The 144179-nt window shown below is 39.6% G+C and overlaps 1 protein-coding gene and 1 pseudogene across 2 annotated transcripts; one reads left to right on the top strand and one right to left on the bottom strand.

The window, feature by feature from the left end:
- Positions 1-636: 636 nt before the first annotated feature.
- Positions 637-94791, bottom strand: LGR5 (leucine rich repeat containing G protein-coupled receptor 5). 2 transcript variants are annotated; one of them, XM_039344472.1, is made up of 18 exons: positions 93908-94791; positions 63528-63599; positions 54637-54708; positions 53252-53323; positions 32602-32817; positions 29290-29361; positions 28109-28177; positions 21240-21311; positions 20213-20284; positions 20049-20117; positions 19262-19333; positions 15392-15457; positions 14946-15017; positions 12982-13053; positions 9811-9936; positions 6244-6389; positions 5744-5827; positions 637-3462 (listed from the first exon to the last, which is right to left on the bottom strand). In XM_039344472.1, exons 1-18 carry the CDS (start codon positions 94111-94113, stop codon positions 2372-2374), a joined length of 2721 nt encoding a protein of 906 aa, XP_039200406.1. In that variant the 5' UTR covers positions 94114-94791; the 3' UTR covers positions 637-2371. The 2 variants fall into 2 exon arrangements, with proteins under 2 accessions (XP_039200406.1, XP_039200407.1); XM_039344473.1 differs by lacking the exons at positions 63528-63599; positions 93908-94791 and adding an exon at positions 56975-58196.
- Positions 94792-119412: 24621 nt separating this feature from the next.
- LOC120308413 lies at positions 119413-120088 on the top strand (annotated as a pseudogene).
- The last annotated feature ends 24091 nt before the right edge of the window (positions 120089-144179 follow it).

Raw genomic sequence — 144179 nt, forward strand, 5'->3', positions numbered from 1 at the left:
GTATATCTGATGAGATTATGGACACTTGAAGATTCTTTTCATTTTCAGGAAGTTTAAAATTGTTGTGCAGTCTTGGCATTGAAGTAAAAATGTGAGGGAACAAATAAGATATGTTTTCTTGCTTCTGAGAGCTTCTAGTCATGTACTTGTTAGAAAACATTCTCCCCATAGAGGTGAACAATATACTAGTGTAATGTATACAGTATGTTGGTGGTGTCTTTAAGGATTTTTTAATATATATATGTGGTAGTGTTTACTTAATCAGCACATTAGTGAAGACCAACAACTATCACTAAACTGAAACAAGCTCAACTAAAGATCAATCAGAACTCAGATCATCTGCTTATAAAGATAGGAGAATCAGTCCCTGCTCAGTTGCCCGCTAGACCACTTGGCCTCTGAAGATGCCAGGCACAATTGCCAGCAGGAAATCTGTCTGGACTACAGTCATAATCCTGAACCTCAACACTGCCCAACAGATATTGGCTGTAAAAATCTACATGTTTATACTAAGAGAAAGTTTGTATTATTTCTTTTGATGGAAAAAGAAACCTTACAAACTTCATTTTGCAATTAAATTACAAGAAGGATAGAGAATATTCTGGAATTGCTGTGAAATATGTCTGAGAATTAAAGGACTAAATGATCCTTCTGGAGTTATTGCAAATTTTATTACAAATTACATGTTTCAAACATCAGTAGAAAAAAAACAACAGTATTTACAATCAGTAGAAATTTACATATTTAAAGATCACAAATTTAAACAGATATGAGCTAGAAATAGAAATCTAGTAATTAAAGCAACATGAAACGACATGCCTTATTTTCGTATTTGAGTATGATTTCACTATAAAGATAAATCTATATTTACATATTGTTTTAAGATCTTCTCTGAAATGAATTTTAATATTTCCAAATTATATTTGAATTATTTTTAAGCAATTTAATAATATTATGCATTGCATCCTGATTTATGTTATCTGCTGTTTATTTTTAATATTAAAGTAATTCTTAAATGTTTTTATTTCACTTTTTAAATTTGTATAGAAATGTAAATGCAGTCATAAGAGAAAATTTACATATTACCAAACCACTGTGAAAAAATTAAATAAAGTAGTAAGATATGTTTTCAAGAATTGGCAGATGATCTCTAATTTGACATGGTTTGAAGAATAGACTTCCATCTCCAGGCTTCACTGTTTCAAAATATAAGATTTAAAAAATATATATTTTGTGCATAATTTCTTCATGTTATTTCCATGAATGCATGTCAACTGGATAAAATTCAGACAGCACAGACCTTCAATGTAAGTTATTCTATTCATATCATTCCTATGATTCTTCTAAACAAGTCCACTAAGTTAATCCTAAGATACAACTGAATCTCAGATGCCAACAAGTTATGCAAAGATCAGAAGCCATTTCTATTTGGTATTTTCTGTTTTCAGGATTCCTTTATACATGTAACATTTTTGGCTTTCAGACATATTGCAAAAAGTATATTGAGAGCAGCTCAGCTATATAAAGGTAGTCCTTAACGTATGACCACAATTAAGCCCAAAATTTCCTTGGCTAAGCAAGAGTTATTGAGTTGTGCCCCATTTTATGACTTTTGCCATAGGTGCTGAGTGAATCATGTGGTCATTAAATGAATCTGGCTTCCCCCAGAGACTTTGCTTGTTGGAAATTGGCTGGAAACGTTACAAATGGTTATCACATGACTCCAGGACACTACAACTATCATAAACACATGCCAGTTGCCAAGCAACTGAACATGACCATGGTGATGCTGCAACAATTGTTAAGTGTGAAAACCAATCATATCACTTTTTTTCACTGTTGTTGTAACTTTGAACAGTCACTAAAGGAATGGCTGTAAATTGAGGACTACCCATATTACACTGGTCTAAAACTGTTTTTTTATGCTGTTGTAACTTTGAATGGTCGCTAAATAAAGCAGTTGGTTATAGAGGGTTACCTATATGTAGGATTTTTTTGCCATATTATTCCCTCTCTAGTTTGAGTAGTTGAGTGGAAGTTTCATTACAACAAAAATATCCCCAGAAGGAAACTTTATTTACTTTCCTTAGAATTTGCTTTCCTCCTCCTCTCCTTGCTCCCTTTGCAAAATTCAGTCCATTGCATAAATGCTACCAGCCTTTGGAATTTTTCAGGATACTAAAAGATAACCAGCCTGTGCGTTTTAGAAAAAAACATAATATTGGGTACGTACTGAAATTTCACAATTTCTGTTTTATTTCCTATAAAATAAGAATAGTTGGTTGCTTCTCTCTATATAAGCAATACATGCACATTCATCTATTTTTTTATTTTTTATTTTGTAAACCTCACCAATACCTTTGAAATGAAGTTAGTGGCATGGGACAAATGTGATAGATGAAAGGTTGCAGCTTTCACTTAATTGGCAGGATGATGGCACTACTGGATTGCTGGGAACAACATCATATGATATTCTGGCACTTGCAAAGGTTACTAGAGCTTGGGTTGAATTACATGACTGTTTCTCTGCATCTTCTGAATTGACAGAGAGCAAACTAGCATGTTTTGATGTTTTCCATCCAAATGACTGCTTTTGAAAGCTTCTCAGATCTTCCCTGAAATGAGGATTAAAAAGTATGTAGAGAAGTGGGTTTAAACATGCAGGAAGGGGAACAATCACTAAAAGTATTGGTTTGATGACTTCTGGGCCAATAAAATGCAGGTTTAATAATGATGAAAATGATAAGATGGCCACAGGACAATAGAGAATGCAGTTAATAAAAAGTAATAAGGCTATGTGTTTGATCATGGAACAATCCAAAATACTGTCCATTTCTCCCTTGTCCAGACTACAGTAGAGTTTTGTGTATGCTACTGTCATTATAAGAAAACAAAAAGAGTTTATTAAGACCATTGCAACTGTATAACCGACACCTGATGGTCTTCCAAAAGGTAGTGGTATGCATAAGGGAGAACCTCCATATTCACTGTCACTGAGCACTGGAATCACAGCAATTATTAAAGCCAGTACAAAACAAAAGATGATGGCTATTTTTATGTTAGTTAGAGTGTGTTTGGTTTCAAATTTTGTTCTATATTTCACAGAGAACACACGCTCAACAGTTGCTAAGGTGAGCAAGAAAATAGAACCCTCTGAAGCAAAGACAGAGATAATTCCAATGATATGACAAACAATTCCATCTTCCCACCAAGTTCCATATTGAGCAAAGACTCCAGAGGTTAATGCATCCACACTAGCAAGCACACAGCTAGACACAACCATGAGAGTATTTACAATAGCTATTAGTCCAATTATAAACTTTATGGAGGAGATGAACAATGGAACTTGGAAGATTGTTGCAATAACCAATATATTACAAATAAATGCTAAAAGTATTAAGGTCCAAACTCCAACTCTGATCAGCCAACTATCAAAGAGGCAAACACAGGGCTTGAAAGGTCCTACAAAGAAAATACAGAAAAAGTAAAGTCATGGTAAGCTTAGCTATGTCCAGTTTTTATTACTTTTTGTGGCAACTGCACTGACAAATACATTATAGTGAAGGTAACCAATGAGACAGAAACAACATTGGTCATACTTGTCAATGATCTTTTGTAAGAGTGGGATGAGGTAGTGTATCCATCCTTATTCTCCTTGACCTGTCAGAGGCCTTTGGATATCTTTTGGGTCGGCTGTGAGATCTGGAGCTGGGCAGCACAGTCTTTCACTGGTTTGTCCCCTTTCCCCAAGGCTGGTCCAAATGGTACTAATAGGGAGTGAGAGGCTGTTCTTTTGTGTTGTACCTTTTAACATCTATATGAAGCTTCTGGGTGAAATCATTCACTATCATGGGATGAGGTACCATCAGTATGCTGATGATACTCAACTTTATATCTCCATCCCTGGTGACCCAATAATATGTCATTGCTCTTCTATGGTACCTGGAGACTGTGAGGGTCTGGATGGGGGACAATAGGCTTTGGATGAACCCTGATATGACTGAGTGGCTTTGGGTGAATGTGGTTTCAGGATCTGGAATTTTAACATCTTTAGTTCTGGATTGGTGGCACTGCCCCAGGCAGACCCTGAGTGCAATTTGTGGGTTTTCTTGGACGCTTGATTCTTACTCAATGAGCTGGTGGCAGTTGTGGCTAGGAGCTTTTGCACAACTTCGTGTTGTGCGCCAGTTGCACCCTTTTCTGGATTGTGAGTTCCTATGCTCAGTCATTCAGGACCTGGTCATCTCATGTCTCGACTACTGCAATATGGTCTATATGGCGCTACCCTTGAAGACTATTTAGAAGCTTCAGCTGACACAGTATGCAGCTATGTGCATAGTTCTTGGGGCCCACAATGTGGCCCATGTAACACCATTGTTGTGCAAGGTGCACTGGTTGCTAGTTTGCTTCTGGGTCAAATTCAAGGTGTTGGTCATTATCTTTGAAGCCCTTTATGGCAACAGTCCAGGTTACTGAGGAACCATTTTACTCCAATGGGATTGGCCTGCCGCACCCACACCAGCAGAAGGCGAATGGTGCAGACCCCATCAGTCAAGGAATTGAATGGTGGGATCCAGGAGAAGAATCTTTTCTACTGTGGCTCCTGCCCTCTGAAATATTATTCCCCTCAAGGTGACATACCACACTTACCTTCCACAGGGGCATTAAAATCTGGCTCTGCCATTTGACCTGGGGACCCAATGGGAGCATCTTTATCTCCACCTCATTTACACCTTGCTTCTTTATTTGCTTCTTTGTTAATTTTATTAATATTTATTATCGTAATATTTTAATATTTTCTCTTGTTTTTTCAAGCATCCTAAAGTCACCTCTAGGTGACAAACAGTTTCAAGCTTTATGCTCCCCATAAGTTTTTTGGCTGAATTACATATTAAAACCATATATCACGAAACAAAACCAAATAAATTACAATTAAAAGTAAAATAAATTAGATGAAGAATCATTAAATATTTAATAATATTCTAAATCCAGTACAGCTGGTTTGCTGAGGAACCATCTATTTCCCCATTTTTTGAGAATCTAAATTGAAGTTAAGTTCTTAGACGTAAAACTTTTATCTCTTTTTTATCTAGCTGGAAGACGATTTGCTATTTTCTTCCTTTTGAGAATGTTTCTTGAACAGGAATAGCATAGGTGATACTTTTATTTTATTCCTTACAATGTACTAAAGGCAAACTAAACTTATCTTTAGGTGGCTTTCAAGTAGATACTAGGAAAAGGTTAGGTAATAGTTCTCCAGGAATTCAGTTGTCCCGAAATATCAAGCACTGTACTTTGGACATTCTGATTGTAATTCCCTGGTGGTGAAATTTCCAGATAGTAAAAGTTGCAGTACTGGACTAGGTTTTCAATGGTACATGAAGAGTTTTTAAATTATTTTCAGCTATTTAATTCTCTGGAACTTCTGTTTCTATATTGTATTTTTAAGTACAGTTTTTTTTTTTAATTTTGGCTTTTAAATTCATTTTAATTTATGCTTTATGTCCTTATGTTTTGGTTTGTTTTATATATAGCCTAGACAAATAATACTTCCCAAGGAAGTAATCAATTTTTTAAAAAATAAATGAATAAGAAATGAGTATATGTCCTGTACTACAGAGGCATACCCAGGTACTCCATGTAGCTTCTAAAAGGTTTTTCTCCTTAGAAAGTATAATAAAATTTCACAGGAATTTTTTTTTCATAAATACACACAATTCTACTGAAATAATTTTATTATTACCTGGAGAAGGAGAACACTGAACTAAATGATGAGTTTTCAGATCATCATTGAAGTCAAGAGAAAAATCCTCAAAATCATATTCATCTATAGGAAGGAAAATCACAGTATTTAATTACTAATATTGATAATAATATTTAATATGTAGTTATAGTGAGAATTAAGAGCTTTTAAATCTTAATTAAACATCAAATTTGTCTTCTTCATAAGTACTTAGAATTATAGAACTTCAAGAGTCATTTAAGATAACTCTTTTATTATCAAGGCATGTATACATTGCAGGAAATGTAAATTTTTTACCACCTCAAGTTTTTTGCAACCTGATTACAATAAAAATTTAAAATATAGATTTACAGGGATTAATGACATGTTATATTGATATTCAGGCATTAAAATGGTAAAATTAGAAAAGACATATATTTATTTGATCATCAATTATGATAGCCTAATTCTAAACAAATCCTTTTAAAAAATATGTTTTAGTGCATGTTTACAGTGCTTACCGTTTGTATGGAACCTGCTACTATCTTTCTTTTGAAATTCATCAGCACTGCCATTCTCAGCTTTGTTCAATTGATTTTGGATTTTATAGTAGTTGTCATGTGCTCTAAAGGCACAGCATTGATAAGGATAAGGCATTTCTATCACTCTAAAGAATAACAGACATATCTGGTTACACACATTATTTTGATGTAGACCAAACTGTTTACATATATAAGCCTATCTCAGTACACACTAATCATTTTTGTTAAACTGGTATGTAATATTACAATGAATCAATATCAACTCAGGATTCTTGTTCCGGTGGATAGTGTCGATGATGGCGGCTACCTTTTAGCCGTCCTCCTGGGTGAGCGTGAGAACTGCGGAGTGCAGCAGATACCAGCTGTCCCGCGGCTCGAAATCCCCCTCCCGGGCGAAGGGGGGGGGAAAAGAATCACCCGAATAGAGGTAGAGCCTCTCAAACCCCCCAGGAATTTTTTTCTTGGGGGGTGAAAAGAGAGCTCCCTTGGAGTTTGGGTTGTCTCCGCCTCCCAGCTGTCTTTGTTCCTTTGGGAACAAAGCAAAACGCTGCTATCACTTCCGTGCTTAAAGAAACTTGGTGAGTTATTTTTAAAACGGACAGAGCTGGGTAAAGGATTGAACTTATTGGTTTTTATTTGATTTTTAGTTTAGGTTGATTTTCTTTTTCTCTTTTTTTTGTTTGGGTGGAGAGTGAAAGTAAAATGGTGATTTGAAAGTTTTTTTTTTTTCCGGAAGAAAGTGAGTCAAACGGAACGTTATGGACTATATAGCTTTCTTTTAAACTTTTTTCCTTTTTTTAAAAGCTGCATTTGAGATTTTCTAAACTCTCCTTTGTTTTTTTATTCTTTTTGATGATATTTTTTACTGCTTTTCTTTTTTTAAGAAGGAAGAAAGAAGAAACAAGATCTTTTTAAAAAAAAAAAATGGCTTCAAAGAGACAAGTAGCTTCTACAGTTCCAAAGGTGGCTTCTTCTCCTGCGATTCTACCAGCACAACAACCTAAAGCTACACCACCACCTTCTCCTCCTTTGCCAACAATAACGGTACAAGATATGAAAGATATAATGGGAAATGCTGTATCTCAAATCAGAGGGGAAATGAAGGAGCTTTTAGAGCAGAATAAAATCCAATCAGAGGGGAAATGAAGGAGTTTTTGGAGCAGAACAATACTATTCTGAGGCAAGACATAGTTATGGCATTAACAGGACTTGCTTCTGTGGTTGAGAAGCTAGCAATGTTGGAAGAAGGAATCTTTGCCTACTTTGCAAGAGTGGCTTTTTAAAGTTTCTTATTTGGCGGAAATGGCAAAGATTTCGGCTTTTCTGAAGGATCAATCGCAAGAACAGTATGTTGTGGTATGGAAAAAATGGATAGATTTTATACAATATAAGTTAGATATAAAAATATTATCTACTTTTTTAACAATTTATATTTAAAATGGAATATTTTGGTTTTTTTTTCTTCCTTTTTTTGTTCTTCTTTTTTCCCTTTTTTCATTCTTTTCTTTTTTAAACATTTATCTTTTGTATTCATGTTTCTTTTATATATATACTATTGTTAATTATTTTATAATTTTTCTAATTAATCTATTTAGATTTTTAACTAATGTTAGATTTATTTATGGTTTATATCTTTTTTTAAGATTTTTTGATGAAATTCTAATTAAGCCTATATCCAGCTCTGGGAAGGTCGGGGGAGGGAATGGGAGGGTTGGGGAGGTTGGGGGGAAGTTTGTTTTGTTTTTGTAAAATGTCAAAATTTAATAAAAAAAATTAAATATCAACTCAGGATTCTTGACAGATATATTAAATTTAGTTAACCCATTCTTCCAAAACCATCTATGCTTCAGAACATTGTGTATATGTTGTCATTATTCTTTTCATTTTTGGTGCTAGTGTTGTGAGTGTTCTTTTTCTCACACAGGATGAAGATGTCCCGGGTTTGAGAGAATCACAAGGTTTAATGCTATACAGAGATTGTTTAAAAGAAAAAAGTAAAGTGGGAGATTGGTCCAATGAGAAATAACTGCATTGCATTATCATTTGCTGACTGTTAAGAACAGCATATTTTCTGATGGTCACACAATATTGTGATGTTTGGCATCCATCACCCAATATTTATGAACATATTTCCTTTGATGATGATTGATGTTATGGCAGATTTACAAAGCACCTTTCCATGCCAGCTAAATATCCACCATTGTTTCTGGATGAAGGTATACCATAATGCTTTGAGATCCTCTGTCTTTATATACAGTATTCTTAGATTCCAGCTGCCTGCCCAAAATAACAGAGCATGAACAATCTTTGTCACTTTTGATTTAGTTATGACAGTTTTCTTTTTCATTAAGTGAACATGACAAAGTATTTTACTTCTAAGAGTGATGTAACTATATAAGAAAGTCAGTTTGATCTAGGCTAAAAACTAGGAGACTGAGAATTCTAGTCCTGCCTGCTGGATGTTTTTGGGTCAGTCACTCTCCCTTAGCCATGATGTCCAATTTCTGTTACAACCAATGGATCAACACTATGTTGATCTGAAAAAGTGGACCCTGCACTTTCAGGAAAATGATAGGAAGAAAGTAAAATAAAAATGAGCTAACTATATAAACCCTTTTCCCCTTCTTTTTCCCAAATTGCTATATTTCTTCCACTCTAAAATATTTATAGTTTATGAAACAACATTTAAGTAAGAGAAAGCATTCCAGTATACAATATAATATATACAAAGTATTTGCAAGTATAAATATATTCAAAAGTACTGCTGAAAAACAGGTGTATTTTAGAATGAGCAGTTATCAGGATGTTCAAAAACAATTACATTTTTTCAAGATAAACAAGAATATTTTAATGCTATAATTTTCACCATGTATAGCAGACATGTCAAACACAAGGCCCGGGGGCCAGATGCAGCCCGCAAAATGGTTTCATGTGCCCTGCAAAGCCATCCTGGAAACAGTGAGGGAACAGTCCCCGCTGCCTTGGCCCTGGCCGGCTGGGAGCCAATGTACAATTTTGTGGTGGCCATCTATGCTGAAACACATTCAGTCTTAGCTCCACAAGGCCATCTAGAAACAGTGAGGAACCAGCCCCTGCTGTGTCGGCCCAGGCCCCTGGGTGCATGCCGGGGAGGTGTCACCCTTTGTGAGGAATAAAGAAATGGACCATGCCTTGGCACTTGCCCCGGTCCCATCCTCTTCTGCCAGAGACCCTGAGATCTGTCCCACTCCTGCCCAGACCCTCACAGGCCCCCTTGACATGAACAATGTAAACCTGGCCATGCCCACCCAGTAGGCCACACCCACTCCATCCACGCCCACCCAGTAGGCCACACCCACCATAGCTGCACCCACCTGGCCCCCCGAGGGCAACCGCAATGCTGATGCGGCCTTCAATGAAATTGAGTTTGACACCCCTGATGTATAGCTTAGTTTGACTGTTGTGTTTCAAAGACTTTGAATAAGAAGTAGCACACATTATACAGTCACACTCCTTCAACTGTACATGAGAACAACTGTGCCCTATTAATTTTAATGAGGTACTCACTTGAGTTCTGGAAAGTTTTCAGATGATATTAAACTTTGGAGTGGATAATTTCTTGTTAATTTTAAATGAGTTAAGCCACGTAGACCAGTTATAGGAAAAGAAGACAAAAGGTTGGATGACAGATCCCTGCAGAATAACAAAGTAACAACCAAAAAAAATCAGCTTACAATGCTGCAACAGGATTTTTCCCCATACGTGAATTCTTTTTATCTTCTTAAACCAACAGGAATATTGTTCTAGACAAATATATATTCCACTTTCAGAAAACTCTCTCTCTCTCTCTCTCTCTCCCCCCCCTCCCTCTCTTCCCACCCTCCTAATTTTTTGTAAGAGCCTTAAGACCTGACTCTGCCACATGTGTTGGACATCCAATGGGAAAGCTTCATACTGGAGGTGGTTGATTAATTTAAATTCAACCCCCTTCCCTCTCCCTTGTGTTCAGCTCTCTTCTTTGCCAGCTTGTGTCCATAATTTTATCAGTTAATGTTTTTATCTGCTGTGTTCTTACGATGGATGATATTAATGTTTTTCAGAGTTGTTGGGTACAGGATGGGTGGCAAATACATTTTATAAATAAAAAAAGTTCTATAAATGTATAAATCTAAAAATGCAGTGCAAAACAGATAAGCACTTTCAAATATGAAGATTAGGTAGCATCTAACGAGGGGTGTGTTTTTTTTCCAATTCAGAGATTTAAATTACAACAATCAAAATGAATTTCCCACTTCTATCAATGTCCTCAGAAACCTGAAAGAACTGTGAGTACAGAATTGATCTTCAGCTCCTCAGTTTCCAGTGTTCATTTTGATTCAGACTTCATTCAGACTTGAACACTGGGCGCTATCTAACAAAATGAAATTCAATGGTGAAAAAAGCAAGGCTCTACATTTAGGCAAGAAAAACCAAATGCACAGCTATAGTATAGGGGGTACCTTGCTCAATAGTAGTAACTGTGGGAGGGACCTCAGAGTCCTAGTGGACAATCACCTAAATATGAGCCAGCAGAGTGCTGCAGCTGCCAAAAAGGCCAACACAGTGCCAGGCTGCATTAACAGAGGAATAGAATCAAGATCACGTGAAGTGTTAATACCACTTTACAATGCCTTGGTAAAGCCACACTTGGAATACTGCATCCAGTTTTGGTCACCACAACGTAAAAAATATGTTGAAACTCTAGAAAGAGTGCAGAGAAGACCAAGAAAGATGATTAGGGGACTGGAGGCTAAAACATATAAAAATAATGGAACACTGATATAAAGAATGCTTGCTGGGATTGGGTATGTCTAGTTTAATGAAAAGAAAGACTGGGATGACATGATAACAATGTTCCAATGTCTCAGGGGTTGCCACAAAGGAGTCAGGCTATTCTCCAAAGCACCTGAGGGCAGGACAAGAAGCAATGGATGGAAACTAATCAAGGAGAGAAGCAACCTAGAACTAAGAAGAAATTTCCTGACAGTTAAAACAATTAACCAGTGGAACAACTTGCTTCCAAAAGTAGTGAATGCTCCAACTCTGGAAGTTTTCAAGAAGAAATTGGACAACCATTTGTCTGAAATGGTATAGGGTTTTCTGCCTGAGCAGGGGGTTAGACTAGAAGACCTCCAAGGTCCCTTCCAACTCTGTTATTCTATTCTATACTAAGAAGGAGCCACAAGTTCAGAGGGGTGCACAAGCTGTGAGCAAGTTCCATTATGGACAGTTCCATTCAGAATTAAAGATGGAGTGTATCTCTAGAATTAATCATCTTGTTAGGATTCAACCTGAATCTATTTTTCTTTATACAGACCTAAAAACCTCCAAACACCATGTAATACAACTTCCTATGCAAAATTCTGATTTGCATGGAGAAGGAAACTGAGGGACCTTGACGATTTGCTGAGAAAACCTTCCCATCAACCAATTTCTTTTTTATTTTTTAAAGGCTCAGAAAGGAATAGCAACCCTGTGAAAGATACTGTACACAGCTGCTATAGCTACCAGTAACCTCTGTTGCTTAATTTTATTCCTCTCTAGCAAGCTTCCACATTTGTTGGACAGAAGAAAAAATAGCAAGATTTTTTTTCCCATTCCAGTAAGCCTCCATTCTTGCAAGATAGATGCAAACTATCCTAGAGATTCTTTACCTTTCTTCCTTCTCTCCTCTCCCTAACTTTGCCCTTACTGTAATGCTTGCTTTACAGCTCACAGTTCCACCTTCATGTCAGGGCAATAATTGGGCTGGGTTTTGCACAACAAGAACAATGTAGGACTGGTGATTCTTAAAGCTGTGTACTTTCCTCCAGACTTGAGAAGAGTTTTAAATCTTAAGAAACATAAAGTTTCAATGTGTTTGTTTTTTGGATTTATGTCACACTTTTCTTCCACATTAGTGATACATAACATTCCTTCCTCCAGACTTTTCTCTCCAACAACTACAGGAGTATGATTGGGCAGAGAGAGTGAATGACTGTTCCCCAAATCACCTAGTGAGCTTAATGGCTGAGGATGGACTAAAAATGTATTCTTCCTGGTTCTTGTTCAATATTTTAACCAGTACATGTTTGAGCACTCACAGGAAGAAAATGTTTATGCCTTCCACTTATACTATTAAATAGTCGATTATAAGATATAAAATATCTCTACCATTAGCAGGGAGACTCCAACAAAAGACGAAGAGAATTTTTGGAAACAACCTCTTGTTTGACTATAAAAGATTTCATTTAATTTAAAGCATTTCAGTTTTGCCCTATTACAGAGGTCCCCAACCCCCAGGCCGTGGACGGGCACCAGACCACGGCATGCCAGAAACTGGTCCATGCAAACAACAAAGCCCCCTCCACGGGATGCAGGCAGTACATGAAACCACGCAGAAAAACCTCTCTCCACAGAACCAGTCCTAAGATCCCTCCCATTTAGTATTCATAAGAAGGGTATCAGTTTAATTACAACTCAAAATGACAATTAAACATAAAAATAGCAAGTTGATGCTGACACTTTCTGATTTAGGATTCTGCTGCAAACTGCAGTGTAGAACTATAAAATTATTGTTCAGTTAGAAAGAAAGAACTGATTACTTTTTATATTGTTCTTCTATTTTACAGTTATTCAGATTTTTCTACTTTACCTCAATCCATATTATTATGATCATAGAATCAAACATTAAAATAAGAAAAATAATCAGTTACTTACATTTTAATAAGGGATAGTAAAGAAGAAAATGCATTGGCATGAATAATAGTGATTTTATTCCAAGCTAAATCCCTACAAGAAATAAAATGTCATATGCTTAGTAATGCATAATGTTGAATCTTTTTATTAAAATATTAACAGGAAGATATTGCTTCCAATAATTGATTTTAAACTTTCAGAGAAAAATGTGCCTAAATTAATGATGAAATGGATTGAAAGTCACAAAAGTTGATGAGAACAGATTTTTAAAGGCACTGATTTACAAAGATATCACTATTCCAGAATAGGGAAACAGCGAACACGTCTGAATCCATGCAAATTAATTAATTAATTAATTAATTAATTAATATTTCTATGCTGCCCATTTTCTTGTGATGCTGCAGCTCTTCAAAATTTGTGGGATTATGTTTCCCCATTTGCTTCATTTCATTTTTCTATTCCTGGGTTTCAACCACTAAAGCAGGTCATTCTAATAGAAATATAGCTTGACTGCAAATGAAATGAAAATATGGATGAACAATGTTCATGCATGCAAGCAGTTTGTTTTCATTTTGCTTTGAGTGAATATAAGAGTGTGTTTATTGCTCCAGGACTTGTAGCAACATGGAGCATGGCAGTAATCTTTGTGCGTTGTTCTCAGGTTTGCTACATTAATGGCAGCAGAGACAGTGTCAGATCTACCTTTGACTCTCAGTCTTAAACTACTTCTGAAGCACTGAAAGCAGAAAGGGTAACAGTATGAAAGTCCCCTTAATCTTTAAATGACATAAAGCCATTTTCCCCTGAGTAAGAATTTATTAATGTCAAATTTAATATTTTCAACCAAATTTTAAGCTGGTCAATCAAATGTATGCATTCTTTCCCCATTTTATTCCCTCCCTACCAAATCAAGAATTGATGGGCAATCTCTGCCATAACTGCAATATGATGCTGTTGTTCCTATAAATAATGAAGAGCAGGGGTGCTAAACTGCTGGCCCGCAGGCCGGCTTCATCATACCAAACCACACCCACCCCATTGCTGGCAATGCAAAAGAGTTGTGATACGTTGTGACGTGTCACGTGATGACCCGTGATGTAAGTATCATTTTCCTTTCATTTCTCACACATCCATGCTCACAGAACATTTCTCATCTACTAAATCACCTTTCTCTCTGAACTGAAAATGTCTTGGGAGTCAGAATCAAAATTATGATCTACAATTATGGTTCACAGCTAGTGTTATCTTTACTAAACTGTGCAACAGAATCAGTGACAGGCAGAGGTGCATGCCTGCATGTGTCTATATTTCAATAAGCCAGGTCCACTGATACTATCCACAGTTTCTGTTTCTCATTTTGGTCCATCTGTTTCTCTGTCTATCCCTACCAATTTTGTCCAATCTGTTCCTATTTGCAACATTTTCTTTCACATTTTTTTGGCCCTACCTCTATTATACACCTCCTTATTTGCAGCAAGTACATTATTATAGGCATACAGTGGACATAAAAAGTCTACACACCCTGTTAAAATGCCAGGGTTCAGAGATGTAAAAAAAATCACTTCAGAATATTTCCCCCCTTTAATATAACATATAAGCTGTATAATTCAATTGAAAAACAAACTGAAATAATTTACAGAGAAAAATAATAATAAAAAACTTACAATAAAAAAATCTAGTCATTCTTCTGCAATTTTGTAATCTATTCATTAGAGTAGTAATAAAAAGTTTTATGCATGAATAATTCAAATTGTTTATTCTTCAGTGGTGCCTATAAGTGAAATTACTTCAAGGATGCTTTTTTTCTTGATGCATGGCTGTGTGAATTCATTACTGCAAACTGTCAATGTCAGAATCTTTGTTTCCTTTTTGCAAATCAAATGCAGCAATTTGAACAATCAAAGAGAAAAAAAACACAAAATTTTTAAGCTTCCATGCCTCTCAATATCAAGTACTATAAAGAACTATTTTATGGTGATACTCACAGGGAACGGAGGGCGACCAGCTGTTGAAATGTACCCACGTGGATTTCGTATATTTCATTGTGATGTAAAGTACTGAAATGGCAAAAAATGAAGCTATAGACAAAAGCTTTAGGAAAATTTCTATTAATGCCCAAAATTCAAGAGTAACTTTCAGGACTACTGAACATTTTAGCATATTGCAATCTTGTTTTTAAAAATTTGCCTCAAGTAAGGTAAAAAGAATAACTCCAATATTAAACTCTGGCACTTTCTCAAACACTTTTCTGCTATAAAGCTCAAAACATTGTTGTTGTTTTTTCTCCACAGAGCTTATACTCAACTATACATGCCCAAGCAGTGAACAGTTTGGTAGGCTATTTTAATTTTAAAAACATCAAATTCTGAATATAAGCAAACATTCACAGATAAATTCTTTGTGCACAGATACAGCATTTAAGAAATCTTACATTTTCTGAAGTTTTTCACAAGCTGTGAAACAGGGCAATTCTTCCAGATGATTATATGAAAGATCTCTGAAAAACAAATGTAGAAATTCAAAAAGGCATATGGTTCAGCTAAAAATTAAAAACTTATTTTATAACTTCTTTTGCAGAAAGATTGTTATTAGAAGAATACTAGATCTAGTTTTCTTATAAAACATATTTTTAAACTTGGTTTATATAATCTACTTCTTTTGTTTTAGGACAATCCCATATTTTTAGCAGCAACCAAAGTGAAATTTAATAACCTTCCCAGACTACACTTTAAATTAAGCAGTCTTGCATCTGACCTTTAGAATGGCTATATCTTGAGTAGTGAAAAGTTCTTTGAGAACTAGAAGTCACTTTGAAAATCAATCATTACAAGGGGGAAAAGCCCTTCAAATGTTCTGAACCAAAACCTAACAGATTACAGAATAACTGAAACATCTGGACTCATTTATAGTATAATATAACTAATCAAATACAAGCCATGGTGATTTTCAGAAATTGTAAAAAGAAAAAAGAAAAAGGGGAAATGGATTTGTATCCTGTATTCCTTTGTGTAATAGGGTAACGTTCTATCATCTTTATAAGACTTTCGTCTCTGTAAACAACAAGAGTCCATTGTTTCCTTTTAAAGCCATAAATAGTAAGATTTTATTCCTATACTCATTTTTAAAAGATAAATATGGTTGTTCATACTTCAAATTCTTTAGATAAATATTGTTAAACAGCAGTTATTTTTTTACAAATGAAAACATTTTACATTTCCTTTCCAACAAGTTCAAATAAAAGACTATTGAAAGAGAGACTTACTTAATGAGTTGAAAGTGAGGATAAAATACCAAACCAAAAGAGAGACTTATTTAGTGAGTTGAAAGTGAGGATAAAAAACCAAACCAAAACCAAAAAAACCATACTTATAGAACACTGCAAACTTTCATACAGGTAAATATTTCAGAAGCATGAAGCCATAAAGAAACATCTGGAGAATGCAATCCAAGGTCAGTTACAAAAATGACCAAATGCAGTAAAACTGAAAAGTGCATTAAAGAAAGGAACTCCTATTACTATATCTCTATATCTTGGTAGGAAAGACTTGAAGGATGTGGTTCAGAGCCTGGACCAATCTGAGATGATGCATCTTAGTTCACAGAGAAAGCCAATCCACATCTATTAATTGAGACTTGGATATCTTGTTGACTAAGGGACAGGTGAATAGGAAGGAATAACTCCAATCAATATATTAGACAGTAAATGTGTAACATGTGCAAATGGCTGATATTTCCCTTTCTCTCTCTCTCTCTCTCTCTCTCCCTTTCTCTCTCTCTCTCATGTCTGTCTGTCTGTCTATCTATCTATCAAATCAGTTTAGATTAATGGTATTAGATATTCGCAAAGAGGCATTTCAATAATACAGAGATATCTGGCTAACAATAATTAATGTGGTCCCAGTAAATTAAGTATTTTTTTTTCTCAGAATTGTAGCTACTTTGTAACATACTTTGGATGTATATTATAATTAATGTAGCTAGAATGTTCACTGAGCAGACAAGTACCAGATACATCCATCATGATGTAATGGTATACGGAAAATATAGTTAGTTGATTCACAAAGAATGAGGAAGAATTATTTTTGATAGTGATTAAGCTACTTCCATAGAGTTCTTGAAAGTTACAACAATACACTGGTTAATCATTATAAGAAAAAAGCTTTCTCAGAGCAACTATTCAATGTTCAAACTGAATAAATGTAAGAGAGGAAAAAAGTTACAGAACATTATATTGCAAATGTGGATTGCTTAATAGCGTATTGTGTACTTTATTTCAATGTAAACATGTATTAACATGTAAAGAAAACATATTTCAGTAAAGCATCCTGTCCTGTAGAAAGATTTTAGAGTCTGGATTTGATATAAGATAAAGAAAATAGGATATTCCTGTCATCCAGGGTGCTTTCCAAAAACTGATGACTTTTAAAAATAATTTGAAACATAGGAAGAAATGTAAATAACTGGTAAAATTATTGTGCACATTCTTAAAAATTTCCCCTTAAAACACTTATAAATCAGCTTGCTAGTTCTGATTTGAACTCTTTACAGTATTGTTTGTTTTTCTTGATCTACTAGAATTATCCAATTCTAGTATTATTTTCTTCTACCCTATAACATTAACTTGATTTTTAAAAGCATCTTTTAAAAAGCATCCTAAAATAACACCGTCCAAATGGGTAAAGTTCCCTGGGAATTTCTAAGAGTTTTGATGTGTCACATCTTGTCAGGCTTATTAGGTAGATCACATAGAAGACAGGACAAGCTAAGCTAATTCTGCTTCAATGCAAAGATACATTAACATAATCTTGCAAGTCTGGAAATATAATTTTCCTGCTGTCTGAGAAACCTGAGTGAGTCCTTGTCCACTCTCCAGCTGTAGGCTATGCTATCTCTTATCTGACTGTTCCCTAGGGCAGCACCTCTTTCCCCCATTTTATAAGGTTTTTCCCAATACCAATACACATCTGGACAGTACAAAGTTAGGGAGGATTGTTTCTAGATTCTTTATTTAAATTAATATAGTAAATGTATGGCTAATTTCAACCCAGATTTCCCTTTCTAAGAAGTCATTATACTATTGATGATTTATCATTTAGAGCAAGGGTGTCAAACTCAATTTCATTGAGGGCCGCATCAGCATTGTGGTTGCCCTCAGGGGGCTGAGTGGGTGTAGCCAGGGTGGGTGCGGCCTACTGGGTGGGTGTGGATGGAGTGGGTGTGGCCTACTGGGTGGGCATGGCCAGCTCTACATCGTTTGCATCAAGGGTGCCTGTGGGGGCCTGAGCAGGAGTGAGACAGATATGAGGGTCTCTGGCAGAAGGGGGTGGAACCAGGGCAAGTGCCAAGGCATGGTCCACTGGAAGAGCCTCACTGTTCCTCTCAGGCCATGCGGGGGAGGGGGGGCTAGATGGTGGTGCGGGCTGCCCGGAGCCCTGGGCAGCAGAGGTCAAACGCCCAGCCTAGCCCTCAAGCACCCGCGGCACCAAGCCTACCCCCACTTCCCAAGGAGGCGCCCAGCTGCACTTACCTCCTCCTCAAGGTTGCTGCTGTGCTTGCTCTCCTTAGCCAGGTTGCTCATGATGGGTACAAGGGCAAAGTCAGAGGGAGGCCCATTCCCTCTCCATGGGAGGAGATCCGGCTTTGTATCCAAAGCTTCCTTAGCAATAGGATGGGAGACCCCCAGCATAGGCCAGGAGGAGGGGGCAAGGGGATGGTGAAAGGGCAGCAGGGTAGGACTAAGGTAGGACTTCCCTCAGACCCTCCCTCTCCTTTCCTTTTTTCCTAAGTACAGAGTGGTGGGAAGATATTTGAGATGAGGGAGGAAGAAAGACAGGCAAGAAACGCAGCTGGGGAGGTGTCACCCTTTGTGAAGAATGAAGAAATGCACCATCGCCTGGAAGTGGCCAGCGCGATGGTGCATTTCTTCATTCCTCACAAAGGTGACACCTCCCCAGCATGCACCCAAGGGGCGGGGGCGATGTGGCAGGAGCTGGTTCATTGTTGTTTCCAGACAGCCTTGTGGAGCTAAGACTGAATGTGTTTCAGCATAGATGGCCACCATAAAATTGTACATTGGCTCCCGGCCAGCCTGGGCCAGGGCCAAGGCAATGGGGGCCGTTCCCTCACTGTTTCCAGAATAGTTTCGTGGGCCACATGAAACCACTTCGTGGGCTGCATCCGGCCCCCGGGCCTTGTGTTTGACATGTCTGATTTAGAGAGTTGTAAACCTCCCTGTAACCAATATTGTATGTATTCTCTGAATCAGTGGTATGATTTAACATCCTTTCTCCACTATACTTACAGTACTTGGAGATTAGGGAGATGCTCACATATTGATTCTGGAAGAGTTGTGATCTGAGCTCCTGTAAGAATCCTATTAGGATAAGAAATTTCAAATAGTTAATAATTACAGTAGAAACTAATTTAGTCCATAGCAGATTAATCTGAAGTGATATTAATCTGAGTGATATTTCTATTCAGTGCTATTGGTCTAATTCATAAGAATTAAGAAGTGTTAATTCTCTCACTGTTGAAGAACAGCATATCTGAATCTGTAATCAATATTATGTGCATACATTTAAGAGGATTAGTACAAGGATAAGGCTGAGACATCACTGGAGAAGGGCCTAATGCTGGTAAAGATTGAGGGCAATAGAAGAAGGGGACGGCTGGATGGAGTCACTGAAGCAGTAGGTGTGAACTTAAATGGACTCCAGAAGATGATAGAGGACAGGAAGACCTGGAGGAACATTGTCCATGGGGTTGCGATGGGTCGGACACGACTTCGCAATTAACAACAACAACAAAGGCTGAGAGATAAAAGAAAATCATATCAGGAACCTATAGATTCACCTGGTTCTCCACTATGCAATCAGTGAGTCAGTCAGCCAACCAAAAAGCCTAACAGCTCAATATATAGATTAGATCATGCTAATTCAAATCCATCACAAATTTAGGATCAATGATTTTGTACACTTGGTTACAAATAAATTACTGATTGAAGGACAATTCCTTTAAAGAAACTGGACATCTAAAATAACTGCTACCATATATTTTCAAAAATAACAAACTATAGATCCAATACTTACAAGCTTTCCAGGTTTGTGGTCCCAGTCAAATCAGGAAATTCTGTCATCTCTGAAGCACCATTTAATGTTCTATAATTACAAACACAATGTATTAATGTTGTGGTTTAAGGAGTGAAAGAATTTTTGTTTGGAGCTCATGTGCTTTTAAAGGTATAAATACATACAGGGTTCTGAGTTCAGGTAAATGGTGAAAAGCAGACTTTCCCACAATCTGGATAGGATTATCATAAAAATGGCTGTGAAGAAAATGAATTTAACACTGTAAGATTTAATTCTTGAAATTCTGATGCAATTTACTGGATATTCTCATAAAAGGATTTATGACCTTGCCTGCAATCTTTTTACTGAATGCTTATCTCCAGAACTATTTGCTTCCCAAATTATATATACTAAATCATTTTTTAAAATAAAACTGAGCAAACATCTTTCTTAATCTTCAGGTCCAAAATCTTAATCTAGGTTAAGTTTTATTTTTTCCAATCTATTGTCAGGCATCCTTTAAGGATTTCTCTTGCCTCCAGGGGAATAGAAAATAGAGGCAAGAAGTATAAATGTCTATGAAACAGATAACATTTTTACCCAGAACTTGAATGACTTTATATAGTAGTTTCATATAAATGTAAAAAGCGTAAGTGGCTTCTGCAGCATTAGTTATCCACAAAGGTGACTATGTTGCACACTAATTTGAGTGAATCCAAATAATCAGTTCTTTCTGTAATATACTAACATAAGAAAACAGCCAGTAAAAAATGCAATCTGGGGACCAAAAAGTTTATGCACATTCTAACTTAGTAAAATAAAATATGTTACAGTTATATCAGCAATTTTTATAAGCATTTGTACTCAAAATTAAGTTCAGTGTAAAAGGATATTACATAGAACAGAAAGCTTATGCTCATTAGGTTTCACTGGAACAAATGTAATTGTTACCTAAGCTGGCAATGTGATAAGACTAGTACAGAATGGCTTATCAAATTAAGGAATATGGAAACTACAAAATGGCAGATGGCACCAATGAATAGATTCAGATTAAAGATTCAATACAGTATATATAAAAGAAGCTAGAATTTAATAATATTTGAGAAACATCATATCATATAAAATACTAAAAAATTTAATCTATAATGAAATAAAGTAATTAACAGAAAAAGAAATAAAAGTTTCTAGAAAAAGTAAACTTTTATAACTTACATTGCTGTAAGTGATGGGTTGCCCATAAATGCCTGTTCAGGTATTGACCTAATGTTGTTATTATGAAATCCGCTAGATAGGAAATAACAAAAATAGAGTACATGCCCACAATATATAGAAACAAAAAAATGTTAGAGTTACCCAAAGACAAAATTACCCAAAGTAAATAAATTAGGTTATAGAAAGGAAGCAGCTACCACAATACAGGAGATTTTTAGTTCTCAATAAGTTCCTCAAAGGTACTATAGGGATAAAGTAAAATCTCCTTTGAATCAAATTTGGTTCCTGGAGAGTTCATGGATATACTCATGCACCTTTTTTGGGAAATGGAATTGGTTTACCAACACATCTTAGTAAATAGTTTTTGTTTTCATTTTACTTTCAATATACTCTGGTATACTTTAAACTCTGGTATTCCAGGATATATTTCCTCCAAGTTCTAAACAGGCCCAACTCTGCTTAGCTTCCCAGTCCAATCAGATGCTGCCAACTGACAAGATCAGTAAATGAATGCTTAAATCAGCGGTTCTCAACCTGTGGGTCACGACCCCTTTGGGGGTTGAATGACCCTTTCACAGGGGTCACCTAAGACCATCGGAAAACACATATTTCCGATGGTCTTAGGAACTGAGACACTGCTCCTCTATCTGTCTCTGCACGGTTTCGAGCTGGGGGCCGTTGCAGTGCCAGATTCGTTTCCGTCGAGCATCTCCTAATGGAAGCTGCGCTGCTTCATGGCCCTTTCCGCAGAGGAGGCTGAACTAAGCTCTACCAGCGCTGTCACCCTCTCTCTCTCTCTCTCTCTCTCTCCCTCTCCCCGCCTGGGCGCTTCTCCAACCAGGCTGGGTGGAGCTGGCAGAGTGGCTTTCCTGCCCCCCCTCCCTGGCCAGCTGGAGCCGGGCAGGCCGGCAACCTTCAGAAGTGAGGCGAGGACAGACGAGGAGCGCTAAGCCCCGGGCGCAACGGGTGAGTGGGCGGCGTCAGTGCGTGCTTGAAGAGCCCTTAGGGTTGGGGGTCACCACAACATGAGGAACTGTATTAAAGGGTTGCGGCATTAGGAAGGTTGAGAACCATTGGCTTAGATTAATAAAAGTAATTTTTAGCAATAGTATCATTTTTTCAAATGTTTCATATCTTTAATAATATGCAAAAATTAATTTACTTACAACATCATTACTTCTCACCCAATAACCACATTCAAACCAAATAATAACACTTCCTAGTACATTTATTTTAATTAAGAACATTACTGTATATGAACAGATGTACAAGTCTCAAGGCATATGGTTTTTCATAACATTCCTATGAGAGTTTTGTTAAATGATAATGTAAATATTGTCATTTAAGAAGTAAGCAAATTATTTTCAAATTAACTGAAGTATATTATTTACTTGCATAACTATCTAGAACTAGAACAAAAGAAGCACTAAAGTTTTAACAAAAATAGCAATGATTGCATGGGAAACATTTGTTTTTCCATTGAGGTACAAACGAAGTCACTCAAGTTTAAACTGAACTATTGCATGGTTCACTAAACTTTTTTCATTGTTTGGGCTGCTATTAGTGACTATATAATTGATTGCCTAAGAAATATATATCTGTAGGAAAACAAAGTGAAAATGAACAATGAAACAGTACAAGGCTGTCAGCATTTGCAGAAACCTATATATATTTTAAAAATGCTATTATTATCAGTTTCAAATTCATTTCCTATTGACTTTGACAGTATTAAAAAAAAATCAACTTTTACCCAAGGTATCTTTTTCACCTTGCTTTTTCTTTCTAACCTCACAAACATGCATTTCTTTCTCTATATGTATTTGTGTGGAAGTGTATAGCTATTTAAACTTTTTTCCCCTTAACAGATTCTGTGTGAATGAAAAAACTTGGACAATGTTATTTCAACAATCTCAAACTAAGACCCTTGCATAGCAGAGACTTTGTAAGCATTACCAGTCACACACAACTACCGTCTTTCCCCGAAAGTAAATCTAGCCCTGAAAGTAAGCCCCAGCTGATTTTTGGGGGGTGGGCCTAATATAAGCTCTCCCCCAAAAGTAAGCCCTACTTAAGGGCCTGCACAGACGGCCTGGGCAGGAGGCAGCAAATGGCTGTTTTCTGCACAACGCAGCCATTTGCTGCCGGCTACGGCCATTTGCTGCCTCATGCATCGCACCCAATGCTGTTGCCATGAGGCCTGGTGGATCCTCTCCCCTTATGAGCCACATGCCATTATAATGGTTCCCTACCGCTGCCCGGCTTGCTCTGTGGCCTCATGGCAGCAGCATTGGGCACGACGCACGAGGTGGTAAATGGCCGGTTTTGGCGCCCAACTTCACGAGATTTTTTTTTCCGCAAGGTTGAAATTGATTGATTGATTCACCTTTTTTTCCCCCAAGAAAACTTTATTTGTTTTTCTGCATGCGGCGGCAGCAGATCACAAAGGAGAAATGGCACGGGGCTGGGAGTCAGGTAAGGAAAGAAAGGGAATTCCTGGGGGGAGTGAGGATTTCTTTCCTTACTTGCCCAACTTGTTCTGAGGCCGCTTTCTGCTGAGCTGCTTTGCTCTTGCCAATGGCCCGACCGCCCACTTCATCATCATCCCTCCTCGAGCCTCTGCTGGCCACCACCTCAACATCCTGCCCGCCACCGCCCAGATGCCCTTGCCTCCCCCAAGCATTTTTTTTCCTAACCTGTGTTTCAGCTGCATTCCATTTCTCCATTGCTTTTCAGCCTTCGCCATGTGTTTGTGGGAGTACCGGTAAAAAAAAAAAGTTCAACCAGATTTTCTAACTTCTTGAGATCTCGTGAGAAGTTAGAAAGTCTGATTGTACTTTTTTTTTTGTCCTACAAACATACGGCAAAGGCTGAGAAACGAATAGAGAAACAGAATGCAGCTGAAAGGCAGATTAGTAAAAAAATGCTTGGGGGAGGCGAGGGCATCTGGCCAGGGCGGGTGTGGCAACCTTACTCTCCACGGTTTTGGCAGGTGTCTGGTAGGGGGAGGGAAGCAACTGGTCCGCCACCACACTCTCGACACTGCGTTGCTTCTCCAACCCATGCACAGGTTCCACCCCACCCCCTGTGCACTCGTGGCCTACTGATGCCAGTACCGGCAAAAAGCAAGCTTTCCCTGAAAGTAATACACTGTGCTTACTTCAGAACTCAAAAGAAAGTAATACAGTGTCTTCCTTTTGGAGAAACATGGTAGGCTAATGGAAATACTATGTTTACTCTTCCCCTCCTCTCTATAGAAAAAAGGAACCCTGCTCTATTGCCCACCACATTTAGCAGGACATCTTGGTGTATATTGAAAGTAATGACATGGGGAAGAAGAGGTAGGGGAACCAATTTTGGCCATCCCAGTTTCGGATATTAGAAAGCAGATTCAGTTGGCAAAATATAATTTATGTTTCAAACTACAAACCAATACAGAGACACAAATATGTTTAACAATGTAAATTTCTCTAGAAATGTTTTTACTATTCAATCTACTTATATTATTTAATGCACTTATTTCAAGACTTTAATATTTAACAATAATCTAATTTAATATTTGTAAAGATATTGCATTACAATTCCAAAATTGTACTAGGACATTAACCAAATATTCCACCATTACAGATAGCCTCAATGTATCAGAGTATGCTGCTTTTTTATAATTTATCCCTGCATTTTCATTTTAGACAACTAGAATTACCAATTTAAAAAAACAATATCTACAAAAGCTGAAATGAAATGTATATTCTGAAAAATAGGCAGTGATTTTTGCTGTAGAACTGTGATAATAAATATGTCAGGACTTAATAATAATAATAATAGTAATAGTAGTAATAATAATAATAATCCTTCAAGCTGACAACATCAAGCACACTGAAGTCAAGAAAAAGATTAGAGGTGAATACATCAAGAGAGTGAAGAAGATCTTAAAATCCAAACTCAATGGAGGAAATACCATAAAGGCAATCAACACCTGGGCAATCCCAGTCATTAGGTACACAGCTGGAATAGTGGACTGGACTCAAGCAGAACTAAAAGCAATGGATAGGCAGACCAGAAAAATAATGACAATGAATCATGCCCTTCATCCACGCAGTGACATTGATAGACTTTATCTACCAAGGCAAATAGGTGGGCGTGGAATGCTACAAGTACATCAGATGGTTGAAGAAAAAAAAATGGCTTTGGAAGAATATCTGAAGAACAATGATGAAGATGCACTGAAATTAGTATATCAGGAAGGCTTACTAACTACTGGAGAGACCAAACTGGCTTCAAGAAAGACCAAATGAAGAACAGAATAGAGGCATGGGAAGACAAAGCACTACATGGCCGATACATGAAAAAAATAGCTGGGAAAGCAGATAACAATAAAACCTGGCAATGGCTAAGAGCAGGAAAATTGAAGAAAGAGACCGAGGGACTAATTCTGGCTGCACAAGACCAAGCCTTAAGGACAAATGCATACAAAGTCAAAATTGAGAAGACAGCAACAGACAGTAAGTGCCGCCTATGCAAAGAAGCTGAAGAAACAGTGGACCACTTGGTAAGCTGTTGCAAGAAGATTGCACAAACTGATTACAAGCAGCGGCATGACAAAGTAGCAACAATGGTGCATTGGAAGATCTGCAAAAAATATCATTTGCCTGTAAGCAAAAACTGGTGGGATCATAAAATAGAGAAAGTCATAGAAAATGATAAAATTAAACTGCTCTGGGACTTCAGAATTCAAACAGACAAGCACCTGCAACATAACACCCCAGACTTAACAATTGTCGATAAGAAAGACAAAAAAGTCTGGATAGTGGACGTGGCAGTGCCTGGAGATAGCAGAATAGAAGAGAAAGAACTGGAGAAGATAACAAAATACAAAGACCTACAAATAGAAATAGAAAGACTGTGGCAAAAGCAAGCAAGGGTAGTACCAATAGTCATAGGCTCCTTGGGTGCAATCCCAAAACAACTGGAGCACCACTTGAACACCATTGGCATTGACAAATTCGCTATTAGTCAATTGCAAAAGGCGGCCTTATTAGGAACTGCTTCCATCCTGCGACGATATCTGTAATACCATCAAACATCCACATCTGCCTATCCCAGGTCCTGGGTAAGGACTCGATAGGTAGACAAAATGCCAAATCCAGTCTGAACATCTGGCTGACTGTGCGATGATCGATAATAATAATAATAATAATAATATATAAGCAGTTCCTAACATCTGCTTCCATCCTGCGACGATACCTGTAATACCAGGGTCCTGGGTAAGGACTCGATAGGTAGACAAAATGCCAAATCCAGTCTGAACATCTGGCTGACTGTGCGATAATAATAATAATAATAATAATAATATAGGAAGAAGAAGAAGAAGAGAAGAGAAGAAAGAAGAAGAAGAAGAAGAAGAAGAAGAAGAAGAAGAAGAAGAAGAAGAAGAAAGTTGGAAGGGGCCTTGGAGGCCATCTAGTCCAACCCCCTGCTCAGGCAGGAAACCCTATATCATTTCAGACAAATGGCTGTCCAGTCTCTTCTTAAAAACTCCAGTGTTGGAGCATTCACCGCTTCTGGAGGCAGGTTGGTCCACTGGTTAATTGTTCTGTCAGGAAGTTTCTCCTTAGTTCTAGGTTGCTTCTCTCCTTGATTAGTTTCCACCCGTTGCTTCTTGTCCTGCCTTCGGGTGCCTTGGAAAATAGATTGACTCCCTCTTCTTTGTGGCAGCCCCTGAGATATTGGAACACTGCTATCATGTCCCCCCTCGTCCTTCTCTTCATTAAACTAGACATACCCAATTCCAGCAGCCGTTCCTTATATGCTTTAGCCCCCAGTCCCCTAATCATCTTTGTTGCTCTTCTCTGTACTCTTTCTAGAGTCTCAACATCTTTTTTACATTGTGGTGACTAAAACTGGATGCAGTATTCCAAGTGTGGCTTTACCAAGGCATTGTAAAGTGGTATTAACACTTCACGTGATCTTGATTCTATCCCTCTGTTAATGCAGCCTAGCACTGTGTTGGCCTTTTTGGCAGCTGCAGCACATTGCTGGCTCATATTTAGGTGATTGTCCACTAGGACTCCAAGGTCCCTCTCTTTACTACTATTGAGCAAGGTACCCCCTATACTATAGCTGTGCATTTGGTTTTTCTTGCCTAAATGTAGAACAGCGGTTCTCCACCATTTTTCCCCCTTTTCCTTAGCTGTGCTACTCCCTTTTATTCTATTGGCTTTTGAAAGCCAATAGAATAGACTCTCTTGAATAGAGTCTAATTCTATTGGCTTTCAAAAGCCAATAGGAATTGTCCAGGCTGTCTCTGCCCTGCTAAGCCTGCCAAAAGTCCCATTCTGCAAACAGTGCTGCAAGTTGTCTGCAGCGAAGGCGAGCTGTCTGGAAGTTTCCACCCCTCCCTGCTGAGCAACTACTAAAAATGTAAGTAAAAGAGGGCCAGGGGTGGGAGGTGGGAGGCCAGCGGGCGCAGGGAGGGTTGCTGACGTGCGTGGGGCCCGGCGGGTGCCTTACCTCCCTTGGGCTGGCCAGCTGGTTGCCCAGCCAGTGGTCACCCTGCGCCGTCACTGCCCCTTGCCAGCTACACCTTGGCTGGCGCAGGTGGCGGCACCATGCCTGCGCAGCGCTCCCAGGCAGGGAAAGTCCTTGACTTATGACCGATTGGGTAGTCCTTGACTTACGACCGGTTGGGTAGTCCTTGACTTACGACCGGTTGGGGGTCGTAAGTCGAGGTTGAGAACCACTGATGTAGAGCCTTGCTTTTTTCACCATTGAATTTCATTTTGTTAGATAGCGCCCAGTGTTCAAGTCTGAATCAAGTCTGAATCAAAATGAACACTGGAAACCGAGGAGCTGAAGATCAATTCTGTACTCACAGTTCTTTCAGGTTTCTGAGGACATTGATAGAAGTGGGAAATTCATTTAGATTGTTGTAATTTAAATCTCTGAATTGGAAAAAAAAACACCCCTCGTTAGATGCTACCTAATCTTCATATTTGAAAGTGCTTATCTGTTTTGCACTGCATTTTTAGATTTATACATTTATAGAACTTTTTTTATTTATAAAATGTATTTGCCACCCATCTTGTACCCAACAACTCTGAAAAACATTAATATCATCCATCGTAAGAACACAGCAGATAAAAACATTAACTGATAAAATTATGGACACAAGCTGGCAAAGAAGGGAGCTGGACACAAGGGAAAGGGAAGGGGGTTGAATTTAAATTAATCAACCACCTCCAGTATGAAGCTTTCCCACTGGATGTCCAAGACATCTGGCAGAGTCAGGTCTTAAGGCTCTTACAAAATATTAGGAGGGTGGGAACCAGTCTCATCTCAGGGGATAAGATGTTCCAGACTGGCTGACAGGATTCACGGTATGCCTCCTCTGCCATCATGGGTGGGATGGGCCAGTCTCATTGGTTCCTCAAGTAGATTGGACCCATGCCCATCAATGATTTTTTATAAATATGATTGATATTTGCATTTATTTAATATTTTGTTATATTCTCCTTGATTAATCTGCCCTCCTCAACTTTAGATCCCTATTTTTGATTAAGTTGATCAGAGTAAGTTATGCTCTATCATCCTTAAAGTTCATGTCAGTTTACTAAATTAATCTTAAAGGAAAAATAAGGAAAATGTTTTTACTAGTCTTTGCAATTTTTACTACATAAGTAAAACCTGTTTTTGCAAATATGAAGAAAACTATAGTTTAATCTGGGCCAAATTTTTTGAAGATTGATCAAAAATTTAATTAGTCAACAGAGAGATATTGATTATTCTCTTAGTACATATCCATTAGCTTTTTCAAATGCCCATTGTCTATAAAATAAAAAAGCTAATATATAGCAAAGCAACCCTATCAATTAAAGGAAAATAAAATGAGGAAAACTGGCTTCCATTTAAGTGTGGATTGGACTGCATCCTTAAGAATTTAACAATAGAGTCAACATTAGGAACTTCTTTAAATTTTTATTTAGGCTTAAAAAAAAATGATTTGCAGAATGTCAATGGAAACACTGGAAAAGGCATGTAAAAAAGGTCAACTCACAAAGTCTCTAGGCTATGGAGGCCATCGAAGCATTTCTTTCCCAAGAAGTTGATTCTATTGTTATGGAGATGCCTGAAGCAGACCATTCAGAATATGAGGAAAAAATTATGTATAGAAAACTACAACAAAGGAAAACATTTTAATGGTTACCCCTGCTCTCCCATCATTTGTGAGTTATTTTTACAAACATCTGGATAGTACAGAATAGATTCTACCAATTGCTCATCTATTTGCATTTTCATTTGGCTTCTAATCTGCTTATTTCTATTTTCATGACTTTTCTTCTTACATTGCTCATGTTCTTTTCTTACCTACACCTCAACATATGATTAAGTGCTTTCTTGCTCTTTTCAAAGTTAATTTAGGTGCTCTTCAGTCAAGATCAAATCTCATTCTGTGTACAAATGCTTACATTAGTTATCTATAGTAAAATTTCAGTAATCTTTATCTCCCTGTCTATGCACTTTATTTAATGTTCTTTTACATATAAGTTTGTCAAGGTAAAATATTTTCTAGCTCATTATCTGCTCATACTACATGCCCAAAATTTGTGAGTTTTGCTGATCACCACTTCAAGAAAACAGTTTTTATTAGTTCCTCTTGTAGATACTCTTATTACTCTACTCCAAATCTGTAATGTGATGATAGCACTGTTTTGCAGCTTTAGCATAGCCATGCTGTCATCTTTAAATGTACTTATGAAAACGTCATCCTCATCCTTACAGTGCTTTTCAACCTTGAAGTTTTATCAGCACCCATAACTGCCTAAATATTATAGTCACACGTCCAAATAGTAGTAGCAACACAAAAATGGCTTGCCATTGCTTTCCTTGGCTTTGGTTTTAGAATATTTTCCAAGGTATGGTTGTTTCTCTCAAACTTGTAAAGCATCATTAGCATTAATTTCCCCTATCGATTACTCTTACTCTTTTGACTGTACTAGCAAGGATGATTCTACCACAAGCTCAAATTTCTTCCAGTGCCATTCTCACGGTAATAAGAACTACTGAGCATTCCCCCAAATCAAAGTGGCTATCCCACAGAAACTTGTTATCCATCCCCAAATTACTTATTTCAGAAATACGATGTGTTATGGTCCCTTGAAACATACTAAAAGCCAATGAAACAAAGACCACCAGGACACTTCCCTCCAGTTAGGTACCTTCGAAATGGCCTATCATATAGAAGGTTGACAGCAAAGGAGACCAGACATTATCATTGATTATTTTGCATGTTATTCTTGTTAACTGACTGAAGAACAAATAGCTAAATATCTGGCTATGGGGGATCACCAAGTGCCTGAATGTGAACCATCTGGAAATACTGTTATTAAATAACAAATATTTCTTTATACATTTACTTTTAAAAATATTTCTTATATCCTACATGTCAAATGAGAACGTTTTAAGGAAAGTATCACATAAGGGATCCTATTACTTATAAGAATCTATTTTTGTATTTTTGAACCAATGTGAGATATGAAATCAGAATCATGTCTTCTCACACATACCACTCTGTGTCCCTTTATATTAACCTTAACAAGATAGAGTGGCTGTCAATATTTGGATCCTCCAAATATAAAAGGTTCTTCCATCTTTAGTTCCAGATGTGGTTGTACACAAGCTGGGAGTCCTTTTAAACTCTCGGCTCCTGCTTGAAGAACAAGTGTCAGTGTTGGCTAGAAGGGCCTTTGCACTCGTTCAGGTGGTGTGTCAGTTGCATCCATTCTTTGATCAGGAGGTCTTATCCATAGTAATTCATACCCTTATAACCTCTAGTTTAGACCACTACAACACATTTTACATGAGGAAGCCTCTGAAGAGCATTTGAAAACTTCAGCTGGTGTAGAATGCAGCTGCATGGATAGTCAATGTGCTAGATATACAGCACAAGTAACTCTACTTCTGTGTGAGCTGCATTGGCTATTGATATGTTTCTGGGTGCAATTCAAGATGTTGGTTGCCACCTTTTAAAGCCCTACATGGCTTATGTTACCTGAGGGGTTACCTGGGGATCACATTTTTTTCCATAACTCTCTACACATCCAAATCGATCTAGCAGAATAGGTATGCTGCAGATCTCATCAGTTAAAGAGTGTCAGCTGGTGGGGACTAGAAGACAGGCTTTTCTGCAGTGACTCCTACTCTGTAGAACATCCTCCCATCGGAGATTAGAATTGCCCCGATCTTGTTAGTCTTTTGTATGGCTCTAAAAAGCTGGCTGTGTTCCCAAGCCTGGGGTACTGAATGTATGAAGTGCTCCATATTGCTAACTGGCCAAGTATCTAAGCTGCTATGTATATTTATTTTGAATGTTTTGCACTGTTTTAAAATGTTTTTATTGTTTTAATTGTAATATAGTTTTTGAATTGTAAGTCATTGAGATGAGCAGCTATAGAAATTGAATGAATGAATGAATGAATTTTGATTTCTGTACAAGACTATGTACCACAGATCCAATTAGGCAGCATGATGAAATAATACATAACACTGGTGTGTAGAGATTACACAAGTAACTTAAACATAAAAGTCTTCAAGTCAATACCACACATGATTCTTATAATAATCCTCATGTTTCTCCAATACTTTAAGTTTCTACTTAGTTTTACAATTTATATATATCTTCCCTTTCTGCCAGTAAAGTAGAACTGCTGTAAAACTGTAATTGTTTATGCAACAGAAAGATAAATCATCAAATACATGGAGCGAAATCAAGGTTACTATACTTAATATATTTTCATTTTGACTAATTCATTTTAACTTTTCTCCCATTCTCACTATTTTTTAATATGCAGACAGGACAGTTCACTAAAAAAATGTTAATATCCCTGCCCCAAGCCAATGCAGCAACCCAACCTAACTACAATGGGGAGTGGGAGGCTAGGGACCACATCAGTTTCAATACATTTAACAGTTGGGATTCTTCCAATCTGAACATTTACGTAACTTTTTGGTAGGGTACAATTATTTTGAAATAAGGTAGAAAAAAGGCAAAATACTGTACCCCAAAATACTTACTTTCTAATGCAACGAATCTCAGGATTAAACTGCAATAAAGCTTTTTTATAAACATATTGCCAAAATAAAATATACAAAAATAAAATACAAAGATAAATCTCAGTATTTTCAGCTTCAGGATTTTTTTACCTCATGTTAGCATTCAATTGTCTCCATTAACCAGGTTTTGGACTTAAATATTTGCTGCTCTACTAAAAGAACTAGGTTTATATTAAACACATACTTTCATGAAGTCAGTAGCTGAAGTTCTTGAAAATTAATTAAATTTTATGTCTAAAGTCAAATACAAACTTACAGCACTACTAAGTTGGAGAGATTTCGAAAAGCATAATCTGGAATGTAGTAGATTTTGTTGAGTGCAAGAGTCATTGCCTGTAGTGCTGGCAAACCTCTGAAAGCTTGCACTGGAATTTCAGTCAAAGAGTTATCATCTAGCCACAGGTATCTGAGTGACACCAAGCCACTGAAACAGTTGGGAGGTATGAAGCTAATATGGTTAGCATCAAGCCGTCTAAGAAAAAACATAAACATAAAATATCATTAAAAAAATAAATGGACTTAGAAAGACAAAAGTAGTATTTTCTGCATTTTATAAAAATACTTTAATTATAATCAGTTCTACTGAATCTGTATGATTTTTTTAATTTCAATTTCTGTTTCTGTAACTTCTTTTTAATTCTGTGGTCATTCTCACTCTATTGTATAGATCTGGTATATTTATTGTATTAGGTCATGATTTGTTTAACCATGATTAATTCATAAACTATAACTTGTTGGATTCACATAATATTCTAATCCATAAATCAAACCAAAGGCTGGCTTCACATGACATGATAAACCACAAACATATTTTGGTTTAATATGGTGCATAATTGTGGATAGCATAGCTTTTTTATATTATATGTTATCATAATTGATGCTTGTTTCCTAATACATCATACAACATGAAACCATCTGAGGATATCAATTATGCCATTAGAAGAAGTTAATATCATGTTGCTTCAGAATTCTACAAGATTTAAATAAACGTATAGCACAAAGACTTGAGTATACATATTCTTTTGCACAATTCAGTCATCAAAGGAGCTGTAACTTCTCAGTACTGTAAGAAGCAGATGACACAAACACTTTAGCACAGGGGTGTCAAACTCAATTTCATTGAGGGCCGCATCAGCATTGCGGTTTCCCTTGGGGGGCCAGGTGAGTGCGGCCTACTGGGTGGGCATGGAGTGGGTGTGGCCTACTGGGTGGGTAAGGCCAGCTCTACATCGTTCGCGTCAAGGGTGCCTGTGGGGCAGGAATGGGACAGATCTGAGGGTCTCTGGCGAAGGGGGTGGGACCAGGGCAAACGCCAAGGCATGGTTCATTTCTTCATTCCTCACAAAGGGTGACACCTCCCCAGCATGCACCCAGGGGGCGGGGCCAATGTGTCAGGGGCTGGTTCCTTGCTGTTTCTAGATGGCCTTGTGGAGCTAAGATTGAATGCGTTTCAGCATAGATGGCCACCACAAAATTGTACATTGGCTCCCGGTCAGCCTGAGCCAAGACAGCGAAAGCCGTTCCCTCACTGTTTTCTGGATGGCTTCGCGGGCCACATGAAACCACTTTGCGGGCTGCATCTGGCCCCCGGGCCTTGTGTTTGACATGTCTGCTTTAGCAGAACGGAAACCTAGAATTTAGCATGGATGTGTACAGGTCCCATGGCTTTTTCATTAAATTTTAGCATCTTTTGCTACCAATATTTACAAAAAATTCCTGCACTATTATACGGGATAAAGACATGATCAGGAATTCCAATTCTATACTGGCATTATAGCCCATTTAGATCAAGTGAATATAATGGTCAGACAATTTCATGAAAAGTAAAGGTGATGCTCAACCAAAAGCCCATTTTATGAACAATATTTGTTATGCATTGTTAGCAATAATCATTGTAGTTTGAATTAAAGGGTAAACAAAACCGAAATTGAACCAATTAAAAATCGAGAAACTAAACTTCATATTTCTTTCCTTCAAAATAAAAAATAAAGGAAGAAAATCAAAGAAAAGTAACAATAAAAAGAGTGAAGATGTTTTGAAGACAGTGACTGATTGACAATATAGCCACAATATTAGTTTAGATATAACAATTCTGAAACTTTGTATATTAATTTTATTAACTTAAGCTGTGCAGAGAAAAGGATAATTTACAAATATGTTTAAATGTTCATTTCACTGAATTAAAAAGAAAACAAATACATGGAAGCATTTTATGAGGAATTCTGCAGAAAGGAAACCATCTGAGAGAAAATGGACTTTGAGACAAGCATGTTGATTTCTTTACTTAAAGCAGATTCTTTATTCGTAAGCACATAAATGCTAGGTCTTTTGCTACATGGTTTTTTTTAGCGTTGCACAAGGCAAATAACAATGTGCTAGAATGGCAAATAACTGAGACAAGGTCAGTTGGAACAAATTCATAAAGTTCAGTGTCAAAGCATTTTTAAGTAATTTTTCAATATAATAACTGACATGACAAGCCACAGGGACACAGCTCCAAAATAATTCACATTTTGTCAACAAATTGGAAAAGCTGGAAATGTTTAGAAATATCCAGCCTGAAACTTTCCTTTCAAATAAAGGAATATATTTTGTGCTGTGCTTTCAAATAAAATATACTTAAAAAGAAAATGTGGAGTTCTTTGTGTTTAGTCAGAAATAAATTTCTTGTCTGTGTGATGTTTCTGTGTAAACCAAGGATTTTAGAGTTGCATTAGTTTGACAGTTACACTGATTAAAGCTTTTTTTGATTTTGTTTTGTTTTCTTTTTTAATCAGTTCACATGTTTTTCTTCCTCCAGCAAGATTAAAAACTGCCTTGTACAGTATTTGACCTAGATCTTGCCATTCTTTTCTTTTATAATTTCAGGATTGTTGCTGATAAAAGATACAATGAACATGGACATAGTTCACACAATATATTTGGGGGAAATAATAATGGCATAATCTATAGCATGGATTGAATTATGAAAAATCAATTTTATAATCTAAGATTAGATAATAAACTAAGGAATGTCTGCATCTTGCATGAACTTGTTCCAGCATATCCCTAGGCTAGATTACAGGGTTTTCCAGAAATGATGCCTCTGGTAAGTTCCTCAGGTGAATAGTGGATATAAGCAGCAGAGCAATTTGTGGTTAGCATCTTCAAGTTATATTATAATTTCTACCATGTAATTATTTGTTTTTAAATTGTGGCCATGAAGTTCTGACTCTAAAAACAGCCCAAGTTGACTAAACCTATGGCTACCTGAAGAGGATCTGCTATTGCTTCCTATGCAACTGTCCTTTTCACTGATATTTTTTCTTTGGTGGTTGTAATACTGTCACACAATTTATGTCAGTCCAATAGGTAAACTACAACAGGAAATCACCTCTGCAGAAGACCATGTGATGGAATGTCGCGAATAGATGGATTCCCAGATGAGAGGAGGTAGAAGGGGTAAGAGGCAACTTAGTCCAAATATTATGTGTGAGACAAAGAGGATGAAGACAGCCCTTCCCTAATAGTTTACCAAGTATATTATACATGCATATAGTAGAATTCTCAGTTTGGCAAGATCTATAGCTGTGAAACAATAAAATATTCAGCTTGGAAGAATTGTTATATATCATTCTTGGTTTTGGCCCCATACAGGACTACTTTATTGATACTGGCGATCAGTGTTTTTTTTCTAAAAAAAAAAAAGTTCCAGAACTCACACATGTCATACAACCCGCCTTGCCTACCCTACAAGGTTCCATCCAAAAAAGGTGCCGGAACTCTGTTCTGGGCGTTCTATGAGAAAAAAAGCCCTGCTGGCTATAATGACAGACTCTTGCAAATCTGATTTTGTTATATCTTCCCCTCCCTCTTTTTTATTTATTTGTATCCTATCTGTATTATTTTTACAAATAACTCAAGGCAGCAAACATAACCAAAACACCTTCCTCCTTATGTTTTCCCCACAACAACAGCCCTTTGAGGTGAGTTGAGCTGAGAGAAAGTGTTTGGCCCATAGTCACCCAGCTGGTTTTCATGGGTAAGGTGGGACTAGAATTCAGTCTCCAACTTTCTAGCCTGATGTCTTAACCACTAGAATAAGGGAAGCATTTGTCTAAGTCACTATGGATATTATCATGTTTCTTAGGGCTTAAAAAGTTTTTCAGTACCTTTTATCAAGTTAATGGTCCTTAAATATTTCTATCATCTTCCCTATTTTCTACACTTTCCTACTAGCCATCCATTTAACTAACTGTAAGCATTACTCCGAGTTGCTCTCCAGAGTTTCATTGATTAACAACTGAGTCTGCCTCCTCAGAAAGATATATAATGGGCATCCAGCTACACTGGAAAACAGTATGCCTTAGCTGCCAAAGTTGCTGAAAGTATTCCCTTCTTATAGCTCTACAATTTAAAACTGGACTTGGACTAGATAACCATTCAAGCAGATAGCTTTCCGATACAAAGTAGAATGATAGAGAACATATCACATAAAAACCCATATATTTCTACCTTTCAAGCACTGTTTTTTAGTTTAATTGCAAGAGCACTGTTATGTCCCGAGCCTTGAAAACGGCTTGGGCGTTTGCAGGCAGTCCCGAGCAGGTGCAAGGCTGCCCGGGACCAGACAGGCTGTCGCCAGCGCCGTGCGCATGTGCGGGTGCTGGCGCGGGAAAAGTAACACATTTACCTGGGAGTTGCCTATATAAGAGGCTGCGAGCGTTTGGGAAGCTTAAGGAAAGCCATCTACTTGTAAGCTGAACGCAGAATAAAGAAAACTGAGAACTCCAACTGCTTCTCGTGTCTGCTTCGCGCCAAGGACTCAACACTGGCGACGAAGGTGGGATTGCCTTACACCACCTGGAAAGGAAGAAGTGTAAGCTTACCCAAGTGAGTCCTGAGCAGCGGAACGGCGTCGACTCGGCAGCTACCCGCCAATCCAGTGCGCATTCGGGGGTAGGCTGGCTGATAGACCCGTCTCCAGAAGATGGCAAAGGTTGGAAGGCTTTCGGAGTTCGACATCTCACATCCAGAGCGGTGGGACTCCTACGTAGCCAGGATGGAAAACTACCTCAAGGCGAACCAAGTGAGGGAAGATAGCTTGAAGGCTGCCACCCTGCTTTGTGTCTGCGGCCAAGACGCCTTCGAAATCGCAGAGAACCTTGCAGCACCTGTTCCATTAGAGTCTGTCAGCTACGCAGATCTAAAGAAGCTATTGAAGGAGCACTTCCACCCCAAGATGTCCGTCATCGCATGGCGCCACACCTTCGAGCAGAGGGATCAACGGCCCAGTGAGTCGGCCAAAGATTCATCGCCGCATTACGGAAGGCCGCCAAGCACTGCGAGTTCAAAGACCTCGAAGAATGACTGAGGGACCGATTCATGTGCGGGTTAAGGCATCGAGATCTACAACAGAGACTTTTCGCTAAAGAAGAATTGTCCTACCAAGATGCCTTAAGGGAAGTCACCGCAGAAGAAGCAGCAGGCGGCGCTGTCAAGAACATGCGGCCGATCAGAAACAGTCCAGAGGTTGCATCCGTGCACCAGGAAGACATCCAAAGAAACTCCGAGGAGGATCCGGACGAGGAAGTCGACCGTCTCCACCCCACGAAGGAAGAAAACCAGAAGGGAAGCTCTTCAGCTCCGCTCAAGTGCATCGGCTGTGGAGGTCGCCACAGGAGAACCGACTGCAAGTTCCGCTCCGCTACCTGCCGGGCATGCGGCAAACAAGGACACATTGCAGCTGTGTGTCGGGGCCGACGAAAGGTACAACCTCAGGAAGAACTGCGCCTGAAAGGTACCAGATTCCCCAGCCAGAATAGGGTAGGGTTTTGCACTTCGCGAAGAAGCATCCTTAGGACAGGCACACACAAGCCCATTAAGAAAAAGCTGTCACTCAAGGTGAAGCTACAAGGGGTTCCATTGTCTATGGAACTGGACACAGGGTCTGCCCTTTCAATCATCTCCTTGCATACATTTAGGAAGATTTGTTCCGGTAGTGGAACTCAGGCCAAGTTAAGGCCTTCTGACATTGTGTTAACAGATTTTTAAAATTCAAGAGTGTGTGTTAAGGGGGAGGCCACCCTTAACGTGCAATACAAGAGTTTTGAAGGTCCACTAGACGTATTAGTAGTAGGGGGTGAACGAACGAGTCTCATAGGACTCGATTGGTTTGAGGCCCTGGGGATACACGTCACAGGACTCAACAGCTTACAAACACTCGACCTACAGGAAGTCTGCAAAGAATTTGCAGATGTTTTCAGCCCCCAGCTGGGCACATTCAAAGGACCCCCTGTGTCCTTAAAGCTAGACCCCACTGTCACTCCCATTAGAATTAAAGCAAGAAGGGTCCCTTTTGCTTTAAAGAGTAAAATTGGCACTGAGTTAGACAAACTGATCCAACAGGGAATCCTAGAACCTGTTGATTCCAGCCCTTGGGAGACCCCCATTGTCACGCCTCTAAAGGCAAATGGGGACATTCGCATTTGTGCTGACTACAAATGCACTCTTAATAAGGCATTGCAGCAACATGCCTATCCTGTTCCTGTGGTCAGTCATATTCTGGCCTCCCTCAAGGGGGGGCGCGTTTTTGCAAAGCTTGACCTAGCTCAAGCGTATCAACAGCTGCCTGTTGATGATGATGCTGCTATAGCTCCGACTATTGTGACCCACAGGGGAGCCTTTAAGGTAAAAAGGCTGCAGTTTGGAGTGAATGTCGCTCCTGGGATTTTCCAAAGCGTAATGGAAAACACACTACGGGGCATACCGGGGGTTTGCCCCTACTTTGATGATGTCTTAATTGCAGGAGACTCCACACACATTCTAGCTGAAAGCTAAGGGCTGTTCTGTTAAGGTTCAGGAAAACAGGCCTCAAGCTCAAAAAAGACAAATGCAAAATTGGGGTGCCTTCTACTGAATTTCTGGGATTCAAAATTGATGCTGCTGGAATTCACCCTGCTGAATCCAAACTAACTGCCATTTTAGAAGCACCTAGGCCAAAGTCCAAGGCCGAACTTCAGGCCTTCCTGGGTCTCCTGAATTTCTACAATTCTTTTCTTCCACATAAAGCTAGTGTAGCTGAGCCTCTTCACAGGCTACTAGACAAGCAAGCAGTGTGGCGGTGGTCACAGACGCATGAGGCCTGCTTTAACGAAGTCAAGGCCTTGCTCACTTCTAACAGTGTACTTGCACATTTCAACGAGTCTCTTCCTGTGTGCATCGCGTGTGATGCGTCCCCTTACGGGGTTGGGGCTGTCCTGAGCCACCTCAGGTCTGATGGAACTCAGGTTCCTGTTGCATATTATTCAAGAACATTGTCTTCTGCCGAGCGCAACTACGCTCAGATAGACAGGGAGGCTCTGGCTGTTGTTGCGGGAATTAAAAAATTCCATGATTTTCTATATGGCAGGCATTTCACGGTCTTCACTGACCATAAGCCTCTGCTGGGACTGTTTACCACACGTAAGCAGACTCCCCAAATCATTTCCCCTAGAATGCTTAGGTGGTCTATTTTTTTGTCTGCATATGATTTTTCTTTACTCCACAAGCCTGGGAAAGATATGGGCCATGCTGATGGCCTCAGTAGACTGCCTCTGCCAACAGTGGAAGCTGACCCTGCGCCAGCTGTCAACATTCTATCAATCCAAGCCTTGCCCGAGCTCCCTCTTAGTGCCAGGGATGTTGCCGCTGAAACAGGTACAGATCACACACTTTCACGGTCCGTTCCTGGGTTTTGTCTGGTTGGCCTGAGGACTGCCCTAGTCCTGAGTTTCAGAGTTTCTGGTCCAAAAGGAACGAGCTGTCCCTTTCTCAGGGTTGTTTGCTTTGGGGAAACAGAGTTGTCATTCCCACCTCAATGAGGACTAGGGTCTTGGAATCCCTCCACGAGGGTCATCCTGGCATTGTTCGTATGAAGGCTCTTGCACGCAGCCACTTATGGTGGCCTGGTTTAGATAAAAATATTGAGGCTAAGGTGCATGCATGCCACCTGTGCCAACGATCTCGCCCAGAGATGCCCCAAGCTCCCGTGCACAGATGGGAGGAAACACAGTCCCCATGGTCTAGGGTGCACATTGACTACGCTGGGCCCTTTCAGGACCAGTTCTTCTTGGTCCTTGTTGACAGCCACTCGAAATGGCTTGAGGTTGTACTTGTCTCATCCACCACCACTGCAAAGACTATTCAGGTACTAAGGGGGATTTTTGCTGCACACGGGCTGCCAGATGTCATTGTGTCCGACAACGGCCCTCAATTCACTTCCTCCGAATTCCAAGCTTTTTTACAGGCTAACATGATTCGTCATGCCACGTCTGCGCCTTTCCACCCGTCCACCAACGGTATGGCTGAACGCATGGTGCGCATCACAAAGGACGCCTTGAAAAGACTCACCTACGGGGACTGGCATCACAGGTTGGCTGACTTTCTCCTTTCTTATCGCACCACACCGTCCACTTCTACAGGGAGAAGTCCAGCTGAACTTCGTTGGGGGCGTCAATTTACTACTAAACTTGACCGGTTGCATCCGGACAGATTGCCTTCATCTACCTCACATCCTAGGGCACCTAGACAACTACTTGAGGGTGCCCCGGTCTGGACTCGCAATTACGGGCCTGGTCATACATGGGTCCCCGCTTCTGTCTCCAGGGTCACGGGTCCTCTATCCTACGAGGTAGCTCTGGACAACGGTCGTGTCCTGCGCAGGCACATCGACCAACTCCGCCCTAGGCGGCATCTTCCAGCTGAGACTCCTGGGTCTTTTCCAGGGGGGGAGGGGGACCCTTTGGAGCAAAGGGAAGGGCACGAGCTGCTGCCCATCTCCACTGATGGAGCCACAAACGGCCCATTCCAGGGTTCCGCGAGAGCTCCGAACAAGAATTCTATGAGCCTACCCAACTACCAGGCATCCACGCCTACTCCAGCCAGGGAGTCACCCCGGGGGCATACTCACTTTCCACACATATCACACAGCACTCCAGTCACGGAGGATACCCGGGGGCATCCCAACAAATCATTCCCCGCAAGAGAGCTGGCACACAATCCCCAAGGTTGGCCTGACCTTACCCCAAATCCTACAGGGGGTCAAACATACAGGGAGGTGGTCGAGGAACCAAGTCCCGACTACAACACCTCTAGCCCAAATCAGGGAATAACTGAGTTTTGGGAAGGTACAGAAACCCAAACAAGCCCGGACACAGAATGGGGTTCAGGGAATGGACAACCTCCTGACAGGTCTTGGACGGACCTAGGAGGTTCAACAGAGACGCCCAGCAGTGGCTATCACTTCAGGGGGCCCGAGGGTCTACAGCTAGGCAGGTCAACCAGGTCACAAAGTGACAGAAGCCCTGGCCTGACGAGCCCGGTGGGCGAGCAAGCAGGCCAGGCATCAGGGCACAGCCCTTGGAAGGCACCAAGACAAAATAAGGAGAACAGGCTCACATCTCCCTCCAGTCAGGGAACTCCTGCTAGTAAACCAGAGCTGAGAAGGTCACAGAGAGCAAAGAAATCTCCTAAGTACCTAGAGGATTATATAACATTGCTGGCAAGGCAAAAGCCAGCAAACAGTGGAAGCACTGGGGAGCGGAACGCTGTATAGAACAAATGATTATATGTTGGTAGTAGTTTCAGCCCGGGGGAAAGGGGTGTTATGTCCCGAGCCTTGCAAACGGCTCGGGCGTTTGCAGGCAGTCCCGGGCAGGTGCAAGGCTGCCCCGGGACCAGACAGGCTGTCGCCAGCGCCGTGCGCATGCGCGGGTGCTGGCGCGGGAAAAGTAACACATTTACCTGGGAGTTGCCTATATAAGAGGCTGCGAGCGTTTGGGAAGCTTAAGGAAAGCCATCTACTTGTAAGCTGAACGCAGAATAAAGAAAACTGAGAACTCCAACTGCTTCTCGTGTCTGCTTCGCGCCAAGGACTCAACAAGCACTCTCCCTCTGATCTAGAGAAGGGTCTGGGTAAACAACTAATCTGTTCAAGGCAGAGCACTGAAAACTTGATGTTTTGCTTCAAGTATCAGCGATAACACAATCTGTTCTGAAACTTAAAGTTGAACCCTGAAAGGGACCGTTTTTGAGGCAATTATCTTCTATCTATACAAGAAATTATTTATTGAGAGGTCCTTGGTTATCACTTATTTATGATTTTTTAATTATCTTTTTATACTACTACTAACAGGAAGGCTTTAATGCTATTTTTGATTGACTTTGGACAATTAATTCATAGAAGAATCAGGAAAGTAATTTCCCATCAAGATCCTCTACAGCACTCGATCGCGTCATGTGATGTATTGTGATGGTTTTTGCCCTTGCTGAGGTGGGTATGGCCTGTGCATGGTCCGCCAGTTTGACACCCCTGCTCTACAGGAATAGGGACATAACTAGCATCCCACAGTAACAACCATGACCAAGCTTATGCTTTCAGTAATATTTGTAGAGCAAGTCTAAGAAAATTTTTCTTTTTTGGTGCTTTTAAGCCAGTTTTGACATTTTACAACAACCTGGACAAGTCCCTGCAGTTGTCTCAGCAAGATTTCAGAAGTGGTTTCCCATTGCCTGCTTCTTAGAGATGAGAGTGTATGACTGGCCCAAGGTTACTCAGTTGTATTTGTTGCGAAGGCAGGACCAGAACAATCTTCCAGTTTTTAGCCTGATGCCTTAATGCTATATCAAACTGGTTCCTGTTCTAAGAACATTTACGCAAAAGCTCCCCTGTATTCAAATGTGCTCACTCTCCTAAATTAGCCAATATTATCTGAATTAGGAACTTACTTCAGAATTCCTTACACATGACATGAAGTATTTATAGATTTTAAATTGTTTGTCTACAAATCTAAAAAGTCATGAAAAAGTTTAGATCTGTATACAATTGTTTTAAATTTTCATGATGTTCATCTTTTAAATTTAAAAAACCAGTTTATGACAAATATATACTATACTTCAATAAAAATTTAATAAAGTTAACGTTTTGTTCAAATCCAGCAGAATACCAAGCTAAGAAGTTATAGTAGAATGTATTATAGAATACATAACTTATTAAAGAGTTTATAAAGTACTCTTAAAATCTACTGGCACAAATGTTTTCTCTCTATCTGATCTTTTATTTTATTCTTAAGAGCCATTGTTCTATTTGTAGATAGTAAAATATTTAATTAGTGATTGTGCTTCCTATCATAATGTAAATAAAGCATGCCAATCTCTAACGCATGCAACAGAACCTTAAGTTTTCTTTCAGTTATTTTAGCTGAGTTGATCAAAGTTTTGGCACTTTCAAAACTAAATCCATTAACTCATGAACAATACATTATATGCAATTTATAATACATGGCTAACATGCAGATAGTTTAAAAGCTGTGTTATGCTCCAAAGACAAGCAATTCAAGAATCCAAAAATATTTTATTTTGTTCTATTACATGAAATTGTTTATGAAGTCACTTAAAATGCCCATATCATTCAAGAAAAAGTCATGCAATTTAAGGAATGTAATCCAGCATAATATTAATAACATATTGTGCATGTTTTGACCATATATTCTATAGCTTACTAAAATATATCCCTGAACAGTTAGTACAAGGTCAGTATTTTAATTCTAGATATGAATGTCGTATCTAAGTTTAAAATACTGATATAATGTACTACAGCAGGAGTGTCAAACTGCCGGCCCGTGGGCCGAACGCATCATCCGGAAGCTGCACCCACCCCATTGCCGGCAATGGCAAAACTATCCCAATATGTTGCGCGATGTCATGTGATGTCGCGAGTTTGACATGTCTGTACTACAGCATTGCAATGCTTGTATGGGCCACAATCATGAAAGTGAGACACTATAAAACAGTGAATAATATGTAATAATGATAGCATGTGATCTCAAAAGAAGAGTTGTTCTTAGCTGATATCGAAGACTTTTGTATTGTCCAAAATAATGTAGTATACAGATAGTCCTCAATGACAGGCCTCTTAATGATAGTTCAAAGTTATGACCAACATTCAAAAACTACATACTACTCTATTTCAAAGTTATGTCAGTTTTAGTAGCCTTGTGATCATTCACCCTTACAGCAGACCATAGGGGGGGATGCTGCAGTGCTTTCCTGCCTCTTCTCTCCCTCTCACCCTGACGGGACTACAGTGCTTGGGCCTGTTCTCCATGCCTCCTGGAAGCAGCTGTCATTTTCAGGGCCCCAACCATTCCTTGTGCACATGGTGACTGCTGTCAGAGCTTTCTGTGCCAATCAGCCGGTCGCTGACTGACCATTGGAAAGCTGCAAACCACTCCTGCCTCTGGCTGGGTTTTGGGAAGCTGCGCCCTGGCATAAAATGTGGTAGCTTAAGGATAAGCTTCCCAAAACCTTTCTCTTACTTAACCTCCCCTCCCTCCCCCAGAAAGCAACAAAACAAAATTTAAAAAAACTGCAAGAGACAGACTTGTTGCTCTTCCCCTCTCCCCCACCCCAATTAGCTGCTAAAACTAAATTTTTCACCTTTGCTCTCCAATCTCTATCCCTTCTAAAACTTTGGCTTCAAACTGAAGAGTAGAAGGAAATAAGATCTTTCTGCAGCTTTTCCTTTGAACTGGGAAAAAAAAACTTCATATCCAAAAATTAGCTGACTGCTATACTGTAGAAACTTGTGCAACAAAATGGAGGATGCTGGGTCTTTGTAAGCATTAGCTGTCTAACTTCCTATAGAACTCATTTAGGACTTAAAAGCTAGACTGTAGACTGCCTTCTACAGACCATTAGATAGACAGCTAAAGCTTGTAAAGGCCCATTTTGTTGCATAAGTTTGTACTGTACAGTAGCTTGGAAATGAAGGATTTTTTTCCCAGTTCAAGGGGAACAGCTGCAGAAAGATTTTCTTTCCTTCTTGCTTCCATTCCTCTACTCGACAACCTGGAGTCAAGATGGCTTTGGGGGGAGGGAGGAAGGGGTTAAGCAAGTTTTGGGAAGTTCTTCCTGAAGCTATCGTCTCAGTCATTAAATTTTCTATCTATGTCTGATAAATATTTCTTCCACTTATGAGTAAAAAGTTTTATGCATTTAACTAGACACAAATAAGCAAAACACATCCTTTCATTTTACAGATGGAAAATTTATTTTAAGTACAATATATTTGAGTTTCTTCTGTTTTGGCTGTAGCAACAGAATAAAACCAGTTTATTTATTCCCTCATTTGCAAGCAGAGGCAAGATGTGTCATAACATAAGTTAAACATAAGTTTACAGCTTTCCCTATGGAATCTGGTGGTATGCCCTAAATGCTATGGCAGTGACCATAATACAAAAGTACCATAATAACTATGGCTTTTTTTTGACAGTATGTTAATACAGTCTGAAGAAGGCTTTTAGATGAAGATGGAGCAGAGCTATGCATGCAGAATTTTATTGTTGCAGTACAGCCCGGGCAGAAGAAAATAATACTGAAAACAATACTAAACATTAAAATTATTTTTATTTTCATTAAGAAATAACATTAAATATACATTGATATCTTCATGTTCTGCTGAGTTGTAAGATACCTGTAATGTAGTAATATGACACAAATATGAAATGGAAGTAAGCTGCAGTATCCTCAGTAAGGTTAAAAAAAAAAAGTCAAGATGGCAGTTGTGACAGTGTGACAGAAACTACTCTACTCCTGTTGTACATGTATAAATGTTGCACACCAAGACTAAAGGTGCTGTTACAACTGGTATGTTGATTTTTTGACATGTTTCTTTTGTTTATAAGAACACACATTTATTATTGTTGGAAAAAATTACCAAAGTTATGGTCTTAAAACACACAAATTACCTCAAAAGCAAAGAAAGTATGCTTGTTGCTTTAGAATATTTTTTAAAGCCATGTTTCATTTCAGTTAAAAGACAATAAGCAGACTAGTAAACATATGATAACCAGTTACAATTCTTTGTAGACTGTGTTGCAGACTGAATGAAAATAAACAGCTTGACAACCATTGCATATACCTCATTAAGCAAAATTCTTCTGAGAGAGCATCAGGTGGCTTGGGCTTTTACATGCAAACTGCCCTTATTTTTACTAGATGCAGAAGCTATGCAGCTACCACCAACAATCTATTAGGACGTGTTACTTGATGACTGCATATTTCCACAAAGATAGCATTACAGCAGTCTGAAGATGGAAAATTCATGGTATAAAAACAATTTGTTTCATGCTATACAACAATTAATTTGGAAGTAAATAGTTTCAGGAAAAAAAGCAGATATATTTACACTAGAAATAATGATGTTCAATCTGTAGAAGAGCAGTAAGATTAGCTAGATATCAGTAAATTCATTTATCACTAAAGTAGAAAAACTGGCTAACAATATTCATATCAAATTAATACCAATTATGAAGCTTGTTATTTCTTAAATATTTTTTTTATTTTGTAAACTGATCTAATTACTTTTTATACAGCTGTTTTTTCCCATAGTTTCAAAGTTGAAAATTGAAAAAGAGGAACAAAAGTTAGAATTACTTTTTAAATAGAAAACCAAGACTAGAAGCAGACTATGGAAAGAAAATTACTAGCTATACAGAATAAGAAATAGAATCTCAACAGGCCTTTTTCAGACTCATTTACACCAAAATAAATTGTTCTAATTCTTTTTGTTGAAGAGGTGCATTTGCCCACTATCTTCTTTCAAATGGATAGTAGCTATTTTGCACATGAATATATTACTTTGTCTACAGCCTGACCACTCTCATTCTCTTTTTATTTTAATTCTGTCACCAAACACCAGTGCTTAACTAGGGTCCCCAACTCCTCTGTTTTCTTACTTACTTATTTTCCTTTCCTACCTTTTGGAAAGATATTTAAACCAAGAATAAAGGACAGTGAGATAGTTATTTAGAAATGGAATTGAAGTTTTATGTATCTCTGCCTCAATAAAGGACCCATTGTTTATATGAGCTGTAATGTATTGAAGTGAATTACTTGGAAATGTTGAAAAAACGGTCATGAGACTCTATCAGTTAAGAGCCAGACTTTCTGTCTAAATGCTAATTACTTGTGTTAAAAGTGAGAACTAATAGTTGAATCCTATTGGCCGCCGCTTAGTTGCTGAGTGTATAAATAGGGGTGGAGCGGCAGTTATTCAGGCTTCTGTTTAAACCTTAAATAAAGAGTTATTTGTTCACCTGCTGCCTTGTCGATACCTCACCAAGCACCAAACTTAACAGTGGCGATGAAGGTGGGATGTGCTGCCAAATTCGAAGAACTGAGTCAGTAAGGGGGTAAGCCAAGCGACGATGCCTTGGTTGGGGCCGTGTCCCCCCCATTCCTGTCAGTATGAAAATGCTGAAGGAAGAGCGCTCCCAAGGAACTGTTCCAAGGAGATTAAAAGAAGCCTTGGCAGCACAAGGCATTGCAAGGCCGAAAACAACAAAAACAACTCACCATGGCCAAACTTGGGAAACTCTCAGAATTCGACGTCACACATCCAGAGAGGTGGAGCTCGTACATTGTGAGAGTCAAGAACTACTTAAGAGTCAACCAAGTTCATGAGGACGGCTTGAAGGCTGCAACGCTGTTGTGCGTTTGTGGCCAGGCGACATTCAAGATTGCTGAAAACGTAATAGCTCCGGCGCTGCTTGAATCTGTTGCTTATTCTGAACTTAAGAAAATGCTCAAAGAACACTTTGAGCTGAAGCTGTTGGTCATTGCCTGGAGGCACGCCTTTGAACGAAGAGACCAACAACCAGACGAATCGGCTGCCGAATTCATAGATGTCCTTCATCAAGCGGCCCGACCCTGCGAGTTCAAAGATCTTGAAGAGAGGCTGCGAGACCGCTTAGTGTGTGGGTTAAGAAACAGGGATCTCCAACAGAAATTGTTTGCTAAAGAGACTATTTCATTTCAAGATGCCCTAAAAGAGATCACACCCAAAGAAGCCTCCAGGGGGGCCGTCAAGGCTTTACGGCTCTCCAGGAGCACTCCCTGCATAAAGGCTGTCCACCAGGAGGGCGCTGAGAGGATCGAAGACTCCGAATCCAATCAAGAGATTGATTGGTTACAGCAGCCACCAGAAAGGCCACAACGCCCGGTTGACAAGGCAGTTCCCTTCTCTCGATGTGCAGGGTGTGGAGGCTGACACAAACGCGTGGATTGCAGGTTCTGCACAGCAATGTGCTGGGCGTGTGGCAAATAAGGCCATATCACCGTAGTCTGTCAGGGTCGTCGGAGAGAGAGTCCACCAGAAGAGTTTCCCCGGAAAGGTACCAGGGCCCTGGGGCAACACAGGGTGGGCTATTGGGCCACTAGGAGGAGCGTACTTAGAATAGGTGCCCTTTGCCCCCTTAAGGAAAAACTGCGGCTCAAAGTCAAGTTGCAGGGGGTTCCATGCAACATGGAACTAGATACGGGGTCCGCATTATCCATAATTTCCCAGGGGACTTTCAAACACAATTGTAGTCACAGCGGCAAAAGAGTTAAGCTCAAGCCATCGAACCTCGTCTTAACAGATTTCCAAAACTCCCGAATAACAGTCAAGGGGGAAGCTACACTCAGGGTGCAATTCAAGGGATTTGAGGCCCCCATGGAAGTTGTAGTAGTTGAGGGCAACTGCACAAGCCTAATTGGGCTTGATTGGTTTGATGCATTGGGAATCAATATAACTTTAATAAACAGCACCCAAGCAGTGGACTTAGCAACAGTTTGCCAGGAGTTTGCTGACATTTTCAGCCCTCACCTAGGGAAATATAAGGGTCCTCCCATAGCTCTTCAGCTTGATCCTGTCATAACTCCAATAAGAATCAAGCCATGTAGAGTGCCTTTCGCCCTCAAGCAGAAGATCGACGCAGAACTGGACAAGCTGGTGCAGCAAGACATCCTGCAGCCAGTTGATAGCAATCAATGGGAAAACCCCATAGGTACGCCACTTAAGGCCAATGGAGAAGTGAGAATATGTGCAGATTACAAGTGCACTATCAATAGAGCACTCCAACAACATGCATATCCAGTGCCTGTAGTTAGCCACATTTTGGCATCACTACAGGGAGGTCGCATCTTTGCCAAGTTAGATTTGGCTCAAGCCTATTAGCAACTGCCAGTGGATGATGCCACGGCAGAAGCTCAAACCACAGTTACTCACAGGGGAGGTTTCAAAGTTAAGCACCTACAATTCGGGGTCAGTGTTGCCCCAGGCCTCTTCCAGGGAGTGATGGAGTGCACACTCAAGGGTATTCCAGGCATGTGCCCATATGTCGATGATATCCTCATAGCTGGGGAATCAGTTGAAAAATTGGCAGAACAGCTCAAGGCCGTCCTTCAGCACTTCCGCGAAGCGAGGCTGAAGCTGAAGCAGGAGAAATGTTAAGATTGAGGTAGCTTCAACTGAGTTCTTCGGTTTCTGTATAGATGCCCAAGGCATTCATCCTGCTGAATCCAAGCTCAAAGCAATTCAGCAGGCCCCCAGTCCAAAATCAAAGGGGGAGCTCCAAGCGTTTCTAGAACTGCTCAATTTTTATCATGCCTTCCTACCTCAAAAGGCCGCAGTGGCAGAGCTATTACACCAGCTCTTGGACAAACATGCACAGTGGAAGTGGACCAATGTCCACGATAGGAGCTTCTCAGCAGTCAAATCACAGCTGTCTTCAAACTCTGTTTTGATGCATTTTAACGAAAAGCTGCCTGTCTGCATCGCTTGTGATGCGTCACCATATGGGGTTGGGGCTGTGTTGAGTCATTTAATGGCTGATGGAAGGCTTCTGTTTAAACCTTAAATAAAGAGTTGTTTGTTCACCTGCTACCTCATTGATTCCTCATCGAGCACCAAACTTAACATGAGCTATCATTACTATAGTCCATTTTTTTCTAGTGGCAAATGTTAGACTTTGAAGTTTTCTGTCATAAATAATCAGAATTTCCACTTCATAATTAATAGAATTAAGTACTTTTAAATTAAGTACTTTTATCTTGCCCAATCTTTTCAGATTCAGGTAGTATCTTCCTTTAAAAATTAAATTGGATAATAAATGCTTGACATCACACATAAATGTTCATAACTGTGATTTTTAGCTATCCACAGGTTATTTTAAATGTAAAAATGTTATTTTTAAACTCAGAAACAAAATATTAAAATACTAAAATAATTACACATACTATTCTCAGTTTGATGATTTAAAACTATAAAAGCAGGAGTTTTCCAGAAAATGATCTGCTGAGCACTGGGGTGATCTTTTTCTCCTGCCAACAAACAGCTGACTTTACTGCCAAAACCAGTCCTTTGGCAGCAGGCTCCCCAGATTTGAATGGGAGCAACTAGGATTGACCTAAGATGATCTTCAGATAATCGTGTACTTGCCAGGGAAGAGAAATCTAGATGATTACAATTCTTGGTATGAGCAGTTGGAAGACTGAGTCTCTGTTTTTTCCTGTCACTTTTTTTTAATGTGCACATCAGTTTTAAACATCAGCTTTTGAACTTTTTTTTTTTTTGCTTTTGACTTACATCTTTAATTCATTGTCTGGTTGAATGCCGATTTATTTTATACCCCTTTGCTGGACATAAAATATATTTTTTTCTTTTTTTTTACTGCTTTGCTTTGGAATTATGAAACACTTTTGCTGCATAGACACCAATGGTGCAAAAACTTTCTCCTTGGTAATGAAAGTGATTTGATTTGATTTACATTTGAATCAGATTTATACTGCAAGAATTTTGTATTTTACTAGCTTTTAAAAGAATTTTGCCATTTTATTTTTCTTTTGCATACATCTCTGGTCTTTTTTTCTTTTTCTTTCTAAAGAGATTGGAATTTTCCCTTTCTTTTCTATTTACTCCCCATCATGGTAAATATTATTTTAATTTTTACTGTGGTCATTTTGTTATGGAACATCTACGTTTGTCCTTGAGAGGAATTGCCTATGTTTTGTTGTGAAAGTCAGACTATAAATTTGGATTATATTAAAAATGAAAATAATAAATTAAAGATATTTAACATTATACATACTCTTTACAATGTCCACAAAAAGAGACATAAAAGAAAAGCTAGAGCCAGATCAATTTAATGTGAAAGCCTCCTTCAAAAAAATACTTTTCAAATTATAAGCGCTGAATGAAAATTTTGATAAAAGTTTTGATGATTTAAGAACAGTTATAAACCAACCTAAGGATGACATTCAGATACAAGTAACAGCAGCTAAATCAGACTTGCAGTTGGGTGGATTGGAAGTCAATTTGTTGCTGATAGTATTGAAGGAGAAGAAGATTTGTTTGAGAACTTCAGGCTTGTTGGAGAACGCTGAAAGGGGCATGAATTAAAAAACTTAAGAGATGGCAGCATGGATGAGTGATGAGCAGGAGAAAACTGATGGAGATTGTGGAATAGACTTATTATATTCAGTCAGAAGACAACTGTTAAGAGAGGTGGTTCAACTTGTACGAAAACCTTCTGAAACAAGTCCTGCAGGGATATTCACAACAGAGATCTATGACTTTGAGAAATTAGATGCAATTGTTTGGAAAAATCCCAGTTATAATTTTAAAGAAAAGTTTTATTAATTGAAGATATTTGATCCTGGACAGATCAGAGATAATGACTGCAATAGTTTATGGTAGATTAGAAGCCACTGTGGACTTTCTCTGTGTGAAATACAATAGTAGATTGTTAATAGAGGGCTTTGAAGTTTTGTTTTGTGGTTGGGTTTTAATTTATTTTTTTTTTTTACAATAGGTAGATGGTAAGTCAAATTAGCTGGGCAAATAGAACTGTAGAAGTTAATAGATTGTAGAGCTGTTTTGCAAGGGGAAAAATTATTATTGTTGAAATATATTTATTGGTGTTCAACTTGGGCACTTTATGTGTATGTCTTTTCATGCATATTTTTTCTCTTGTTTTGTTTTTGTTTCCCTTTTTTCTATTGAAGTTTATATTTTAACTTTGTAAATAAAAATAAAATTTATTAAAAGTGTACATATATAGGCATTTATAGTGGCAATAGGGGTCACACTACACACACACACACACACACACACACACAGAGTAGTGGTCATTATATTTAAATGAAAGGATTTACCATATTGAAAAAATTATATCTGTAACAGGTCAAAATATTGAGGAAAATAAATCCTTATTTATTTATTTATTTATTTTACATTATTTAAGTAATAAGCATAGTTCTGGGAGAAAAATATACCCCTTATAGTTCAGATGAAATTTATATTTTTACAACTTCAGATGAAATTTTTATTGTTGAATTATTAGCGCTCTAGGTCCAATGTTATAGTTTTGTAATTTCTTGAGTCTGCAATTGCAACTGTAAGACTTACAGTAGGTTCTCAAAGAAGAAATCCAATAATACCTCCAACTTTCTATCCTACCCAGTCTTCCTTGTGGTAGAAATGCCATGATTAGGGAAGTCAAAGAAGAGATATAACAGGATTCTTCTGCAACTGGTATCTAAACAATTCTCCTACCCTGCCCCATACCTCTCCAGCTCTCTGATCTTTCCTAGATTCAGATGATATTTATTCAGCCTGCAGTAAAATGGTCTCTTTCTAGGTATTGCATTGGGACACAACACCCAAATGTATAAAGTGAGGCAGCGGAATAAAGTTATGGAGTCAGTGTGGTTCCTAAACTGAAGCAGCAAAGCTCTGTACGTGATAAATCTATTGCTGGACTAAACATAGAACAGATACCTTTCCTTTTGTTGTAATGAGAGGGAATAAAATGAAAGCTAAACAAAAAGCCAGGAAGAAGGTAGAGCATCACAAATATTTCTTTGTGTTTATATATTTCCTGCTATTGTAGACAGAAAATAGTCAGAACTGCAAGGATCCAAATGTAATTTTCTGCCACCTGAGCACTCTTCAAATATGTCAGCACAAATGAAGGCTCCAGTTCTGAAGATAGCTTGAATAATATTATATTTTGAGATTAATTCTAAAAAATATAAGCTGGCATAACAAATATGTGTATACTTACAGAGACTGGAGAGAGTGTAGGTTCTGAAGTGCTTCAGAAGGAACTTGACTTAACAGGTTGTTCTGAAGCATTCTACATTAGCACATAAAATAGGAGAACAAAAAAAAGAGTTAATTTTGCTGTCTTATGCTAATTAGAACTACAAATATAAATTACATTAATCTTTCCACAGAAAGATCTTGTTAATTACTGCTATCCAAAACCTGAATTTTAGGTACAATAACTATTTTTTGATATTACATAAGTGTCAATGTTGTGTAAACTTTATTTAAGAATTAGAATATTAGAAACCTAGGTTTTAAGTTTCCACTGTCATAAAACTATTTAAAAAATTGCATCTGCTTTATCCTTCAGTTTAACTTATCCTACAAAGCTGTAAGAGTTTAATTAGGTACCTTTCCATTAGCTCGCTATGCTGAGTATACAACAAGACTGTAATTACTCAACTGGTTTCTCAGTGAAGTATTTACCTAAGCTAGAAGGCTGATGATCAGACGAAGTGATCCATAAAAATATTATCTTGCTGACCAGGAAAACTTGAAGTAGGCTATAATGGCATTTTGCCCAGCTAGAAAACAGAACTTAGTTTTTTTTAAATCAAATTTTTATTTTACTCAAAAGATTAAAATAAACAACCTAAAAGAAAAAAAGTAAAAACTAGACAAAAACACTGCATCTTTATTGTTATCCACCCAGAAAATTGAATATTGGTCCCTTAAAAGATCTGCCATGATAGATTTGTGAGATAGATCTGAATGCTGCATTTGATATAGCATTTACCAAGTATCAAATTCATTATATAATGCAATTTATGGGATAATCTTCAGTAATGCAAGATGCTTGTAATTGTTAGGTCTGCATGATTTTTCTTCCCCTATTGTGTTAGTTTAGGTTCATATATAAACTAAATTATGACAATCCTAGGAAAGTGAAAAACATTCTATAGCTTTAAGCAAAAATAATTTTTCTAGATTGATTGCATCTATAATGAGAAAAAAGATACATCTAAATATTAATAGTTACTATGTTTATAGTAATTAATGTGTTCATTTTCTATTTTTCTCAGCAAAAATGAAACTAGAAATAAAAATGTTTTCATCAGTAGAATTATCAATAGAATTTTCTTTGGGAACGAAAACATATCCTTTGTTAGAAGTTAAAGAAGCATATAAAATCAGATTTTCTCTGACATTGTGCAAAGTTGCTAATGTCATGAGTAAATTGGTTTTGGAAAATTCTTTAAGAAAGTGAAGACATCTTTTATTATAAAGAATTATATCAAAATAAATATTTTAGCTTTAAATACAATGTGCTTTAATTAGCACAAATTCCCAAATTTTAAAACATAGCCTAAAATGTATAAAACAATACTATAATTTACTTACAATACTTTAAGTCTAAACTGTCCAGCAAATGCTCCTCTGGGGATATATGTCAAGCTATTTCCTGCCAAACGCCTACAGGGTTAAAAGATAAAAGATAAACAGATTTCATCTCATGTGGAATTAATTTGAATGTTAAAATGTTCAAGACAGCAGTGTTGGAACCACCAGAGAGCCAGAAGTAGTTGTTTAAGAGCTCTGTTTTGTCATAATTAATGTTCTGTGCAAAACATCCTGTAACTATACAGTCCATTTGCAAGCAGCTGGGCAAATGTAGTTTGCCTCAATAAATCTAGTTTATGTTACGTGTGTAATTGTTCAATTATTTGCTTCAGTAGCAAATAATTCAACATTCTAGGCTGTGGATGGTCCACTAGATGTATATCATTATGATAACTTTATAGTTTTTCCACAAGACAGGAACATAGTCACAGGAAGCACTTTTTCTGAAGTAGGAACTTCACCAGCTTTGAATTTACATTAGCAAATGAGCTGCAATCAATATATAAACATCTCCTATCTAATAGGCAGAAAGAGATAAAATTAAAAATAATCTGATTTTAAAACCTCACAATCAGCTCTTGTGTTGTCTTTTTTATGTAAACAACATTGCTTTGGATTTAGATTGCCATTCATCTTACAGTTGTTCCTTCATAATTCCCTAGTTGTTTCCTTTGCTAGAAAATAGAACTCTGGTTTGCAACCTGCCCCCTTGGCCTTTCTTGTTATTTTCAAATGCCTATTCCTACAGTTGATGTAACATTAATCTAGTTATCTCATTGGCTTATCTATGTCAAAAGGAGAGCTTTTATATTCTTCATGTCTACTCTTCAGAGCTTTATGCACCCAGCAACAACATTTTGGATGCATTGGAATTTATGCTAGAATGTTTCCAAATTTCTTGGAATAAACTTGATCTCTACCTAGCCCTTGAATGGTTAAGTATGATTTCACAATCCAGAGGTTGCCATAGTTGTTATAAGAATAATGGCAAGAGTCTCTAACCTAAAGAGTTTTGAGATGCATTCATTTAAAGACCACATTATCAGGAGCGATGGGACAGGATCCCAGCATTTATTAATTTTGTATAGCTGTCAAATAATATGTATTGTTCACATAATTTTCAAATATTATGAGAAACATAATGGTTGACTTTCATTCAAGTTAAAATGCATTTTGATTGGGCTCACAAGTTTCATTAAAGTCATAATTAACTTTAAACATGCTTTGTTGATTAAGTTATAAATGGCTGGGTTCTTAACAATTCAAAAAGTCATAAGCAATTCTTTAGAAAACAATGAATTATGCAAAACCAAATCACACTGAACTACATCTTTAAATTTCTCTATTGATTATTCAGTACCATATTATACACACATAATTTTTCTTTATTAGATTTATATCCATTTTTTTGCTTCAGAGCTCAATACAGATTACATGGACATCTCCCTTCATTTGGTTCCAACCTCTTTGTGATATATTGAGATTTTATACTGAACATCCATGCTTTAATTTTTATGTCCCTATGCAACCTTGAATGGATTATTTACAATATAGTCCTATTTATTTGTTGAATTCATTATTATATAGCAAGTATTCAGAATGACTGTTACATTCCCTTGAATAAAATTTTATTAACTTTTTAATGTTTTAAACATTGTCATAGTGCCCTTATTTGCATTATCAAGTCTGACTTATATTTAGAATGTGCTATTGCCTGCTTGGCTTGGGTCAGACATGTCTTATAAATATGAGTGCACTTTAACATATAATGAAATATTCTGTACTATATACATTCTTTGTAAACCAGAACAAAAATAGCACAGAGAAATATACAGTATTTTGAGAATGTATTAACAAAATCTGGCATCTGCATTAAAACCACAGTTATATATAAAAATAGACTCACATCATATGCTGCATATTAATTTAATCATGTTTAAATGAGAATAATTGTTTTTAATTCATGGTAAAGTCTCCCAAGGTCAAAACTGAACTAGCACCTGTTTGATCAAATGACATTAATTAATTTTAAAAGCTGAGCTCCTTTTTTCTCCCCTATCTTTGCATTGCATCAAAAGAAAGCTTGCCTTTTTTTTTTCTTTTGCACTGCTGGAGTTTATAATAATTCATTATTCTGATGCTGGGAATTCTTACCTGTCCAGGCTATTGAGATCAAGCAAGCCATTCATTTTAAAGCAGTCACTGAAAACACTATAGTAGCCTGGAGCTTTTTATCCTCATTAATCTTTGTCAAAAAGAAGGGAGAAACAGATAGAATGCTTCTTATTTTCATCTCTGCTCTTTTACTCTGAGTTGCTATACACCAAACAGGACTTACAAAGATCTGCAAAACTCCCAAACAGCCTGGATCAATCCCAGATATATTTTCATGTTGAATTCCTGGAATCTGTCTGCATAGTTTAGAGCTTTTTTTCTTCTCCCACACTCTGGCCAAGCAGAATATCATGGTTACAGATATGGGACAGCACTTGCAATTACGACCATGTTGTATGTTATAATTACAGACTGGGATACCTTTAAATGCAATATAGGGAAGATGGCAAGCAAGCTGGAACCAGATTTTTTTCCACAATGATACATTTCTTCCATTTTCAAAGTGGCAGTTTATGAAATCACAATTAAATAAAAAGAGTAATATTTATTTTTTTAATTTTCAGTTTTTATAAACCAGCATTTTTCTTTATTTGAAAATTGTAATCGTCTATTTTACTTAATCTAGTACTTCGCTACAAAATGTTATATAATATAAAGTTTTTTCTCAGTGATGGTCAAAGAAATGTTAAAAAGAACACTTTTTTTAATGGCATGAAACTTAGTTATATCAACTACATTTTAAGGAACATTTGTCACTTACTCTGCACAATGGTTGTTATCTGAAACCAGCTGCCAAATAATTCTTTTGGAGGAAAGAAAGAACAAATCTCTCCTCAGGTGAATTTATCTTTGTATTATTCTAATAGCACTTGTTGTAGTTACTGAATAATAGCAGTACACAAAAAACTGTTTGGAGATTTGCCCATTTTGCTTTTCTTTGAGATGGTAATTTTTCAGCCTTAAAAAGAAATCAGATATGTTTCTCTCAACAGTGCCATGACTAGCTCCAATAACATTGCTGGCTTCCTCCTTCAGAACTGTAGAAACAATTGTGCTTGCAAGTTCTTCAGTACATGGTATTCACATGCAGTTATAGGAGTGACTGGCGAGACTTTGCAGAATAATAGAATATACTAAGCTGAGATCCCTCAGGTTGCAACAAATGGCCAGATTTCACATAGGAATGTTCCTAAGGGTTCATAGAAGACAGTGGAGGTGTTGATGTATTTTAAAGATAAAAATGGGATTATAATGGGATTGTGTGCCTATCTAATACCAGCTGCTCAAGTCTCCATTTGCAGAAAGATCCAAAACAAAGCACTTAAAATGAGGGAAGATAATTCTAATAGCACTGTGGGAAGTCAGCCCCCCAGAGAAGGAAATATTAAAAGGGCAAAAAAATATATTTCCTCCAAGGATCTTAAAGAGGCAGGAAAGCATGCCCAGTTTTTCTTAATAGCCCCAGGTCTCCCTTCCCCAAGCAGAAACCAGCTCTATAGAGATGCAGATGTAAATCTAGGGAGCTAGGAGATTAAGAAGACAAAGACCTAAAATCTACATACCCCATCCAAATCTAAGAGTCATCATCCCAAAGGAAGCAGGATATGACCTTTGGACATAATAAGATTGACCCATCACCATCAGAATACCAGAAAGGCACATTCAGACTCAGGTCAAAGTTAATGCCCCAGGAAGAACTCCAAACAAAAGGCTCCAGAGGGTTATAAAAGCCCACTTCCTACATGTGCTCAGCCCTTTTTTTCACTTCTCTTGCTGCCAGAACCATCTTCCTGTCTGGCTTGCCTCTCCAATAAATTACAACCTTCTTCCCAAAGCAGTTGCCATGTTTATTAACCAGGATGAAGATTTTCTATCCAACAATATGGCACTCCAGATGGGACTTCAAGCTAACCTCTCCAATGGACTGAGACTGGTAAGCCGCATCTTGCCAGAAGCAGGCCCCTTGGGTCTGTGCATTGGTTTCCCAGGCCCTGCCCATGTGGAGCCAAGGTAGTAAAGGGAGTTTTGAGTTTGAGTTCAAGGGCTGCTTTGGAAAGAAGATGAAGGTGAGTACCAGAGGAGTGAGGGAAATGTATGTATGTCTGTGTGTGTAAGTGAAAAGACCTTTTTTCCCCCAATCACACTTGGATTTTGCTCCCTCTGGTCTTTCCTAACTGCAGAAATGATCTGTTCAAGGGCAGACCCTGGAAAGCATGGGGGTTTGGCCAGAGCACAGGACCTTTTGTTAGGGAAACGGGAGAAGGCTGTGTGAAAATGGAATGGAATGAGTGAGAGAATTGGATTTGGGCAACCAGCTGGCAAGGCTCTGTAAGCAAAGCCTAGTTCAGGAAAGTGCCTGGAAAGTGCCTGTAATCCCTATAAGACAGCAGGGAGGAGTGCCTGTATTCCCTGCATAGGCACTGGGGAGAAGACTAACAAAGAGTCTAGAAACGTTCCCAAAACAAGGAGGTGAGGGTACTCCATCTGGAACCGGAGTCCTCCTGACATCTATTTTTTGTCCAAAAACCTGGAGTTCCCAGGGAAGGAGGTGAGGGCACTTCGACAGGGAACTGAAGTCCTCCTAGAGGCTTTATTTTTTCCAAAAATCCCAGAAGTCTTTTTTCCCTTTGTACCTGACTGAGCCAAAATGAGCCCCACATCTGAGAGGGAACATAGGAAGCAGCAGCTCAAAGGTGACAATTAGGACTCCCCTAGGAGGTTTGCTCGAGGCAAAGAGCAAGAGAAATATATAAGAAATGGGCTTTGCTCAGGGCTTTGCTGCGAAACCAATTTGGCTAAATAAAGGTACTTAAAGGGAAAATAAGAAATAGTGATTCTCTCTCTCTTTCTCTCTCTATGCAACCACATGGTATGTTTAAAATGTGTGCCTTCCCTAATTTGAGTTACTGAGATTTATGGTGGGAATGACCAGGATGTGTAAAACTAAGGCTTCTGTTTCCTTTTCTGTTCTCTTGTCTTTGTGTATATGTGTTTGTCAAAGTCTTTGTGTGTGAGGTAAATGTGACTGTTTATTGTTTCTAATCCAAAGATAAAATAATTTTAAAATTCTGCTAGAAATTCTGCTTAAAATAAGCCACCAAAAAGGAAATACCCTCACTCTGTTTGTCTGACCAACAAACAGTGAAGAAAAATGTGTTTGTTTGTTTGTTTGTTTGTTTTCCCTTTCCTCTCTCTGTACTCTTAAGAACAGCTCAAAGTTACCAGGAGGAAATGTTTTAAATTCATCTGCTGGAAAAGTTTTACTGTATGTGTTATAAATGGGTTTTATCTGCCTATCCTTTTCCTGAAACATATAAGCATTTTTCAATCTCTAAAATAATGTGGTCTATTTTAGAATAAATGTTAAGGGTAGAGTCTTCTGCCCTTGGAAAATTGCACACCTTGGAGCTTTCAGTATTCTCAAGTTGCCCAGCTTTTTTTTTTTAAGTTGCAAGTCCTTAAGTCTTTAACATGTTGCAAATGTTCAAGTTCAAAAGTGAGACCTTTCATTTTGTTGTTCTCTTATCAGAATCCAGCTTTTCTTTTGTCCTCATCTGGGATGTCCTCATTTTGTCTGCCTATCTGTTTCTTTAACAACTGCAGTATTAATGCCTTTTCAAACTCTGCCTGTAAGCTACCCCCCCCCTCATGTACTACTCCTTTTCTTATCTCTGTTTACCATGCCTTTTCTCTTCTTCTCCTGGGAGAGTCCACCCAGAAAGGGGGGAGGAGATCTTGCTCTCATCTCTTTCAGCCCTGCATAGATGACCCCCCAACCTTTGGAAGCAGAGCGCACTGACCCAGATGTTGCCTCCATCTATTTGAGCCATGGAATTGAGTTTTGAATCCAGCCATCCACTAAAAAGCCACCATGCAACCTGAGTGGAACAGATCTTCCCAAGTCCTACCATTCCTCCAGATGCATGTGAATGCTGCAAAGGAAGGAAGGAGTCTTGGAGCCATTGGTCCCCACATGAAGCCTCAGAAGAAAATTAGGAAGACTAGGGGGGGGGAGGGTGGAAACTCATTGTAAAGTTTTCTTTTTTGCCACATTTGTATTGTAATAAGCCAGTTGAATGGATTTATGGAGTGATGGCATTTGGGAATAGTTGGCACAGCAAGTCCTGAACACCTTGAATGTCTGTCTGGTGGGAGGGAAAATTTATCCAGAATGTTTATATTGCCTGTTTGTATTAGTAGCTGCATACACACACACACACACACACACACACACCATTCATAATCTCTTTCACCTACCTTCAGTGAAGCTCCAGCCTGATTCTTGCCCTGTGTCATTAAAACTTTGTAGGAACAACTTCCAGCAAGTTCCAAGGGGGAGGGAACCAGGCTCCCTCAGGCAATTTGCAATTCATATGCCCTCACTGAGGAAGTAGTAGGACAGAGATCTCCAAACCTAAGCCCTGAATATCTTGCACTGGTGGACTCAGATTGGAAGTCCTAGAGCTCACTATGTGCAATTTAAGAAAATGTAATAGCCTGGCTTGCATACTGGCTAACCTCAATTGGACATTACAAACCTGGATGCACTGAACTAAGAGCTAAGGCAGGAAACAACCCTTGAAAATGGGCAGCCAGTGATTATGTTCTGAGGCAAACCATGGCTGTGAAGAATTTTGGGAGGAATGTGCAAACTTGACTGGAAACCTAAAGTGACATCCAACATTTGAAAATAATTGGCACAGAATATTGGAAACTATACATTTCTCTTCCACCTAACAAAATTTTTGCCCTGACTTTTAAAACTTTATGGGTTGGAAGCTCCCCGTTTGGAGCAACTGCAGGGATCTTTTTTTGCTTGCCTCTATTAGTGTCTTCTTTTTTTTATTTTGGCTTAACAGTTTAAAAGTCTCCCTGATCAGATCAATTTTAATTATATGCCAATAAAAGTGTGTCACCCACACTATTATGGCACAAAGGGGAGATTATGGGAAGTCAGCCCACCGGAGAAGGAAATATTAAAAGGGCAGAAAAATATATTTCCTCCAAGGATCTTAAAGAGGCAGGAAAGCATGCCCAGTTTTTCTTAATAGCCCCAGGTCTCCCTTCCCCAAGCAGAAACCAGTTCTATAGAGATGCAGATGTAAGTCCAGGGAGCTAGGAGATTAAGAAGACAAAGACCTAAAATCTACATACCTCATCCAAACTCTAAGAGTCATCAGCCCCAGGGAAACAGGATATGATCTTTGGACATAATAAGATTGACCCATCACCATCAGAATACCAGAAAGGCACATTCAGACTCAGGTCAAAATTCATGCCACAGGAACAACTCCAAACAAAAGGCTCCAGAGGGTTATAAAAGTCCACTTCCTACATGTGCTCAGCCCTTTTGTTTACTTCTCTTGCTGCCAGAACCATCTTCCTGTCTGGCTTGCCTCTCCAATAAACTACAACCTTCTTCCCAAAGCAGTTGCCATGTTTATTCCCAGCTCGGATGAACCAGGATGAAGACTTTTCTTTTAACAGCACTTTTCTCTTAAGTGAATAAAAATTAATTCTGGCATTTTAAAAGGGAAACAAGAATATGATACATTTTTTCTTATAAACAAGATTATATATTTAAATTATAGATATTTTTTGTGACTCATCAGTAATTAGGGATCACAGACTACAGAATTGTGAAGAAACATGAGCTCAGGTCCAAACACTTTGGTTATTTATGTATTTATATTTGTTTATTTACAGCTCAAGACCAAGTCACAAAATTTAAAATACATAACACCCTTAATGCATACATATCTAATAAAACACAAACACATGCACACACACACACACACACACACACACACACACACACACACACACACATTAAGGGGAGAAACCTTGTAAAATAAAAAATTCATTGAAAACCACCAAACAGTTTATACAAACTAAGGCTATAAATAAAATTTCAGCAATACACACTGGATCTTCATATGGAAGTTTGGCATACTGACCAGCTGTCCCCTAATAGGAACAGTATCTATATGGGCTACGAAGACATTTTTCTATGTAAGGCATACAGAATTTTACAGAAGTAATTAGTGAATGTCCAAGGATAGAGAAAAAATTGTAAAAGAGATGAGAAAATTTGGCTCTGTCTACTGAATTTATCCAGAATACTTGTGATATCATTTTCAAATTTATAATTTTATGTTTGATTACTATAACCAAATTTTATGTTTGTTGAGTGTTTTCCAACATTCCATTTGTGATGCTGTGTTTGATTAACTTGGTTTTTGAGCATTTTTTTCATTTAAGTAAGCAAATAACTGAATAAGAAACCTAAGCTACACAGGGTGCTGTGATGCACAGTTAGCCTTGAGGGATGTTAAAAGCTAAAGTGTAAGGAAACAGTAAATTAAAAGTGATTACAAGATAACTTAGTAGTCTGAAATATGAATGCAAGCGTCCTTGACAGTCAATAGGTTTTGGTTTTGATTATAACTTTACTTGCCATTTTAATAAACATGAGCCAGCATTTTAATATCCTGCTGCTTAAGTATATCCAAATAGCAATTTGGTTTTTTAAACAACTGTTAACAAAATTAATTTGTGGAGCTCTGTCTTCACTTTAAAAAGTTGCAGCCTCATGGTAACATTTTACCCAGCGTAGATAGGATTGGTAAATGCATTTTAAATAAATGTTCCCTTATGTGTCAAAACTCACAGCTTTTTCATGTCATGTTAACTGATATTCAAAGTAAGTAGTAGAGAAAATCCCAGAAATATATTTAATTTTCAGCTATGCCAGTCAAGGATACAGTGGTACATACAGCTCTTCCAGGAAGCGGAGTTTATGCAGAGAGTTCAAGGACAGTTTAGAGATATTATTCATACTGAGGTCACTGTAAAGGAAAAATAAAAAAGACTGAAATATAACTGCAATGTTTAGCTGATAAATAATACATCTTAAAGGAATATGTAAATAACAATGAATAGAATATTTCTTGTCCCAGAGCTGATAATATTCAGTTGTTTATCCTAGATAAACACAATGATTTCTCTGGAATATCATGCAAGCAAGTAGCTTAAATGTAATATTTTAAATGTAAAATATAACATGCTGGAGCATTCCTTTTTAACGTTTTTGTTATTATTATTATAAATATGTGTTATATTATTATAAATATATTTTGTTATATCATTATAGCAGGAATCATGGCAGGAAAAAGAAGACAAAAAAATTAAAATGCTAGCACAGGTAATTTTGGGAGGGTAAGATGTCTTAGATTGATACTACTGCTACATTCATGTTGGAAGCACTTCAAGGTGCTTCCAGATAAAAAGAATTAGCCGGTGATGTCACTGTTACCCAGGAGACGCCCAAGAGACTCCTTTCACGTCCCTGGTATATTCCCACCAAAGTGGTACCTTTCAATCTACTTGCATTTGCATGCTTTCAAACTGCTAGGTTGGCAGGAGCTGGGACAAATTGACAGAAGCTCATTCCATCATGCAGCTCCTGTTCTCGGTTTTTGAACTGCTGAGTTGTTAACCTCTCAATGGTCTTCTGATTCTAACCAGGTGAGCCACTGCAGCCACCTATTTTAGACTGACTACCATAGAAGACAGATTTTGCATCATATTAAAGTATTTATTATATCTATATTTTAAGATAAAGTGAATTTCACCTAAGCAACCTGTACTGTACCTACATATTTTGCTTTGTCTTACTATTCCAATCTGTAAAAATAGTTCTTTGAGATATACCACACTTCCTAGTGGGATTCTGCACAGTACATGTCATAGAAAACCAATAACTTTTTCTAGGTGACTCAGGTTTACTTGTATGTAATATTTTGTTTAATTGGTTTGTTAAGAATTTACTGCTTTTCCTACTCTATTTTAGGAAACAATTAAGTAGGTGTTGCCCATTTAGAGCAAGAATCCATGGGCACACAACTCAGGAAGCTTCTTGGATGAAAGGTGAAATTTTTTCAAAGGAAAAAAAACAAAATCCATTTGGCTTTTGGAAAAACCACCTTTGGGACAACCATGACCTGGATAATTGAGAATCTCCATAGACATGATGGGCACACAATGCTGCAAAATTCGGCCTTGTGCCTTTCATTTTGTTTGAGGAGAACTCTTCTAATATTTTTTCCCTGATCAGTGCAACTGAGTGATACAATGCAAAATAAAATACTGTTAAAAGTGTTTGTGTGGGTCCGGTTGTGTGTATGTATATGTGTATATACATGTACAATACACATGCATTTTTAACTACAAACCTGCATTCAGATATTACCAGCATTAAAGAATGGATACCATAGCATTTATTGAGGGTCCTAGCCCACCAAAAGACCCAATTGATCCATCATTTTATCTTACCTCTTCTCTTCTTGGTAAAGTAAATGTTAAATTTATTGGTACAAATAAGCAATATCTTCAGCAAGGTTTGTTATTGCAGCCCCTATGTTATTCCTTCCATCACCATTACTGCATCAACTTAATCATGAGAGCATATCTGGAGCAATTCTTGTAAAAGTTTTTATTTTCAATTTTACAATACATTACAATCTTAAAAATACTTCAGATAAAAAATAAAACAAATTGATACACACCACTTTCGGTATTGCCCACCCATTTCCCCCCAAACCGCATCCACCCTCTAACCAACTTACTTCTTTCCTCTTCTTCCTCACTCATCCCCTCTCTTCCTTCTCCTCAACCTTCCTACTTACTTCTTGCCTTCTTCTTCTCACTCCGGATGCGGTCCAGGGGAAATGCCCGAGCAATTCCTCTCTCCACATTCAAACATTAATATTATATACGGTAAAACTATTTCTACTTTATCTGAACTACTTAAACTTCGACTCATCCACCCCCCACCCCCCTCCCCCCTTAGAACCCCCTGAATTGCATGTCCAGGAATCCCCCAAATAGGTATTTTATAATTTAACTTATAATAATATTTTTTCCAAACTCAAAGTAAAGCATATCTTAAAATATGTGACTTAAAGACCCAATCTACTTTCTTATCAAAAATTAAATATGCGTGCCAACCATATAATAAATCCCACCCTTCAAGAACAAGAATGTCTCTATTTGTTAAATTAAGCCAGTCAAAGTGGCCGCATCATAGTATAATTTCAAATTTGGTGCTTTAAGTCCACCTCTTTCTCGAGCATCTTGTAAAATCTTAAACTTTACCCTTGATTTCTTCCCACCCCAAATAAATTTATTAATACTCTTCTGTCACTCATCTAAGTTAGCATCCTTCTTTAAAATGGGTATCATCTGAAACAAAAAAAGAAACTTTGGTAGAACATTCATCTTCACTACTGAAATTCTCCCCAGTAACGATAGTTGTAACTTTTGCCAATCATTTAAATCTTTTTGAACTTTAACCCATAAGCGTTCATAATTATTCTTATACAATTTTCTATTAGATGTTGTAATATAGACTCCTAAATACTTAACCTTATTAACTATTTCATAACCTGTTGTTTCAGCTATAAAATCTTTTCCCTTCCTAGACATATTTTTCAATAATATTTTAGTTTTATTCTTATTTACCTTAAAACCAGAGACCTGTCCATACTGTGCTAAAATTTCAACCAAATCTTTGACCGAATCTGTTGGATGGGATAACATCACAACCAAATCATCAGCAAAAGCTCTCAGCCTATAATCAATCTTACTTATTTTTATTCCTTTTAATCTAGATGAATCTCGAATTTTAATAAGTAAAATCTCCATTGTTAATACAAATAACAAGGGGGATAAAGGACAACCCTGTCTTGTACCTTTTCCTATTTTAAATACGTCTTTTAATCCCCCATTAATTATAATTTGTGCCGATTGTTGTTGATAAATGGCCTTGAGAGCAGACAAAAATTTATCTCCAAAATTCATTTCCTCTACAACTTTCAATAGAAATTTCCAATCTAATTGATCAAAAGCTTTCTCAGCATCTATAAATATTAAAGCAGCAGGGATTTGGTTGTTCTTTTCCAAATACTCTATTAAATTAACAATTTGTCTTACATTGTTTTTCATATATCTCCCCATTATAAATCCAGATTGGTCAGTATGAATCAGTTGTTTCAAAACCTGCATTAATCTATTTGCCAATATTTTTGCAAAAATCTTATAATCTGTATTTAAAAGAGATATAGGCCTATAATTTCTAGGTTGGGACAGGCTGTTCTCCAAGATGGAGGTAACTCTACTCCGGATAAAATATCATTAAAAAGTTCCTTTAATGGTTCTATCTTTTCTTCAGATAGCATCTTGTAATAAATCGCTGTTAGCCCATCAGTACCTGGAGTCTTACGAACCTTCAATTGTTTAATTGCAAAAATAATCTCTTCAGAGGTAATTAAACCATTAATCCCATCATGTTGGTCACTCGTAAGTCTGGGAAAATGTGCTCCCTGTAGATATTTTTCTATATCTGAAGTTTGTATACTTTCACTAGCATATAACTTTGAATAAAAATCTAAAAAAGACTTTTTAATCAAATTTTGTTGGTAGACTTCTTTACCTTTATAACTTATTTTATCTATAATCCTCGATTTCTGTTTCTTACGTAATTGATAAGCCAACCATCTACCAGGTTTATTTGCATTACAAAATGTATTATGTTTCACATACCTCAAATTAGTTGCCATTTGATCTGCTAATAACATATTAAATTGCTCCTTCAACAAAGTAATAGAAACTTTTAAATTATTGTCCATTGGATTTAATATTAAAATCTTTTCCTTACATTTAATCTCATCTTCAAGATCTTTACGTTTCTGAGTCTGTTTACATCTATGAGCATTGTTCATAGAAATCAAAATCCCTCTCATATATGCTTTACAAGAATCTCATACCATTGGCATCGAAGTACCCTTGTTCATATTCCAAGCAAAAAATTCCTTTAAATAACCTTTACATCGCTGTATATTCTCTTCATATCTAAATAAATTCTCATTCAGCCTCCAAGACCTTCTAGTCCTTTCTTCCGATGAAATTTCCAACATACAGGACTGTGATCTGAAATTATTCTAGGAAATATCTTGATATTCTTCACCCTAGAAAGGAAATCATTAGTAACAAAAAAAAATCAATTCTGGAATAAGATTGGTGCCTATCTGAAAAAAAAGTAAAGTCTTTTTCCTCAATATTCCGTTCTCTACAAATATCTCTAAGTTCCAAATCATCCTTTTAAGTCAAAAAAAGCTTTAGGAAGTCTTGCATGATTAGAAACTTTAAGGGAACCCTTTTTATCTTTACTTGAATCTAAAACACCTTTCCAATCTCCCATCATGATAACTGACTTATAATCCAAAGAAGTTACTTTCTGGTGAATCAACTTATAAAAGTTGATTGTTGTTGATTGGGAGCATATAAACTGACAAGAAGAGTTCTCTTATCATTTATTAGTAAATCAATAATGACATATCTTCCTTGTGAGTCAGAATCAATTAATTTCGGTGAAAGCTCCTTTCTCACATAGATAACTACTCCTCCTTTTTTCTGCAAAGCAGGAGCTATAAAATATATCCCCAGCCGGGGATTAAACAAATATTTTTGATCTTTAGAAATAATATGAGTCTCTTGTAAACAAATAATATCATTTCTGTGTTGTTTCAAATAATGAAAGATTTTCTTTCTCTTCTGTGGTGAGTTGGGCCCATTAACATTCCAAATTAGAAGCTTTGCCATTCTTGGCAGGATGAAGCCTTTGGAACAAAACCTCTAGATTTGCAGTCGATGACCTCTTTGGTCTTGCTCCTCCCACTGGCTCCGAAATAGACTGTGGTAAACCTCCATCATCTGCCTTTTGTTGTTGTTGCTGTTGTTGTTGTTGTTGTCTTTCTCTACGTTTATAAGCAGCACGTGTAATTCTCTGTTCCCTTGGATCTTCTGTTATTTGCAAATTCTGTTGCATAGCTTCCACCAACAATTCTTCTCCCAAAGATGGCATTGAACCTACAGCCAACTGGGCTTCTGCCTTACTCTCATCTTTCTTTGATCTTGGAGATGGTGGTGGACTTGCTTTTAAAATAGAAACATAAAAATCTCTTGCTTTTGAAACTGTATTAAGACGATATCGTGAACCAACATAAGTCACCACTATCCCCACAGGTATATCCCATCTAAATTGAATTGTCGCTTCTTAAGTTCTTCAGCCAAAAAAGCAGTCTTTTCTTTTTCTGAGAATTTTAGAAGGTATTTCCTTTAAAACTATCACATCCTGAGCTGCAATCTGAAATCTTTGTTTATAGAAGGCCTGTATAATTTCATTACGAAGTGATTTTCTCACAAAATAAACCACCACATCTCTTGGTAATTTCCTCTGTTTTGCAACCCACGAATTAACTCTAAAAATCTTTTCTATATCTTTCAACATTTCTTCAGGATCAATTTCCAAAATAGAAGCCAGTTCTGCTGCGATTTCTTCTCTCAAATTCTCCTGAATATTTTCCTTCAGGCCTCTTATTCTCAAAGCATACTCCATTTCTCTATATTGTGACATTATAATTTCATTCTGTGTAACATCCACATTTTCTTCTATTTTTTTCAACTCTATTTTGTAATATTTCAACATTACCGACCACTTCATCCACCCGGTCGTCTATCTTTTCCACAAGGCCAGCAAGCCGTTGGAGTGCCAAAACAATATCTTTCCTGAGCTCATTACTTTCTTGAGCCAGGAGCTCTGCTGTTTTTTCTAGTGATTTTTCCAGTGTCTTATCTAAAGCATCTTCTAAATCCTGAATTGTAAGTGCCTGAGGCAAAGGCGAAGGTGGAGAGGGTTTAGGTTTGGGTTGTTGTACAGTCTGAGTTACTGGAGAGGCAGCTGAAATTTTAGAAAGAGAAGAAAGTCCAGGACGTTTTGAAGCCATTTTTTTTAAAAAGGGAGGGGTTTCCCCCCTTTCCTTTCTTGAAAAAGTAGTAAAATAAGAACAAAGGAGAAGAAAAAACAATTCCCTTTTAAGTAAAACAATTTTCTTTTAAGTAAACCAAGTCTATTACATTGTTAAAACTTTGTTGCCAGTTAAAAAAATAGTAAGTAAAAAATAGAAAGTGAAAGTTCTCAGACAAAGAAAGTAACGAAGAAGCAGGATTCCTCCGCCATATTTCTTCACTCCAATTAAAATAGTAACAGGAGAAGATGTTAATTCAAACTGAGTTAAGTTTAAAATAAAATCATCCAATTCTTATCTTCCTGACCGCTCTGTCTGCTTTTAAGTTGACTTACTGTTCCCAATCAGTTAGCAGCAGTGGAGGCAGCGTTTAGCTTCGTTCTCTTCGGAGAACAAAGGCATCCAAGGAAACGGAGCACACCCAGACTCCGAAGGAGCTCTCACAACTCATCTCCCAAATAAAAAACTCTGGGAGATTGGTGAGGCTCAACTTCTATCCAGGAGAAGGCTCACCTTCCTCCCTTCGCCTGAGAGGAAGGTTTCAAGCTGCAAAACAGCTGATCATCGCTGTTTTTGCCGGCTTTTACGATTTCCCGGGACGGGCAGCTGTCAAACAGCGGCCATCGGCATGGCGCAGCCACCGGAAGCCTGGAGCAATTCTTTACAGGAACAATAATTATATTGTGTGCTGATGGAAATTATGGATATGATAAGTGGCTTTGCAGCTTTTTAAAAAACTTTTTCCCCTTTTTTGATGCTACTGGTTTCATTGAAATAATTTCATTATTTTAGTGAATGAAGAAAGGAAATTCTAGTAGAATTTAGCAGCTGGGTTAATTATTTACATACCAATCATTTGTTTGTTTATTATACGACTTATCCCTGTCCCAATTTGGAGGGACTTCAGATGGTTTACAGAAATCAAAACATACTAAAAATAATAAGACTTAACAATAATAAATTACAATGCTTACAGTCCTGATATGGCAGCAGTTATGCTCCATTCACTGTTGGTAGTGAGATATTCTGACCAGGAAACAATTTTCTATTCTTTAATTAAATCTTGTCTAAACTGTAGTGTGCTGTCCATAAAAGCATCTGGATTTTCCTTTCATACAAAATGCAACAGCTGGGCTACAGACTGGTTTAGGGTGTCATGATCATACGATATTGAAAGAACTATATGGTTACTGATAATTTTCTAAGCTTATTTCAAGATTCTGATCATTTTTAGAGCTCTTGACTTGTCTATTTGAGGGTGACTTGTCTATCTGCTGTTAACAACATATGCACAAAAGACATTTTGGTTTACAGCCTATTTGTCAAAATGTCAAAAGATAATATTTTAATTTCACACTTGAAAAATCATTTTAATATTTAAATATATATTACCATATTGTTTATCAAATTATTGTTTTTCTAATTCTGTATAACTTAAAATAAATATATCAGATATTTTAAATATAATATATACTTTTTAAAAAAAACACAGGGTTTATGATAGTATCTTTGGGCTGGGAAGGAAATAACCTAAAATGTACTGCTTAACAAGAACTTTCATGTTACAGAAAAACAAAATGGACACCTAAGAGAAAGTTGAATATATAACAACAACAACAACAACACCAATAAAGTTGGAAGGGAATTTGGAGGTCATCTAGTCCAACCCCCTGCTCAGGCAGGAAATCCTATATCATTTCAGACAAATGGCTGTCGAGTCTCTTCTTAAAAACTTCCAGTGTTCGAGCATTCACCCACTTCTGGAGGCAGGTTGTTCCACTGGTTAATTGTTCTAACAGTCAGGAAGTTTCTCCTTCTAGGTTGATTCTCTCCTTGATTAGTTTCCATCCGTTGCTTCTTGTCCTGCCTTCAGGCGCCTTGGAAAATAGCTTGACTCCCTCTTCTTTGTGCCAGCCCCTGAGATATTGGAACACTTCTACCATGTCCCCCCTCGTCCTTCTCTTCATTAAACTAGACATACACAATTCCAGTAGCCTTTCCTTATATGCTTTAGCCTCCAGTCCCTTAATCATCTTTGTTGCTCTTCTCTGTATTCTTTCTAGAGCAGCGGTTCTCAACCTGTGGGTCATGACCCCATTTGGGGTCGAACGACCATTTCACGGGGGTCGCCAAACAACGCAGTCCGCCATTTTATTCCCCTTTTCCTTAGCTGTGCTACTCCCTTTTATTCTATTGGCTTTTGAAAGCCAATAGAATAGACTCTCTTGAATAGAGTCTAATTCTATTGGCTTTCGAAAGCCAATAGGAATTGTCCAGGCTGTCTCTGCCCTGCTGAGCCCGCCAAAAGTCCCATTCTGCAAACGGTGCTGCAAGTTGTCTGCAGCGAAGGCGAGCTGTCTGGAAGTTTCCACCCCTCCCTGCTGAGCAATTATTAAAAATGTAAGTAAAAGAGAGCCAGGGGTGGGAGATGGGAGGCTGGCGGGCGCAGGGAGGGTTGCTGGCGCACGTGGGGCCCGGCGGGTGCCTTACCTCTCTTGGGCTGGGCCAGCTGGTGGCCCAGCCAATGGTCGCCCTGTGCCGTCGCTGCCCCTTGCCAGCTACGCCTCGGCCGGCGCAGGGGGCAGCACCACGCATGCGTGGCGCTCCTGGGCAGGGAAAGTCCTTGACTTACGACCAGTTGGGTAGTCCTTGACTTACGACCAGTTGAGTAGTCCTCGACTTAGGACCGGTTGGGGGTCGCGGCATTAAAAAGATTGAGAACCACTGACCTAGAGTCTCAACATCTTTTTTACATCATGGTGACCAAAACTGGATGCAGTATTCCAAGTGTGGCCTTACCAAGGCATTGTAAAGTAGTATTAATACTTCACGTGATCTTGATTCTATCCCTGTTAATGCAGCCTAGCACCGTGTTGGCCTTTTTGGCAGCTGCAGCACACTGCTGGCTCATATTTAAGTGATTGTCCATTAGGACTCCGAGGTCCCTCTCACAGTTACTACTATTGAGCAAGGTACCCCCTGTACTATACCTGTACATTTGGTTTTTCTTGCCTAAATGTAGAACCTTACTTTTTTCACCATTGAATTTCATTTTGTTAGATAGCGCCCAGTGTTCAAGTCTGTCCAGATCCTCCTGCATCCTAAGCCTGTCTTCTGGAGTGTTGACTGTTCCTGCCAGCTTGGTGTCATCTGCAAATTTGATGATTTCCTCTTCTATCCCCTCATCCAAATCGTTGATGAAGATGTTGAAGAGCACTGGGCCCAGAACAGACCCCTGGGGCACCCCACGACACACTTCCCTCCATGTAGATGCGGTTCCATTGAGGACCACATGCTGAATACGTCCGGTCAGCCAGCTATGGATCTATCTGGTGGTGATGCTGTCTAACTCACATTTTTCTATCTTATCAAGTAGTAGGTTGTGATCTCCTTTATCAAATGCCTTACTGAAGTCCAAGTAAATTATATCCACAGCATTATATCCACTAATTTTGTCACTTGGTCAAAGAAAGCAATAAGATTTGTCTGGCATGAATCTGTTTTTGACAAACCCATGTTGGCTTTTAGTAATGACTTTGTTTGCCTCTAGGTCAGTGGTTCTCAACCTTTTTAATGCCGCGACCCCCAACCGGTCGTAAGTCGAGAACTACTCAACTGGTCGTAAGTCGAGGACTACCCAACCGGTCATAGTCGAGGACTTTCCTTGCCCAGGAGTGCCGTGCATGCGTGGTGCTGCCCCCTGCGCTGGCCGAGGCATAGCTGGCAAGAGGCAGTGACAGCACAGGGCGACCATCGGCTGGGCCACCACCTGGCCCAGCCCAAGGGAGGTAAGGCACCCGCCGGGCCCCACGTGTGCCAGCAACACTCCCTGCGCCCGCCAGCCTCCCATCTCCCACCCCCGGCCCTCTTTTACTTACATTTTTAATAGTTGCTCAGCAGGGAGGGGTGGAAACTTCCAGACAGTTCACCTTCGCTGCAGACAACTTGCAGCACCGTTTGCAGAATGGGACTTTTGGCAGGCTCAGCAGGGCAGAGACAGCCTGGACAATTCCTATTGGCTTTTGAAAGCCAATAGAATTAGACTCTATTCAAGAGAGTCTATTCTATTGGCTTTCAAAAGCCAATAGCATAAAAGGGAGTAGCACAGCTAAGGAAAAGGGGGAAAAAATGGCGGACTGCGTTGTTTGGCGACCCCCGTGAAATGGTCGTTCGACCCCAAATGGGGTCACAACCCACAGGTTGAGAGCCGCTGCTCTAGGTGTTCGCTGATTCGTTGTTTGATTATCTTTTCCAGAATCTTCCCAGGTATTGAGGTCAGGCTGATAGGTCTGTAATTTCCTGGGTCCATTTTTTCCCTTTTTTGAAGATGGGAACTACATCAGCTCTTTTCCAGTCCTCCAGTAGTTCCTCAGTGCTCCAGGATCTTTGAAAAATATAGTTCAATAGTTCTGAGATCACATCTGCCAGTTCCTTGAGAACCCTGGCGTGTAATCCATCTGGTCCTGGTGATTTGAACTCATCTAGGTTGGACAGGTGCTCGCTTGCCGTTTTCTTGCCTATCTTAACTTGCGTTTCTATTGTTTTTTATGGCACTATTTTTGGTAGGTTGGTCTGTTTTTTCCCTTTATGTAAAGACAGATGCAAAAAACAAGTTAAATAGTTCTGCTTTCTTCCTGTTGCTTGTCACCTTCTTGCCACTTTCCCCCACTAATGAACCAATCATTTCGTTCACTTTTTCTTGTTTTTTTACATGTTGAAAGAAGCTTTTTTGTTATTTTTGACTTTGGTCGCAAGTCTTCGTTCATTTTGAGTCTTAGCTTTCCTCACTTCATCTTTGGAGGCTCGGGCTATTTGCTGATATTCTGACTTAGTTATGTGCCCCTCTTTCCACTTTCTATACTTGTCCTTTTCATCTTTCAATTTGTCAGAGAGTTCTTTATGCAGCCATGCTGGTTTCTTTTGAGAGCTGTTATTTTTCCTCTTTGTTGGTATTGTGCTGGACTGGGCTTTTATTATCTCACTTTTCAAAATTTCCCAAGCTTCTTGAATTGTTTTCCCCTTGAGGATTCTCATCCATGGAATCCTTCCCAAGCCCTCTCTAAGTTTATTGAAATTAGCTCTCTTAAAGTCCAAGACTCTAGTTTGACTGTGATCTATTGCTTGTGCTTCCATAATGTTGAATTCCAATATTGCATGATCACTTCCTCCCAAGGTTCCTGTGGCTTCAACATCTTCTATCATTTCATCTCTGTTAGTGAGAATTAGATCCAAAATGGCTAATCCCCTAGTTCCCTTCTCTACTTTTTGGGAAACAAAATTGTCTGCTAGGTTTGCAAGGAATCTGTTTGATCTTCCACTTGGTGCAGAATTTGTTTCCCAGTTGATGTCAGGGTAGTTAAAGTCTCCCATTACTATTTTTTTTTATTGAAAATTTTTAGATTTTACAACAATACAATTCCCTTCCCCGAACCCCCCCCAGCCCTCCCTTACCCTCCCCCGACCTTCCCAGAGCTGAATACAGGCTTAATTAAAAAATTTTCAAAAAGTCTTAAAACAGATATAAACCATAAACAAGTGTAAATACATTAATTAAACAAATTGTAAAATAGTTAACAATAATATATGTATAAAAAGACAAAAATACAAAGAAATACAAGAAAATAGGAAGAAAGAAAAAGAAAAGAAATAAAAAGAAAAAGAGAGAGAAAAAAGTCTATAAAGTCTATAAAATATCTTAAGTTTTAAATATAAGTTATTGAAAAGCTAAATAATATTTTTTTATATCCAACTTATATTGTATAAAGTCTCTCCATTTTTTCCATACCAAAAAATACTTCTCTTGCGGTTGGTCTTTCAAGAAAGCCGAAATCTTTGCCATTTCCGCCAAATAAGAAATTTTAAAAAACCACTCTTGCAAGGTAGGCAAAGATTCCTTCTTCCAACATTGCCCTACTAACAACCTTGCTGCTGTAATTAAATTTAACATCAATGTAGTCTCTTTAGTATTACAAGTCTCCCATTACTATTGTGATGTGCTTCCTACATACCTTAGTTAGCTGACTAGCAAAAAGTTCATCTATTTCTTCTGTTTGGTTGGGTGGCCTGTAGTATACACCTATGGTAATGTGATTCCCCCCCCCTTTTATACTGACCCAAATGCATTCAAGACAGTTTTCATCATTGTTGTGCTCTATTTCTGTAGAGATGTAGTTATTTCTTACATATAGAGCAACTCCGCTCCTCTTTTATTTGGTCTGTTTCTTTTAAATAATTTAAATCCCTCTAGCTGTCTGTTCCATTCGTGGTTTTCATCCCACCATGTTTCCGTAATGGCAACAATATCATATCTGCCCTCATTAACATGAATTTCTAGTTCACCCTGTTTGCTGTTCATACTCTGTGCATTGGTGTATAGACATTTGAGTCCTTTATGACTGACCCTGTGTTTAGTTTCTATGTAACCTGTGTGGTGCCTGAGTTCCCCTATTGTCTTACTACCTATTTGGTTAGTGCACTTTGTGTGACACTCGCTATTAGAAGCTTGATTTTGCTTGACAGCAAGGTTGATATTCTTGTCCACACACACATTCATGTTACATGCACTGATAGCCCTATAATTTTTAGATTGTCGGGGACAGGGATGTTCTGTATCAATTAACTCACTGACCCCACTGTTTAGTTTAAATATTCCTCCAGAAAAATCTGTGAATTTATAGCCAAGTAACTCAGCCCCTTTCTTTGATGGATGCAAACCATCTCTTTTGTACATTTTTTCATTGGACCAGCTACAGACATTGTGACTAATATATCCAAACCCTTCCCCTTTACACCACTCCTTTAGCCACATATTGAATTGTGCTATACACTGGCCTCTATATAAAATGAAGTAACTGTTCTAGTGGTAGCATTGAATCAGTTAGGAAATTATTAGGACACTTTATTTTTGGTGATGAAATTCTAAAGGTTAGTCTCCAAATGAAATGATAAAGGAGAATGATTTGGGCTTCAAGGATTGGCAAGTTTGGATTTTATCAGTCATGATATCCTATTAGATTGAACATTACATTCCGGAATTTCATATAATTGTATTGTGCCTCCGCATGTTTCATCATCTATAAGAAAGCACTAGCAACATTAGTTGGATCCAACATTAGGATAACATTGTTATATACTGACAATAGGAGTTCTATTGCTCATTGTCATCAGAATTAAATATGATCTGTGGCTGCTGGATCAGTACATAGAGGAAATATAGTGTTGAATGAGGGCAATAAACAGAAAAAATCTAGACGAAATGGAAGTCCTTGGGATATAAAACATAGTTTTAGAAATGGGCAACCTATTCTGAAAAATGCTGCATGTTTCCTTAAAATATGAGATTCATCACTCAAAACCAAGGTGGCTTCAGAAGCACAAACTGCCTTTGTTCAGATACTAAATACATTGGTTATATATTAATTAACAAAACCAATACATAGACTATGGCACTTCTTGGATTGGTATGCCTAATATGACCAGGAATAGAAAGAAATCAAAGGACTTAATATAGGGAGCAATAAATTATCAAGAAAACTTAACAAAAGAAAATTCAGGTGTCAGACTTACATTGTATTTGATCAATGGTCTGCGGGACATAAATCATGAATGGTGACATGATTTAGTTTTGAGAAAAATATGTAAATTAATTTTACATTCAGTGTATCTGATTTTTCAAATAAAGACTATATGATTGTTTAGTTGTAGTCCTACAGGTTGTAGGGTCTGGAAAGATATGGTCGTAAGTGTATGTGCTGCCATTATTTCTGGAGGCAATTTAAGAACCCTTTATGTCACTACTCAGCCCTTCCAGAAATGAATTTTATACCTGTCTCCATTTTCCACAAAAGTTAGCACACGTAGTCCTCAATTTACGACCACAACTGAGCCCAAAATTTATGTAGTTAAATGGTAGTTAAATGAATTTTGCCACATTTTACAACCTTTCTTGTCATAGTTGTTAAGTGAATCACTGCAGTTGTTCAGTTAGTAACATGGTTGTTAAGTGAATCTGACTTCCCCATTGACTTTGCTTGTCAGAAAGTCACAAAAGCTGATTACATGACTCTGGGACATTGAAACCATCATAAATATTAGCCAGTTACTAAGCATCTGAATTTCGATCACATGATCATAGGGATGCTGCAATGGTCGTAAGTGTGAAAAATGGTAATAAATCACTTTTTAGTGTTGTTGTAACTTTAAATGGTCACTAAATGAACTGTTGTAAGTAGAAGACTACCTGTAATTATAGCGTAGTCCAAGCAGTTTTCAACTACAAGCTGATAGATTCAAAGTCTAGTTTATAACCAGACATAAAAAAGTAATAGTGCCAAACCACTGTTGCTGCACAGGTGAAAACTAGGAAAAACATTTTAGCAAACCAGAAACATAGAAATGAGAAGAAGGAAGAAAAGAAGTTTAAAGAAAAGTTAGATTTAGCAGATCACCATCACCTCATTTTCCCTTCAAATGCTCATTATTCTATGAACTGAAAAGTGCAACAATTCCACTTTTAAGGACAGCTTTTGTAAAAGTATAAAAGAACATTGCCCAAACAATTTCAGGATGTTAACTTGTGAAAAATGTTATACACTTGATTATCCATAAAGAGAAATAAATGAAGTTTTCTGAAAAGGCAGAGGAACATGTAGTCAGTGAGTCAAATCTACGATGCAGAATGAAGAGAATAGGACAATATAAAAAAAGTTCTACTTAATTAACTAGATCTAGTACTGTAGAAAAGTGTATGAAAAAAGAATGTATATATTGTTGCCAATTTACATAGCAAATATTTTATATGAATAGCTGAACTGGAAGAAATGACAGGCAGAATTAAAATTGAAAGTCAAACACTAACAATTTAAGATATTACCATAAAATCATTTTATATCTGTAAATAAAAAATGATTTTAAATAATTCAATATAATAGTAGAAAGAAAATGTGAAAAATCTAGATTAATATTTAAGATTTAGAAAATAATTTACAGTTGATGGCTAACAATGAAGGTAGTAGCAATCTTTTCTTAGCTGTAGAATAGATGAAGATAGCGAATGTGCAGGATAAATAAAGAAGGGAGTAATTTAGCAAAGGACCCATTGTAGTATAGGGGTTAAGGTGCTCTACTAGAAGCATGGAAATTCTAGTCCTGCTTTAAGCCAGTCCCTCTCTTCAAAACCCTCTAGGAAGATCTCATCCATATCCCAGCTTACCTTTGCTATTTATTAATCCAATTATTTCTCATTGCAATTATTGAAAATGCTTGGAAACTCAAAATAATAAGTATAACATAGAATTTTATAACATAGAAGATTATTAATCTTCTGGGATTCGAAAAGATATAGAATAGATACTCCAACTCAAGCTGAGAAATTTTTTAACAATCACAGAGCCTTTTTAGAAAAAGGCGATGCCGAATCCAAGAAAACAGAAGAGACAATGGGTGCAGGATTACTTCTCCTAGAAGACTGAGATCTAGATATAATTGAAACTATGGAAGAGATTGGAATTTTTTCAATAAACATAAATGGTCTTAACTCCCCATCAAAAAGGAGTAAAATATTTAATAGACTACAAAAATTGAAAATGGACATAATCTGTCTTCAGGAGACACAAGAAGGGAGAATACTAATGGTGGAAATTACATGGGATCAAAAACAAATTTTGATGGTCGCAATATATGCTCCCAATGAGAAACAAGATCAGTTCTTTCAGCAATTATATGATAAATTAGTAGAGTTAAATTATCAAAATCTTTGCATATTTGGTGACTTTAATGTAATAGTTGACGCAATACGGGATTATAAAAGCTATAAATAAGGGAAAAAGGGGGAAATACCCTACCTAAGTCTTTTTTAAAGATGAAAGATGAATTGTGTATACAAGACATATGGAGAGAAATGAATCCAGAGAAAAGACAATATACATTTTATTCAAATAGGCATAAATCCTGGTCAAGAATTGACATGATATGGACCTCATATGGTTTAAAGACTATGATACAAGAGGTGGAAATTGAACCCAATGTTTGGGCTGATCATAATTCAATTAAAATGACTTTGAAAGGAACTAGGAAAAAATTAAGATGATCATTGAATAAATCAATATTAAAAGAAAAAGAATTTTTACAATGGGCAACGAAAGAAATGGAAATCTTTTTTCAAATAAATAAAAAAGAAGAAACTTCGATTCAAAATCTTTGGGACACTGCGAAAGTGTATTTTAGAGGCTTGGCTATAACTTACCTTGTTAAAAAGAATAAAGAAAAGAGACAAACACAACTTAACTTGAAAGGACAATTTAGGAATTTAGAACCTGAGCTACAAAATGATCCACAAAAGAAGAAGCTTAAGACACAAATGGAATTAATAAAACACAAACTAAATTTATTGGAGATGGAAACAAGGGCACAATAGATAAAATATTCAAAACAGAATTTCTTTGAAAATGCCAATAAACCAGGAAGATGGCTTGCATATAGACTGAAAAAAGAAAGAGAAAAAAAATCAATAAGTAATTTGAAAGACTCAAAAGGCAAAATACATTGTCATAATGACGCATTGAAAAAAATTGCTAAAACTTACTATGAGACACTTTATAAGGCAGAGGTGGTTTCCAAGGAGGCAATACAGGAATACCTAAGAAAAGCTAACCTTCCAAAGATAGCAGAGAACATGCAACATATGTTGAACGAGAAAATAACAATGATGGAAATTACTGAGGCTATAAAAAGACAAAAAAAAAAGATAAAACTCCAGGACCTGATGGTTTACCAGCGGAATTTTATGTAGCTTTACAAGATATAATAAGTCCGATACTGAAAGATCTTTGTAATGAAACTTTTTTGGGGATGAAAATACCAAAATCCTGGACAGAAGCTAACATTTCTCTGATTCCCAAAGATGATACTGATCTCACACAAATTAAAAACTATAGGCCAATATTACTATTAAATGTGGACTACAAAATATTTACAGCAATAATAGCGGAAAGAATGAAGAAATTTTTGAATGAATTTATTCATTCAGATCAAAATGGCTTTTTGCCTAAAAGACAGATAAAGAATAACTTAAGAATTATTTTAAATGTGTTAAGAGTACTATGAAAAACATCCGGGGAAACAAATGGCATTGATATTTTTGGATGCACAAAAAGCTTTTGATAATCTTAACTGGCAATTTATGTTTCATCAATTGCGAGTGATGGACTTCGGTGAAAATTTTACAAATGCAATTCAAGCAATTTACAAGGAACAATCAGCAAAGATACTTATAAATGGAGACTATACAGATAATTTTGAGATTAGGAAGAGTACAAGACAGGGATGTTCACTGTCTCCCTTGTTATTTCTTCTTACACTGGAAGTGTTGGCCAGGAATATTAGACAAGATGGGGAGATCAAAGGACTGGAGATAAAAGATCAGAAATATAAATTACAAGCTTTTGCAGATGATTTGGTTTTTATTTTGGAGGAGCCTTTGGAAACAGCCACTAAATTATTGCAGAAAATAGAGGAAATTGGAGAAGTGGCTGGGTTGAAAATAAATAGGGAAAAGACTAAAGTACTTACAAGAAATTTAACAGAAAAACAGAAAACTTAATTTGTGGAAAAAACAAATCTCCAGATAGTTAAAAAAGTTAAATACTTAGGTATTTATTAAACATCAAAATGTATAACAATAAAAGAAGATAACTATGGAAGATTATTGAATCAAATAAAAATGGATTTGGAAAAGTGGAAAAACTTTCAATTATCATTACTAGGAAGGATAGTGACTATTAAGATGAATATCCTACCCAAATTGTTATTTTTATTTCAGACGGTTCCTGTTAAACTAAGCCAGAATTTTTTTGATGACTTAAATGCAACAATGAGATTTATATGGCAAGGGAAAAAAGCAAGAATTAAAATTAAACTGCTACAAGAATCAAAAGACAGAGGGGGCTTTGGGCTCCCAGACTGGAGACTTTATTACCAAGCCACTATTTTGTTGTGGCTTAAAAAATGGATCACACTGAGAAATAAATGACTTCTTTACTTAGAGGGACATGATTTGCAACTGGGTTGGCATGCTTTCTTTTGGTACGAGAAAAACAAAGTACATAAATACTTCCAAACTCATGCCATAAGGAATGTATTACTTTCAGAGTGGGAGATACTTAAAAAGAAAATGTATATGAAAATACCTGAGTGGCTTTCCACAATGGAAGCATTTGCGTATCCAAATTTAATTAACTATGACAAACTTGTGGCCTATAAAGACATTTTAGATAAAGAAGGAAAACTTAAAGATAGGCAAGAACTTCAACAAACTGGCATTGATTTAACATGGTGGTCATACTTGCAAATTCAAACAAGATATGAAAAAGATGTAAAAGTAATGGGATTTTACAAAGAACAGATATCACTAGATAAAATACTTTTGAAAACAGATGAAAATCTGATTAAGAAACTTTATAAATTCCTGCTAAACTGGAAGATGGAAGAAGAACAAGTGAAAGAAACAATGTGTCATGGTTCCGACTAATGAAACACTTCAAAGAACTTCCAGGCATTGATTTTCCTAAAAGTCATTTATTGTTACAAAATGTCGGCACAGGCATAACGGAGGTTTATGCCAGAATCTGAATTCCTCTTGCTGGCATCTACTTTTCTTGCTAAAACCCTCCCTTATCTTGCAGTCACAAGTCACATCTTCCAATTAGCCCAGAGGGCAGAGATTCACTTCCGTTCCTTTTCTCTGGCTTTTGTTATTTCCCCTCCCTTTTCTCTGTCATCTGAATTAACTCTAAAAATAGTTAGACAGTTCTGCATATTTTGTCAAAGCAAGAATATTCAATATTAGCAGCGTTGACACAATGATAGTGTGGGCAAAGAATTTTGGTTATTCTATAGATTTAGAAGATTGGCAAAAACTATGGGACTGAAATATTAAATTTACTAAAGCCGCTGCATATAAGGAAAACTTATATAAAATGTTTTATAGATGGCACATGACATCAGTTAAATTAGAGAAAATGTTTAAAAATGTATTAAATATGTGTTGGAAATGTAAACAACAACCAGGCACTTATTACCATCTCTGGTGGATATGTCCTAATGTTAAAAAAATTTGGTTTAAGATCCATATGTGGCTAGAAGAGATGATTAAAATACAGATAGAATTTAAACCAGAACTCTGTTTGTTAGGAATATTAGGTTTGAATTATGGAAAAAAGAATGAGTATTTAATATTGCATGTGCTGATAGCCACAAGAATAATATTTGCCCAATTTTGGAAAAATGAAAATTTACCATCTGACCAGGCTATAATAATAAAAATACTCAAATGTGCAGAAATGGATAGACTGACTTTAGAAATGAAAGAGAAAGAAGACACAATTTACTTTAAAACATGGGGAAATTTTTATTATTGGTTAGAAACATGCTAGAGCAAAAAAAGGTTATGAAATTTAAAGAGATAATTGATAATTTGTATTTATATTCCATGATTATTTGTATGAACTTTTTCTTATTTCTTCTTCTTCTTCTTCTTCTTCTTCTTCTTCTTCTTCTTCTTCTTCTTCTTCTTCTTCTTCTTCTTCTTCTTCTTCTTCTTCTTCTTCTTCTTCTTCTTCTTCGTTCTTCTTCTTCTTCTTCTTCTTCTTCTTCTTCTTCTTCTTCTTCTTCTTCCTCTTTGTATATTTGTGATCTTAAATAATATGGTAAACTATAATTAATATGTAGTATATTATTATTTTAAAGTGATTATAATTAATTAATATTAAGCATTATTAAGTAGTGAAATGAATGAGATTTATTGACTAATTTGTTATTTACCTGATTATATGGAAAGTTGTTTAATAATAGAGTAATTAATAATAGAGTAAACCCGGACTGGTAGACTTGCTGAAGCGATGTTATTTTGTGGGATTAATCCCACTTTTGTGTTATCCCTTTTCCCTGGTCTAACCTTTTTGTATATTTCCCATTGTCTTACCCTTTTTGACCCTATCCCCTTATTACCTTTATAAAACTCAGTTAAAATATTTTTTAAAAAAATAAAAAATAAATAAAAAACCCATTTATTTCTGGAATGCAGATAATGTTGGAGAAAAGTAGATCCCCAACAAGAGACTATTTCAGAGGACATTGCCCAAAATGACAAACAATGCTTCCAAGCTTTGCCCTTTCCAGGCTTTGCCCTCCCCACCAACCTCCCCAAAATGAGGGACAACTAGGTGCTTTTTCTAGCATAATCAAAGTTGTTGGGCCAACTCTCTTTTGAGATTTAGTCCTGCAGAAAACCCAGCAGTAGGTTGTAAAGGGCTACATACGCTAAAACTACAGGTAGTCCTCTCCTAATGACTAACAAGCAAAGGCAATGGGGAGCCAGCAGTTGTGGTCATGTGATGTCTATTTTAATGCTCATAGTGATTTACTTAATGACTGGCAAAAAAGGATGTAAAATCAAATGTGGTCATATGATGCCTCGCTTAACAATTGCACTACATAACAATTACTTAATTTTCTGGTTCCTATTGAGATTATAAGTAAATTTGTAGCAGTCTAAATTACATCCAAAAGCTAATAAGAAGCCAGGTATAATTGTGTCCATTGGTCCATTTATTCTAGCATTTCCAGCTTCTACATTAAAAAATCTATATCAAAAAAGGTTATTCAAAAGTTAACCAGGATACCAATCTTTTCTTAGCAACTATTCCACTCAGTTCTCATTGTTACACAAGAGTGGATTGGCATAATCAGTTATACACAAATGGATTTAAAAGGGAACTTACTCTCCCTTTTTCAAATCATATCATTTTAGTGTTTCAAATATGAAATGAAGCTATTGATGGATATGGATGAAATTGTCAGGGTGGGAAAAAAAGGAAGGAAGGGGAACAATAAATGAGATATTTCAGAGCTGCCCTTTGTACACTGGGGAAAGGTTTCCTTTTAAATATTCAGTGGGTTATTGATGGTTTTGAAATTTAAATGACATTTGTCAATCATGAGTATATCATTTTTTCTTCAAGTCATCCATATCTTATTATTATTGTTGTTGTTATTGATGTTGCTGATGATGGTCATTGCATAATCAGCCAGATGATCATACCGGGTTTGACATTTTTGTCTACCTATCAAGTCCTTACCAAAGAACTGGGATAGGCAGATGTGGATGTTTTTGATGGTGTTACAGATATCATTGCAGGATGGAAGCTGTTCCTTTTGCAATTGACATGGCAAATTTGTCAATGCCAATTGTGCTCAAGTGGTGCTCCAGTTGTTTTGGGATTGCACCCAAGGCATCTATTACTATTGGTACTACCCTTACTTGCCTTTGTCACATTTGTTCTATTTCTATTTGTAGGTCTTTGTATTTTGTATCTTCTCCAGTTCTTTCTCTTCTATTCTGCTGCCTCCAGGCACTGGCACATCAACTATCCAGATTTTTTTGTCTTTCTTATCGACAATTGTTAAGTCCAGGGTGTTATATGGCAGGTGCCTCTCTGTTTGAATTCTAAAGTCCCAGAGCAATTTAACTTCTTCATTTTCTTTCTCTATTTTATAATCCTACCAATTCTTGCTTGCAGGCAAATTATATTTCTTGCAGATCTTGCAATGCACCATAGTTGCTACTTTATCATGTCACTGCTTGTAATCAGTCTGTGCAATCTTGCAGTAGGTGGTCTACTGTTTCTTCAGCTTTTTTGCACAGGTGGCACTTACTGTCTGTTGCTGTGTTCTCAATTCTGTCTTTGTATGCATTTTTCCCATCTTTAAAATTGATTTTGAAAGCTATCTGAATGGGTTAAAATGTAATAATGGTTTACTTTACTGGTTACATTAACTTATTTGCCTTATTAAAAGACGCTGGTCAGAATTATTTTACATGTTCCTCTTATTCATATTTACTTTATTCATATTCATATTTAAATTATTAAAATACATGGCATTTAAAATAATGGTATTCAGAACAACGGATAGACAATTATAGTTTTGTTCCCAATAAAATATTAAAAGGTCTTATGTAGACTGATGCTCATATTTTAAGTATTGTTACATTTCAAGTTTAATATAATTATTGTATATTCCATATTCAAAGATATCAGCATGAAGTTATTTTCTTTAATCCACCATCAAACTTTATTAAGAAGAAGAAGGGGAAAAAATCTTTAGCACTGAAAAAGTTTACTCTTGGCTGTCCCACTCATGCCAATACATTAATCCTGCTAGCCAGAGAAACCTTGGTTGTAGATTTAAATCTAATGAGTTAAATGAATTTCCAAGACAGTCTACTAAGTTATTTGGACTATAAACAAACAATACAGTTTAATTTTATTTATATCAGAAACATTTGTACTGAATTCACAGTGAAGTTTCAGAAAACAAAACTTAATGCATCATTTGATTGTATTTATACTATTTTGCTCAGTAAAAAGCCTATAACTATATCTAGTAAGCACAGATATTAAAGAAGTACTGATAGTTAATAATATAAGAATAGAAACTATAGACAACATTTGGGCAGAATGCAAAATTAAACTAATAAATAAGCTGATATGAAGCTCAAAGATCTTTGAGGCATCTGAATATAGAGTGTAATCAGGCTAACTTTATTTATGCTAATCACAGCTCAGTGATTATGTAATTGTTGCATTTGTGGTATTTTTTTTTCTCAACGCTACTTCCCTTATTCATCAGGAGCATTTGCAGTGGTGAATGAAAAGCTAGTTAGACCATGAAAATGGTATGAGAATGGTGCAGCTAGACCTGATCCTGCAGGGGCTGCTGATTCAAGCACCTAATTCTGTAATGTTCCGTGGGGGAAACATAGATTGCAGATTTGCTTATCAAATTCAGCAGCTACTCTGGGTGAGTCATGATTCTTCTGCTTTTCCTTTTGTTATAAATTAAGCTTGCAAATTCCTTGTTATTAATGAATAAGGATTAACTCTGTATTAGCATTTTTAATTTGTGATACATATGCAATGCAATAGCACAGTAGTGATGATGGGGATATTGATAAATGTATTATATTTACAAATAAAACTTAATAAAACAAAACAATATTTTGCTGCTGTTGTTATAGTAATTTAAGGTGACCAACTTTTTTACAATTTAAAGGAGGACACAAATAAATTGAAGAAAAAAATATTGTAAAAACTGGTCAATCGCCTGCCACGCCCCCGCCCGCAGCCGCCCTGCCAGCACCGCTGCTCTGCCATGTAGAGTGGGCCCTGCAGCTCCCAAAGCACCAGCTGTGCCAGCTCCGGCCCTGGGGGGTAGCCCGCCATTGACACACCCCGCCTGCAGCCGCCCTGCCAGCACCGCCGCCCATCCTGTGCAGCCCCATGTAGAGAGGACCCCGCGGTTCCCACAGCACGGTATCTTCGGAACTAACTAGGAGATGTAGTTGGGTAGCAGGTAGGGGTGCTAAGTTCCTGCCAATTCGCCTTCGCTGCAGACAACTTGCATGTGCAAAGTTTGCCAGTTGGGTGTTTGGCATGCTCAGCAGCAATTCCTATTGGCTTTCGAAAGCACTTCCACGGGCAGGCCCAGCAGAATTAAGATGGGGCTATCGTTTAATCACTAAGCTGGATCGTCTGCATCCAGACCAAGTTGCCTTGGAATCAGCACAGCCAAAGCCACCACAGAGCTTGCAAGATGGTGACCCGGTTTGGGCATGAAACTACGGTCAAGGGGCACTGTGGGTGGTAGCTGTGGTTGGTAAGGTGTCAGAGCCACTTTCTTATCAAGTGGCCCTGGAAGATGATCACATGCTACATCGGCACATCAACCAACTCCGCAGGAGGCTAGTGAACCAACCGCTGGCTCATGACTCTTGCGAAAGTCAAATCCAGAGGCAGCACGACAGCAGCCGTGCATCCGAGTTTTCGAGCGCTGGTGAGAATCCCAGAAGAGGGGACAGGGCACTAGCGAAAAGCGAGTTGGCCCCAAACGTAGAGACTGCACCCATTGAGCGAATCCGGCAGTCGGCTCTGATTTCCAGCCCAGTGGAAACTGTTCCACCAATGGACACTGGCTCGGGTCTATCCAGATAAACCAGCCACAGAGACTCAGGTCTACCCATAGCGAATGGGTCCCAAAGTCCCGGTCTATCCTGCCTGGCAGGTGAGCTAGTAGACCGGGGGCCTTCAGAAGTGCCAAGACGTTCGGAACAGTCGAGAAAGCCACCAAAGTATTTACAGGACTATGTTCAATACTTGTCATTATGAATTATCTAGGGGGGAGGGGTATTATGTATTGATGTGAATTACTTGGAAACTGTTGGAAACAGTCAACAGCTGCGTCTGCTTAAACTCCAGACTGTCTGTCTACATACTAGTTAGCTTGTGTTTAAGTGGGAAACACTGCTTTAATTCTATTGGCCGCCGCCGAGCAGTGATCTGTATAAATAGAGGTTAAGCGGCAGTTAGTGCTGCTTCTGTGTTAACTTAATAAACAGGTTGTTGTTTGCACCAATTGTCTCGTTAATGCCTCACCGATCCCGAAACATAGCAGTTTCTCTCTCTATTTTAAAAGGGAAGAGTGAAATTAAAATGTACTTTGTTGTTTTATAAAAGCTTTGTTTCTATTCAATCCAATATATCCATCTATCTGTCTTCTATTCACCCATCCATCCTTCTATCTTCATCAATGGCATCATAGCAGATATTTTAGATTTCTATAAATCTAAACTTCTCCATCTTAAGGAGGTGGCTTATTTAATTAGAGCCCCTCTGAAGGAGATGGGTGGTTAAGAGATATGATAAACCACTCAATCAGTCAATCAATCAATTTGCCAAGAGCAGAGAACAAAGAAGTCTGGGAATGCTTCTGACAAAGAAATCTAGTTCAGCAAATATTATATTATGTGCAGCTTAAGATGAAGTATTTTTACTTAATTGGAAGCACCTTTCCCCACTCCATTGCAGGTAAAATCTTAATATTGTTTCAAGATATAAGGAAAGATCTGTGAGTAAGGATCTAAGTGTGTTATATGTGAACCAGATCAGGGCTGACAAAATATTCACTGGGCTCATACATAATGCTAAGTCAGGATTTTATTTTTCTTCAGGCTTGCTGAATAAATAAAAAACAAACAGGATGAATCTTAGAAATAATCTTGACTTATTTGGCTACAACAAATTCTGATTTGTTGTAAAACCACACCACCCTTTTCCCCTCTAGGTATGGACTATCACTAAGTCAAAACCAAATGAAATATGGCTTAGTGTTATGTATAAACAAGGGAAATAATATCAGTAACTATAAACAAAGGTGACCAGTTTAATCACATCATGTTGAATCCCATTGTATAAACATGGGTGAATATCCCACATGTGCTCTTAAGTGTAAAGTGAATGGGAAACCATCATATTTCTTAACATTTATCTATAAAAATAAAAATGGTTTTTATATTACCTATTATTTGCAAATATAAGAGAAACAAATCTTCTAGCAAATCGTCTATGAACTTTTTACTTCCTCTTGATCTCATAATAACAAACAAAACAAACCCAAGAACATATAAAAACTGCTTAAGTTTGAATATATTTACATGCTATATAATATGTCACAAATCTTCAGAAACTGCAGTCCTATTAATATAAATCAGAAGTCAGTGTGCTCTGATTGTAGCCCAGAAACTCTCAGGAAATCAGACAATAATCTGGATAATCCACTATTAACAAACTTAAATGCTGGATATATTCTGAATACATATCCCAGTTTAGTAATATAAATGAGACAACCACAATTCTTCACACATGCCATGTTGGAAATCGTGACAGAAAAGGCAGATAATTAAATAATCCTTATTAATATCATCTTGTATTCATAACACAGAAACATAGCACTTAACCATAAATGATACAGTGATTTATTTTAGACATCATGGGAAATCCTTACTTGTGCTAGTAACAATTTAGAATCAACATTATTTTTTATGGTTTCAGACATATGAACACTGAAATATCATTTAAAGATGATTTTATTTTCTACTGTCTCAGCAATTTCATATATTCATTTTCATAATGCAGAAACCTTTATAAACAGAATGATTCAGTAGTCCTAAGTATGATCTGATGTTAATGTTAATGTCTGCAGTTAAGACAAATCAAGGTATACATTAATAAGTAAGTTGTCTTAGGTACAGGATATTGGTACAACTGAAAAATACTTTTCTCAGTGTAAAAACAAATGAAGAGTTCTTAAACATACTTGCATATAAGACATCAGTAGATTAATAACTAAAGTGGCATATCCCCACCTATTTCTAGAATTTTAAAATTTTGCTTATGGTAGATTTATAATAATTTATTATCATACATTAAATATGATTAATTCAAGAGAGTATAAATGCCTCCAAAAAGATAAAGAAAACAAAAAGTATTTTAAACACACACACAAAAAATCCATTTTGAATGAAGGAACTTCAATCTCCAAAACACTGCTATGCCTAACAATGTTTCAAATGAATGTCAAAATTGGTATAGAAAATGGACAGAAGTCAAAATATATAATATAGTATATAATATCTAATATACTGTAGTAATATAGTAGTATGCATAACGTACTACACTATATAGCATCGTAACAGTCTTCTTCTTTTTCCTAGTGTTTTCTCTCAAGTGAAGGGTCAACATTTTTCCATTTCCATTTTTTCGTTGATCCATTTACTTGCAACAGAAATTGATCGACCAGCTTGTCACCTAAGCCCGACATTGTGGGCTGAGAATGACTGACCCAAAGTCACCTAATTGGCTTTCATGGGTAAAGCAGGATTAGAACTCACAGCCTGGTTTCTAGCCTGGTGCCTTAATAATTAGTAACAGTCCCACTCTGATGGGAATAAAATAAAATGTCTTGTAAATTTAGTTGAAAGAAAAGGCAAATTTCTTAATTACTCATATGATTTTAAAATATATCAACAGATTTTAGTTATGAGGTATATTTTTTGTAATATAATCACATTGACTAGCTTAAAAGTCAATGGGTTAAAATTCTCAAGGTAGAGTTGCAGCACCCCCTTATGGTTGGAAGATCAGTTTTCATTTATCTGCATGCTCTTGAAGGAGTCTCAAGAATATAATGATCATAAAATGTAACACTATCTTCTAACAGAAGTTTCTAACAGAATATATCCCACATCTCTATCGGGGAAGATTGGAATTCATTATTCAGAGTTAGATAAAGTGAATCTTGAGGCCATTGATTTTAGAGATGAACTACCCTGCTGAATTTCACAGTATTAACAAATACAATCCATCTGATGTTCCTTATTATTAATTTTACTCCATATAAGGCTAGGAAGTAAAAAGGGGGAAAAACAGGAAAAGATGATGACAAATAAATAAACTACGAGCAGATAGCTAATTTTAGGAGCTAAACTGATTAAGCCTCTTTACTACTTGGATCAAGGAACACCAGGATTATGGGTAGAGTGGGAAGTTGAAAAGCATCTTGAAAGGCAATAGCAAACCACTTCAGTACAGTTGCCAAGCAAATAAAAAAAGATATATTCAAAATCATATATGAGTTTTTAGTATATGCTTGGGAAAGATTTCATGAGCTTTCAAAACATGTTACTCATAATGAATTCCATTAAATGATTGTATTTTACAAGGAGATTGAAGAGGGAAGATAACTATAATCTCTTGCATCTTTACTAAGGAGTAAACTTCACTAGTTTAAGGGTACTTTGTCCCAGATAATGTTGCAAACTGTAAAACCGCAGTCACAACTTCAGTGAAGAGGATTCATAACTGATGCAAAAATGTGAAACCCACTCAATTAGTAAAATGCTCTGTAGTTCACAAATAAGTAAATTTTATATCTTGTTACTTCAATCTTCATTTTTTCTAAAATATTTTTTTGATCATGAGTTTATTCATACACTTAATAGATTCTATATAGTAGATCAAAAAAGGCTTCATTCCTGATTTTTTTTCCTTATCCATTCATACTTCAGGAGCATTTATTCTCTTTTATAAAAACCTTTTCTATCATTCAAGATTAGTTAAAGATTAAATAATGTCATTCAAATACTTAACTTGGAAGGCCTAGTAAAGATAATATCCAGCAGGTGTAATCATGTTTATAAAACTGGTTATTTTTTACATACTTTATATATTAGGCTTTCTCAAACTGGCACTCTCCATAAAAGTTGGAAGTAATTTCACACCAGAGGACACAAAGCTGGAGAAAATTGCTATAAATAAAATATGTTGGTTATTTATAAAAAGAAGACTTTATATGTAATTTAACATCTCAGTAAAGTCTGCAAATGGCTTTTATCCCATTTTTGATAAACAGATGACCATTTTTGGGGGGAAAGTAATACATTACATAGACCTGAGGCAAGAAATTCTCTTTCAATGAAGCTTATTTCAATTCTTTTTTTAAAAAAAGTATTATATGCTACCACCTAAATGTCCAGACATTAAGCTCTCAAATTTGTTTGCACAATACAATGAATACAGAAGGATTATCTAGGTACATATATTAAGATAATATTGCTGGTAGCAGTTTCTCACTAAAAGTACAAAACCAATTAAATCATATAACATAATAAGTTGCAAGTTAGTTTTTGCATAAAAATGCTTCCCACGTGGACATTTTTAACATGATGGTGTGTTTGAAAACATAAGAAACAAACTTAGACAAAATAGCAGCCTTGTCATATGGCCAGTTTAATATTAGCGTCAACAGCACAAAATTAAAGTATTATAGGTTCAATTACAGTTGCTGTATAAAACAACGAAACCCCTCATTTAACCAGCTGTTTCTGATCTTTCTTGCCACTGACATGGATTTTGGCACTGCCAAGCAAATTAGAGAAATTTTAATATAGATTTAGAATATATATTTAACCAGGCTTCAGAACACCATTCCCTCCACGATCCTTCAGCAATATCAGTTCTGAATATAAAAAAAATCATAACCCAAATTAAGTAAATTTCTTCTTTAATTATTTAGTCTGAGATTGTCTCACTGAGTGTTATAGATCAGAGTTCAGGGATTTGATGGAATCATAGATATCCAGATTCTTAATACTTTCTATACATCGTTACTACACAATCTGTAGCAGAAAATCCCTTGGATCATATCTGGTACTTCCATACATGGTTCTGCTGCATAGAGTTTTAACTGTTTGTGAAATTAACTCTATATACACAGCTCCTTAATTTCTCACTTTTTGACAGTATATGTTATCTTTGCATCTGCAGAATGGGCATACAAAATAAGATACCTATAGAACTGCTTCCTCATTCCAACTCTTCTCACAAGATGGAATGTCTTTGCTTTTATAAAATGGCCCCAAATTCCACATTTTAAAAATATTCTCAGTGAAGCAAGTCTGTGAGAAATGGCCTACAAACTAGAGTCAGTTTATACCAGATGCAAAGAAATAGATATATTTTATGCCTATTCCCCTCCCTCCTTGTCTGCTTTTGCTAACGCTCACTGCAACAAGCCATGGATGATATGATCAAAAAGTACCAGATGAGACAGTGGAGGGATGCTGCTTAGTGAACTAGCTATAACTTGTGCTGTGCTGATTAGTTTTGCTGGGTGATAAATTTAGTTCACTATGAAGTTTCTATCCCAAATTCCAGCAACTGTTGCTTCTCCATCCTTCACAACCAGCATATCCATTCCACCTTAATGGGATGATGGAGGGATGTAATCCAGGACATCCGAAGGCACTATATGAGGGAAAGCATCTGTCCCTTTTCTTGGCTTCAAAAAATAATTATCCCCCTCCTTGCTCCCTTCTGAGCCAATCATACCATATTTTATAATATGGTTACTATATTATAAAAAAGATGTAGAAACTCTGGAAAGAGTGCAGAAAAGAGTAACAAAGATGATTAGGGGGCTGGAGTTAAACATATGAAGAACCGGTTGCAGGAATTGTGTTTAGGAATTGTGTTTGTCTAGTCTAGTGAAAAGAAGAATTAGGGGTGACATGATAGCAATGTTCCAATATTTGAGGGGCTGTCACAAAGAAGAGGAGGGTTAACCTATTTTCCAAAGCACCAGAAGGCAAGACAAGAAACAATGGATGGAAAGTAATCAAGGAGAAAAGCAACCTAGATCCAAGGATAAATTTCCCATCAGTGAAAACAATTCATCAGTGGAACACCTTGCCTTCAGAAGTTGTGGGTGCTCCATCACTGGAGACTTTTAAAAAGAGACTGTCAGCCATTTGTCTGGAATAGTATAAGTTTCCTGCCTGAGCAGAGGGTTGGACTAGAAGATCTCCAAGGTCCCTTCCAACTCTGTTATTCTGTACTTACAGATAAGAGGTGAAGACGCTGAGGTTGGCGGGCACATCTGCGAGGCCCAGGTCGGCACAGTCCACCCGCAGAAGCATCCCGTCTAGCTCACAGTGACAGAAGGCCGGGCAGCTTCTTTGGCGCGTTCCCAGTCCGGACGGCAATCCGAACAAGCTGAGGAAAAGCAACATGCGGGCAGGGACGGCGGCAACCGTGGCTGCGTCCATGGTGCCAAAGCAGCGCGGGGGCAAACAGCGACGATTGCAAAATTGCTTTTCTAGAAGTGGAAGGAGCTTTTGACATTCCCCCCCCCTCCAACTAGCTAACTAGCCGGAGCGCGTGCCGACACGGGAGGGGGGAGAGGGCAAAGACGGTGGGTCTGAAGCTTTTCGGGACAAGCCTAACTTGAGAGCGAGTGCTGTCGGATCACGCGCGTGCCAGCCCAGCTGTGGGTGACTGCGCTGGAAGGCCGCCCGCTGCCGTAGCCCAAACGACTCCTGGCGCGCGGCTCTCTATGGGAGCATCTCAGCTTACACGCCGTTTTTAAAGAGTTGGAGTCTAAACCGCGCGCCCCTACTGACGTAGCCCCAGCGCTGCTTGGTGCTCGCTCGCAGCTCCCGCCGACACCAGAGGTTGTGTTCGCTTCAGCCAGCGAAAACTCGCGAGCAGGGCTGGAGCTGGGAAGGGACAGGGGAGGGTTGCTGGCGCTCTCGCGGTTCGTGTCGCTGGAACCCGCGAAAACAAGTTGGGGACGCTGAGAGGCAGAGCGAGCAGGTTCCTTCCCTCCCTGGCGGTTTTTTGTGCCAAACGGGAAAAGGTCGGTTTGGCTGGCAACAGCTCAAGGCTCTGAGGCGATGGCCATTTGCACAATTAAGGCGGCTGAGATAAAAGGTTGTTTTCTTTCCGCTCCCACACCCATCTCTGCAGCCACCTGGAGTAGTTTGGGCTTACTCGGATTGCCAATTTTCCGAGCACTCTCGATAGAGACGTTACGTCTATAAACGTTGGAAGGTGGCGCGAATTCAGCAGGTGCAGCCTCAGTGAGTTCAGTACAGAAGAAGCCAGCTTTGTCATTTGAGGGAAGTTAGCTCAGAGAAGAAAATATTAAAAAAGGGCAGAAAAATATATTTTTCCCGAAAAGGACTTTTAAAAACCAAACCTGGCCCCAAATCTATCTGCCCCAAGCAAGACTTTAGCCCCATACAAATGCAGATGTAAAACCATCAGACAGTTGGAGCCAGAGTAATCAAGAAGACAAAGAGAAGATCTGCATACCCCACCCAAACTCTAGGAGTCATTAGCCCCATCACCTGGGAAGCAGGATATGATAATAGGATTAAACCACAGATTTCAAGGCCTAGACCAGCGGTTCTCAACCTGTGGGTGGTTCTCAACCTGTGGGTCGAGACCCCATTTGGGGTCGAACGACCATTGGGGCCGCCAAACAACGCGATCTGCCATTTTTTTTGTCAGCCGGCGCATGGGGGCGCCACCGCGCATGTGTGCCACGCAGGGGGTGGCGCTGTGCATGCGTGCTGCGCAGGAGCGGCGCATGGGGGCGGCGCTGCACATGCGCGCCGCGCAGGGGCGATACTGTGCATGCGCGGCACGCAGGGGGCGCCGCCACACATGCGTGCCGCCTGCTTATGACCGGGGTCGCCGTATAAAAAGGTTGAGAACCACTGGCCTAGACAAACACACAGAAGCAGCCTCAAGGTTCATGCCACAGGTACAGGAAACTATTCCAAACAAAGCTAAAGAGGGTATAAAAAAAATCTACTGCCCATGTGCTCTCTCTCTTTCCTCTCCTTTGCTCCTTCCTGCAAGGACTATCTTTCTGCTTCTTCAATAAACTGTAAACTTCTTCCCAAAGCAGTCTCCATGTTGCCTATTTGTTCCTGGCTTGGATGAACCAGAATGAAGACTCACTTCTCACAATTTGGCACCCCAGATGGGACTCCAAGCTAACCTCTCCAATGGACTGGGACTGGTAAGCCCCATCTTGCCAGCAGCAGACCCCCTTGTGTCTGTGGATGGGTTTCCCAGGCCTTGCCCATTTGGAGCTGGGGTAGTAAAGGGAGTTTTGAGAGTTTGAGCTCAAGGGCTGCTTTGGAAAGAAGGTGAAGGTGAGTACCTCTAAATTTTAAGTTTAAAGCCCAGGGGAACAAAGAAAATTTGTGTATTTCTGTTTGTGTGAGTGAGAAGATCTTTTTTTTCCCCAATCACAGTTGGATTTTGCTGCTTCTAGTCTTTCCTAGCCGCAGAAAGGAGCTGTTTAATTGGCAGAACCTGGAAAGCATGGGGGTTTGGCCAGAGCATAGAACCTTTTGTTAGGAAAAAGGGAGACATTGTGTGAAAATGAAATGGAATGAGTGAATGAAAGAATTGGATTTGGGCAACTAGCTGGTAAGGCCCTGTAAGCAAAGCAAAGTTAGAAAATTAAGCCTCAAGAAGGGAGCGGCCACTTACCTCCGAGAGCAAGTGAAGGTGCCCACGGACATTGGAGGCATCCATAAACAGTGGTGTGAAGCCGGCCGGTCGAAGAGTAGCTCGTACCTTCTAACGAGGAAACCGGAAATGTGTCTGCAGACCCCTTTTTGGTCTGAAAACACGGCAGGATCCCTCAGAGGAGCTGTCCCACGAACTCTGTGAGGGATCCAGAGTGCTCCGTGAGTCCCATTTTTACCGGACTCACAAAGAATCGTGGAAGGAAAGAAGTCTCAAAAGGAGGCTTTGACTGTATAGTGCCCTTTAGCATCAAGGGAAAATCCCGTCATATAAGAATGGGAGGTTCCAATTCAAGGGCTGAGGTAGGTTTCCCAGTTGAAAGCTTGCTCATAGCCTGGGACAGGAATCAGCTTCCTGTCCAGGCCGGAATGGAAAAGAGGTAGGTAAAGAAACTATATGAAAAAAAAATAGACTTTGCTTAGGGCTTTGCTGGGAAACCAATTTGGCTAAATAAAGGTACTTAAAAGGGAAAATAAGAAATAGTGATTCTCTCTCTCTCTCTCTCTCTTCTCTATGCAACCACGTGGTATGTTTAAAATATGTGCCTTCCCTAACTTGAGTTATCTGAAATTTATGGTGGGAATGATTAGGATGTGTAAAACTAACACTTCTGTTCGCTTGTCTTTGTGTATATATGTTTGTCAAAGTCTGTGTGTGAGAGGTAAATGTGACTGTTAACTGTTTCAAATCCAAAGGAAAAAGAATTTTAAATTCTGCTTAAAATAAGCCACAAAAAGGAAATGCCTCACTCTGTTTGTCTGGCCAACAAACAGAGTGAAAAAAAAAATGTGTTTGTTTTCCTCTTTCTCTCTGTGTCCTCTTAAGAACAGCCTTAAGTTAGCAGGAGGGAATGTTTTAAGTTCATCCGCTAGAAAGATTTCACTCTTGCATTTAATAATATATAATAAAGTTGGAAGGGACCCTGGAGGTCATCTAGCCCAACCCCCTGCTCAGGCAGGAAACCCTATACAAACTTTATCAAATGCCTTACTGAAGTCCAAGAAAATTATATTCACAGCATTCCTCTACTTCACTAACTTTGTAACTGGGTCAAAGAATGCAATAAGATTTGTCTAGCACAGGGGTCAGCAACCTGCAACAGTGAAAGAGCCACTTGGATCCATTTCCCTCACAAAAAAAAAATCCTGGGAGCCGCAAAATGTGCGCGCGCGCACGCGCGCGCACGCGCACAGAACACAGGGCTTGATTGAAGAGAGGAGCTTAAGGCGAAACGTGCGCCTGCCCTGCCCCCCATCCAGCTCTGGTATGAACGGCTCTGCAGTCCTGGCTTCTCTTCCCTTCGGAAAAGACTGCTCTCCCCTCACCCCGCGCTCGCCCTCTCTGGGACTTTCTTCTTGCTGCCTTTTGGCACGAAGGTTCCCAGGGAGCGGAGGAGGAAGCCGACGGGGAGAAAGAGCTGCTGCAGTGAATGTTCTGAGGCAGCAGAAGACGGTCGCTCGGGCTCGCCTATCTCAGCCTGCTGCAGGAGGCTGGAGTTGAGGCTTCTGTTTGCTCTGGGAGGGGTGCTTGGAAAAGGGAGGATGGGAAGCGGAAAGTGGGAGAAAGGACGCCTTCCAGCTCTCTGGGGTTCTTTCGCTGGGAGGTGAGGAAGCAGCCGTTCTGCTCCGTGGGAGGTGGGAGCAGGCAGCCTCTCCTTCAAACTTTGCCAAGTGACTCCAGGAGCGAAGCGAGCTACGAGTCCTAGGAATGTCAACTTTGCGAAAGAGGGAGGCGAGGGTGGGATTAAAATAAAACGGGGGGGGGGGAGGTTGAGGAAACCCAGCAGATGCTTACATCAGAGGGCCAGCAAGAACGGCAGGGAGAGGAAGAAAGCTTTCGGGGCTTGTGCACAGACATAGCGGACTCTTTCTCGTCTCCTGCCCTTGCTGCATCTCCTGTGGAGATCATTTGCAGCTCTCTGTGTCTCTGCAGCTTGCTTCTTGAAGCGATTTCAATCAGCCCCATTCATGGCCAAGAATCCCCATGGAAGTCAATGGAGGTCTGCGGCGAATCAAAAAGCCAGCTGCAGTACCTCCACGTCCGTTGATTTGACCGGCTCAGCGGCCCGGGGACGAGCAGGAACCGATGCCCCCACGGCCCGCCGGGCTTGCTGCCTGGCCTGGGGAAACACAAGGCAGGCTCAGCGCCCCGGGGACGGCCAAAACCCAATGCCCCTGTCGGCCGCACTGCCGCCCAGCCCGGGGAGATGCGAGGCAGGCTCAGCGCCCCGGGGACGGCCAAAATCCAATGCCCCTGCCGGCCGCCACTGCCGCCCAGCCCGGGGAGACTCGAGGCAGGCTCAGCGCCCCGGGGACGGCTACAAACAAATGTCCCCGCCACTTGCTGCCTGGCCCGGGAAAAAACAAGGCTGGCTCAGCGGCCCGGGGACGGCTACAAACCAATGCCCCCGCCACCTGCCGCACGGCCCGGGAAGATGCAAGGCTGGCTCAGTGGCCTGGGGACGGCCAAAACCCAATGCCCCTGCCGGCCGCCACTGCCGCCCAGCCCGGGAAGATGCGAGGCTTGCTCAGCAGCCTGGGGATGGCTACAAACCAATGCCCCCGCCGCCTGCCGCACGGCCGGGGAAGATGCGAGGCTGGCTCAGCGCCCTGGGGACGGCCAAAAACCAATGCCCCTGCCGGCCGCCACTGCCGCCCAGCCCGGGGAGACGCGAGGCAGGCTCAGCGCCCCGGGGACGGCTACAAACAAATGTCCCCGCCACTTGCTGCCTGGCCCGGGAAAAAACAAGGCTGGCTCAGCGGCCCGGGGACGGCTACAAACCAATGCCCCCGCCGCCTGCCGCACGGCCCGGGAAGATGCAAGGCTGGCTCAGTGGCCTGGGGACGGCCAAAACCCAATGCCCCTGCCGGCCGCCACTGCCGCCCAGCCCGGGAAGATGCGAGGCTTGCTCAGCGGCCTGGGGATGGCTACAAACCAATGCCCTCGCCGCCTGCCGCACGGCCGGGGAAGATGCGAGGCTGGCTCAGTGCCCTGGGGATGGCCAAAAACCAATGCCCCTGCCGGCTGCCACTGCCGCCCAGCCCGGGGAGGCGCGAGGCAGGCTCAGCGCCCCGGGGACAGCCAGAAACCAATATCCCCGCCATCTGCCGCCCGGGGAGACACGAGGCCGGCTCAGCAGCCCGGGGACGGCTACAAACCAATGCCCCCGCCGCCTGCCGCACGGCCCGGGAAGATGCGAGGCTGGCTCAGCGCCCCGGGGACAGCCAAAAACCAATGCCCCTGCCAGCCGCCACTGCCGCCCAGCCCGGGGAGGCGCGAGGCAGGCTCAGCGCCCCGGGGACGGCCAGAAACCAATATCCCCGCCGTCTGCCGCCCGGGGAGACACGAGGCCAGCTCAGCGGCCCGGGGAGGGGCAGGAACCGATGCCCCCGCCGGCTGCTGCCCCCGCTGGGCCTACCGCCTGGCCCGGGGAAGGGCAGGAACCAATGCCCCTGCCGGCCGCTGGCCCCGCCAGGCCTGCTGCCCAGCCCGGGGAGACACGAGGCCGGCTCGGCTGCCCCTCCGCCTGGTGCAGGTAAGCCCCCTCCCTCCTCCCCACTCACCCTCCATCTCCGGGTCTGCTCCTGCTTGGCCCACTAGGGCCGCAGCTTGCGGGAGGGCTGGCCCTTTCAACGGAGGCTCTGCTGGGCCGCTCCCAGCATCGATCCTGGGGCTTCCCCGCGCGGCTCTCTGGCCACATGCACCTCGGACTGGGCCAGCCCCGGAAAGGCCCTTCCTGGCCACCAGGGGGCAGGGCATCTGGCTGCAGGGCCAATCGGGAGCAAGGGGCAAATCTGCATGTGTGTGAGAGAGAGAGAGATAGAGAGAAGGGAAGCACAAGTGCCTCTCTGTCTCTGTCTGTCTCTCTCTCTATGAAAATGGCGGAGAAGGCTCCGGAGCCGCAGGAGGTGGCTCAAAGAGCCGCATGCGGCTCCGGAGCCGCGGGTTGCCGACCCGTGGTCTAGCATGATCTGTTTAACAAACCCATGTTGGCTTTTAGTAATGACTTTGTTTGCCTCTAGGTGCTCGCTGATTATCTTTTCCAGAATCTTCCCAGGTATTGAGGTCAGGCTGATAGGTCTGTTGTTTCCTAGATCTATTTTTATTTTTGAAGAAGAAAACTACATCAGCTCTTTTCCAGTCCTCTGGTAGTTCCCTAGTGCTCCAGGCTCTTTGATAAATATAGTTCTGAAATCACATCTGCCAGTTCCTTGAGAACTTTGAGGTGTAATCCATCTGGTCTTGGTGATTTGAACTCTTCTAGGCTGGATAAGTGCTCACTTACCCTTTTCTTGCCTAACTTAACTTGTGCTTCTAATCAATTTTTTTTATGGTACTGTTTTTGATAAGTTGGACTGTTTGCTTTTTTATTATTTTTGACTGTGGTCACAAGCCTTAGTTTATTTTGAGCCTTAGCTTTCTATACCTCATCTTTGCAGGCTCAGACTATTTGCTAATATTCTGCTGTAGTTATGTGCCCCTCCTTCCACTTTTATATCAATCCAAATGCATTCAAGACAGTTTCCATCATTATTGTGCCCTAATTCTGTAGGTATGTAGTTATTTCTTATATAGAGAAAGAAACTCTGCCTCCTCTTTTATTTGGCCTGTTTCTTTTAAACAATTGAAATCCCTCTAGCTGAGTGTTCCATTTGTGGGTTTAATCCCACCATGTTTCTATAATGACAACTATATCATATTTGCCCTCATTCTTTATGACTGACACCTATGTGTAGGTCCACTTTGTGTGACACTATTAGAAGCTTGATTTTGCTTGATAGCAAGGTTGATATTCTTGTCCACACACATCTATGTTACTTGCACTGCTAACCCTGTAATTTTTTTTGATCTCAATTAACTCACTGTCCCTTGTTTAGTTTAAATATTCCTCCAGAAAATCTGTGAGTTTATTGCCAAGTAACTCAGTCCCTTTCTTTGATGGATGTAAACCATTTCTTTTGTACATTGTTTCATTGGAATACAATTTCATGGTTTCCAAAATTGTCATTTCTGATTTCTTTTTTGGTTAGTGTCTATTGTTGGGTTAATTTCCTTCTCAATTCTGTCTAAAAGGTGTTAATTTTGTTCCAGGGGGAATCCAGTGTTAAATTATTTTATTGGAGTGAGGAGGAGGTGTCCTGCCTGTTGGGTCCTGCCCCAAGCTCTGGAAAATCATTCTGCCATATGTTGTAAATGAGTTTTATCTATCTATCCTTTTCCTGAAAAATGCGTGTCTATCTATAAGAGCCTTTTGAAGTTCAAGTCTGCTTGTTTGGGGAAATAATTTTCTTAAGTTACTTTTCTTATCCTATGACTTACTGGTGAAACTACTATGAAACTTTTCTGAAACAAGCATTTTCTAATCTCTAAAATAATGTGATCTATTTTAGAATAAATGTTAAAGGCAGATCCTCCTGCCCTTGGCAAGTTGCACATCTTAAAATATTAGGCTTTTAAAATTATTTGGAGTTTTCAGCATTCTCAAGCTGCCTAGCATTTTTTTTCCTTCCAAGTTGCAAGTTCTTATCCTTAATATGTTGCAAATGGTCAAGTTCAAAAGTGAAACATTTCATTTTGTTGTTCCCCATTTGTCTATTAATGCCTTTTCAAACTGCCTGCAAGCTACCTCCCCCCCAATTCTTTTCTTGCCCTTTGTTCTCCATACCTTTTGCCTGCCTCTCCTGGGAGAGTCCACCCAGAAAGGGGGGGAGACCTTGTTCTTGTATCTTTCAGCCCTACAATCCTCTCCCAAACCTTTGGAAGCAGAACACACAAACCCAGATGCTGCCTCCATCCATTTGAGCCATGGAATTGGGTTTTGAATCCATCCATCCACTAAAAGCCACCATGCAATCTGAGTGGAACATCTTCCCAAGACTTACCATTCCCTAGATGCCTGTGAGAGCTGCAGAAGGAAGGAGTCCTGGAGCCACTGATACCATGTGAAGCCTCAGAAGAGAGAATTAGACTGTGGGGGGAGGGTGGAAACTCATTGTAAACTTTTCTTTCTTGCCCCATTTGTATTGTAACAAGCCAATTGAATGTATTAATGGAGAGATGGCATTTGTGAATAGGTGGCAGAACAAGTACTGAACACCTTGGACTTCTATCTGGTGGGAGGGAAAATTTATTCAGAATGTTTGTATTGACTATTTTGTAAAAGTAGCTGCACATACATGCACACACGCACACCATTCAGAATCACACTTGAGTCTATCCCCTCCACCTACCTTTAGTAAAGTTCCCCTCAGGCTGATTTTTGCTCTATTGCACCAAAGCTTTGTGGGACCAACTTCCAACAGATTCCAAGGGGGAGGGAACCAAGCCTCCTCAGGTAATTTGCAATTCATATGCCTGACTAAGGAAGCAACAGGAAAAATCCCAAACTTCAGCCCTGAATATCTTGCACTGTTGGGCTCAGATTGGGATTCCTAGAGCTCATTATGTGCAATTTAAAGAAAAATTTAATAGCCTGGCATATTGGCTAACCTCAATTGGACATTACAAACCTGGATGCACTGAACTAAGAGCTAAGGCAGGAAACAACCCTTGAAAATGGGCAGCCAGTGGTCATGTACTAAGGAAAACCATAGCGGTGAAAATTTTTTGGAAGGTATGCAAACCTGACTGGAAGCTAAAAGTGACATCCAACATTTGAAAATGATTGGCACAGAATATTGGACACTATAAATTTCTTTTCCACTTAACAAAATTTTTGCTCTGACTTTTAGAACTTTATGGGTGCAAGCTCCCCTTTTGGGAGCCACTAAAGGGATCGTTTTCTGCTGCCTCCATTAATGTCTTATTTTTTTTTCCTTAACAGTTTAAAAGCTTGCCTACCAAGTCTCCCTGACCAGATCAATTTTAATGTTGTGCCAATAAGTGTGCCATACATTCACACACTTAAGGCACAAAGCGGGGATTGAGGGAAGTTAGCCCAGAGAAGGAAATATTTAAAAAGGGCAGAAAAATATATTTTTCCCCAAAAGGACTTTTTAAAACCAAACTTGGCCCCAAATCTATCTCTCTGCCCCAAGCAAGACTTTAGCCCCATACAAATGCAGATGTAAAACCATCAGAAAGTTGGAGTCAGAGAAATCAAGAAGACAAAGAGAAGATCTGCATACCCCACCCAAACTCTAGGAGTCATCAGCCCCATCACCTGGGAAGCAGGATATGATAATAGGATTAAACCACAGATATCAAGGCCTAGACAAACACACAGAAGAAGCCTCAAGGTTCATGCCACAGGAACAGGAAACTATTCCAAACAAGGCTAGAGAGGGTATAAAAAAACCTACTGCCCATGTGCTCTCTCTCTTTCCTCTCCTTTCCTCCTTCCTGCAAGGACCATCTTTCTGCTTCTTCAATAAACGGTAACCTTCTTCCCAAAGCAGTCTCCATGTTGCCTATTTATTCCCGGCTTGGATGAACCAGGATGAAGACTTACTTCTCACACATCCAAGAAAATCCAGGTTACAGAAGCCCACTAGCCGAATGTTAGGAGACAATTCCTAAGTGTTCTCGACTGAAAAATCAATTAGCCAGAGAAGCGGAGGACTTCCTCTTTACTGGCTGTGTTCAAGCACAGGCTGGATGTGGCCACTTGCATTCATTTTGATTCCTGACAGAACAAAAGGTTGAGTTATATGGCCTAACTTGCTCTTTTTACTTGCAATACTTTTACGAACCTTTCCGAATTGCTGAGTTGAAGTGTTTTCCACTACTGAGTTGACATGGAAATTTGTTGTGGCTATTGCCAATTTGTAGACTATCTCTATTTCCTTTGTTTTGAATAGAAATTGGCAATAGCCACAACAAATTTCAGTTATCTGACTTGTGCCCAAAGTAACAGGTGACAAAACAGATTTCAAACAACTCAAGGCTGCCTTGGGTGATGTTTAAATAGTGGGGAAAATACAACTTTACCATCTATATGGCAAAAGGTAACTTAACCCTTGCTTCATTCAAAGACTGGGACTGAAATGGAGGCAACATAAGAAAAACGTTTGTTTTTTTTCAGATGCTCTCATGTCTTATGTGGTTAAGTGCAAATGGGAAAATATACTGTGATTCCATGTTGAACTATACTATAGATGAGATTTCCTTCATTTGCTACCCTCTTCAACTTGTGCTAGCTGGAGCTGAAATTCAATTTATTTGAAACATACTAGGCTGGGAATAGTAGAGCCAGTTTGGTGCAATGGTGAAGGCATCAGGCTAGAAACTGAAAGATTGGCAATTCTAGTTGGGCCTTAGGCACGAAGCCATCTGGGTGACCTTGGGCCAGCCACTTTCTCTCACCCCCAGGAAAGGCAATGGCAGACTATTTCTGAAAAACCTTGCCAAGAAAAAGGCAAGGACTTGTCTAAGCAGTCTCCAAGAATTTGAATGGAAGGGGGGGGAGGTTAGTGAAAAATACAGACAATATTTCTGTGGTTTGTTTTTTGTAGTTAACTATCTCTGTTTTCATCCCACAGAGAAAGTACATCTTGGGGATATATACTTCCACAGCCAATTTATACAGCTAAGGTAATAATAATAAAGTTGGAAGCGATCTTTGAGGTCATCTAGTCCAACCTCCTGCTCAGGTAGGAAACCCTATACCATTTCAGACAAATGGCTGTCCAGTCTCTTCTTAATAATTTCCAGTGTTGGAGATTCACCGCTTCTGGAAGCAGGTTGTTCCACTGATTAATTGTTCTAACTATCAGGAAATTTCTCCTTAGTTCTAGGTTGTTTCTCTCTTTGGTTATTTTCCATCCGTTGCTTCTTGTCCTGCCTTCAGGGACTTTGGAGAATAACTTGACTCCCTCTTTTTTTGTAGCAGCCCCTGAGATATTGGAACACTGCTATCATGTCCCCCCTCGTCCTTCTCTTCATTAAACTAGACATAACCAATTCCAGAAACTGTTCCTTATATGTTTTAGCCTCCAGTCCTTGGGAAGAATCTGATAGTCAAAAATACAAAATCCAGTCAAAAATATCTAGCAGAGTATGGGTAAACAATAACAATAATAACAAAGTAGTCAAGTAGTTTTAAGTAACATATCCATAGTTTCTTTTTTACTAAGAAAATAATGAGTTAATATATATATCTTTACTTCCTTTTGATAAATGTTGTTTGATTTTTGAGAGATAGGAAAATATATTTTGTTTGAACATTATTTATTTTGCATGCATATGTTTGATTAGCTAGGAAGCCAGTATGAAATATTAACGTGATGTTATTTAATTGCCACTAATGTAAATATTAGCCCTAGAACTTAAGCACTGTGTTTTTTTTAATCTTATTAGAAGCAGGATATGTTTGGATTTGAATTATTTATTTTGTGCTGCATGTCAAATATCTGTACTTTAAACTAGACCCTTCAAGTTATTTGAGAATTTCATTTATGTAAGATCTCTCAACACATTCCATATATGAAATCACAATTACTACTCTAAAATAGGACATTGGGCTAGATCCAAATTTAGGCATGTGCACAGAGCTTTAGGAAATAAACTAGTTCATCCCTCCTTTCCTCTCCATGGCAGCTCCTGGAATATGCTATATCAGGGGTAGTCAACCTTGGCTCTTTTATGACTCGTGGACTTCAACTCCCAGAATTCCTGAGCCAGCTAGCTCAGGAATTCTGGGAGTTGAAGTCCACGAGTCATAAAAGAGCCAAGGTTGACTACCCCTGTGCTATATGAATGAATAGGGACAGTGATTTGTGACCTAAGAACTTAATAGAGGAACTTAAATGTGACCATTCTTGTATATTTTGAACTTTTATGCTTGCTTAATATTACCCAAAAAACATTGACTCAGACTTTCCATTATGATTGTACTTTTGTTTTGGATATAAGGTGGACTTGCTAGAAAAAGCTTTGGGAATTATTTTGGTTCATATGGTCTCTCTACCTCTGTACATAATTAAGGAGACATGTACCTTCCTCTGCTCATTGATGGGGACAGGAACAGTAGAAATTTCTATTTCATCTCTAATTAAGAGCCAATAAACTTATGAACCTTCAAACTATCTGATCTACAGCCCTGTTGTGGAAAAGAATCCAACTGTGAAACATGAACAGTATCCAAACTGGCAAAGAATTTTATGGTATCATTTGACTACTGTTGCAATACACAAGTATTTCTTTTGTCTTTAGCAAGATGTCCTTTTTTAAGGAAAAAATAATAACTTTTCTAGACAAGGAGACTGCTAAATAGATCAAGAAAAAAAATAATTGTGCTGAGGCTTTGAAATTAGGAATTTAAAAACCAGAGTAATTATAGTAGAGATAATATAGGTTGAATGAGATCTCACAGAAATAAAAAGAATTTTGGATTGCTTTTATGTGTGTATGTCTGAATGTGTGTGAGAATGAGATAGAGAAAGATCAATGTGCAAATAGGTTGCAAAAACAGAAAGAAAAGCCAAGAAAAGAGACCAGTGTTTAAATTTAAAGACAGTTACGGGCTTTCTAAAAGATGTATCCTGAGTGATGAAAAGAAACTTGGAGTTAACTTTATTGTTTACATAACTATTTAACAATAGGCCCACACAGACTTGAATCAATTCATCACACATAATTGTTGGCTCTAAGACTAAAGAGCAACATTTATTAGATATCAACAAGCAACTCAGAAATTAATGTTCTATTTTTCTTTTTTTAAGGGTATATTCATCAAGAACTGTGTGACAGTTCAAAAGCAGATCCAAATGTCTGTGATCCATGACACTGACTGTGTTTAAGAACTGATCAAATTTATTTATTGCTCAATGGTGGAATACTTGAGTGTGAAGTAAAACTAGAAATAAGAGCCCCATCCCTCCGTTCAGAGAATCTCATGACTCAGTATGCTTCCTGGCCCCTAGTCTTTCAATATAGCTTGAGGATTTCCAATTGTCTCTCTTAGAACTGCTAGAATTCTTTTGTATATGATCACACAGATGCACACAAAGGAATAAGTATGTGGAACATTTATGAATGCAAGTAATTATTTCTTTTTTGCATGGATTGGGATTGAAGAGATTCTTGTTTCTGAAGGAACTGCAGCAGCTTAGGATAGAAAAGGGTGTTTTCCATTTGCTCTGTGTTTCTGCAGTATCAGGAATGAAGGCAATCATGGATCATCTTCAAACTGTTTTTCAGGAAATAAAGAATGAGAATTGCGACAATATGGAAGTAGCATATTGATATTAACTCCATGTTCCCTATTTTCCCAATAACTATATTTCCCACAAGTCTCATCCAAATCTCTGCTGTTCCCTAATATCATCTTCCATTTCATCCTTGTCAAGATTACTTCACTTGTGTCATTTCTTTAATTTATCTTATCTAAGTCCTCAGGCTGCCTCTGGACCACTGCAACATTTTGACAGTTGCTGAAAATCAGCATTCTGAGGTCAGAGTTGTACAAAACACATGAAAGTAATTGAAGATATAATCTTATATTTACAATTCAGACCTGAATAAAACAAAGTTTCCAAACCTGGAACTTCTTCTTCCAAAATCCTAGCCCTGATCACATATGTAACATAGCCATGCTCCTTATGTATGATGCACCATCAATTGCAGCTTCTACCTTTCCTTATATTGCTTAGCATTTGGGAACCAAAAGTTTGCCTACTTTTGACACAGAGCCCCTACATTTAACATACTGACCCACATATTAAGTGATAGAAAAATAAACCAGTTTAACTCTGTAGTGGGAAATAAGGAACTAATTTCCATTTTCCTATTTGCTTGAGTTTACAAAATTATCTTATTAATTTTTAAAACTGTGATACCTGTCTGATATAATTATATATATCTGTTCTCATAATTTGACAATTTTGAATGAAATATTTATCTAATTCCCTCAATTTAGGGGTCAGAAATATCTGTCTTCACAAAGCAGGTACATCAGATATTAAGTAAGCTCCAAATTAGAGATACCCACTCCTCAAATCCTTTAATATAGAAGCTCCTCCCTCCATCCATCTAAGTGATATGGCACTATCTCCTTCATATCATTTTAAGACTTGGCCTTCAAAAATGTTTTAGTAAGTAGTAAGTTACCAAAAGATAGCCTATCTGGCTGAAAAAAATGAAATTTCATCATGTTAAAAAGTTTCACGATCAATGAATTTCACAACCTGAGAATGTGAACCTGTTATCCAGAAAACTGATACATTTGACTATACACTTTATTTAATGATTTTATATAACACAGTACCAACACTGATATCAGAATCAGGCTCTTAAACAAAGTGACTGATTCATTGAGTTATTCCATGAGTCATTCTATTTCCTGCTCAAGCAAGATTATCACTTCAAGCTGGTAAGGTTATTTGGGAAAATGCCAAATAATATGGTCAGTGATATTCTTAAGAAGTTGGGCTTTGGTTTAAGATATCCTTCTTTGATATGTAAAAAAGACTGCAAACAACTTGTTTTATAAAGTACTAAAAATAAAAGAAATCAAGAAACTGCATGATTAATTTCAAATTATATATACCGTATATGCCGGCGTGTTAGGCGACCTGGCGTATAAGACGACCCCCGTCTTTATCGCCGAGCCGCATTCCTAGAACGTCGTCTTATATGCCAGAAACTACCAGTATTTCCGGCGTATAAGACGACTAGGCGTATAAGACGACCCCCGTCTTTGGCGCCTAGTTTAGCGCTTCCGGAAGTTGTCTTATACGCCGTCATATACGGTATATATATATTTCTTCTCTCTCCCATATTTGGGTTAACAGGGTGTAACATACAGCATTCTGGATATACATATTTGTAGTTTTTGTAGATTTTCACGGGTATAGGTATGCAGGTCTTGGTGTATTCAGGTCTTTTCCCGTGTAAGATTGAGAGTATCTTGGCGATGTTTTGACAAGGTCCCACTCGTCATCTTCAGGCTGGGGTCTTTGGCTTTGTGCTTGTGCAAGCAAAGTGTGATCGGAGCTGCCGTCTCTCTATATATATTGGTGGGGGTGTGTGGAGTGCTGGCTTAGTTGCTGTAGGTGGGTTGGTTGGCTGACGAGGTCCATCCGATGGCGAGGTCCAGGAGTCGTGCGCAAAAACTGACCAGTGCTATAAAAGAGACTCCCGTCGACTTGTTTTAAGCCCTGATGATGTCGGTAGTGCTGACCAACGAAAGCTTGGCATTTGATTAAACGTTTTTAGTTTAAATATTTTCCTGGTGTTCATTTTTATTTGTTTTTATAGTATGGCTCTACCCAGGATTTGAATTTTTAATGAAATCAGAAATACATACATATATGTATGTATTTATATATGTATATATACATATGCAAGTCTTGGCGTATTCGGGTCTTTTCCCATGTAAGATTGAGAGTATCTTGGTGATACGTTCAAACGAAGCCAAAAACACCAGCCTGAAGATGACAAATGGGACTTCGTCAAAACGTCGCCAAGACACTTCCAATTTTACGCGGGAGAAAACCCGAATAACTACAGACCTACATACAAACACCCGCGAAAACCTCAAAACACCTGTGTGTGTATGTGTGTGTGTGTGTGTGTGTGTCTTGGCGACATTTCAACGAAGTCTCATTCGTCATCTTCTGGCTGGTGTTTTCAGCTTCGTGCTTCTAGGAGCAATGTGTGATTGTAGCTGTTTCTTCCTTTTAACTGCCAGTGGGGGTATGAACTGATTGGATGAGAGCTTGGCTGTGTTCTGATTGGATGGGGGGTTGGCTGTGCTCTGATTGGATGGGCGGTTGGCTGTGCTCTGATTGGTTGGGGGAGTGTTCTGTTTGGGTGGGGGCTTTGTTGTGCTCAGGTTAGTCTGAGTTGCACGGGGATGTGAGATGGTGAGCTGCATTGCTATTGTTTGGCTTCACGTTCGTGGTCGTGCCTCATCTTCATGGTGGGTGTCAGTTTGCTTCATGTATGGATTGGAGGGGTTTAAAGTGGCTAATGATGCAGCTGTGGTCTGGCTTCTGGTTTGTGGTCATGCCTCATCATCGGTGTGGGTTTGGGTTTGCTTTTTGCATGGACGTGTGGTGGTGACATCCTGTGTGGCTTTTGTGAGTGTGGGTCTGGTGTCATTTTTTGTGTTAGGGACTCGTTTGTCAGTAAGGGCGGGTTTCCAAATGGCTGGTAGGTGGGAGGTATCATCTCGTTTGTTCATGCTGTGTGGGCGTTTTTCTATCTCGATGGCTTCTCTGATTATTCTGTTATTAAAGTGTTCTGGTCTTTTTAAAGTCAATTTCATGTCCTGTGATTTTAAGGTGTTGGACCAGGGAAGAAGTTGGTTCCTCTTTTTTGACTGAGTTCTTATGTTCTTCAATGCGTGCACTAAATAATTCATCAAATAAACTGAGAAAACAAGGGAACAGACTCTTTGAAAGCCAGGATGAATGAAGGTTTGGAATCTGCCCATTTGTTGACACTTTTTCCCAACCATGATTCTCCAACCCGAAGTTTACTGAGGAACTATAGATGATGAAATATGCAGGCAGCCATATATAGAGTGTTGGTGGCATAAGTCACAAAATAAACACGACCAAGCACAACTTAGAACTCATTAGAGCATGTCTCTGCTGGAAATTACCTAGGAAAATATTTTAAGAACTGAAGCAGCCTGTGGGACTGGTCTACTAATGCTATAGGTAGCAACATTTATGAACTTTTTAACTTTTTGATAGATAAACCATTAGCAATGATAGTAGATAGGAAGCTGGCACACTTGGTTTTTCTGTGCTGCGGAAGCAATTTCAGTTTGTGCTTCTTGAGGATAAGGATAGATTATTTGGGCAAGTTTGTACTACTGCTCATCTTTAGATGCAGTTTCTTCTTGGCTGTACTGATTGAAAAGAATCATTTGAGGGAGTTGTGGTATATCTCATCCTGAAGATATTATCTTTAGATCAATTTCTTTTAATAAGTTTAGATCAGTGTCAGTATCAGAATTTTGAGAGCTACTTTAGTTAATGGTTAAAGGTACCAGATTATACTGTAAATCATAAGGATGTGAATGATAATCCTGCTTAGGCACAAAGTCAATGATTCTCTCTTAACTCTAGAAAGAAGAAAATGGCAAGTCACTTCTGAAAATATTTCCAAGAAAACTGAAGAGTCAAGAATGACTTGAAGGCAAAAAAATTACCATCATCAGAATTTTGATTCTTGGTCAAAGACTTTGAGAAGATGGTGGCTAAATATTTGAAGTGCACCTGGATAAAACTGGTTTTTGGATCAATTTCAATTCGGTTTCTGGCTAGTCACACCATGGAGGTAACTTTGTTTGTTCTGATAGGCAAGCAGTTGAAGAAGGACAATTGCCCTTATTAGTGCTTTTAGTGAAATTTCAACAGCTTTTGATATCATTGACCACAGTGTCATTTGAGATAAGTGATGGTTGAAAAGATTTCAACAAATGTGAATGTTCTCAGTAAATTTTATATCTCTATATCTTTATTTTATATTTTTACATATAGATGTTGACCTGCATTTTGATAAGGTCAGTTAACTAAATAAAAGTGAGTTATGCAGACTTAATGCAGACTTTGGGTAGAATATCTGAGACCTTCCAAAGTATCCAAAATAGGACAAGATGTTGAAATTCCTCATTCATATAGTAGTTTGTTTTGATTCTGAAGTTTTATTTGGAGAAATGACAGCATTAGCCTTGTTATATCGAGAAAAAAAATATAATAAATGCCCATAAGTTTTGAGGGGGTAGGATTGTCAGGTTGAAGATAAATCCCCAGAAAAAAATACATTAAATCCAAAAATGTGTATAGAATTCAAGGATTTCTGAGTTGTACTACTTTGCAACCAAGCTATTAAAATTCCTGTATCATTTCTACAAGTTTGTTCTAGTGGATAAGGCTCCAGACGAGAAAGCAGGGACTGTGAGTTCAAGTCCTGCCTTGGCCATGAAAGCCAGCTAGTTAATTTTTGGGCCAGTCACTCTCTCTCAGCCTAACTCATTTCATAAGGTGGTTTTTGTGGGAGAATAGGAGGAAGAAAGTGCATTGGATATGTTTGCTGCCTTGAGTTATTTGTAAAAATTCCACATGAAGTACATAGGAGTGAGGGGAGAAAATAGTTGATTATATTTCCTTTTAAAGTAGTGGGAAAAATTTGCTGCAGTGTGGGGCTGGACAGTGATTTTTGGTTCTTCTCATGTTTCTGGGTTAACAGAAGAAAAAAAACAGTAGCATGCCGTCTTCAGGACCTGTTGGCATGAAAGTAGATTATACTGTAGAAATGTCAAAAAATACCAAAAACAAGACAGTAGTGCAACTGTAACACACTGGTACACATTGGAATATGTTTTCCATGTGTAAAACTCAAATGGACTTTTTGTTGAAAGTAGATTGAATTGCTGATTTCTGGATTTGGGAATTTAAAAGGGCCAAAGAGGATGAGGAAAAGAATAAGGTGCTAGTTATCAATAGAAAGAAGGATGAAAAGCATAACTATATGTTATGTATGCATATTCAAGAAGCTTCTCATATTTTAACTGTTTGTAAAATGCACTGTTCACTCAAACTTTCATTAACCTTTAACATTCCTTTTTTAATCATCCTTGCCTCTTTTTTATGTTTTAAGAGAAGAGGAAGCAGAAAAAAACATACTTGTTTATATTCTTTTGCATGATATGATAGCCTCTCTCTACAGTTATTGTAACATAAACCCTATAAAAGTCTGTGTTTCAAGACAATCTCTTAAGTGTTTGCTTGAAAAAAAAGAGTAGTTATCATTTTCCAAGTTAAATTCAAGACACTGCTGTTGGCTTTTAAATCCATATTCCTTTATGAGACAATGTATTCCATTAAACCCTTCCAACATGGGCCCGCTAAATTTTTGTGATGTGCATCAAGCATTCCAGCCACAGAATGAGTGAAACAGTGCATTGTTTGAAGGAACAAACTGATTTTGGAAATTTATTCTGAGTTTTAAGGTTACAATTAAAGCCTCTCGTTCCTTTTTTGCCCACCAAAAAGTTTTTGCCTTCCAGTGAATATTGAGTGCCAATTGATTATATCTGCTTATTTTGGTTATCTTGCACTTTTGTCCTCACCAAATGGCTTAGGGTTGTTGATCGATGGTTCACAGTTGCCTCTATAAATTTATGTATCCACAATCACAAGAAGGATGTTTGTTCAATCAAGTACATCCATGGTGGGGAAATACTTTTTGAATATGAGATTTTAACACTAGTGGCAGGCAAAAAAGAGACAACAATCTAATTGGAACTCTATAATTAATGTTTGAGTGGGCCAATGAACTGATTATTATTATCTGGATTTATTTATTTTTTTGTCTATTTGCTTTTCAAATTTATTTCAATTTAATTACAGTTTCAATTTAATTGTAATTGTATTATATTTTTTAAATATGACATGATTTTGACACCTGCAGTAGTAGAAGCATGAATGAAAAAAAATGAATGAGTATCTTCCTTCCATAGATTTGAGGTCACAAAGATTAAAACATATTATCTTCTGGAGCAAAATTGCTCACTATGAAGTTACATGACATTTTAACTACAGCATACCAGATGCCCATCTCCAGGAGTTTTATATCGTCAACTAATTTTAACATGTTCTTATCAGGTTTGAGACAGATTATTCTGGAAAAGATTTATCTAATTGGGAATCAACACTGGTTTGGTTCTTCTTCTTCTTCTTCTTCTTCTTCTTCTTCTTCTTCTTCTTCTTCTTCTTCTTCTTCTTCTTCTTCTCCTCCTCCTCCTCCTCCTCCTCCTCCTCCTCCTCCTCCTCCTCCTCCTCCTCCTCCTCCTCCTTCCTCCTTCCTCTAGTGGTCTGTCTTTTAAACTGCTAGAATAATATTTATTGTATTTTTTACTATTGCCTTTTCTTACTTAAAAATGATGATTTTAATTTATTGCAAATGTACCACCCTTCCTCTAGTGGTCTGTCTTTTAAACTGTTAGAATAATATTTATTGTATTTTTACTATTGCCTTTTCTTACTTAAAAATGATGATTTTAATTTATTGCAAATGTACCACTTTGTACTTAGCCACTTTATGACATTAAGTAGAAGAGGGGGCTCAAATTATTTTCCAAAGCACCAGAGGGCAGGACAAGAAACAATGGTTGGAAACTGATCAAAGAGAGAAGCAACCTGGAATTAAGGAGAAACTTCCTAACAGTGAGGACAATTAACCAGTGGAACACCTTGCCTTCAGAAATCGTGGGCGTTCCATCACTGGAGGTTTTTAAGAAGAGATTGGACAGTCATTTGCCTGAGATTGTATAGGTTCTCCTCCTTGAGCGGGAGGCTGGACTAGAAGACCTCCAAGGTCCCTTCCTATTCTATTCTATTCTATTCTGTTCTGTTCTGTTCTATTCTAGTAACAAATAATCTTTTTACATTCTTACTTATTTAATGCTAGGACTATAATATAGGCTTGCTATGCTTTAATTTAATGTAAAGGCAAAAATAACCAAGCCTTTTTTCCAGGATTACACAGCTGTCCTCTGTACCATAACATAATTTGGTGAAAAAAATTTGGTTTAAGAAGATGCAGACAGATACTATGTTCTCACTCATGCATGTTCAAAGCAATATTTTTGCTTTTGAATCTAAAGCATAGTATAGTGTATAAAGTTGATGATATGCACTATTATACCAATACACAAACTTTTGGCACTAGAATGGAACAGCCTCAAGTATGAAAATGATTTATTTATTATATATCTTGACACAACTCTAAGCAATGATCAAAATATGAAAAAATTATTTAAAACAACCACGACATACACAAAGTAACCAAACATACCATAAAAAGATGATGAAGTATGTGGAATGTAATTATATAGGGCTATTTTTTGTCAATAGGAAATTATATTCATTCCCTTATCTTTTTTCACAATAGGTATGCAAAACAATTAAGTGATAAAGCAATGAAAAAATGTAAATTAGAAGATTACTTTCTACCATTATTAAGAAAGATTTTTATAATTTCATCTGTGAAAAAAAGTAGTAGAACAGAAATAAAAATAAAAGCATCAAGTAAGAATAGAATTATTTTATCAATTTAAAAGTCCGTTTCTCTTCAGCAGATGGCATTACAGTGCCCAACTATACGTACAGAAGTTTCACTTCCAGCCACTGTGAAAATATTGGTATTCTGAAATGCATTTGATAACATTCACAATACAGCACGTTACATTAATGTCTTTGGAAAACATTTCCCAAATTCACTGATGATTCAAACAAAGCAAAGATGCCTTGCCAGATCTGATAAATATATTAAATGGATATAGTCTAAAAGCATTACTGATCACTTTCCAAGGTGCAGTTGGTCTAGTACAAAAATATACACGTACTACATGTATTTGGGATTCTTCTTTAGCCTTATTTGTGCCTTGTGTCTGGTAAATATATACTTAATCTTCTCAAATGAGGCATTGTTGTCATTGGAACGACAAACAAAATTGACTAAATCTCCTCATTTATTCTCAACAGGAATATGGTGATAGTGGATAATCCTCAACTTTATAGTTTATTTATATAAAATAATTGCAAGATTATTTTTATTTATATAATGAAGGGTTTAATGATTGGAATTTTAATAATGTAAAAGGCATTTCTTCTTAAGTGTGATATATGGAATATTCTGGAAGATGGCTGCAGAAGGTTGTCTTTTCTTTTATCTTGCTTGACGTTCTGAAAAAGAACTCCTATTTTCAAAGACTTTCCTATATACAATGGATCACCTGGTTTTCATGCTATAAAAATACAAGAGTGAACTGTAGCAAAATATTGCAGGAAAGAGAATAGAGTGTTCAAGTAAGCCAGCTGTCTTTAATGTCTCATTCTGGTGGTCACTACAATGTTGCCTGGAGATATCAGTCTGCCTGACTCAGTCAATCTTTACCACATGTAGGAGAAGAGCAAGCAGAGCTGAGCGGCGGAGTTCTACTCATCATCAATTTAGAGTCATAGCATTCCCACAAGTGTTCCAAGTCCAACCCTTCCTGAATTCTGTTGACCCTTATCCAGTGCCAATTTTGTGTTGAATTTTAGTTGATCATTGTTGTGTCCTGAGCCTGCAAAGGCAGGCTCGGGACATTGCAATGGTCCCAGGCTGTTACAAGATGCCCGGGACCAGACTGAGTGGTGCCGGCCTTGCGCGCATGTGCGAGGCGTGGAAGCGCACCAGATTGTTACCTTTTTGCCCGGGGATTCTATTAAAGGAGACAGAGAGGCCTGTGAGCCTCAGAGTTGTGTTGGAGAGAGCTGCTGAGAATAAAGGCTGTTGGAATTAACAGAATGTGTGCTCTTCTTTCGCCATTGACTCGAGGACTCAACACTGGCGACGAAGGTGGGATTGCTTGCAAGATTAAGGAAGAAGACTTGTGAGCTTACCCCAAGAGTCCTGGAGGGAGGAAGACGGAGTTAAACTCAGCATCTGGCCTGCCAGTACAGCATCGCTGGAGGTAAGCTGGCTGATAGACCCCTTACTAGAAGTAAGAAGCAAGATGGCGAAGATAGGGAGACTGTCTGAATTCGACGTTACTCACCCAGAAAGATGGGAGTCTTATGTTGCTAGAGTAGAAAATTACTTTAGAGTGAATCAAGTTAGAGAAGATGGCTTGAAGGCCACTACTTTGCTGTGTGTCTGTGGTCAAGATGCATTTGAAATTGCAGAAAATTTGGCAGCCCCTGCTCCTCTTGAGTCTGTTACTTATACAGATTTAAAGAATTTATTGAAGGAACATTTCCAGCCCAAGTTGTCTGTTATTGCGTGGAGACACACGTTTGAACAGAGGGATTAAAGAGCTGGTGAATCAGCCAAAGAATACATTGCAGCCTTGAGAAGAGCAGCTAAGCCTTGTGACTTTAAAGATTTAGAAGGAAGGCAAAGAAAAGTCTCCACCTGTGCCCAAGTGCTTCGGGTGTGGAGGTCGCCACAAGAGGACCGACTGCAGGTTCCGTTCTGCAATCTGTAGAGCATGTGGCAAGCAAGGCCACATAGCAGCTGTTTGTTTGGGCCGTCAGAAGGCACAACCTCGAGAAGAATTGCGCCTGAAAGGTACCAGGGTCCCCAGCCAAAACAGGGTGGGTTTCTGTGCATCACGCAGAAGTATCTATAGAAGAAGCACACACAGGCCACTTAAAAAGAAACTGTCACTTAAGGTGAGGTTGCAAGGAGTTCCATTGGTTATGGAGCTAGACACTGGGTCTGCCCTTTCAATCATTTCTATCCACACTTTCAGGAAGATTTGCACTAGCAGTGGGTTCCAGGCCAAACTTAGGCCATCCAATATAGTCTTAACAGATTTCCAAAATTCCAAGGTGTGTGTAAAGGGGGAGGCCACCCTTACAGTACAATACAAGGATTTTGAAGGTCCATTAGATGTATTGGTAGTTGGGGGTGAACGAACAAGTCTCATTGGACTCATTTGGTTTGAGGCAAGTTACAGGGCTACACAATTTGCAAACGCTAGGCCTAGCAGAAGTCTGCAAAGAGTTTGCAGATGTCTTCAGCCCTCAGCTGGGAGCTTACAAAGGCCCCCCAGTTTCTTTGAAACTTGACCCCACTGTCACTCCCATTAGGGTGAAAGCAAGAAGAGTACCCTTTGCTTTTAAAGGGAAAATTGATGCTGAATTGGACAAATTGATCCAGCAAGGTGTTTTAGAACCTGTTGATTCAAGTCCATGGGAAACCCCCATAGTCACGCCTCTCAAGGCTAATGGGGACATTCGCATCAGTGCAGACTACAAATGCACACTAAATAAGGCATTGCAACAGCATGCGTATCCTGTACCTGTAGTCAGCCATATTTTGGCTTCCCTCAAAGGGGGGCGTGTTTTTGCAAAGCTAGATTTGGCACAGGCTTATCAACAGTTACCTGTTGATGAAGCTGCTGCTGAAGCACAGACTATTGTAACTCATAGGGGGGCATTCAAAGTCAAGAGACTACAATTTGGAATAAATGTAGCTCCTGGAATCTTCCAAAGTGTTATGGAAAGCACTCTGAGAGGTATACCAGGGGTTTGCCCCTATTTTGATGATGTCCTTATTGCTGGAGAGTCCACTCAGAATTTAGCTGAGAAATTGAGGGCTGTTCTGCTGCGTTTAAGAAAAACAGGCCTAAAACTTAAAAAAGACAAATGCAAAATAGGAGTTTCTTCTACAGATTTCCTGGGATTCAGAATAGATGCCAGCGGTATTCACCCTGCTGAGTCTAAATTGAAGGCCATACAGCAGGCTCCTAGGCCTAAGTCTAAAGCTGAGTTACAAGCTTTCCTAGGCCTCTTGAAATTTTACAATGCTTTCCTACCTAACAAAGCTAATGTAGCAGAACCACTTCTTAGGCTTTTAGACAAGCCGGCAGTGTGGCAGTGGTCCAAGCACATGAAAAAGTTTCAATAAGGTCAAGGCCTTACTTACATCAAATGATGTGCTTGCACATTTTAATGAAACTCTTCCTGTTTGCATTGCTTGTGATGCTTCCCCTTATGGGGTGGGGGCTGTACTTAGCCACTTAAGAGCTGATGGAACTCAGGTTCCTGTTGCATATTACTCCAGAACCTTGTCCTCTGCTGAGCGAAACTACGCCCAGATAGATAGAGAAGCCTTGGCCATTGTCGCTGGAATTAAAAAATTCCATGATTTTCTATATGGCAGACATTTCACAGTCTATACTGACCATAAGCCTCTGTTGGGGTTGTTTACCACTAACAAACAAACTCCCCATATCATCTCTCCTAGAATGCTGAGATGGTCTATCTTTTTGTCAGCCTATGATTTTTCATTGGTTCACAAACCTGGCAAGGAAATGGGCCACGCTGATGGCCTAAGTAGATTACCTTTACAAATGGTAGAGGCTGACCCTGCCCCTGCCATCAACATTCTTTCATTCAGGCATTGCCTGATTCTCCCCTAAATGCCAGGATGTGGCTGCTGAATCAGCCACGGATCTCACACTTACTCGTGTGCTGTCATGGGTTTTGTCTGGATGGCCTGAGAGTTGTCCAGGTACTGAGTTCCAGAGTTTCTGGCTCAAGAAGCATGAGTTATCCACTTTCCAGGGTTGTCTGTTGTGGGGCAGCAGAATAGTTATTCCTACCTCATTGAGGCCTAGAGTCTTAGCTTCCCTCCATGAGGGTCATCCTGGCATTGTCAGGATGAAAGCGCTTGCGCGTAGCCATTTATGGTGGCCAGGATTAGACAGGGAAATAGAGGCCCAAGTGCATGGATGCCACTTGTGCCAGTGTTCACGCCCTGAAATGCCTCAGGCTCCTGTGCATAGATGGGAGGAGACACAGTCACCTTGGTCTAGGGTGCATGTAGATTACGCTGGGCCCTTTCAGGGACAATTCTTCTTGGTCCTTGTTGACAGCCATTCAAAGTGGCTTGAGGTTGTTCCTGTCTCTTCCACTACTGCTGCCAAGACCATTCAAGTACTGAGAGGAATTTTTTGCTGCACATGGCCTTCCAGATGTTCTGGTTTCTGACAATGGTCCTCAATTCACTTCTTTCGAGTTTCAGGCTTTCTTGTAGGCCAACATGATTTGTCATTCAACTTCGGCCCCATTCCACCCTTCCACCAACGGTATGGCTGAGCAGACGGTTTGCATCACCAAGGATGCTTTAAAGAAACTGACCTACGGGGACTGGCACCACAGGTTGGCAGACTTCCTTCTGGCTTACCGCACCACACCTTCCACTTCCACTGGGAAGAGCCCGGCTGAACTTCACTGGGGGCGCAAACTGATCATCAAACTTGACAGGTTGCATCTGGACAGACTGGCTCCTAGGGTCACCCAACCCAGGGCACCATGGTGTCTGCAAGTGGGTGCCCAGGTATGGACCTGGAACTATGGGCCCGGTCACCTGTGGGTTCCGGCGGTAGTATGCAAGGTCACTGGTCCATTGTCCTACGAGGTTTCCCTGGACGACGGTCGTGTCCTTCGATGGCATATGGATCAGCTGCATATGAGACTGGACTCACCTCTGCAACTCCTGGGTTTTCTCCGGGGGGGAGGGGGACCACTATGGGCAAAGGGAAGGGTGTTGGCAGTAACCGGGGCCAAACGGAGAGGCTGAAGAAGGCCTGTTCCAAGGTTCCACAAGTGTCCCTAACAGGAATTCAGGGGAACAAGAAACAATACAGGCACCAGTGTTTACTCCAGCCAGGGAGTCACCCAGGGGGCATACTCATTATTTACAACCCCAATTCAGCACTCCAAGCAGGGAGAATAACCGGGAGCATCCAAACAACCCAAAAAACACAGGAGAACTGGCACACAAAGAAATAAGCTGGCCCAATGCTGCTACTGCTTCCAAAAGGAAGTCTACACACAGGGAGGTAGTCAGAGAGGCAAATCCTGATTCTGGTACCTCCGGCATAGAATGGGGGGCAACCGAGTATTGGGGCACTGCAGAAACACCAGACAATCCCGTTATGGGGCTTGGGAGTGAAGGGATGCGTTCCCTTGACAGGTCCATTGTGGACTTGGAGAGTACCACAGAAATGTGAAATACTGGCGGGCACTTAGTGGGGCCCGAGAGCCTGCAGTTAGGCAGGTCAACCAGGTACAGTGGGGAGCAAAGTCCTGGTCTGACGAGCCCAGTGGGCAAGCAAGCAGACCAGGCAACAAGACCCAGTTCATGGGGACCACCAGGGTTTAAAAGAGGGGGCAACTCCACTACAATCTCTGCACAGGATGATTTAGGGAGTTCTCAAAATCTGAGGAGGTCACAGAGAGTAAAAAGATCTCCCAAATACCTGGAAGATTTTGTAATATTGCTGTCAAAGCAAGGGAAGTGAAGAGGGTGCCTGCTGTTGTTGGGAAACTTGAAGGTGCGGGTGTTGGGCACTTAATTCCAAAACAATAGCCTGGTACTATGCTATAGTGTGGCTAGTAAGTAGCTGCAACAGATGTGCAGGTTCCATTGGCTGGCACACCACGCTCGTGTTGAGGTCGTGTATATCTACCCATATAGTTTAATACGTTTCATCCGGGGGGGAAGGGGTGTTGTGTCCTGAGCCTGCAAAGGCAGGCTCGGGATGTTGCAATGGTCCCGGGCTGTTGCAAGCTGCCCGGGACCAGACTGAGTGGCACCGGCCTTGCGCGCATGTGCGAGGCGCGGAAGCGTGCCAGATTGTTACCTTTTTGCCCGGGGATTCTATTAAAGGAGACAGAGAGGCCTGCGAGCCTCAGAGTTGTGTCGGAGAGAGCTGCTGAGAATAAAGGCTGTTGGAATTAACAGAATGTGTGCTCTTCTTTTGCCGTTGACTCGAGGACTCAACAATCATATTCTTGAGTATAGGCCTGAAAAAGTCTTATATGTTGCAAACTTACAAAAGGTCCCGATTCTTTGTGCCTGACACCACCAAAACCAGTCAACATGCTTGTAGATTCCTGTCTGGGTATCCAGCCCTATCTTACTTTTAAAGAAATGTTGGGAAACTGGCATACTGCAAAACAAAATACCCTTAACAATAAGACAGCATTACATGTCCACTAAGCATGTAAATTTTTCATTTTTTTTCTCTAATTGTTTTTGGAATACTTCTGCAAATCTGAAATTTGCCTTTTTTGTATTGCATTGCTTTAGAGATGTATATATCTATATATTATAAATACATATAGACTGCAAATTGAGGGAGTGATGGTACAAATCACTTAAGGATCAGTGGACTTAATTTGGCAAAGAAGGCAAAATTTTAAATACATCTAATTTATTTCAGAATTATGTGCAAGGTTACTGAGTCAATCAGAGTTCATATAATTATTAGGGTTAGTTAAATTTTTTTTAGAAGGAATTTTAATATATGTGCTTCAAAGGCACTATTATTTGTCATGAAAGGGAAGGGATTTTAAAACATTATCTTAGAATCCAAATTAAAGAGCAGTGCAAGTTTATTGAATCATTTATGATACAATATTAAAATGCTGATTTTAACATTCTTGATTTAGGCTATAATCATGTATTTATCAAACAGTAAGTCAATAGAAATGCATTAACTAATTTGTATATAAAATTATTCTAGATGTTATTGCATTCTAATTAATTTGCAGCATGCCCCAAAATTGCAATCTGGATGGAAATGTTGAGTGAGATCTCCAGGATAGTGTCTCCAGTCCAGTAAATCTCCTAAAAGAAAAAATGGTGGGGAACCTTATTATTTTTAACTATTATCTCCAAGCTCTTGTCCTAGAATGTCCAGAGCGGAGTTCCAGCACCTTTTTTGGATGGAACCTTGTAGGGTAGGCAAGGCAGGTTGTATGACGTGTGAGTTCCAGCACCTTTTTTTTTTTTTTTTTACAAAAAAAGCACTGTCCAAGCTAATGTATTTATTTAATGTATGGCATCTACAGAGGTCATGCAATCATTGATATACAAATTACAAATATACAAAATACATTGATATACAAATATACAAATCACTGATGTAAAAATCCAAGTTAAGAGATTGGCTTACATAGGACAAAATCAAAATAACTTCAACAGAACAAAACCGTGGTTGTGAGTGTCAAGTCCTGCAACTGGATAGGGAAAGCTCCCATATGTATATAAAGTTTTGAGGAAACTTGGCTTGACAACAGTGTTTGGAAAGGATTTCTGAGTACTAATGATGTTAAACTTGAATGAGCAATATAATGTAAACAGCTAAAAAGGTCAATGCAATCTTTGGCTTCATTCAAAGAAGTACAGTGTCCAGACTACGGGCTGATCATTAAGTCCCATTGTAGTCTCCACTGGCTAGATCATACATGGAGTATTATGGCCAGCTCTGGTCACAATTCATTAAAAGGAACATGGAGAAGCAGGAGCAAGATCAGAGCTACCAGGATGATAAGGAGTTTAGAAACCAAGCAGAAAGAAAAGTAAAAAGAGATAGTAGTCTAAAATATGTAAAAAAAACCAACCCCAAACAATTACATACAAGAAGGAGCAACCTGTTTTCTGTAAAAGTTGTAAGCAGAGGATTTTCTGACAGTTAAGAATTGATAAGCAATGGGATTTTGTTCAGAACAGTGGTGTGTTTCCCCTCACTTAAGATCTTCAAGCTAAGACAAGATGGTCATCTGTCAGCATACAGAGAAGCTAAGTCTAGATGATTCATTAAGATTTCCTCCACCTTATACATCTATTGTTCTAGGTCTACAATAACATGTTGATGAAGAGAAAACAGCATTGCTCAGGATAGACAATCATTGTGTAAACAATAAGTACATGCCTTCCAGTCATAAGGAAAAGAAAGACCAAGGTTCTTTGGCCCAAGAGTGGGAAGAAGGCATCAGATTCATATTCTGGGGCTAACATGTACAAGGTTTGATTAGAAGTCAGTAGATTTATTCATCTTCTGTTAGATGGCAATCTCAGAGAGATGGGACTTGGGCGGAGTAGACCTTGTTTAATCTGATTAAATGGCCAGAAAGACCCAGAAATGAGTCCTTCACATGATCCAGACTTTTGTAAGGCCTTAAAAGGGATAATCAGTACTTTGAAATTAATTCAGAAGCCAACTGATAACTAGCACTGCTCCTGAAGAAGTGGAACCTCCTGAGTAAAACAGGTAAAATCCATCTCTTTCTAAAATATCACATTTTGTATCAGCTGCAACATCTGAATGCATCCGAAGGGCACTTTCATGTAAAGCACATTATTGCAATACATTGTGAGCACAGTTTCCAGATCCAGGAATTGTAGTTGGTATACAAATGTAATTAAAAAACCTGTTCTGGCCACAAATGTAAATTATCCTTGGGCAGGAGCTATGACTCCAGGAGGAGTTCCAAGATGCAACCAATCTCTGAATAGAATGATAAACTCCCCTTTAGAGCCAAAGATGGTGCTATTGTGGTATTGTTTGGTCCACAAAGTCATTCTGACTTGGACAGATTCAGTTTCAATCTATTTGTTTTAATTTAGAGTCTGAGTTTCTGGGTCAGCATTAATACAGTATCTGCTGTTCAGTATGGGACCAGCACTGTCCAATAAATATAATACCTTCAGTATTGGCTACATAAGCTTTATAAAAAGAAGAAAAGCTTTATTTGCAACATGATTACTACACTTCTTCAACAATAAGTGCTGCTTATTTTACTTTCTTAAGAAACGGAGAAAGAAGATCACAAGTTCCATAGTGTGACTTCTATCCAGTCCTGAGAAGCCATAGAAGGTCCTGTGACCATATCAATGGCTTTTCTCTGAATTTAGAGGCATTTCAAAATTCCTAGGAGCAGACTAGGACAAATATAAGCCAGGGAGTGACTGAGAAGAAGGATACCGAATCTGACAGGAGAAGAAAAAAGACCCAAAATCTTTACCTCAGAAATTTGCTGAAACTGTCCAGGTATTGCTGAATTCTCAGCACTCCTGACTAGTAGTGAGGGATGCTGGAAGTTGCTGTTCCCTACCCTTGCTGAAAAGAAAATTGCTAACAGTCCAGACAACAATCATATTCTAAGGGAAAAGAACAGGCATATCTTTTGGGGCAGGCATCATCTGGGAATCTTATAAAGTGAAGAATGTGAAGTTTTATTTAGAATAAGGACTAATATATAGTTAGTCCTTGGCTTACAACAGTAATTGAGCCCAGAATTATGATCTTAAATCTTTAAAATTATTAAGCATATTTGGCACAAGCATGCTAGTTATGCCAATGTTAGTTATAAAGCAGTACTGCTACAACTCTGAGTCTTTTGCACTTTCCTCTCCAGAAGATTGATGGATATTTAAAATTGCTAAATGAACTGAAACAATTTAATTACCTCCATTTCTCATGACTCTTGACATGACCACACTCAATTTTAGGACTTTTTCTTTGTAGCAGTTGTTAAGAAAATGCTGTGCGGTCAGGTATCTACCCCTGGACCCTCTCCACATGCAGATTTGGAGGAGGAGAATGAGTTTGAGTCATCAGAGGAAAGCATGGAGCCGCACAATGGCCCAGATCAGAGCAGCCTCAGCTGGGTCAATTGGATAAGTGACAGTCTGAGGCTGAGAGAGGCGAACCACAGCTGCAGCGAGTTGACCAGGAGGCTCCAGGTGAGGACTGGGAGCATCTGCTGACAGCTAGCAAGGAGGAGGAGGTGGAGTGCATACCTCCTCCCGATCTGAGGACACTAGGGCAGAGAGGAGACAGGTGCAACTCTGGTCAGCTAGACTATTTGCGAGGAGGCAACCTCACCCCTCATGAAGGGCCACCCATCATCGCCTACTCAATCTCTCCTTGAGGACTTGAGCATTGCTGGAGCAATGTGCCCAGTTCTTTCCCTTGTATGATTGTGCTGTGTATCTTGACCTGTTTGACCCATGGATTGTTTCCCTGGACTTCATATGTACCTGTTGGACTTGGTTTACCCACTAACTCTTGTCATGCTGAGATCAGAATCCAAACCTGTGTAATGTGATGTTTTCTGAGGACCTGTTTGGGGGTTTGAACTCTCGCTCTGTTTGTGTCTGTCTCTCTCTCTCTCTCTCTTTGTGTGTGTGTGTGTGTGTGTGTGTATGAGTGAAAGAGAGGGGGAGAGAAGGAGAGGAGCAATGCAGCACATATGGGCATTAAGTGAACACAATGGTTGTTAAGCAAATCTGTTTTATCCAATGGGTGTTTTTAGCCAAAAACTGAAAATAAATGCCAGAAACTGGCATAAACCAATACAAATTGTGGTTATGTGACTGCAAGTCACCGCAAATGGCTATAAAGATGGCCAGTTACCAGTTGCCAATACTCATAATGCAATTACTTGACCATGGGGAGGGAGTGCTGCCATCAGAATTTTGAAATTGGGTTCAAAGTACTTTTTGTGGGGGTCATAATTTCTCACTAGAGAATCTTATTATATTTTCTAAAATAAATACTCCCATTTTGATATTTCTACTAAATTATTCAACATTTTGTGGGCTAAAAGTTTTGTAATATTTTGTAATATTGTCTTATTTTTACAGTCAATATATTTATTCTCAAATAGTTTAACTTTTAATAGTGAAATGTAATTAGCAGGTATTTTCCTCCTCTTACAGATGATAGTTTTTGCTATAATGAAAGTTCAATTTAGTTTTCAATTTGTATTCCTGTTCCTCAGCTGGGGAAAAATCTTGTCTGAAATACTGGAACAATTAATGGCAATCAGAGTGGATTTGTGCCAAGCTGGAAATACTAATGGCATGACTCAGTAAAACCAGCTCTCTGTGAAGTTGCCACTTCCTGTCTTCTCATCCTACAGTATCAGGTAAGTCTAAGTAATATTTTTTAAATGATCTCAAAAGTATAGCTAATAATGAAAATCTACTTCAAATAGATTGAGAAACTGTATGATATAAATTTAACAGTGTGATATTGAATCCTTTGTATAATATCAGTACTAGCAACTTTTGAAACTGTTATAGAATATATAACAATATATTCTAAACAATATATAGATTAACAGTTTAGAAAATACTTGCATAAAGAACTTTAAAAAAGACGAGATTATCATAAACATTGATGTCACATATTTGTATATCATTATGTGTACCAGAAATGAATACTCACAATTACGCAAGGCATATCCATACCAAAATAAACAAACATAGATTACATAGGAATTGCACAGTTTTCTGTACAGGAACTTTCTTGGAAATGCATATAAGTGCCTTGTAATATAAGAGGACACCAATGTGCAGAAACAAAATGCAGCATACCATTACTTGATTAAAAGTTCTATACTGCAATGAAATGTAATTAGAAGTGAAAGCAAAAAGATCAAACAGCAGCTGCCATTTTTCTCAAGAGAAATATGATTTACTTTGACACAAACACATTAGCTATGCCAATGTTAGTATATAAAGCAGTATTGCTATAGCTCTAAGTTTTTTGTCATTTTCCTTTCCAGAAGATTGATGGACATTTAAAATTGCTAAATGAACTGAAACAATTTAACTACCGGAATTTCTCACTTGTTTAGTGAAAATATAAAATAGCACAGTACATAAAAATATTAAAAACAGCTAAGATGTCTAGAAAAGGTAAATCTTTTTGCGAATTGCCCAGGGATTTTCTTTCAGATTTGTTGTCAATGAACTACATCGCTTCCAGAAAGTATTATAAATAAAGCATGCACAGTCCTTAATGGAATGGCTACATAATGTTGTGATATTCTTTCAGGAGGGCTGTATGATTGATTTTTTAAAAAAGAAATAACTTAAAAATCATATCTTTGTTCATTCAGCTATTAAAAGTATAATCTGGATATTACAGATACAAATTTTCTTGAGAAAAACATGTTCGGCTTCTTAACTATAAGCATCTTATAAAATTAACTATAATCAACTAACTTTGCTTTCATGGATCACTCTTTAAAAAAATAAATTTGTGTTTAATATTATGCAGTCAAATACAAGTATAGACCTGTCTTGTTTTCAATGCTTCAGGAACAGGCATGAAAAGAGTAAATGAATCTAAGAGGGACAATTGCTTTCAGTATTTAATATTTACAGGCTTTTTAGAAATGCTATTCTACTGTCATTCTATTTTGATAGTTTCATATTATAATTATCCAGATCAAAGGGATCTGGAAGCTAAGAGTTATTTTCCAGTGATGATTAGGGGACTGTAGGCTAAAACAGTTCCATGCTGGAACTGGTATGTCTAGTTTAACAAAGGATGAGGGGGGACATGATAGCAGTGTTCCAATATCTCAGGGGCTGTCACAAAGAAGGAGTCAAGCTATTCTCCAAGGCGCCTGAAGGCAGGACAAGAAGCAATGGATGGAAACTGATCAAGGAGAGAAGCAACCTAGAACTAAGGAGAAACTTCCTGACAGTTAGAACAATTAACCAGTGGAACAACTGCCTCCAGAAGTGGTAAATGCTCCAACACTGGACGTTTTTAAGAAGAGACTGGACAGCCATTTGTCTGAAATGGTGTAGAGTTTCCTGCCTAAGCAGGGGGTTGGACTCGATGACCTCCAAGGTCCCTTCTAACTATTACTACTACTACTACTACTACTACTACTACTACTACTATTATTATTATTATTATTATTATTATTATCTCTATGCAAATATCATGCACCATATGGAGGAGAACCCTGAGAGAGGATATTTATAATGTATTGAGGTGAAGTACTTGGAATTGTTGAAAAAAAATGATCATAAGACTCTGTCAGTTAAGAGCCAGACTTGCTGTCTACATGCTAATTATCTTGTGTTAAAGCGGGAACTAATAATTGAATCCTATTGGCTGCCACCTAGTTGTTGAGTGTATAAATAGGGGTGGAGCTGCAGTTATCCAGGCTTCTGTTTAAACCTTAAATAAAGAGTTGTTTGTTTACCTGTTGCCTCGTCGATGCCTCACTGAGCACCAAACATAACAGTGGCGACGAAGGTGGGATGTGCTGCCAAACTCGAAGAGCTGAGTCACTAAGGGGGTAAGCCAAGCAACGACACTTTGGTTGGGGCCATGTTCCCACCCATTACTGCCAGTATGAAAATACTGGAGGAAGAGTGCTCCCAAGGAACCATCTCTAGGAGATCAGAAGAAGCCTTGGCAGCACAAGGCATTGCGAGGCCGAAAACAATGAAAACAACTCATCATGACCAAACTCAGGAAACTCTCAGAATTTGATGTCACACATCCAGAGAGTGGAGCTTGTACATCGCGAGAGTTGAGAATTACTTGAGAGTCAACCAAGTTCGTGAGGACGGCTTGAAGGCGGCACTGCTGCTGTGCATTTGCCAGGTGACATTCAAGATCGCCGAAAACTTAATAGCTCTGGCGCCGCTTGAATCTGTTGCTTATTCCAAACTTAAGAAAATGCTCAAAGAACACTTTGAGCCAAAGCTATTGGTCATTGCCTGGAAGCAGGCCTTCGAAAAAAGAGATCAACAACTGGGTGAATCGGCTGCTGAATTCATTGCTGCCCTTCGTCAAGTGGCCCGACATTGCGAGTTCAAAGATCTTGAAGAGAGGCTGCGAGACCGCTTAGTGTGCGGGTTAAGAAGCAGGGATCTCCAACAGAAATTGTTCGCTAAAGAGACTATTTCATTTCAAGATGCCCTAAGAGAGATCACAGCCGAAGAAGCTGCCGGGGGGGGGGGGCGTCAAGGCCTTACGGCTCTCCAGGAACCTTCTCTGCACAGAGGCCGCCCACCAGAAAGGCGCTGAGAGGATCAAAGACTCTGAATCGGATCAAGAGATCAGTTGGTTACAGCAGCCACCAGAAAGAAGGCCACAATGCCCAGTTTCCTTCTCTCGGGATGTGGAGACCGACACAAATGTGCGGACTGCCAGTTCCACACAGCAACGTGCTGGGCGTGTGGCAAACAAGGCCATATCACCGCAGTCTGTCGGGGTCATCGGAGAGAGAGTCCACTAAAAGAGTTTACCAGGAAAGGTACCGGGGCCCCAGGGCAACACAGGGTGGGCTATTAGGCCACTAGGAGGAGCGTATTTAGAACAGGTGCCCATCGCCCTCTTAAGGAAAAACTGCGGCTCAAAGTCAAGTTGCAGGGAGTTCCATGCAACATGGAACTAGATATGGGGTCCGCATTATGCATAATTTCCCAGGGGACTTTCAAACACATTTGCAGCCGCAGCGGCAAAAGAGTTAAGCTCAAGCCGTCGAATCTTGTCTTAACGGATTTCCAAAACTCTCGAGTAACATTCAAGGGAGAAGCTACACTCAGGGTCCAATTCAAGGGATTTGAGGGCCCCCTGGAAGTTGTAGTAGTTGAGGACAACCGCACAAGCCTCATTGGGCTTGATTGGTTTGCTGCATTGGGAATCAATGTAACTGGAATAAACAGCACACAAACAGTGGACTTAGCAACAGTTTGCCAGGAGTTTGCTCACATTTTCAGCCCTCACCTAGGGAAATATAAGGGTCCTCCCATATCTCTTTGGCTTGATTCTGCCATAAGAATCTGCCATAAGAATCTGCCATTCCAATAAGAATCAAGCCACGTAGAGTGCCCTTCACCCTCAAGCAGAAGATCGATGCAGAGCTAGACAAGCTGGTGCAGCAAGGCATCCTGCAGCCAGTTGATAGCAGTCAATGGGAAACCCCCATAGTTACACCACTTAAGGCCAATGGAGAAGTGAGAATATGCGCAGATTACAAGTGCACTATCAATAGAGCACTCCAACAAACGCATATCCAGTGCCTGTAGTCAGCCACATCTTGGCATCACTACAGGGAGGTCACATCTTTGCCAAGTTAGATTTGGCTCAAGCCAATCAGTAACTGCCGGTGGATGATGCCACTGTGGAAGCTCAAACCATAGTTACTCACAGGGGAGCTTTCAAGGTTAAACACCTACAATTCAGGGTCAGTGTTGCTCCAGGCCTCTTCCAGGGAGTGTTGGAGCACACGCTCAAGGGTATTCCAGCCATGTGCCCATATTTCGATGGTGTCCTCATAGCTGGGGAATCAGTTGAAACATTGGCAGAATGGCTCAAGGCCGTCCTTCAGTGCTTCCGCGAAGTGGGGCTGAAACTGAAGCGGGAGAAATGTAAGATTGGAGTAGCTTCAACTGAGTTCCTCGGTTTCTATATAGATGCCCAAGACATTCATCCTGCTGAATTCAAAGCAACTCAAAGCAATTCAGCAGGCCCCCAGTCCAAAATCAAAGGGGGAGCTCAAATCAAAGCGTTTTTAGGACTGCTCAATTTTTATCATGCCTTCTTACCTCAAAAGGCTGCAGTGGCAGAGCCATTACACGGGCTCTTGGATAAAAATGCACAGTGGAAATGGACGAACGTCCATGAAAGGAGCTTTGTAGCAGTCAAATCACTGCTGTCTTTAAATTCAGTTTTGATGCATTTTAACGAAAAGCTGCCTGTCTGCATCGCTTGTGATGCATCACCATATGGGGTTGGGGCTGTGCTGAGTCATTTAATGGCTGATGGAAGGCAAATTCCAATAGCCTATTACTCGAGGACCTTGTCCTCTGCAAAGTGTAATTACTCTCAAATAGATAAAGAGGCTTTGGCAGGGATCAAGAAGTTTCACGACTATTTGTATGGTAGCCCTTTAAGGTCTTCACAGACCACAAGCTGCTCCTTGGGTTGTTCACAACGAACAAGCAAACACCCCAGATCATATCTCCTAGGATGTTGAGGTGGTCAATATTCCTGTCAGCATATAATTTCAGCTTGATTCATAAACCAGGTAGCGAAATGGGCCACGCAGATGGCCTTAGCAGACTGCCCTTGCTGCAGTTAGAGCCTGACCTCGCTCCAGCCACATGCATCCTGGCTATCCAGGATCTGCCTGAGTCTCCCCTTAACGCAGGGGATGTAGCTGCGGAAATTGCGTCAGACACGATGCTAAGCCGCATGTTAAACTGGGTGCTCACAGGATGGCCAGAAACTAGTCCAGGACCTAACTTCCAGAGATTTAGTAGGAGGAAGGATGAGTTGTCAGCTCACAGGGGGTGCGTATTGTGGGGTAGTCGGGTTGTAGTCCCGAACTCACTAGGACTAGAGTCTTGGAGTCTCTGCATGAGGGACATCTGGGAATAGTCTGGATGGAGGCACTCATGCGAAGCTACCTTTGGTGGCCTGGGCTGGACAAAGATATTGAGGCTCAGGTACACAGCTGCCACATTTGCCAGCAATCTAGAGCTGCCCCATGCCCCAGTCCACAGATGGGAAACCAGACATGCCCCCTGGTCCAGGATTCACATCGATTATGCAGGCCTTTCCAGGGACAACTCTTCCTCATTGTGGTGGACAGTCACTCCAAGTGGTTAGAGGGTTACCTGACGTGATTATCTCAGACAATGGGGCTCAATTTACTGCTTCAGAATTTCAGTCTTTTTAAGGGGAAATATGATCAGACACGCCACATTAGCCCCTTTTCACCCGGCTTCGAACGGCCAAGTGGAGCGCATGGTCTGAACAACGAAGGAATCCTTAAAGCAGATAGTCACAGATAACTGGCAACATAGACCGGCAGATTTCCTACTCTGCCAACGCACAATCCCATGCACTTCCACGGGCAGAAGCCCAGCAGAATTAAGATGGGGCCGGTGCTTGATCACAAAGTTGGATTGCCTACATCTAGATAGAGTTGCCTCACAAGCAACACAGCCAAAGGCACCACGGCACTTGCAAGTTGGTGACCCGGTCTGAGCAAGGAACTACGGGCAAGGGGCATTGTGGGGGGTAGCTGTGGTTTGTAAGGTGACTGGGCCACTTTCGTATGAAGTGGTCCTGGAAGACGGTCGCGTGCTACGCAGGCACATCGACCAACTGCAGTGGAGGTTGGCAAATCTGTCAGTAACTCATGACTCTAGTGACAGTCAAACTCAGGAGCAGCACGATTGCAGTAGTGCATCAGATTCTGCCAGTGATGGCAGAGCTCTCAGACTAAGGGACAAGACTCAAGCGTCTGGTGAGTCAGTCCCAACCACTGATACCACAAACAATGGACAATGCCAGCTGACGGCTCCATTTTCAGGACTGGTGGACTCTGTTCCACCTGTGGACACTGGCTCGGGCCTACCAGGACAGCCCAGCCACAGAGACTCGAGTCTACCCATGATGGATGGGTCCCATAGCTCTGGTCTTCCAAGCTTAGCAGGCGACAGACAGACCAGGGGCCTCCAGCACTTCTGAGGCATTCAGAACGGATGAAAAGGCCACCAACATATTTAAGGGACTATGTTCAACATATGACCTTCTGAACTATCTAAGGGAAAGGGGTGTAATGTATTGAAGTGAAATACTTGGAATTGTTGAAAAAATAGTCATAAGACTGTCAGTTAAGAGCCAGACTTGCTGTCTACATGCTAATTATCTTGTGTTAAAGCGGGAACTAATACTTGAATCCTATTGGCTGCCACCTAATTGTTAAGTGTATAAATACGGGTGGAGCTGCAGTTATCCAGGCTTCTGTTTAAACCTTTAATAAAAAGTTGTTTGTTCACCTGCTGCCTTGTCGATGCCTCACCGAGCACCAAACATAACAATGGTGATCTGTAGAGCTTCAGTTAGCTCATTTCAGTACCCCCCCCCCACACACCATCTGGCTGGGGGATTCTCTGCTTCCATGGCTATTTCTGCTCTGGTTCCTAGAAAAAGCAGAACTTTGTTGATACAGCCTGTCCTATCCCATCCCATCCCATTTCCTTTTTGTTTTTAATTAATCAAATATCAATGTTATAGAAGTAAGTCTTCTAGCACAGGGCTTTTCAACTCTTTCACCCATTGTACCACTTTTAGGATATGGCAACATCCGAGTACCACTAGCAAGGTGTCAAAAATTTGATGGCCCAAAAAAAAGAGGAAAAAAATGATAAAATACAGGTAGTTCTCAACTTACAACAGTTCGCTTAGTGATGGTTTGAAGTTACAATGGCACTGAAAAAGTGCCCCCCAAGGCACAGCCGAGCAACACATCTCCCTGCCCACCCAGCGGCGCTCTTCCTCCTGTCCGAGGTTTTCATTGTTGTGAGCATTTCTGTTGAGGATTGGCAGCGGGGGTGGGGTGTGGGGGTGTTTGGTTTTTATTCCCCCATCTGCTGGGTGGTTGCAGCAGGTTTTGGTCACTTCACATGACCCTGGGACACTGTGACCATCATAAATATGAATCAGTTGCCAAGCATCTCAATGTAAATCACAAGACCCTGGAGATACTGCAACATTCCAGCTGATCGGCACTTCTTCTGGGCTCAGCAGAAGCACCAGGATCAGCGCCGAGCTCCAGTTGGAGCCTGGCACTGATCCTGGCGCTTCCACTGAGCCCTGACAGCCCTGAAGAAGCGCTGATCCTGGCGCTTTCGCTGAGCCCTGACAGCCCTGCAGCTCCAGTCATCTCTCGCACAGGCTTATGTGGTGCTGCCATTGATTCAGCTCATTCCCTTCCCTGCTACCACTTTTCTAGGATGGTCGTGTACCACCTGCCAGGTGCCAATGTACCACAGGTGGTACCCGTACCACTGGTTGAAAAGCCCTGTTCTAGCAGGCTGATATTCCCAAATGTACAAGGTGGCACTGCAAGCACGCCACGGGGGGGAGGGTTGTCTCTTGAAAAGGTGGAAAAATGCTGATAACTTGTTTGTCATATTTTAATACACATATACATTCTCGGTGCATATTAGCATGCTTGTCGGACTTTGTGTTTCCCATGTTAAATCTCTTTGCTGATTTTGGCTACTGGGAAGGAAAAAAATAACAACCGGCATGCCCAAAATGATATTATCTTTTCCTTGCATTCTCACTATTGCCATTTTGGGCAATTGGCCCATTGTCAAACTGGATTCAACACATTACATGAATAATGGAAAATACATATGCCACTTTTTTCCAGTCCTAAAGGGAGAAGAAAAATGTGTGTGTGAGAGTGTGTGTGTGTGTGTGGGGGGGGGGGGGTGGGCTGCAGTCCACACAGCACTTGCTTCTTCTAAAATGGAAGAAAGTAGAGCAGAGCCCTCTCCCAATGCAAGTGTTGTTTTTATTTTCCCAAGTGTACAACAACCAAACATTGCACAGAAAGTAATATGCATTAACTTTGTGCAGGTAGCAATTGTACTGGTCTTGCAGCACAGGCATGATAAAAAGATCATTCAGGGATAGGAGGAAAACACATTGATGTATGTATGTGGAGGAACCCCCATGTTTAAATTTCTGAGGTGCTGAGAACAGCCATGCATTGATGGAGCAAAGTTGGGATGGGATGACACACAGAGGCAATCTTACTCTATTTCATCTCCAGATTCAGCCCCCCACCCATGCATAGAATCAATTCTATATAGTTTTCCTCTTCTGGGATTTAAGAATTGTATAAGTTAATTAATATTGCCACAATTTTAAAAAAAGGTTAACTAAATATTCAGTGGTAATTTCTCAAGATAACAGTCAGAGGTGGTTAACTATGTAAACCTGATGTTTATGTTCAGAAAAAAAACCTATTAAAAGAGCAAAAAAGATTTTAAACTGAAAATATTTTTAAAAGAATTAGTACTCATTAGTACCCATTAAATGTTGGCATTAATTTCTCATTTAATAATTACATATCTCCTTTCATATTCTCTTTGATCATCCACAAGAAATATGTTTGAAATTAGCAAGCTCACACAACTGTGGTTTTAGGTGAACAGATCACTGTGGAGATACTCTCCATGAAGTTAACTAAGACTCCCTCCCTCCGCCCAGTAATATAACTAATGATCAGAAAACTTGCCCTTCTTTCTTCCAAGAAACCACTTCCAGGAAAATGTTTTCTTTGGTTTTAAAATGAAAAACAGATACAGCAAAAATGTCACTGAGAAACAATAGACTGATTGGCATCAGGCACTGCTTTTCTCGCCAACTCGCTCGTTCTGTCCGCTGGCTAGAGGCTTTAACTCTTTCTGCTTTCGAAATGAATTGAACCACCTTCCTGACAACGCTGCCAAAAGCATGAAGAGAATATTGCTCAAGGAACTGCACCTAAATCGTCGCGACGTCCGCCATGGCAAGGACTCCAGCCAGGCATTATCCAGAAAAGACATCAGCTGCAGCAGCACCAATCCCGGAGAACCCCTCCGCCAGCCATCCCCTGACTTCAGCGGTCCCTTCGAGCAGTGCCGGAGGAGCTCGCGAGGGGGCTCTGTGGGCCAGCGCGAGAAGGATATTTCTTCGAAAGCAACTTCTCTGCACTCCCGGTTTTATCGGCCTCACGTATGCAAGACTATGTAATTCCGAAGAAGTAGTGTGGGCAGCCGATTGTAGTAGTCAGTCCGCTAGGAGCAAAAGTGGGAAGCTGTGAGTTGCAGTGCTGTGCGCTCAGGTACCGAAGAAAGGATGCGGGCGGCATGCTCTAGAGAAGGTGGTGTATTTTATTTGTTTGCCTATTTTTCATTTTTTAAAAAAATAAAATAAATATCGTTTAATTGACTTAAAATTGGCTTATGTAGTATTATTTGCTATCCATAATACTCTGGACATTATTACTGTTAAATAAAAAGGAAACTGATTACATAGTGTTGCTTTGAGTGTATTTCTCTTTTGGGGAAATAATTGTCATAGATATTCTCGAGACAATATTATCTACCTTTGTCTAAGGGAGCGACGGGATAAAGAAATACAAGAACTTTCCATGTCACATTATATTCCTATTTTTAATTAATTTTTGTTAATGTCTGCAGCAGTGTTTCTCAACATTGACAGTTTTAAGGCATGTGGACTTCGACTCCCAGAATTCCACAGCCAACATTGCTGGCTGTGGAATTCTGGGAGTTGAAGTCCACATGCCTTAAAATTGTCAAGGTTGAGAAACACTGGTCTGCAGTTTTATTTCAAATGCTTAATTATAAGGCAGATTCATTGGTTTTAAGAAAAGAGTATATCAATCTATGTTAGATTGTCCATATGCAGTAAATTTCACTTTGGGGACCTTGCCTGAGTTTTTAATGTTTGCACAGAAACCTAGAGAGAGAGTTCTCAATGATTTACTTATCAGTGAATTGGTGTCCTGCTTTTATGTGAAATAATGTTATGTTCCTTTCCATTTAATTATTGTATTCAAATATTGGTAGGAAAAAACAAGGATCAAAATTAACTTGATTATTCAAAGAAATGTTGCTGCTGGAGTCAGAGAAACCAATGTCACATCCCAAATCAAAATGCATAATAATCTAAATCAACCAAGGTACTTTATCACATTCAGCATAATATCATAAAACATCTACAGGATGTCTGACTCTTCCAAGCATTTAACAGTAATTAATTATTTCTTTTAATTTAATGTTATTCATTGTGTGCTGCCTGAGCTAATAGTGTTACTCTGTTTACTGGTACAAGTCAGTCTATCATCACTTGATCTCAAGGTGCTTTCATGCTTTTTCCTTGCCTTTTTTTATATTATATTAGCCTTTCCAAATGTGGAGCCCTCTCTATGTGTTGGAAGCTAGCCAATACATAATAATGTAAGATTAGAGGAATGGGAATCAAGACAATGATGTCTTCAGTTCATTCCTTGGTTATACTCTGTAAATGTTTCCTGTACATTTTGATCTGGATATGCTCAAAGAAATATTCTTCCTGGAAATAAGCCAGATCATTTTGTCAATAGTCTCTTTTTTCACATATCTCAATTGAAAGAGAAATCTATTTGGGTGGATATAATCTCATGATGCATCATAAAATACTTTATACAAGAATAATAATAAAAATACATTGATACTGTATTGGAAACACAGATGCACACACTCTACAGATCTACAATGCATTAAGGGCAATAATATGCATTGCTATTTTGATTTTTAAAAGTGAATGAGAGGTAAAAATAGATTTCTAAATTATGTTCAAGTATAGCAATAAAATTGCTTTTCAGTCAGAATAGAGCTGGAAGGGACCTTGGAGGTCTTCTAATCAAACCCCCTGCTCAAGCAGTAGACCCTATACCATTTCATATAGGTGGTTGTCCAGTCTTTTCTTTAAAATCTCCAGTGATGAAGTACCTACAACTTCTGAAGACAAGCTGTCCTCACTGTTAGGAAGTTTCTCCTAAATTCTAGGTTGCTTCTCTCCTAGATTAGTTTCCATCCATTGTTTCTTGTCTTCTCGTGCTTTGGAAAATAAGTTGACTGTGTTTTCTTTGTGGCAGTCCCTTAAATACTGGAATACTGCCCCTAGTCCTTCTTTTCTCTAGACAAGCCATACCCAATTCCTGCAACCGTTCTTTATATGTTTTTGTCTCCAAGCCCTTAATCATCTTATTTGCTCTTCTTTGTACTTTTTCCAAAATCTCAACATCTTTTTTGTAATGTGACCAAAACTGAATGCAGTATTCCAGGTGTGGTCTTACTAAGGATTTATAAAGTGGTACTAATACTTCACACGATTTTGATTCTATGCCTCTGTTTATACAACCAACGATTGTATTATCTTTTTTGGCTGCTTACCATTTTCTTGCTTATTTTATTTTTATTTCTAGTCTGTCTTTTACACTTATGTTTTTGGAAGGTTGGTCTATAATTTCTTTTTGCATGAAGACCAATGCAAAGAATGAGTTAAGCAGCTCTGTTTTCTCTTTACTGCCTGTTATTTCCTTGCCATCTTCTCTCTTTAGTGGACCAACTGTTTCCTTGACTTTTTTCTTGTTATTTATATATTGAAAGAAACTTTTTAAATTATCTTTGACTATACACATATGTAATATATTAATCACTGTCCATTTTGAATACATAGCAGAAAGAGGAAACTTGAGAGTTCACAAGGTTGATACCATGTTTCCCTGAAAATAAGACCCAGTCTTTTTTTTGCCTCCAAAAGAGGCACCAGGTCTTATTTTCAGGAGGATTGTCTTTTCCACTCACCTCCAGCACTGACACCCCTGCCCAGCCGACCCACTTCTTCTGTGGCCGAAGGAGCAGCTTCATTCTGCAGCTGAGAATGGAGCTCTGGCCTGCATTTCACAGTCAAAGGCCTTTCTGGAAGGCCATTGCAGGGGCCTTCTGGAAAGGCCTCTGACTGCAAAATGCAGGTCTGGGGATGCCGCAGAAGATGTGGACCAGTGAGGAGAGGCCTGGCTGCAAGGTAAGTGGGTGCGAGGTGCATGGGGCAGCTCCACACTCCCACCCCTGCCCTAGCTTAATTTTTAGGTGTGTGCCTTGCCCCAAAACTAGGGCTTATTTTTTGGGGTAGGGCTTATATTAGGCCCACCCCAAAAATCAAGCTAGGGCTTATTTTCGGGGTAGGTCTTACTTTTGGGGAAACAGTATTATATGGAACAAAACTGACTGAATCTAGATGTTCTGCTTTGGATACCGTGAATCCTCCTCCCAGAAGGTAATAAGGAAAGCAGGCCATGAAGAGGATATGTAGCATCCCAGACAATACTGCGGATCCTGCTCAAGCATCACTTATATACTATGTCCTGGATAGAAGGAAGTGAACTACCAATAATCTTTTCTGCCATCATCACCACTGTCTGCACTGCCTTCCTGTCCGATGCAGTAATGCTTCCAAACCAAACAGTAATGCCATATGACAGGATGCTCTTGATCTTCCCCCTATAGAAAATGGTAAGAACGGGAAGGAAGATGTACTTTTCTTATGCAATGCAGAAAATGCAGGCGCTGCTGTGCCCACTTCACCAATATCTCACTATTGAGCCACCAACACTGGCTCAACAGTGAGACATTGGTGAAGTAGCCTACTTGTTAGTTGCACATCCAGAAACTTGATGCTGCTAACCATCTCCAAAGGTGAATTAATATACAGAGTGTTTGGCTGTATCTGCCTTTTCTGAAATCGACAATGATCTCTTTAGTTTTTCCTACATTTAAGACAAGGCTGTTTTTATTACACCAGTTCACCAAACCCTTTACCTCCTTGTGGTAAGCACCCTCATTGTCATCCTGAATAAGTCCCACAACTGTTGTATCATCTGCATACTTCACAATATGGTTGGTGACAAACTTTGTACAACAGCCATGGGTCAACAGAGTGAACAACAGCAGACTTAGGACACAACCGTGAGGAGAATCTGTGCTCAAGGAAATGGTGTTAGAAATATTAGTCCCAACTCATACATACTGGGGCCTATTAACAAAAAAATCAAGAATCCAGTTGCACAAAGGAGTATTAAAGCCTAAAAGGCCCAATTTGTCTACTACAAGGTGAGGAATGATTGTATTAAATGTCAAACTGATGTCGGCAAACAGCATTCTCACATGAGTATTTCTTTCCTCTAAGTCACGGGTCGGCAACGCGTGGCTCCGGAGCCGCATGCGGCTCTTTGGGCCTTCTCCTGCAGCTCCGGAGCCTCCTCCCCCATTTGCAGAGAGAGAGACAGAGACAGAGAGGCACTTGTGCTTCCCTTCTCTCTCTCTCTCATATGGACTTACCCCCCCGTGGGGCTCCTGATTGGCCCTGTGCCTGGGCGCCCCGCCCCCTGGGAGAAGTGCAGCCAGGAAGTCCCTTTCCAGGGCTGGCCCTGTCCGAGGTGCACGTGACCAGGGAGACGCGCAGGGCAGCCCCTGGGAGTGGCCTGCTGGTGCCTCCGCTGAGCAGGCCAGCCCTCCCGCAAGCTGAGGCCCCAGGAAAGGGGTCTGCCTGGTTAGGCTCAGCATTGCTCTGTCTCCCAAGCCCTAAAGGCACACGGCTTGCTTTGAACAGGAACGCCCCCCGAAGTTCCGCGCTTCCCCTGAAGCTCACCGAGAGATGGGAGGGGAGGCGACGGCAGCTGCTCTCTCAAGGGACCTCTCGCCAGCCTGTTGGATCTGCTGAGGCTGGTGATCCCCACCCAGGAAAGGAAGGTAGGCAACGAGCACCGGATCCCCCATGGGCAAAGCTTGCTCCATCCTTCCTTTCCTTTTAGGTGCTGTTTCTGAAAAGGGGGGGTACCCAACTGGAGCGGGAGGACCCCTCCTCAGCCCATCCCCACACTTGCTGGGGTCCCGCGGCTTCCTGGGGAGCCTGGCTCGGGGCTGGGGGGGGGAGAGGAAGCCAGGTGCTGTAGAGCCCCAGAGCCAAGGAGGGAAGAAGGACCGCCTGGAAGGATTGGTGCATGTTGGCCAGGGTAGTTCTTCTCCTTGGGGCAGGGGGTCCTGGGAGCCCGGTTCCTCCCACGGCCTAATGCTGGGCTTCCCCCCCGAGTATCCTGCAGGCTGGTTTGCAGGGGGACTGTGGTGGGGTCTCCAGATGGGCAGGGCAGGGAATTGGGTCTGGGCTGGGTCTTATGTAAGACCCCGGGGTGTCCCAGAAAGCCACAGCACCTCCAAGTCCGTTGGTTTACCAGCGAGCCACCTCCTCCTTCTCCTTGTCTCCTGACCTTGCTGCATCTCCTGTGGAGACACGTTTGCATCTCTCTGTGTCTCTCTCTGCCACTCAAAGCCATCCTGCAGCTCAATCCTTGAAGTGGTTTTAATCGGCCCCTTCATTGTCAAGCGTCCCCATGGAAGTCAATGGAGGTCCGTGCCGACTCAAAAGGCCAGGGGACCCACTTGGCTGAGTTTGGACAAAAGATCAGGCAAGGTCCCGTTCCAACCATCGCTACTTTGGCCAGGAGAGACTCGCACTAATCAATCCTCCTGCTCAGTGATCTGTGTTGATGCCAAAGCTGAGGAGGTGAAGGCGGTGGCTCGCCAGTAAAACCAACGTACTTGAAAGCGCCGCGGCTGACCTTTCGAGTCGCCGTGGACTTTCATTGACTTCCATAGGGAGGCTTGGCAATGAAGGGGCTGATTGAAATCGCTTCAAGGATCGAGGTGCAGGATGGCTTTGAGTGGGAGAGAGAGATACAGATGCAAACGTGTCTCCATAGGAAATGCAGCAAGGGCAGGAGACAAGGAGGAGTCAGCTATGTCTGTGCACAAGCCCTGAAAGCTTTCTTCCTCTCCCTGATCTTGCCTTTCTTGCTCACCCTCTGATAGAGGCGTCTGCTGGGTTTCCTCAACCTCCCCCCCATTTTATTTTAATCCCACCACTGCCTCCCTCTTTTGCAAAGTTGACATTCTGGGACTCGGAGCTCGCTTCACTCCTGGAGTCACTTGGTGAAGCTTGAAGGAGAGGCCGCTTGCTCCCAGCTCCCACGGAGCAGAACTGCTGCTTCCTCGCCCTCCCAGAGAAAGAACCCCAGAGAGCTGGAAGAAGTCCTTTCTCCCACTTTCCACTTCTCATCCTCTCTTTTCCGAGCAACCCTCCCAGAACGAGCCAGAAGTCTCAGCTCCAGCCTCCCGCAGCAAGCTGAGATAGGTGAGCTCGAGTGGCCATTTGCTGCCACCTCAGAAGATTTGCTGCAGCAGCTCCTTCTCCCCGTCGGCCTCCTCCTCCACTCCCTGGGAACCTTCATGCCAAAAGGCAGAAAGAAGAAAGTCCCAGAGTGGGAGAGCGCAGGGCAGGGGGAGAGCAGTCTTTTCCGAGTGGAGGAGAAGCCAGGATGGCAAAGCCGTCAATACCAGAGCTGGATGGGGAGCAGGGCCGGTGCATGTCTCGCCTTAAGCTCCACTCTTCAATCAAGCCCCCTGTCTTGTACATGCGTGCACATGCATGCGCACATTTTATGGCTCCCAGTTTTTTCTTTTGTGAGGGAAACAGGTCCAAGTGGCTCTTTCACTGTTTCAGGTTGCCGACCCCTGCTCTAAGTGCACCAAGCTCAGATAGAGAACAGAATAGCATCCTCGGTAAGCAAATTGAAGCAAGTCAAAAGCTAGAGGGAGGTTGGATACAATATCAGCCCCTCAAAACATTTCATAATGATGGATATAAGTGCGGTAATCATTAAGACTTTTTTGACACTGGCAAAATAATGGCAGTTTTAAAACACGATGGAACCACTGCCTGCTGCAATGAAAGATTGACAATATCTGTAAGAACACAAGCCAACTAGTCTGCATATTACCTAAGTGTCAACTGTCCAGTTGGCTGATCCAAAAAAAGACACTCCTGGGACATTACCAAGAGTACAAACTTTACCAAGAGTATAAACTTTACTGAATAAACCATATTGGCACAGACAAAGTTGGGTTTCCTGCACAAAAGCCAGCATAGTTAATTCCCCCCTTTCCCTGTGGGCCATCCACAGTCCATTATGTCCACCAATCACTTCTGTTCAATTTGTTATGGGAACCAGCGAGCCACGCTAGTCCACCTACTTGCTGTGTTCTTGGGTTGGAGCACTCTCTCACAGGAACGGAGGAAGCTCAGATGCAATTGCTCCTATCCTTGCATTCCATCCCCCCTCCTTACTTTTCTTTGTCAAGCTGTGAGCGAAGCGGAATATAGGTGAAAGTGCAAATCACTCTCGACACTAAAAACATGCCCAGGGATATTATCCTGGTCTGCTTCTTTCCAAATGTTAACTTTCAGCTATATTCTCTAGACAGAGGTAACATCAAAACTAAGCGCTTGCTCATCAGAATGGGGCACAGCTTTCCTCGCAAGAGTGCTATTTGATGCGTCGAATCTTCCAAAAAATGTGTTCAGCTCATTTAAAAACTCTGTGTCACCTTTACAATATGATGGAGCCACCTTATAGTTTGTAATGGCCTGGATGCCTTGCCACATATGCCTGGTGTTCATCAGGTCCTGAAAAAAGTCCTGAACTTTCTGACAATGGGCTTGCTTTGCTCTTTTTATGGCACTTTTCAAATTGACTCTGGCTGTCTTAAGTGCCAGCATATTGCCGGATTTAAAAGCCACTTTCCATGCTATCAATATCTTGCGGACCTCATATGTCATCCATGGCTTTTTTATTAGCCATCACAACATTTTTAAGGACACAGATATCCTCAATGTCCTTTTGAATATATGCAGACACATTGGTGGCATACTCCTCTACTTTTATATGTTGGTTATCTGTTGCCGCTTCTTTAAACATGCTCCAATGTGCACTCAAAGCAATCTTGTAATGCTTATATAGCTCCCTCCACCCAAACCCTCACCTGCTTCACTGTGGGTTTAAAGGCTTATATGCTGGGATAAGCAGCACAGAGAGATGGTCAGAAGAACCCATATCTGATCAATATATCCCAGTCTCAAAGAATCTGTCCTGTAATAAAGTAATAAAGACCTATATGCTGGGATAAGCAGCACAGAGAGATGGTCAGAAGAACCCATATCTGATCAATATATCCCAGTCTCAAAGAATCTGTCCTGTAAAGCAAAATACTTGCAATCGCACCATTCTCCAGTAGCTGCAAGCATTTTACAATCTTATAATTTCTGACATTTACCCACACAAATGTGTATCAAAATTTTGGGAGCAACACAAATATCCTAGGACTTAATTATTAGGATCAAAGTACAGCAACCCCTCAACCAGTTTTTGCCGGCCCAGATAGATGATGTCTGGGGGAGTGGTACTGTATCCCTGAGAACTGAGCTATGGATTGAATCTGTAGCTTGGCTCTCGGCTGCAGAGACCTT

The sequence above is a fragment of the Crotalus tigris genome, unplaced genomic scaffold (assembly GCF_016545835.1).
Source record: "Crotalus tigris isolate CLP2741 ecotype Arizona unplaced genomic scaffold, ASM1654583v1 scf7180000017916.3911339, whole genome shotgun sequence".
NCBI lineage: Eukaryota > Metazoa > Chordata > Lepidosauria > Squamata > Viperidae > Crotalus > Crotalus tigris.

What these genes read in the sequence shown, in the direction of transcription:
- LGR5 (XM_039344472.1), bottom strand. Translation starts at nt 94,113, where the DNA reads ATGGACGCAGCCACGGTTGCCGCCGTCCCTGCCCGCATGTTGCTTTTC. An exon ending in AGCGTCTTCACCTCTTATCT is followed by an intron (nt 63,600 to 93,907) that starts GTAAGTACAGAA and finishes TTTCCTTTACAG; the next exon opens with TGACCTCAGTATGAATAATA. An exon ending in CTCAGAAACCTGAAAGAACT is followed by an intron (nt 21,312 to 28,108) that starts GTGAGTACAGAA and finishes TTTCCTATCTAG; the next exon opens with CGGATTTCATAATAACAACA.